At 46.2% G+C, this 121,896-nt stretch overlaps 2 protein-coding genes across 6 annotated transcripts; both read left to right on the top strand.

Annotated features, from left to right (window-relative positions):
* ALKBH3 (alkB homolog 3, alpha-ketoglutaratedependent dioxygenase) lies at positions 1,012-45,653 on the top strand. Of its 5 annotated transcripts, XM_018059220.1 has the most exons (11): positions 1,013-1,801; positions 2,910-3,037; positions 3,439-3,569; positions 3,671-3,774; positions 4,994-5,028; positions 7,380-7,427; positions 13,157-13,260; positions 14,819-14,907; positions 25,224-25,433; positions 43,408-43,506; positions 44,237-45,653. In XM_018059220.1, exons 3-11 carry the CDS (start codon positions 3,491-3,493, stop codon positions 44,327-44,329), a joined length of 861 nt encoding a protein of 286 aa, XP_017914709.1. In that variant the 5' UTR covers positions 1,013-1,801; positions 2,910-3,037; positions 3,439-3,490; the 3' UTR covers positions 44,330-45,653. The 5 variants fall into 5 exon arrangements, with proteins under 5 accessions (XP_017914712.1, XP_017914709.1, XP_005690189.1 ...); XM_005690132.3 differs by lacking the exon at positions 2,910-3,037; XM_018059221.1 differs by lacking the exons at positions 1,013-1,801; positions 2,910-3,037 and adding an exon at positions 1,819-1,997.
* On the top strand, positions 67,754-69,146 carry C15H11orf96 (chromosome 15 C11orf96 homolog). The gene has a single exon (XM_018059219.1). It carries the CDS (start codon positions 68,098-68,100, stop codon positions 68,467-68,469), a length of 372 nt encoding a protein of 123 aa, XP_017914708.1. The 5' UTR covers positions 67,754-68,097; the 3' UTR covers positions 68,470-69,146.

The following is a 121,896-nucleotide window of genomic DNA, read 5'->3' as shown; positions in this document are numbered from 1 at the left end:
TTCCTGAGCCAGAAAAAGACACTGACAAGTTGTTTGTTGACAGGGCTGCTACTGCTACTGCTAAGTCACTTCATTCGGGTCCAAATCTGTGCGACCCCATAGACGGCAGCCCACCAGGCTCCTCCATCCATGGGATTTTCCAGGCAAGAGTACTGGAGTGGGGTGCCATTGCCTTCTCTGGTTGACAGGGCTAAGTCACTTCAATTGCATCGGATTCTTTTTGACCCTATGGACTACAGACTGCCAGGCTCCTCTGTCCATGCAATTATCCAGGCAAGAATACTGGAGTGGTTTGCCATTTCCTTCTCCAGGGGCTCTTCCTGACCCAGGGATCAAACCCACGTCTCATGTCTCCTGCATTGGCAAGTGGGTTCTTTACCACTAAGAACCTTAATTTATGGATAAACTAAGCCTTAGTTTATGGGATGGGGGAAAGATAAAAATTATAGTCTGACCTTACCACTTTTCTCTCCTCTCAGTTCAAGGATAAATCCTTTCCCCTTCAATGTCACAAAGTATAATAAAGAGTAACGGATGCTGTGAAATTAGATTTGATAGTAGCAACAACGTAGGGTTGTTGATGGGGTATACTGAGCTTCCTGCAGGTTAAGCACTATATAACACAAAGTTTATTTTAAATACTTCCACAGTATAACTTGCACAAGGTGTAGTTAATTTAGCACTACTTCTGCTATTTTCACACTGTAAAGTGAAGTGAAGTGAAGTGACTCAGTCATGTCTGACTCTTTGCGACCCCATGGACTCTAGCCCACCAGGCTCCTTCGTCCATGGGATTTTCCAGGCAAGAGTACTGGAGTGGGTTGCCATTTCCTTCTCCAGGAGATCTTCCCAACCCAGGGATCGAACCCAGGCATCGCAGGCAGACGCTTTACCATCTGAGCCACCAGGGAAGCCTTCACACTGTAAGGTACGTGATTTAACACGGCTACTTAAAGATGTTTCTCCAGAACTCAGACAGATTGAAAACACTTAACATTTATTAAGTTTCTATTGTGTTCCAGGCATCGTGCTAAATTCTGTAAATACATTATCTCATTTAATCCTCCCTACAGAAAAGCTATGCCCATTTCATAAAAAAGCAGGGTACCCGACCTAGATTATACACCAAGTATAAGGGTGTATAGCCTGAAACTCAGATCTCTTCTCTCAAGCAAACTTTGTTTGCAAATAGGGCGCGGTCCTATTCTCAGTACTATGATAGAAGTCTGCACCGGCTGCAGGGAAAACAAACGAGGTGCATCTCAGACTCTCAGTGGAGTTCAGGATAAAAGTCAAACCCTGTTGCTCAGCGCATCATGACCAGGTCCCCCAACGCCTTCGCCCTTCCGCTGGGGCTCGGTCGCTCTTCCGGGACGGACCAAAGTAGCCGGCGCTTGGAAGTCTCTCGTCTTTTGTTAGGGGTGTGGGACTTCGGCAGAAGAAACGTCTTCATCCTCACCATCGCCACAGCCCACACTTAACGGGGCTCCACCGCACCCTTAATCTCTGGGTTCCCCTCGAACCCCAGCGCTGCCACCTTTACCTTCAGAGACACGGCCCTTTCGGCTCGAGGGACGCCGAGCCGCCCGGAGATCCGGGCTGTGGCGCCGGAAGAGGCGGCGGCGGCGCGTGACGTCAGAGGACGTGCTTGCCGCCGTGCTCCTGCGGCGGGGAAGTGCTGGAGTCGGGCCGGGGTCGTGAGATTCCCACAGACCGCTGGCGGCAGAGCAGGCCCGAGGCAGCGTGGGGTTCGCTTTAGCAAGAGCGGCTTTAAAACCTGCGCGCCCATCTCCTCTGGCAGGTGCGGCCTCCCGGCCTGTCGCTGCGACTTGTGGGGACCGTCCTGCGGTCCCTTCCTCAGGGGACTTCATTCAGGGCCTCCCGTTGGTGTGTGTGGGGTGAAACGGGTCTAAAATAAAGTTGCTTACGCCTTATTGAGAGGACCAGACTCTTTCACCTTCGAGCATCGGTTAATTCTCACTCGGACCGTGAGAGAGGTATTGGCTCCTCTGTTGACAGAGGAGGAAACTGACTCGGAAAGGGGAAGGCATTTACCTCAGGCCACGCCGCTGGGAAGGGTCAGATTCGGATTCAAAGCGAGTCCTTTGGCTGCCGCCGGAGCGCTCGCTCTTGGCCCTGGAAGCGGGGTTCTCGTGCTTAATTCGGGTAAAGAATCTCGGCGTGGAAGGTGGGGGTTAGTTAATAGTTTCCGAGACTTCGCAGATTCAGTCTGTCTGGGATGGGGTTCTGGAATCTGTATTTTCAGCAGCCGTGCGGCGCACGTAACAACACATCGCTCCCCTGTGAACACAGCAAGAATGATAGCTGGTTGTCGCGTTACGGTTTAAAAGGTTCCTCTACAAATCATGTGGGACTGGAGAGTAGGTATTTGGTTCTGCCCTTAACTCTGTGGGCAGATGGCAGCCTCCGTCCTCTGTCCACTTATTAAATAAGAAAACTTACATGCTTATCACTTGGGAGAATTTGTTAAACATACAGATTCCCAAGACCAGCTTAGTTCTACTGAGTCAGAAAGTCTGGGGGTGGGGCTGGGAATTTGTAGGCTAAACAAGCTATTAAAAAGAGCCTGTTAACCTTTGAGAACTTTGGAGTGAAGTTGTCTTGGACCTATGAAAAAATGGACTATAAGTCCGTACGTGCCTCCACCGTTCTCGTTGGATTTCGTTTGGTTTTGCCGATGTGTATGCTCTGTTTTTGATGTGGGCTAGACTTTTACTGGCAAAAATGTCAAATTAATATTACTGGTCATTATGGTGTGGATTTTTTACTTAAGGCTGGAACGTGATAAAATTTGATCGTTAATTACCTGTTGATTTCCTGAGTGACGCTGGGTGAACCACTTAACCTCGTGGCCCTTACACATCTGTTTATCATCGTTTTCTACAAAGCTTGTTTCAGTGACAGACAGCTGTATCCATCCAACATCAAATCTTCTGAGACAGGCCATAGGTGTTTTTGACAAGCTTCAAGGGAAGTTTGATGCAGCCTGTGATGATGGAGTATGGAAATGCCCTGGGTAACTGAGTTTTAGCCTATTTCTGAATCTTCATGTAGGTGGCATATCACAGTTCTGTTGTGTTGTTGTCTTGGGGGACTAATAATAATGTGGTTTATGGTAGATCCTGGTTATAGAATTTCTTAATATCTACTTTCTTGTGAATGAAGTGAAAGTACTTCAATAAGCTAAATCATTAAAAGATAAACATTGCAAAAGATAAACATTAAAAGCAGCATCCCCAAGTAACTTAGTAGGCTCCTGATTGAGATGTTGTGATCTCAGAGTTGATTTTATGTAGAAGCGCTGATTGCTATTAAGTCATCTCATCTACTTGAAAGGATTATAGTCAAAGCTTGGTAGTCAAAGCTTTCACAACCCCAACTTAAAGCGTGTTTGTTTGTTTGTTTTCCTTTAAACAGATACCACTGTGTAGTTTGAATCAGAAATGAAACAGTAGAAGTCTCGGTCAGCATGGAGGACAAAAGACGGCGAGCCCGAGTGCAGGGAGCCTGGGCTGGTCCTGCTAAGAGCCAGGCCACTGCTCAGCCAGGCAAGGAACTGTGGGGAATCTCCTGTTTTTGTGTGTGTGTGTGTGGACCAGTATCGTTCTCTTTTAATTAATGTTAAGGTTTGAATCTTCTCTCTTTTCAGCTCCCACTGCTGAGAACAATCTTCAACAGAGACCTGGTAAAACCTGGATGAACAAGGAGCAGCATCTGTCTGACAGACAGTTTGTGTTCAAAGAACCCCAGGAGGTAAATTCTTGTTTCTTCTTCAACAGTAACAAACATTTATTTATAAAAGCAACAGTCCCATAGTAGACACTCAAATAAATAGTGATTGAATAAGCTCACTAATAGAGAACTGAAAGGTCTGTAGTAATAATGAAACGTGGAGTATTAATTTCTTAGTATGTCTGAGAATTCTTAGTAGTCTTCCCCCAATTTATAGGCATATATACTTGCCTTTTTTTTTGCCAAGGGGATGTACTGTGACTAGAGGTTATACCATGACTACTGCTGCTACTTCTAAGTCGCTTCAATCGTGTCTGACTCTATGCGACCCCATGGACAGCAGCCCACCAGGCTCCCCCGTCCCTGGGATTCTCCAGGCAAGAACACTGGAGTGGGTTGCCATTTCCTTCTCCAGTGTATGAAAGTGAAAAGTGAAAGTGAAGTCGCTCAGTCGTGTCTGACTCTTAGCGACCCCATGGACTGGAGCCCACCAGGCTCCTCCATCTGTGGGATTTTCCAGGCAAGAGTCCTGGAGTGGGGTGCCAGTGCCTTCTCCGATACCATGACTAGAGTTTGCATTAGTTATCTAAGTTCTGCTGCTGCTGCTAAGTCGCTTCAGTTGTGTCCGACTCTGTACGACCCCATAGACTGCAGCCCACCAAGCTCCCTCATCCCTGGGATTTTCCAGGCAAGAGTACTGGAGTGGGGTGCCATTGCCTTCTCCATCTAAGTTCTAACAGTCCTAAAAATGCTAGTGTATCAAATATCTATGGAATTGGATTGAAATTTTAGCTACTGAATTGCTTAATCCCACTGGGAAAAATGTAAGAAACGGGGAAGAGTTGCTGTTTTTAATAACATGGGGAAAAGGAGCTAAAAATCAGGTATCTTGCTGTAGTAATGATTGCATAAATAATGATTAAAACCTCGTATTTCCTAGTATGTCTTCTGTTTTTAAAAATCCCTTGGAAAGAATGTTTTTCTTCAGAGTGCTTACTGCTAGGAAAACACATTAATTCCAATTTTGTCATCCTTTACTGCCTACTAGTCACTCTGGAGTAGTTCTAAGAAGAGTAGACCCAGAAGTTTCTGGTGGGATACGAAGAGCTTAGAATAAAACAGGGATAGTTTTAAACCTGCTTTATTTTAACTAGGAATGAAAGGATACCATAATTCTGCAAGGAAACCTCCCTGGGGATTAGGAATCATTCAGAAATAATATCTGACCGTTTCTCTGCAGGTGGTACGCAGAGCCCCAGAGCCACGAGTGATTGAGTAAGTACACTGCTGCCCTCCTGGAACTGTTGCCCACAGTGAAATGGAGAGCCCCAGATCTTTCCCTTGGCCTGGTTTTTCCATCTGGAAAAGATAATGGCCAATTAGTGTCTTAAATTTTAAGCTGGGATATCCCTGTCTCAGATATCTTTAAACCTGGTCTTTTGAGAAGCCTTTTTGAATTTGCTGATGGTGTGGAAAGTGCAACAAGATATCTGTTCCTTAAACTCAGACTGGTGTAGATTTCCTGACTCTGTTTGACTAACATATATACAGATAGGAGCTAAAATATCTCTTACGTAAAGACACAGAGGAATTTTTTTCCTCAGTCATTGAAACATGGTTCTTCAAAAAACCTTTTAGTATCAATTTATTAGCAGTGCTATGAAAACTGCTAGAAATCTAGAAGATTTTACAGTTCATTTATTAAAACCACAGAATTGTTCCAGAGCCATTAAATGATAATAAACATTTCTCTTATATTGATCTGTGTCTAAAAGTATTATTTTTTAAAATGATGAAAGATGCTTTGATTTCTCTTGTCTTGCTTCTCAATTTCCATCTAATGCAGATAAATTATCTGTAGAAAGCATGCTTTTATTTTAGCAAATTAACATTATATGTGTACTATTGCTCATGAGCAAGTATTAAGCTGTTTGGCTATTTGCAGGTCAACTTGTATATCTTAGAAAAGTTTGAAATTAACACAAGTATCATCATATTTTCAGAGAGGGTGTGTAGTTGTGGCCTGGCCACTAGTCAGCTATGTAACTAGTCCTTAGGTAAGTTATTACTGTCTCTCTGGACTTGTGTTTCCTTGCCTGTAATATTAAGAGGTTGGACTATATAGTCACTTGAGACCCAATCTGGTAGCTTTAACAGTCTTTGTTTTGCAAGTACAAATGTGATACTGCCTCCATTGATGGTAAGGAAAAGAAACAAAGCCAAGAAACCTGTTACAAGCTACAAATGGGACATTCAGGTTGAAAAAAAGGGACAATTGTGAATTTCCAAGACAGAGACAAAAAATGATGGTACTCATTCCTACTTGACCATAGGGTTTGTTAATTCTGTTTATCTAAAATTAGTTATGCTAGATTTTTTTAATAGCCAAAAACATCCCTGATATTTGGAGTGAACCATTTTCTAAATATGGCCCAAAATATAGCACTGAAATATGAGCACTCTAGGAAGTTTTATAGCCAACTAATATTTTGAAGCATGCTATATGTTTATGATAATAACTCTGCCTACATTTTGGCTCAGAGTGGCTTACACATCCACCTAAAGGGCCCAGCTCAGAGATTATGAACTGCTAAGTCACCTGGAAAAGGATGACGTAAATACTGTCCCTTTATATTATTCTCCATAACTTATCTCTGTGAGAAGCGTCTGACACAGCTATCTGGACAGAAACACCTATCCAATCTGGATCACATTTCTTACCATGACGTCCCCTTCTGTAACAGTTTTGTACTTTCATACATTTGATTAAGTTCAGTAAACTTTTTACTCTTCATCTGTTGTGTGCTAGGCACTAGGAGACAGAAAAGTCACCCATTCCAGCCCTGCAGCAGCTCATAGTCTAGTAAATGAAATAGACATGTAGTCTGACAAATCGTGATCGTGACTATCTTGGAACAGTATACTTCTAGGTGAGGTGTAGTGGTCACAGAGGATGAGCTATGTAACGTTATTTGACTGGATCACAGGTCAGGAAAGACTTAGACAAAGTGATACTGAGCTGAGATTCTGAAGGATGAATTAGAATTTTCCACTGGACCGAAGCTGGGGGCGAGTTGGATTGGGGGTGCTAGATAGTGGGGACACATGCCAGCATGTAGAAGAGCGTGGGATCAGACATGTGGTGGTATATTCAGGAGATTCCAAGCAGTAATTACCCTGAGGATGCTGAGTCTGTGGCAACTTTTATGAGGTGGAGCTCTATCATGGGGACCTTCTACTTTTGTTCCGTATATCTCTATTGCTCAATAGAGGGGATGCTCAATTTGGCGTCCCTTTTTATGATGATTCCTATGCCACATCAACCTGAATTATGGGTGAAATATGAATGTATAGAATAAGAATTTACTTTATCGTGGCCTTTGCCTTCACGGCCTGATTTTGTCAGGATTCTATACCCAGTGCCATTAATGGTTACCACCATCTTACCCCTTATCTCAGTGGTAGAAGAAGGTGGGGCTATATTTCCCTCATTGGGCACCCTTATCGGGAAGTGGTTTTGGTGAGCTGGGACTTTGTGCACTCCGAAGGACAACTCTTCCTTCTACTACGTGCAGTATGTTGTTTAACTTGGTACTAATAAATCTTTGTTTTCTTGGTTTCTTTAGTAAAGAGGGTGTGTATGAAATCAGCATGTCACCCACAGGCATATCTAGGTAAGTGAATTCTCACTAGAAAGGTACTATAGTTAATCACTTACTTCAAGTCTTTTGAAATATTTAGAATGTTTTCCTTGTAGAATGTTAACCTTGATTAAAGTATGTAACATCTGCCCCTTAAATTCCTGGAGAGCAAATATGTGGTAATATCTCCTTTTATACTAGCTTCAAAACATTTTCATCACCTCTCTGTCAGGTATAGTATAACTGTTACTTCTCCTGTTGTTCATGTGAGGAAATGAGGTCCAGGGAGAGTCAATACTTTGTCCTAGTGTTACATGGCAGTTTAATATTAAAGTTGAGTCTGGTCTCAACTTCTGTGCTGTGAGTGATATATTATTGTTGGGTTGTTGTAGTTGTTGTTCAGTCGCTAAGTCAGGTCCGACTCTTTGGACCCCGTGGACTGTAGCGTGCCGGGCTCCTTTGTCTTCCACTGTTTCCCGGAGTTTGCTCATACTCATGTCTGTTGAGCTGGTGATGCTGTCTAACCATCTCACCCCCTGCCATCTGCTTTTCCTTTTGCCTTCAGTCTTTCCCAGCATCAGGGTCTTTTCCAACAAGTCAGCTCTTCACGTCATATGGCCAAAGTATTGGAGCTTCAGCGTCAGTCCTCCCAATGAATATTCAGGAATGATTTCCTTTAGGATTGACTGGTTTGACCTCCTTTCAGTCCAGGGGACTCTCAAGAGTCTTCTCCAGCCTCACGATTTGAAAGGATCAGTTCTTTGGTGCTCAGCCTTTTTTGTGGTCCAGCTCTCACATCTGTAATGAGTACTGGAAAAACCGTAGCTTTGACTATACGGACCTTTGTCAGCAAGGTGATAGTCCTGCTTTCTAATACGCTATTTAGGTTTGTCATAGCTTTCCTTCCAAGGAGCCAGTGTCTTATAATTTCATGGCTATAGTCACCATCCCCAGTGATTTTTGGAGCCCAAGAAAAAAAATCTGTCACTGCTTCTGCTTTTTCCCCTTCTATTTGCCATGAAGTGATAAGACCAGATGCCATGATCTTAGTTTTTTGAATGTTGAGTTTCAAGCCAGCTTTTTCACTCTCCTCTTTCACCTTCATCAAGAGGCCCTTCATTTCCTCTTCACTTTCTGCCAGTAGAGTGGTATCATCTGCATATCTGAAGTTGTTGATATTTCTCGTGGCAATCTTGATTCCAGCTCAAGCTTCATCCAGCCCGACATTTCACCTGATGTACTCTGCATATAAGTTAAATAAGCAGGGGGACAATATACAGCCTTGATGTGCTCCTTTCCCAGTTTTGAAGCAGTCCCTTGTTCTATGTCTGGTTCTAACTGTTGCTTCTTGACCCACATTCTCAGGAGACAGGTAAGGTGGTCTGGTACTCCCATCTCTTGAAGAATTTTCCACAGTTCATTGTGATCCGCAGAGTCACAGGCTTTAGCATAGTCAATGAAGCAGAGGTAGATATTTTTCTGGAATTCCCTTGCTTTCTCCATGATCCAGCAAATGTTGGCAATTTGATCTCTGGTTCCTCTGCCTCTTCAAGACCCAGCTTGTACATCTGGACATTCTTAGTTAATGTACTGCTAAAGCCTACTTGGAAGATTTTGAGTATAATGTTGTTATCATATGAAATGAGTGCAATTGTATGATAGTTTGAACATTCTTTGACATTGCCCTTCTTTGGGATTGGAATGAAAACTGACCTTTTCCAGTCCTGTGGTCACTGCTGAGTTTCCCAAATTTGCTGACATACTGAGTGCAGCACTTTAACAGCATTATCTTTTAGGATTTTAAACAGCTCAGCTGGAATTCTCTCACCTGCACTAGCTTTGTTTGCAGTAATGCTTCCTAAGGCCCACTTGACTTCACACTCCAAGATGTCTGGCTCTAGGTGAATGACCACACCATCATGGTTATCCTGGTCATTACGACCTTTTTTGTATAGTTCTTCTGTGTACTCTTGTCACCTCTTCTTAATCTCTGCTGCTTCTGTTAGATCCTTAATGTTTCTGTCCTTCTTGAGCCCATCTTTGTATGAAATGTTCCCTTGGTATCTCAGTTTTCTTGAAGAGATCTCTAGTCTTTCCCCTTCTATTGTTTTCCTCTATTTCTTTGCATTGTTCACTGAAGAAGGCCTTCTTATCTCTCCTTGCTGTTCTCTGGAACTCTGCATTCAGTTAGGTGTGTCTTCCCCTTTCTCCATTGCCTTTTGCTTCTCTTCTTTCCTCAGCTCTTGGTAAAGCCTCCTCAGACAACAACTGCCTTCTTGCATTTCTTTTTCTTTGGGATTGTTTTGGTCACCACCTCCTATATAGAGTCCGTAGCTCTGCAGGCACTGTGTCTACCAGATCTAACACTTTGAATCTATTCGTCACTCCACTGTACAATCGTAAAGGGTTTGACTTAGGTCATACCTGAATGGTATAGTGGTTTTCACTACTATCTTCAATTTAAGCCTGAATTTTGCAATAAGGAGCTCATGATCTGAGCCACAGTCAGCTCCAGGTCTTGTTTTTGCTACCTGTATAGCGTTTCTCCATCTTGAGCTGTAAAGAACAGAATCTGATTTCAGTTTTGACCATCTGGTGAGGTCCATGCATAAAGTCATCTTTGGAGTTGTTAGAAAAGGGTGTTTGCTATGACCAGCATGTTCTCTTGACAAAACTAATAGCCTTTGCCCTGCATCGTTTTGTACTCTAAGGCCAAACTTACCTGTTATTTGGGGTATTTTTTGTGGACTTCCCTGGTAGCTCAGCTAGTAAAGCATCTGCCTGCAATGCAGGAGAACCCAGTTTGATTCCTGGGTTGGGAAGATACGCTGGAGAAGGGAAAGGCTACCCACTCCAGTATTCTTGGGCTTCCCTGGTGGCTCAGCTGATAAAGCATCTGCCTGCAATGTGGGAAACCTAGGTTTGATCCCTGGTTTGGGAAGATCCCCTGGAGAAGGGAAAGGCTACCCACTTCAGTATTCTGGCCTGGAGGATTCCATGGACTGTATAGTCCATAGGGTCACAAAAAGTCGGACACGACTGACTGACTTTCACTTTCACTTTTGGGTATTTCTTGACTTCCTACATTTGCATTTCAATCCCCTATGATGAAAAGAACATCTTTTTTGTGTGTTAGTTCTAGAAGGTGTTGTAGATCTTCATAGAACCAGTCAACTTCAGCTTCTTCGGCATCAGTTGTTGGGGCATAGACTTGGATGACTGTATTATTGAATGGTTTGCCTTGGAAATGAACTAAGATCATTCTGTCATTTTTGAGGTTGGACTCAAGTACTGCATTTGGGACTCTTCTGTTGACTGCGAGGGCTACTCCACTTCTTCTAAAGGATTCTTGTCCACAGTAGTAGATATCATGATCATCTGAACTAAATTCACCTGTTTGTGAATTTAATTCATTTTAGTTCACTGATCCATTTTGGTTCACTGATCCGTAACATGTCAATGTTCAGTCTTACTATCTCCAGCTTGACCATGTCCAGTTTACCTTGATTCATGGATCTAACATTCCAAGTTCCTATGAAATACCGTTCTTTACAGCATTGGACTTTACTTTCCCCACCAGACACATCCGCAGCTGAGCGACATTTCTGCTTTTACCCAACCACTTCATTCTCTCTGGAGCTTTTAGTAATTGCCCTCTGCTCTTCTCTAATAACATGTTGGGTACCTTCAGACCTGGGTAGGGGGGAGGGGGCTCGTCTTCTGGTGTCGTATCTTTTTGTCTTTTCACGCTGCTCACTGGGTTCTTGCAGCAAGAATCCTAGGGTGGGTGCCGCTTCCTCCTCCAGTGTGCCGGGTTCTGTCACAACTCTGCCCTGTGCGCCATCTGTCTTGGGTGGCCCTGCACAGCATGGCTTATAGCTTCATTGAGTTACACAGACCCCTTCACCATGACAAGACTGTGATCCACGAAGGGGATTGCTTATTATTGCATGGATTATTATGTTAATCATGCATTATTATATATAGTATATGTTAAGTTATATTGTATTGCTATATAAAGGTAGATTTCAATAATATTGAAGCATATGCAGTTTAGGGTATGTTAGGCTGTAGCCATTATTTCATTTTGAAAGCATCACCTTAGGGCATGTTACTGTAAATTAAGGAGATGTTTAAAGAAATCAGAATTCATGTATCTAAGTGAATTGCTTAGAAAGAGTAGCTTTTGCATTTGGAAGTCTCTGTAGTTAGTCCAGTGGCACTGCCATTGTTAAAACCCTTTTCGGAACTTCCGTTTTCAGAACTTCCCTTTTAGAGCAAGTTTAATAGTCACACAAGGAAACCAGTTGCATTCTTTTTGTTACATGTCATTGTTAACCTGGTATGGCTTCAGGTGAGCTCTTTAAAATATCAACTCACAATACGTGTAAGCCGAATTATTATGCTTTACACTGGAACCTTACACAGTGCTGTATGTCCATTATATCTCAGTAAGACTGGAAACAAAATAATAATTCAGATCAAACATTGTAAACTGTACAGCTGGTTAAAATAAAAAAATTCCTTGTTAAACTGTTAAAAAAAAAATCACACGTACCTTCAAAGAGTGAAAATTTATTACCAGCAAGGCTGTAGAAGAGCATGTTCCTGTCTTTCAGAACATTTCTTAAGAAAGTTATCCAGAAATTCAAATGCATTGTTAAAATGAAATCTTATATTAGGGACATTGAAATCAAAACCACAGTGATATACCACTTTATATTCACTAGAATTTCCACAGTCAAAAAGACAGCAATAAGTGTTATTATAAGAGAGAAAGTGGAAAAACTAGAGCCTTCCTCTATTCCTGGTGGAATGTAAAATAGTACAGTCCACTTAGAAAAAAGTTTGGTGGTTTCTTAAAAAGTTAAGCATACCTTTATCACATGACCCAGCAGTTTCACGCTTAGCTATCTGATTTCAAGAGAAATGAAAACATACATCCATACAAAGACTTGTGTGTGAAGGTTCATAGCAGCCTTCAAAATAGACAAAAGTAGAAACAACTCAAATCTCCATCAATTGGTGAATGGACAAACAAAAGGTGTTATATCTATATAATGGAATATTTTATTCCACCATAAAAAGAAATGTTGTTTTGATAATGTGCTACAACATGGATAAACCTTGAAGACATTACACTAAGTTGAATTTTACAGTATATTATACTATACCTCAGTAAAGGAGAGAAAAAAAGATATCCAAAACAATTCTGAGCTGACTTGGCATTGTTGAAATGAGTGTCTATTCAGTGAGATAAAAAATCCTCGTTTGGATATCTTTAGTTTGTTATAGTTATAAATGATTGCTTTCCCTACGATTGGCATAGTCTCGGAAGACTGTCAATTGTTAAAGTAACACAGGGCCAAGCATTTTATTATTCTGCTTTTCACAATGATGCTATCAGGTGGAGATCATCTTTGTGTGACAGATGAGAAAAGCCAAGGTTCCGAGAGGTTAAGTAACTCGTCCAAGGTTTCACAGCCCAGCAGTGCTGGGGTAGTATTTGAACCATGTCTGTGAAAGCTGTCGTGTACCTCCTTATCCTTCATTGCCTGTTTTATTGCCTGTCTTAACTTGGCAGAGATTGGTTTTTCATCTGGAGCATCATGATCTGGATGATACCACCCTCTGGGGGTGTGGCAAGATGATTTCATCTACCCACGAAAGGAAGCATCGTCCAGATTCGTTTACTCCGCTGATGGTTGGAGTCCACCCGTCTTCTGTGTTCTTTAGTTAGGAGCTGTTCTTTCTGCCTCCAGGGTGTGTTTGTGTCCTGGCTTCGTTGACTTGAAAGAGGCCAACTCAGTGTTTGAACAGCTTTGTCGGGATGTTCCCTGGAAGCAGAGGACCGGCATCAGAGACGGTAAGTGGATATCTTGGGATCACAGTTGTTGATGTTTGGCCCTCCTTTCCAGATTGTTTTCCAGTACGCTTGCGTCTTGGCATCACAGCCAGATTTGCACAGATGTTCAAAGCCTAACTGGAACCCTAAGCAGAGGCAGGAATTCGCCAAAGGGGACAGGGCAGAGTGTTCCTCGCAGAAGACACAGCGCATGGTCCTCAGTGTGTGGCAGAGGTGGGCTTTCAAGGAAAGGAAGGAAGTTTGGTTTGGCTGAGCTGTGGTTGACGTGCTTATCTCCCTTAGTGTTTGATCACTGTTCATTACTTCAGACAATGCCAGCTTCCCTCTTTCTTCATAGAAGCTTCTAGAACTTGTTTTTTTCTGATTCTGTTCGGCATCTGTTCTTTCCATCATCTTTTTGTTGTCACTCTAGTCTCACTAGAAGTCTCCTTTAGCTTCAGGATTTGCAGCATTCTCCTGAGCTTGTAAGATTGCCTGACTTGGAGTGGGTGCTACACAAGCAGCAGTACCTGCTGTACCAAAGGTGGTCACTGGGGGGCGTTGGTGCTCTAGCATAGAATCTTTCTTTTTTTCCTGGAACATTGAGTGATTTTAAATTTTCTGTGGAGAAAGAGGCAAAGTATACTGGCATCACTTTTGTAACAAGCATCAGAAGGAGAGTCGGCTCTTTCAGGGCAGCCTTCTAATTCCCAGCAGTTTCTACAGCAGGGCTTTTGGTGACAGACTTAGCTTCAATTGCTGGCTCTTTCAAAGTGATTGTTTATTTTAGACAAATGATATAGCTAAGTAATTTTCTGATTCTTAATTTTTCTGATCAAGAAAATAGAGCTAATAATAATACCTATCTTGCAAGGTTGTTGTGATAATTAAATGAGACAGTGCCTGATAACGTACTTAACAGAATACTTGGCACATAGTAAGCCTTCAGTGAATGTTAACTGCTTTTATTATTATTGTTGTTGTAGTGGTTGCAGTCAGTTGTAGGGAAAAATAGCAGATCTGTGGGTAGCTCCTTCTTTAATTATAAAGTGGACATCAAAAACTTCTGATTAAAATTAAATATGTGCTATGGTGGGTCAGAGCACCTTTTTCTTTATTTGGAATTAAAAGGGCTTAGATAGTGGTGGCACATGGGTGAACAGTTGGTTTTGTTTCCTGTATGGACGTTCATGCCACAATTTCCTACCTGCAAGGGTTCAAACTCCATGTCCTGCATCTTAGGCCCTCCCTAATGTGAATCCTCTGTCCTGCGGTGTGACTCCTTCACTCTGGTTTGTGTCACCACTGACACAAATGGGTCACACGCATTCTTACCCCAGAGCTTCACTCGTACTGGTTCTGCCAGTATACCCTTTCTTCCCATCCTTTTAGCTGTCGCCATGCCACTCCTGAGGTCCCGTGCCCTTTATGAAGGTGGAACTTGGGTCAGAGCCCATCCTGCCTCTTCCTTTGTATTTCTCATAGCTCCCTATACATTACTAGGCAGGGTGTTGGCACTCGGTAGGTACACGTAAAATAGCATCGAACCCTTTCAAAGGCCCTGTATTTTCTTTCTTAGATGTAACTTACCAGCAACCAAGACTTACAGCATGGTATGGAGAACTTCCTTACACTTATTCAAGAATCACTATGGAACCAAATCCTCACGTATGTTGGAATGTTGTTATTGATATAGTTTTATAGACGATATACTGTGCCTGTAGAGTACTGTGAAATAACAATAAATGACCTTGCGGAGCTGCGCGGTGGTTCCTAGTTCAAAAAGTCCTCTGAGTTCAAACACTGAGTCTTTGTGTTTATCACCATGGATGTGCTTTTGATCCACAGATGAAGTCAGAGGATGAGAAAAAAAAAAATGGAACTAGGGTAAACTAGAACCAGACGCAAGGATTTCAGAGAAATGAATCATTTATTTTCCTAATCTCCTCCTTCCCCAAGCTTTTCTGCCATAGCCCTTTGTGTATCTCCTGGTATATATTTGCTCTGGTTCCAAATCCTTACGACTGACCAGTGAGGGCAGAATGTTTCTTTCCATGTCTCAGGCTCTTTTCCCATTTGTGAGAAAAATCTGTTGCTTTTCTTGTTGACTTTGTATTCATTCTGTGGCTGCAGTTCTCATACTTATCATTGCTTTGGCTTGTCTCTACTGCTTCTTGTGTTTTTAAAAATGTCCATGAAAGACGAAGAGATTCTAATGTATAAATTAAGCTTATCCAGATGATGGAATTAAGATCCAAGAAATAGCTCTCTGTTTAGTCCTTGGAATCTTGCCTTTGGCAAATAATAATATGGTTTTTGTGGTTTTTTTTTTTGAAGGAGACTTTGAAGAAAATGGAGTTTTGCTTATGGCATTGGAATAAAGAGAAATGTGACCCATTTAGAACTCCTAGTAATTTCTTATCATAAACTAGCCTTTTACTAAAATGTTCAGGGATTAAGTATTGACTGAAGGGAACATGACTTTTTCACATGAAGGGATAGATGGGTGCTCTGGTTTCTAAGGCTACATTTAGAATGTAACCCAGGGAAGTACTGAGGAGACCCTTTATATCTGAAATTGACTTGGAAACATGAAGAGAATCGAACTAAGCCAGTCCAACATAAACTGCTGGATATGTTTCTGTCAGAATTAGTGTATCTTCTTATCGACAGTTATAACAGAGAAGTTGAGGATTAAGTAGCCTGTGGGAAAGAAGTTCTTTCATTCTAGCTGATCTTTCAGAACAGGATTTCTCAACCTTGGTATCGCTGACATTGCAAACACGACAACTCTTTGTTGTTCGGTTGCCCTGCGCATTGTAGGATGGTTAGCCGTATCTGTGACTTCTGCCCCCTAGATGCCAGAGGCACCCCTTACCCAGTCAAGGCAGCCAAAAATGACTCTGGACGTTGCTAAACATCTGTTGGGGTTCCAAATTGACCTTGCTTGAGAACCACTGCTTTAGATTAAACATAAGACATGTAAGGTCTGCTGAGGTAGAGTGACCACTTATGCTTGGGGACATTTTGACAGCTCTTCAAAAGAATTGTTTAAATGACAACCCTTTTCTCATATTGTAAGTAATATGTGTTGTATTACTGAAAATTTAGAAACTGCAGGTAAATATGAAGAATATTAAAATTTTGAATAGTGCTTCCATCTGATGATTTGGTTCCAGTCTTTTTTTCTTTTTAAGCAAATATATGTAGAGAATTTCTCTATAAAAATAAAATCAGTTATTCATATACTACATTTAATTTTGCTGTATTATTAACATATTGTAGTATCATAAGGTTGTCATATTAGAATTCTTTAATTTGAATTTGACTGGCTCATAACTTTGTACTTATTGCTAATAGATTTAGTTTTATACCATCTGGAACAAAATCAAAACAGACGTCCCTTTCTCAGATTTTTTAAGAGAAGATTCCCTAATGTGTATATATGTGTTGGGGATATTAGTTTAATATTAAAGTTGTTTTTACCTCAAGCTTAGTATTCCATAGCAAGGAGGAGGTTCAATCATAGGTACTTAAACGTCTTTTAGTCTGGTTTTGGCTGCACTGGGTTTTCATTGCAGCATGCAGGCTTTCGCTAGTTGCAGCACGTGGGGGCTTCTCTAGTTGCAACTTGCAGGCTTCCGTCATTGTGGAGCATGGGCAGGTGGCTTCTAGAGCGCATGGGATCAGTAGTTGCTGCTTGCGGGCTTGCTAGTTGCCCTGAGGCATGTGGGATCTTATTCCCTAACCAGGGATCAAACCCGTGTTCCGTACACTGGAAGGTGGATTCTTAACCAGTGGACCACCAGGGAAGTCCCTTTTAGTCTTTTTTCCAAACTAAATCCTATATGAATCCACTGTGTGGAAATAAAAGAGTACCCTCACTGACTGGTAGTCTCACCAGCTTGACCTCTCCTCCTTTCTCCTCCTGTGGTCCCAGAGGCATCTCTGTGGTACCTGGGTCTCTGCAAAACACTGTTTGAAGTCCATCAAATAGGTCCTTGTATTTTCTCATACTCTTTTCCTCAAATGTCTTTTAAGGATAGAATGTCTTCACTGAACAGTGAGATGACGCTGGATTTTAATTTAGACTTTCAGTTCTGCGGGATCTGTATTTAGAGTATTGGTTGGAGAGTCTAAATTAATCCCCTAGTTCATTATTCCTTGTTTTCTCCTTTTCTACTTACTTCACCACCAAAAATAACGAAGAAAAAAAAATATATTCACTTAGAAACATAATGCAGACTTGGTGTTAGCTCAGTCCCTGAGCAAGTCAAGGAAGTGCTAATTAGCTTCTCAGTTACATTGCCGAAAAGCTATCCTCCTCCTTTACGTTCTTGTGTTTCTTGTGAAGTGTGTGATTCTAGCATCTGATCTTTATCGCCACGAAGATAAGCTGCTTCTTGTTGTCATTCAGTCATGGCTGATTCTTTGCGATCACATGGACTGCAGCGTGCTAGGCCTCCCTGTCCCTCACCACCTCCCAGAGTTCACCCAAGTTCTTGTCGTTGAATCAGTGAGTCTTTCCAACCATCTCATCTGCTGCCGTCTTCTCCTCTTGCCTTCAGTCTTTCCCAGTATCGAGCTTCCCAGGTGGTCCTAGTGGTAAAGAATGGCCTGCCAATACAGGAGACTTAAGATACACAGGTTCAGTCCCTGGGTTGGGAAGATCCCCTAGAGAAGGAAATTGGAACCCACTGTAGTAGTCTTGCCTGGAGAATCCCATGGACAGAGGAGCTTGGTGGGCTACAGTTCATGGGGTCGCAAAAAGAGTCAGATATGACTTAGGGACTAAACAGTTATCTATAGCCCTTGAGAAAGAACTAAATATCCTTGACTATGCTTCAGTTCAGTTCAGTCGCTCAGTCATGTCCGACTCTGCGACCCCATGAATCGCAGCACGCCAGGCCTCCCTGTCCATCACCAACTCCGGGAGTTCACTCAAACTCCCGTCCGTCGAGTCAGTGATGCCATCCAGCCATCTCATCCTCTGTCGTCTCCTTCTCCTCCTGCCCCTAATCCCTCCCAGCATCAGTCTTTTCCAATGAGTCAACTCTTCGCATGAGGTGGACAAAGTACTGGAGTTTCAGCTTCAGCATCATTCCTTCCAAAGAAAGGCTGATCTCCTCTAGAATGGATTGGTTGGATCTCCTTGCAGTTCAAGGGACTCTCAAGAGTCTTCTCCAACACCACAGTTCAAAAGCATCAATTCTTTGGCACTTAGCTTTCTTCACAGTCCAACTCTCACATCCATACATGACTGCTGGAAAAACCTTGACTAGAAGGACCTTTGTTGCCAAAGTAACGTCTCTGCTTTTGAATATGCTATCTAGGTTGGTCATAACTTTTCTTCCAAGGAGTAAGCGTCTTTTAATTTCATGGCTGCAGTCACCATCTGCAGTGATTTTGGAGCCCAAAAAAATAAAGTCTGACACTGTTTCCACTGTTTCCCCATCTGTTTGCTGTGAAGTGATGGGACCAGATGCCATGATTTTAGTTTTCTGAATGTTGAGCTTTAAGCCAACTTTTTCACTCTCCTGTTTCACTTTCATCAAGAGGCTTTTTAGTTCCTCTTCCAACAACACAAGAGAAGACTCTACACATGGACATCACCAGATAAGCAACACCAAAATCAGACTGATTATATTTTTTATAGCCAAAGATGGAGAAGCTCTATACAGTCAGCAAAAACAAGACCGGGAGCTGACTGTGGCTCAGATCATGAACTCCTTATTACCAAATTCAGACTTAAAATTGAAGAAAATAGGGAAAACCACTAGACCATTCAGGTATGACCTAAATCAAATCCCTTATGATTATACACTGGAAGTGAGGAATAGATTTAAGGGACTAGATCTGATAGATAGAGTGCCTGATGAACTATGGACTGAGGTTCGTGACACTGTACAGGAGACAGGGATCAAGACCATCTCCATGGAAAAGAAATGCAAAAAAGCAAAATGGCTGTCTGGGGAGGCCTTACAAATAGCTGTGAAAAGAAGAGAGGCGAAAAGCAAAGAAGAAAAGGAAAGATACAAGCATCTGAATGCAGAGTTCCAAAGAATAGCAAGAAGAGATAAGAAAGCCTTCCTCAGCCATCAATGCAAAGAAATAGAGGAAAACAACAGAATGGGAAGACTAGAGATCTCTTCAAGAAAATTAGAGATACCAAGGGAACATTTCATGCAAAGATGGGCTCGATAAAGGACAGAAATGGTATGGACCTAACAGAAGCAGAAGATATTAAGAAGAACTGTACAAAAAAAGATCTTCACAACCAAGATAATCACGATGGTATCACTCACCTAGAGCCAGACATCCTGGAATGACTATGTTTAATGACTACTAATGACTTTCCCCACATCAGGGTCTTTTCCAGTGAGTCAGCTGTTCACATCAGGTGGCCAAAGTATTGTAGCTTCTGCTTCAGCATTTGTCCTTCCAGTGAGTATTCAGGTTTGATTTCCCTTAGGATTGACTGGTTTGATCTCCTTGCAGTCCAAGGGACTCTCAAGAGTCTTCTCCAGCACCACAGTTTGAAAGCATCAATCTGCTGCATTCAGCCTTCCTTATAGTCCGGCTTTCACATCCATATATGACTACTGGGGAAACCATAGCTTTAAATATACAGAGCTTTGTGAGCAAAGTTGATATGCTGTCTAGGTTTGTCATAGCCTTCCTTCCAAGAAGCAAGTGTCTTCTAATTTCAGGGCTGCAGTTATCATCTAGTGATTTTGGCGTCCAAGAAGAGAAAATCTGTCACTGCTTCCACTTTTTCTTCTTCTATTTGCCATGAAGTGATGGGACCAGCTGCCATGATCTTAGTTATCTGAATGTTGAGTTTCAAGCCAGCTTTTTCACTCTCCTCTTTCACTTTCAAAGAGGCTCTTTAGTTCCTCTTCATTTTCTGCCATTAGAAAGTTATCATCTACATATCTGGGGTTGTTGATATTTCTCCCAGCGATCTTGATTCCAGCTTGAGCTTCATCCAGCCTGGCATTTCACATAATGTACTCTGCATATAAGTTAAATAAACAGTGACAATATACAGCCTTGTCGTACTCCTTTCCCAATTTCAAACCAGTCAGTTGTTCCATGAAAGGTTCTAAGTGTTACTCCTTGACTCGCATACAGGATATATGTAAAGATATATAAAGATAAGCTTTAAAGCTATTAAAGATAGCTTAAAGCCATAAAATAAATAGGAAGTACAGCTTGATAACATTATTATGGAATTTCACTCTTGAACGTAGGTTAGTTTAATAACATTTATTTAATGATCTAAGTTTTGTTTGTTGTTATTGCAGTTCATTTGTTTAAATCCTCTGCCTTAGAGGAGCTGAATAGATATTTTTCCAAAGAAGACATACAAGTGGATAATGGTGGTGGTGTTGGTGGTTTAGTTGCTAAGTCGTGTCTGACTTTTGTGATCCCGTAGACTGTAGCCTGCCAGACTTCTCTGTCCATGGGATTCTCCAGGCAAGACTACTGGAGTGGGTTGCCATTTCCTTCTCCAGGACAAATGGACAACAGGCACATGATAAGATGCTCAGCATCACTAATTAGGGAAATGCAAATCAAAACCATAGTAAGATATCATCACCCCATACCTGCTAGAAAGGCTATTATCAAAAAGGCAAGAAATAACAAGTGCTGGTGAGGATATGGAAAAAAGAGAGCTCTCATACCCTGTTGATGGGAATTTAATTGGTACAGCCATTATGGAAATTTCTCAAAAAATTAAAAATAGAGATACCGTATGATCCAGCTATCCCACTTCTGGTTATTTATCCACAGAATATGCAGACACTAATTTGAAAATATATGTGTACCCCTGTGTTCATCACAGCATAATTTATAATAACTAAGATATGGAAACAACCTAAGCGCCCATCAACGGGTGAACGGATAAAGATGTCGGGGGAGTGTGTCTGTCTATATATATGTTGTTCAGTCGCTAAATCATGTCCAACTCTATGCAGTCCCATGGACTGCAGCACGCCAGGCTTCCCTATCCTCCACTGTCTCCCGGAGTTTGCTCAAGTTCATATCCATTGAGTTGGTGATGCTATCTAACCACCTCGTCCCCTACCATCCTCTTCTCCTTTTGCCTTCATTCTTTCCCAGCATCAGGGTCTTTTCCAGTGAGTTGGCTCTTCGAATCAGGTGGCCAAAATATTGGAGCTTCAGCTTTAGCATCAGTCCTTTCAATGAATATTCAGGGCTGATTTCCTTTAGGATGGACTGGTTTGATCTCCTTGCAGTCCAAGGGACTTTTCCAGAGTCTTCTCCAGCACCACAGTTCGAAAGCATCAATTCTTTGGTGCTCAACCTTCCTCATGGTCCAACTCTCTTATATTTATAAATGGACTACTACTCAGCCATTTCAAAAAAAGGTGAAATCTTACCTTTTGTGAGACCATGGACAGACCTTGAGGACATTATGTTAAATAAGTCAGGTGGAGAGGGACGGATTCTGTATGATTTTATTAATGTATGGAATATAAAAATAATATAAATGAACAAACCAAACATGTAGGTACAAGGAGCACAGTAGTGGTTCCCAAAGGGGAGGGGACAGAGTGGAGGGCACAACAGAGGAGGGAGGTCAACTGTGTGGTGACGGGTGGAAACTGAATGTTTGGTGAAGGTGAACGTGCTGTATGGCTGGAGAAGGACATGGCCACCCACTCCAGGGTTCTTGCCTAGAGAATCCCATGGACAGAGGGGCCTGGCGGGCTACAGTCCTTAGGGTCGCAGAGTCGGACACTGCTGAGCGACTGAGCACGCATGCATGTGCATGGCAGAAATATGATGTTACAAACCAGTGTTACTTCAGTGAAATAAATAAAGTCCTCTGCTGAGAGTGTAATGCCACTATCCGTAACACGGAATGCCAGCTTTTAGCATGACTTCCTTGAGACCGTGAAGCTGATTCCCACATATGCTCCCTGGAAGTTTTACCTGATAATAGTCATGGTATGTACCTAAGAATGATATTATGCTTTCCTTTGCTGAACATACATTTCTTCACATCCAAACAGAACATGAACTCTGAAAGGGCTCTCTGAAGTGGCAGTTATTTTGTTTTTTTTTTAATAATTTTAAATATTTATTTATTTTTGGTTGTGCTGGGCCTTTGTTGCTGCACAGGCTCTCCTCTAGTTACAGAGAGTGGGGGCCTCTCTCTGGTTGCGATGCACAGGCTTCTCACCGTGGCGGCGTCTCTTGTTGCGGAGCTCAGCTCTTGGGTGCATGGGCTGCAGTAGTTGGGGAGGTGGGCTCAGTAGTTGCGGCTCCTGGGCTTTAGAGCACAGGCTCAGTGGCTTGTGGCACATGGGCCTAGTTGTTCTGCAGCCTGTGGGATCATCCCGGACCAGGGGTTGAACCCACGTCCCCTACATTGGCAGGCAGATTCTTGACCACTGAGCCACCAGGGAAACCCTAGAGTGGCAGTCCTTAAAGCAGAATCTGTGGGTCCCTGGAGGGGGTCCACGAAATTCTTTTTGGGAATCCACAGGGTCAGAATTATTTTTATGAGATTACTAAGACTAGGTGACATTTTTCACTGTGTTGAGTTTGCACTATACAAAAACAATGGTGAGTAAAATTGCTGGCGCCTTAGTATGAATCAAGGCATTGCCACCGAACTGTACTAGTAATCATTGTTTTCTTTACCACGTACCCTTCCAGTTTAAAAAAAAAAAAGATGGTTTCATTCAAGGGTGTCCTTTGATGAAGTGATAAGCATTATTTTATTCAATCTTGATCTTTTAAAATTGTTTCATGAAATGGAAAGTATGCATAAGGCATTTCTGCTATAAATGATTTATGACGGTTGTGTGTGATTGCTTAAGGTAGAAGCTGAACTAGCTACTTTTATCCTGGACCATTTTACTTGGAAGAGCAACTGGCACACACGCTATTCAGACTTGAGTATTCAGCAGACATTTTCTCATAAGTGAATGAAGTGTCACTTCTAGGAAAACAATGGACAGGATTTAGTAAAAGTTTGATACTGATAAAAGTTGAGGTTTCAAGGAAATGTTAGGAATTCTGGAAAAACTCATATCCTTCACCTTGAACCTGACCTCTTCCCATTACTTAGCTTTTTCTGAAGAAATCAGTGGTAATCTTAATGGAGATGATTTTTTAATGGTGTATAATGAAACATGTCAGTAGTAAGAGGGTCTGCATAACTCAGTGAGCCAGTATTTTCCAAATGACCAGTGCTTGATGTTATAGAATCATGCAAGATTACAAGATCCATTCAAAGTGCAAGTTGGACCAATAGATTTAGATGTAATAATATAAAAAGTGCGTTGATATAGTTTCAGATTCCACATTGCCTCTAACCTTTAAGAAATCAGTACAGTTGAGCTTTGGTTTAATAGGAAAGAATATCTACGGTTATTTGAAAAGGTTTTTTCTTCCTTTTTCGAACTACATGTCTTTGTGAAGGCAGTTTTCTTTGTATGTGTCAACAAAAACATTTAAACAGATTGAATGCAGAAGCAGATATTAGACCCAACTCTCTTCTGTTAAATCAGACATTGAAGAGATTTGCAAAACAGTGCTACTCGTCTCACTAATTTTTTTGTATTGGAAAAAAGCTAATTTTCATAAAATACTACTTGGGTTAGCATGTAATGGGGTTGTTATTTTTTAAATGAATTAAGCAAAAGTTAAAATATTTTTAGTTTTAATTTTTAATATGGTAGCTATCATAGCTATAACTCAAACACATAGAAGTTCTTTGGGGTCCTCAGTAAGTTTTTTTGGCTGTGCTGTGTAGCTTGCAGCATCTTAGTTCCCCAACCAAGGGTTGAACCCAGGCCCGCAGTAGTGAATGTGCTGAGTCCTAACCTCTGGACTGCCAAGGAGTTCCCTCCTCAGTCATCTTTGGTAGTGGTGTGAGAAGCCCTGTCCTACAGGAAGCTTCTGTAAAGCACTTGAGGTTTCTTGGAAGGCAAGACGTACAGAATTCTAACCAGAACCATAAGAGCTACACTGATTGTAGCTCCCTAGTACAACCTAAGGTCAAGGGTCATAGTTTCCTAAAGCATGTATGGCGAGATGGTGAGTTCTGAATATAAACTACAGGTGTGAACTCGGTGCTCAGGAGGCAGGGCTGTGGACTGTTTAAATCTTTTGTAGTTCACAGCCATTTCATGACTCCATTCTGTAGCATGTTTTTCCCCTCTGGGTTCTGGTCTTAGGAAGTGTGCCACTCTAGAAATATTAAATATCCTTTTCAAAGAGCAATTTTGCCACTTGTGATAAAGTGGGAATGGAATCCTGGTGGCTCAGATGGTAAAGAAACTGCCTGCAATGCGGGAGACCTGGGTTTGATCCCTGGGTCAGGAAGATCCCCTGGAAGAGGGCATGGCAACCCACTCCAGTATTCTTGCCTGGAGAAATCCCCATGGACAGAGGAGCCTGGCAGGCTAAAGTCCATGGGGTCACAAAGAGTCAGACACAGCTGAGTGACTAAGCACAGCACAGGAGTGGAACAGAGGGCCACCCCGAAGGAGAGCTGTTTCACCCTCAGACTTCAGTCTTTATCTGCCTACTCCTGATGGCCCATCAGCTGTGGTGACAAAGCAGGCTTCCCGCTCCACATGCCACCTCCATGCCTTACTGATGCGACCTCCCAGAGTGTACCAACAGTTACTTCTCTGGAGGGTCATATATTTAACATGGAAAGGATGAGATGGGAGGATAGGCCTGGTCTTCATGACATTGCTACACCAAATTTAGCACCTTAATAAAATTGCAGAGGTCAGCTTGCTTCCGAATAGACATAACGGGAGAGAATGCGACTTCTCTTCTGGCCTGATGCTTATTATGTTTCAGATGGTTTGCTTACCCCAAGCCCCTGTTTATAGTGTGACTAATGCTGCGCTCCCTGTTTTTCCCTGTGACTGCCACTGTGTATCTCCTGTGAACTGTCTCTGCCCCTTCTCTTCACCTGTTGATTGCAGTGGCATCCTGTGCTGCTCACGCTGAAGAGCCACATTGAAGAGAACACTGGCCACACCTTCAACTCCTTGCTTTGCAATCTTTACCGAAATGAGAAGGACAGTGTGGACTGGCACAGCGATGACGAGCCTTCACTGGGCAGGTGCCCCATCATTGCTTCACTCAGCTTTGGTGCCACACGCATGTTTGAGATGAGAAAGAAGCCCCCGCCAGTGAGTAGTCCCTTTATTTATCTTATGTTCCTCCCGCTATCTAATAATCGGTGAAAAAAGAGCTGGGCTCCTAAAAGGCTCCTATTTTCAGATTTAGGGGATTGGAGTATGTGTCTGGTTGATGAAATGTTTTCAGCTGATGGCTTACATCCTGTGGATTACTTTTGACTTCCAAAGAGGCCGTTCATTCCTTTCTGCAACAGAAATTGCCTGCCATGTGCCAGGTGTCAGAGGCTTATTTCCATTGGTGGAAAGGACAGACACGGTCCCCATCCTCATGGAAATGGGGGTAGACAGACATTATTCATTACTCAAGTAACTGGATGGCAGAGCTCAAGTGAGTAGGGGCAAGAAGGGAAAGGAAGGAGGCTCAGGGAAGATGCCCTTCCTCAGGAGCTTTTATTTTAAGTAAGTGTTCTTCATGGCAGTGTTGCCTGTCCTCTTTGAAGAGAAGTACCGCAGTCCATCCTAAAGGAGATCAGTCCTGGGTGTTCATTGGAAGGACTGATGTTGAAGCTGAAACTCCAATACTTTGGCCATCTGATGCGAAGAGCTGACTCATTGGAAAAGACCCTGATGCTGGGAAAGATTGAGGGCAGGTGGAGAAGGAGACAGCAGAGGATGAGATGATTGGATGGCATCACCGACTCAATGGACATGGGTTTGGGAGGACTCTGGGAGTTGGTGATAGACAGGGAGGCCTGGCGTGCTGCGGTTCATGGGGTCGCAAAGAGTTGGACACGACTGAGCGACTGAACTGAACTGAACTGAACCACACGCATCCCCATTCCTTCTTAGCCAGTTCCTAAAATCCAGATGAACATTACCTCTTTCAGAGAGGAAGTTCCAGCCAGGTGACTAGACAAGCAGTGACTAAACTGTAGAATAACTTGAGCTGTCCAGCCCCGCTCTTGCCTATATTTTAATACATTGGAGGGGTATGAGGGCTCTTTGTGTTGTTGTTTTTTTAAAATCAAGAAGTGTAGAACTTTAGGACTGAAGCAGATAGAAAGATAGTAGGAACTCTAAGAAAAGAGCAAAGCTCTACCAAATTATCTTATTTCCAGGATTTGCATGTGGGTGTTGTTTTTAAACCAAGGCTCCCAATCATTTAGCTTATAACGTTAAACCAGACACAGTCAGTGTGGACGGCCTACAGGGCTGTGTTTTGAGTATGACCTAATCCAGACCACATAATTATCAGGCAGTCAGTGCTTGTGTCTGTTCTTCATCAGATATACTTCTTGGGCTGTTTTCCTGACATGTATTTGGGTTTCCAAACATGGTATTTTGAAGCATATTGTGTTGTTTTGCACTTACTCCATTAAGCACCTTTCCTTGGCATATCTTCCATCGACAGGGTTGTATTTGCTTCTGTTTACACAGAAGCTTTGGTCTGTGTTGGTGGGGATTGGGGGTAGTTGTCAGTTGCCAGTGACTTCCTGAGTAAACTTGCTCCCTGGGCACTCTGACTAGCCTCACTGTCCCAGTGTACCAGGGAAAACCGCCTAAGAAGCAAGCTCCCCAGCCTTTGCCATGTTCCTTTCAGGCATAGTTAGCTTTTATATGCAGGCTTCCACTTGGTTAAATCCTACGTTCACACGTGAGGAGTTCATCCTGCCCTTCGTAAGTCTTCTGTTGTGTGAATGGCAGAGAAACACCAGGTGTCTTATTTTAAAGTTCAGACCCCCAATCCAGACATACGGAACACCACCCTTTTGCCAGGCCTGGTCTTGGGAGCTGGGATTATAGCCATGAGTAAATGAGATGAAGTCATCCTTCCCCTCCTGGAGCTGATGATCTGGCCCCTGTTAGTGCTCTGTCTCCCTTCCAGGGTTATCCTTCCAGCTCTCTGAGTGGACAGCAAACTCTGGTGGATCCAGGATAATCTTTGGTGTAAGCCGAGTCTCTGCTTCTTTGCAGTGACTTTCTTTGTTGCCAAGCACTTAAGTATTCAGTTCCCGTTTTTCTCTACATGTACATTCACCACCACCACCATCACCCTTTTTCAAAAACATTTTTTGGGCTATTTCCAGATTTTAAGGTTAAGAATTCCCGAAGCATGCTTTGTAGGATAATTAGTTTTACTGTACAAGCAATTTCCAACTATTAAGCATTAGTCATTGGAAGGACTGATGTTGAAGCTGAAACTCCAATACTTTGGCCACCTGATTCGAAGAGCTGACTCATTTGAAAAGACCCTGATGCTGGGAAAGATTGAAGGCGGAGGAGAAGGGGACGACAGAGGATGAGATGGTTGGATGGCATCACTGACTCAATGGACATGAGTTTGAGCAACCTCTGGGAGTTGGTGATGGACAGGGAAGCCTGGCGTGCTGCAGTCCACGGGGTTGCAAAGAGTCAGACACGACTGAGCGACTAAACTGACCTGAAGCATTAACAGTGTTCTGGTGCCCAGAATACCTCTATTCCTTTTCCCCTCTAGACAGCTGAAGGTCATTTTCTTATATGAGAACATATTCATGGTGATAAAGAATTATTTCTTGGAAATATAGTTCAGTTATGTTATAGGTTAATGGGTGGATAGAAAATGTAACTGCCACATAGCATTGTGTCTGAGGGCAACCATTTGGAACAAAATCTCTAAGAGGGACACTGACCATACTTACTGAACCTTTGTCTTCTCAAGGCTTCTTAGAGTCTATTTTGATGAACAGGAGTGAAAGCACAGGCCGTGAAGCACTGAAAATGTGGTTAAGTCCCTGTGATTGTCTGCCGATAGCAGGGGAATTTGCACTATAACTGTAGTAGCTGATTTGATGAAAATACCTATCTGATAAGTAAGAAAATTTGTCTGAGATCTTGAAACAAAGTTGGCTGAGGAAACAGATATGGGAAGAAATACAAATGTGTCAGTATGTCAGGTGACTGATTAATAAGTTTTTGCTTCTGGGATAGTCTTAACTGTGATTGAATTTGATGCAGTTGTATATTCCTTCAATTCTGACTTTTGTTTAAGATGGGGAAATTGAAGGTTAATATACTTGAAATTATAATCATGCATTAGTAAATACAGTGTTAAAACTACTTCCCCTCCCCCCCCCCCACCGCCTCCCCAAGAACCTATAAACTCCATTCTTGGATAAACAAAACCCAGGTTTAAACTTTTGGAAAAATTTCTTCAAGTTTCTTTAACAGATTTAAAACATCTTGGGCTTCACAAATCTGGCTAAACTTGAGCTATAGAAGCCTTTCGCTGAGTTGACATCTTTGGGAATGTATCTTAGGGCACATCATCTTTATCTTAGAATAATGATTCCTTTTCTGAAGGATTGGAAGGAGAATGGTTATTGCAAATCTGTCTCCTTTTCTTCCTTAACTATGGTGATAGCTTTGAGAACATGACTCATGATTCATATAACTCAAGCTAAAAGCATAAAATAAAAAGTGTAATTCAAGTTAGTCTTCTGTGTGGAATTGTAGGAGTCTGACTTTCTGTAGCTCCTAGGAACCTGTCTCGCTATGCCACTAAAGACTGTAATTTTCATGTCTGTCAACAAGACATTTGGAGTGTGCTAGAGATCGTGGGAGGGCATCTTTTTCAAAATCCAGTTAGTTTTAACCTATCAGAGAAGAAGTTAATACCTGTTTGACTTGAATCAAAGTTTCTCATCTAAAGCTGACATAAAGGAATCATGAGATTTCCTGTATTTGATTCCAGTATGCAGATTTGAGACAGAAAAGCATCTGTTCGGGGCCACTTTCAAAGGGAATTAGCCTTTTTTTTTTTTAACATTCAACTCCCCCACCCCTGCAGCAGCTGTTTGTTTTGCAGTCTGGCACCTTAAGTAGTTCTCTGTAGCTGCTGATCTTCTGAAAGCTGCCCCAGTTCCACACATTGCATTCCTAACAATTTCTCGCTGTGCTGAGATGGTAAGGAGATCTTTGTTTCCCTAAGCATCAGTGTCCCTCTGATTCATGCAGTTGGCTCAGGCAGCTTTGCACATGCATCATCCTTAGGATTAAACATTCACTCCTCCAAGATGCCAATCCTTGATCCTCATCTCCCTGTCCAAGTCTGTCAACTTCTGCTCATTTGTTTTGATTTTATAGTCAATTTCCACTTCCTTTAATGATAATAAGCTACCTGGAGACATGGTAGCCTTTCCTTCATTCACCCATCCCTTCTTTTGTTAATTCAGTTAAACCTGAGTGAACAGTATTGTGTCTATCTTCCGGGGCCAACATCAGAATATACTATCTTAAGACAAAAGTAAAGCTTACCAACTATACCTCTGTAGACATTTTTTTTTTAAGAAACCAAGAAGCTCTTTTATTCTCCCAAGGTGGGCTCATTAAAGCTTTTCTATGTTTGTGTCCCAAACCCAGTTGTACTTTTCAGGCTATGTCATGTCCCTGTTATAAAGATTAGTCTGGTTCTTTTCCCAGTATAGCTTTAATTCTATACTGAAAAACAGGCTGGAAAAGGAACTACAAAAGCCATTTGGCAGGCTGCTATTTCTCTGTCTGTTACCATAGAAACAATGATGGCTGAGTTGGGGAGGGGGGTGAGTATTAGATAATAGGAAGTTTGTGATGCACTGGAGGTTTAGATGCCAAAAGCCTTGTTTTCTAGAAAATCACCCATGCATAAACACTATCCTTTATCAGCTGAATCCTAAAAATGTGAGGGGCTTCTATCTACCTCAAGATGATTGAGTTGAGGCAAGTTGGGAAATTTTCCAACCATTCCTTTCTCTAGCACCTTCTGAAGAATGAGAACTCTGTTCATAATACCAAAAGAGATGTTTGTACGACCACTTGTGATGGGAGAGGTTGAGAGTTACCAGTGCATTCTAGCTCCTAGTACCTCCCTGTTTACACACTACTGGGAAGAATGGGATATAAAAAGGTCATTTAAATCATAAATATCAATATTTTTTCCAGGGCTCTAGAAGAATTGAGGATATTAGAATCCAAAATAATATAAGCTGACTAGCCTAAATTTGAAAATCGGGTAAACTAGACTGTGTCGCCTTCCGGGGGTGGACCCGTGCTGCGGCCCCAGCCACCACGCCCATTGCTGCTCTTCCAGGCATCCATACTTCTTAGTCCATCTTCTGATTACTGCATCTGTTCTGAGAAATTACAAGAACTACTCGAAAGGAACTGTTGATAACCATCATCTTTTTAATACAGTCCCTAATGAAATTTAAAATATCAGGTTTCGTTTCCTGTTTCTGTTACTGATGCCTGTAAAAAGCACTTATCTGCCTCATTTATACTCATTCCATTTTTGTAAATGGGGACGATAATTGGTAGCAACTTTATGGGAGTAATAGGAAAGTTTTCCCATGAAAGGCACTACGAAAGTTGTTGCCGTGATCAGGGAATTTTTAAGCTGTTATAAGTGGTGGATGCTACAGGGACTTTTCAGATGTGGAAACTGAAAAAGAAAATGAATGGCAGTGAGGCTAACCTCCAGGGTTGCCTCACCCTGTGAATGGCATTCATTGAGGGGGTGTGGGGGAGACTTGGGAGGGTCAAGTGCCTGTGGATCAGGAATGGTGATTGAGTTTTTGAGCTCCTGTCTTTAGGGTCATGCAGTGTTTTGGAGAGTGTGAGTGAGTGAGTGGGGAGATAAACTGGTGCACGTGTAAATGGATAAAGATAAGTAGTCCTGGTAGGATCTCAGTTCTCTATAGACGAGCTCTTTGGGGAGTTGGGATCGTCATTTGCTTCTTTGGGGGCTGTCTCAGGCTAGAATCTGTGTCCTAACTGCCACTGGGAATAACTAGTTTTTGCAAAGAACCTCCTGGTTTTGTATTGCCACTGATAGCACTTTTAATCTTGGGAGAACAGCATTTTCCAAAGTGATTTGTGTCAGATTTGTGTGTGACCTGACTAGGTATGAGGTCTGCTTGGAAACTTTTTTTAAAACCTTGCCTTAATGGTAGTTTTTTCCCCCCTCCACTTTGCCATACTCTGAAAAACTATTCCTGAGCCTTCTGGTGATTTTCTTTCACAAGCCACATTTTCCTGGTGGATGACTGCTTAGCTGAGGCAGAAAAGAGCTTAGTGAGTTTGAGGAAGGAGAAGGAGGCCCAACAGAGGAGCAGAGTGAGCAAGTGCAGAGAGGAGCAGGTGATGAGATGGAAGGGGTGGGCGGGGCCAGATCCCACAAGGACAGGATCCTCAGGAAGGAGTGGGTTTTAAGTACATCAGGAAGCCACTGAAATGTGTTAGGCGGAAGAGAGACACGATTTGATTGAAATTTTACAAGGTCAGTTACTACTGCGTGGAGCTCAGACTAGACAAGAGCAAGAGTGGGAGCCAGGAGACCAATTAAGAGATTGTTATACCTCCTGGGACCAAGGCAGAGAAGGAGAGGTGGACAGCTTCAGTGACATGAGCTCAAAGGAGCAAGCATTTTTAAGACATGGCTGGGAATAGTGGTCTGAAAGTGTTAATGAGGAGTATCCCCTCACTCTAACAATGTGAAAGACATGATCATCTTCCACAGGAGAGAGAGTTTCTGAGAATTTGGAGTCTTCTGGAGAGACCTAGGTTTTGATTAGGACAAGGAGGTAGAGGGAACCTTCAGAGCACATGAGGTTGAGGATCTGGGGGCGTTTGCTCATCCTTACATGAGAATTCCAGCAGACACAGTGGCAGGGCCAGGGGTGGTTGTGGGGGATTGTGTTTAATCAGGTTACGTCTCGGGATGGTTTGGGAATAAGTGTTCTGATGTAATGGATGACTGGAGAACCCTGCACTTTTCCTGGTGACTGGGGTCAGCTGGATGTCAGTCAGGCTTCGTGGAATTTGTCCTGTACGCTCTTCGAGGAAGGAGAGCATTTATTTCTGGTGCTGCAGTCTTGAGTAAAAGCTCTTTCAAAATAGCAGTTCCTTTAAGTTGCATTTCTTGGAAATATTAAATCACCAAGAACAGCATCTTCATTACATTAAATCTTCTGGTTTTAAATGCACATTTAGTATAGCTAGAGTGGCTGTAACAGTAAAGGTAAAGCCAACCTTGTTTCTGCTTAATTCAGTAACTTTTCAGCCCTCCTACCCCCAACACTAGACCAGCAACAAACACTGGTGGCAGGTGTTGCCGTGTGAACTGCGTTTGCCTTCTAGGATCACTGGGTGTGCCTGGGCTGGGCTGGCTGGCTGCACGTGCCGGGCCCTCATGCGTAGTGTTCTCCCTCACCTCACTAGAACCTTCCCTGCCAAATCCACGTCAAAAATCAGGAAAAGAGTTTGATAAAAGCCCAAATATTTGTGTGTGGCAAGTGAGTTCAAAACTGTTTTGAACAGATAACCTCAAATCACTTTAAATCTATGCTTTCCCAAGGATTTCCCTGGTAGTCCAGTGGTTAAGACTCTTGTGTTCCCACTGCCGTGGGCACAGGTTCAATCCCTGGTCAGGGAACTAAGATCCTACATGCTGCATGGTGAGGCCTAAAAAAAGTCTATGCTATCCCATCTAGTTTCCTACTTTATCAGATCTTATTTCAAAACCAGCTGCTTCTTTTTTTAAAGTAATGTTTTTCAGATCATGTTGAAGATGCCGTCTCTGAAAGTGTTTGGTTTGAGTCAGCAGACTAACTGTGGAGATGACTTTGTGGGTTCCTAGCTTTATTTTTTTTCCATAATTTCCATAACTAATATGTTTTGTTTATGTCAAATTTAAAAAATATATTACCACTATGAACAACAGGTCCAGCTGTGTTCTTATATTGGCGCTGTAGAAACAACTTTATGGTCCAAATATAGCTGCAAACTTTGATGATCCATAAAGCTGTCTAGAAGCCAGCCAGGTTCTCAAGGGCAAGGCCACACCGTAGTTTGATTGGGAACACAAGCTGGAAAGAAATGACTGAAAGAGAGGAGAGGAGACATTTTGGCATAGTCCTAGCTCAGGAAGCAGGGCCAGCGAAGGGACACTTGGCTCCAGCAGTCTAAGCAGCTGTGGCACATGCTGGCATTTAGTTTTCAAATATCATTTTAATCTGCGGTAAAGCCTTAACTATACTTGTCAAGCAGCTCTACTATGGATTCTTGGACCAGAGAGCAAGGGAAATTCCTATTCTGTCTGTTACCATCTTGTGAAAACCCTTTGCTTGATTCTGCAGATGCTCCAACATCTTGGTTTTTGTCTTGATTTTTGAAGCGCAGATTCTGGGATCAGTTGTCTGCACCTGCAGGTTCCCTTTCCTACAGCTTAACTCACTTTTGGAACGGCTGCTCTCTAGCTCCATTTCACCATGCCGCTGGTGCAGTGATACCATTGTCCTGAAGAGCAAGTAGTCTGGCCTTTCCTTGGTCGTCATTGTCTTCTTCCTTGTAATGTTGGTCACCAGCATCCAGCATCTCTCTCCCTGAAACTCAGCCGTCTGTTAGCTGCCCTTTCTTGTTCCTACTGGCTTCTGAAATGCTGTATTATCTTAGCTATTCTCACACTTTTCTCACTGCTACGTTTCTGCCTCCTTTGATGTTTTTGTTTTTTTTTTTTCCCCTTTACATGCAACCCCTTTAAATATGGATATTCAGAATTGTCTTTGATTCTGTCATCTTTGTCTATATGGCTTTTAGGGAAATTATGAACCAGGAGCAGATTGGAAACGCCATGTGGGCAAGGTCCATTTCTGCCTCCTTTATCGTTACATCCCCAGCGTTTAGCTGTGTGTGTGTGTGTGTGTGTGTGTGTGTGTGTGTGTGTATTTTGATTGAATACATAAATGGATTTCATTTGTTGTTGTGGCTTCAACCATTTCTTCTTTGGTGGAGCAACTTGTGAATCTCAGTTCCAGCTTTGACTTTTATCTCAGTCTAGTCATCACTTTGTTCTTAGTCATCATCACTTTGTCATGAGACGTTTCTACTTACAATAGCACATGATTTCTGACCTGAAATTGTAGACTTACTGCTGTTCTCTCAGAAAACTCCACAATGCTACCTGCTCGTAAGTGCCATTATGTTCATGGTGTCACTACTCTGTTGGTCAGGTTTAATCGTAAACTATTCTCAGTTCTTCCCCATTCTCTCATTTCAGTTGTTTTAGTTCCATAGCTTCTTAATTCTGTCTTGAAAGGTCTGAAAAACTCATTCTTCTAATAGTGGCTTCATTTCAGGCTCTCTTTACCACATGCCTAAAATACTAAAATGCCTTTTTCCACTCTGATATCCGTAATTCTAATCTTTTCTCCCTCAGTTCTGTCTGATAACCAGACGCCAGATATTTTTAGGAATAGCTTATTTTCTCTATTTGTTCTTTCCTCTCTTTTCTCCTGCTCACAGATATTAATTGAGCACGCACTATGTGTCGGGCACGGTGCTCAACTCTGGGGAAATAGCCATAAACGTGGCAGACACGGGCCCTGCCCTCCTAGATGTCACGGGAGCTAGAGAACAGTCGATTCAATGGAGAAACATAATTACGGCTTGCAGTTAGGGCTCTGAATTTATATTTCACTCCAAGAGCAATGGGAACAAAGGAGGTTGTGACATGCTCTGGTTCATATTTTAAAAAGAGCACTATGGCTGCTGTGGAAGGATAATTCAGGGAGAGGCGAGAACAGGAGACTAGAAGGTTGTCCCAGTGTTTTCCTGGGAGGCTGCTGACTTGCACTCAGATGGTGCCAGTGAGCAGGAGCACAGTAGATGAGCTTGAGGCGTAGTTTTGAGGGTGGACCAGGTTTCTGGCTCAAGCAGTTGGTAGATGGAGGTGCTGTTTACTCAGGTGGAGGAGGAGCAGGGGGTTTGCATTTTATTTTGCTCTTGTTTAGGGAGGATTATGGAGGAATCAAGAGATCCTTCTTCTACATGCTAGGTTCAAGATGCTTGAGACTTCCAAATTGGCTGTGGCGTCAGGGCTTCAGATGATAGGCCTGTGCTAGAGGTGTCATCTGGGAACTGTCAGGATAACAACAGCAACGACCGTAGAGGGATAGTGATAAATAGCATAGGACGGGTGCATAGTACGGAGTCTGTGCCGGGCTCTGTTCTCAGTGCTTTCCATGCGGCCTCCAGGAATCATGAAGTCCATGCTGCTGGCATTTCCATCGCACAGGTGAGGTGGCTCAGGCCCTGTGTTAAGGCACTTGTTCCACATGGAATGGACAATCAGTTGTTGAACTGACTTGAAACTAATAATCTAGATAGTATGTAAAGCTATGGAACCACCCATTATCAATTCAGAGCAGAAGAATAGAGAAGAGGAGCAGAAAGCCAAGACTGAGCTCACTGCTTTCATCAGTTTGTTTTCCAACTTAGAAGTCTTTACTCGCTCCTGCTGGAACACACGGTATAAAATGTAAACTCTCCCAGCCAGATTGTCAAATCTTCACCAAATCTATGCCCAACCAACTTTGATGTCTTACTTCAATGTCCCTGTGTGATTGCACCATACTCTGACTTATCTGTTTGCTCCTTAGACATGCTCTCCACCTTCTCATTGGACTTGCTGGGTGGCGCTAGTGGTAAAGAACCCGCCTGCCAATGCAGGAGACGTAAGAGACACAAGTTCAACCCCTGGGTCAGGAAGATCCCCTGGAGGAGGGCCTAGCAACCCACCCCAGTATTCTTGCCTGGAGAATTCCATGGACAGAGGAACCTGGCAGGCCCCAGTCCATAGGGTTGCAAAGAGCTGGACATGACTGAGCCAACTTAGCACAAATGCACACCACCTTCTCATTAACTGAAGTCCTCTCTAGCCTTCAAGGGCTCCTGTAGCCTTGAAGCCTTTCAGTGAACAAAATAATAATAGTTACTGCATGTCAGGTGCTTCCTGAGCTTTGGAAATGAAAAACAGATAGCAGGCTTCTACTTTATTTTGATCTTTCTGCTCATTTGTTTTGTTATTATAAGCATCTTATTAATAAAAAGATGGAAGAATTTCTAGGTAAGTAGCTCATCCGGGAGATCAAAGATGACTTGGAAAACCAGATGTTTCACTGTTGACTAAGATCATTAATTTGGAAGCATATTTCGCATCCATGGCATTTTCTGATTGTTTTGGGATCACTGAGATTAAAGCATACGTGTACTGAGCTTTGTTTCAGGCACTATCACGTGGAATGGCAAAGGGTCATCAAAGAAGCTGGGCAGGTAACATCTGGGCTTGCTTGGGCGCTTACGTGGGACGACCAGATGTGAGCATGAGAGGAGTTGTGATGGGTCCACCAGCAGCTCATTTGGGCAGCTCTTAAGCAGGAACTGGTCCTCAGACTTGTGTATATACTTCCCAGTATTTTTAAGAAATTTTAAGAAATTTATAACTCAGAAGAGATCATGTAAAAATCCCATTTATCAGCTTCCCTAGAAAATCCGAAGATCAGGCAACACCCGGGGAATAACGAGGAAGCCGCAGAGGGTGCACAAGTCCCGGGCTGTCTGGTGTCCATGGTCCCCACTCCCCGCTCTGTTGCACCTGCCCCACGCCCCTTGTTTATGCCACCTGCTGGTAATGGTGACCCTTACAGAACAGACAGGGTGCCATGTCATTCAGGCAGGAAGTATTACAGGATTTCAGAAGAAAGAAAGCACTTTGGAGAGCACAGTAAGGTGGAAAAAAAATACAGACTTTAAAACAAGGCAGGTCTTAGTTCAAATACTTGCCTCCATGTCTCCTGCCAGCCTTTTGCCTTAGAAATGTACTTTCCCTCCAGCTTCCTTTGCTTATAATAACATGAAGAATATCACGTCCCTTACAGGGTTGTGGTGAGAATTAGCAGTACTGGGTACATACGGTCCCTAACATGCCTGGCATTTTAGCAGCTTACACCATGGTTGATGGTGTCCAGAAAGTCTAGCAGGATGACTTGGTTTAAGTACCTGGAAATTGTTAGGAAAAAACACTTGGACTCAGGGGAGTGGGCAGCCAACTCCAGGTGGATTAAAGAGTTAAATCTAAAAAATACAGAATTTTTTTAGCTGAAAGGAAATGCAGTTGTATATTTAGGTTTCCTGTGAATGAGAAAAAGGCTTTCTAAGCATAAAAACCATGAAGGGGAATCAAAGAAAGATCAGCAGAGTTGATTGTAAAAGTTTTTGAGCTATTCTGTGTTAAACATCATAAACACAGTTAAAAGTCAAATAGCAAGTAAGAAAAATATTTACAGAAAATATAACAAAGGGAAAATATCTTACTATATATGGTTGCAGATCAATAAAAGTGTTAACATCCCATAGAAAAATGGACAAAAGACATGAACAGAGTTTGCAATAGAAGAAATGCAAACAGCAGATAAGCATATGAGAAAATGGTGAACTTGGTTAGTAACTAAAGAACTTTATATTTGAAGAATGAGCTGCTGTTTCTCCCTAAACTTTTTTCATCATTGTCAATTGATAATGTTCCATATTGATGATGATGTGCTCAGAAGGTAGGTACTGTCGTATTTTCCAGATGGAATTATAAATTGCCACAATCTGCTTAAAGCAGTTTGACACTATAAATCAAAGTGCCTTTAAGTTCATGCCCTTAGATCCAGTTTTTCCATTTTAAAGGATTTATTCTAGGGACTTCAGTGGTTAAGACTCTGCGGTCCCAATGTAGGGAGCATGAGTTTGATCCCTGGTCTGGGAACTAAGAACCCACATGCCGCTCAGCATGGCCAAAAAGAAGAAAAGAATATAGCCTAGAAATACACTCAGAGATAGTTTGCCCAAAATCTACTTGCAGTAGCTTTTTCTTTCTTTTTCCTTTTTTTTTTTTAAGTATTAGTGGTATATTAAAATCTATTTCCAACTGTGCATACCTCACTGCTGTATCCTCAGCACAGTGCCTGACATATCCAGGTGGTCAAAAAATAGTTTATGAGTTTAAGGGAGGAAGGATATGTTCATGCAAAGGAATATTATATAGCCATTTTTAAGAAATACTGTACATCTAAGATGTAGGAAATGCTCACAGGACAGTGTTAAAAATGAGTGCACGGTTGTACGTATAGAATATTCCCTGTGTTTGTATTGTACGAATTCTGGATGATGGGATTAAAGGTGATTTTTATTTCTTCTTGGTGCTTTTCTTCAGTCATTCAGGACATATTTATTGATATATGTGATAGGCATTGAGCATATTTCAAAAGGGAAAGATAGCATCGTCTTCCCCTCATGGAGTTTATCAGAGATCAAAAAGGCGGACATTGAACATGTAATTACAAGCATATCATTTTCTCTAGTGAACTTATGTTACTTTTATAGTAGGGAAAAAAAACTATGCCAATGATGGTTTTTAAGCACTGATGTTTGTAATTTCTAAGATACCTTTTTAGGACAAGAAAGCGATAATTACATGAAAGATCTACACTGATCTCATACAGTGTGAAGATTTCCTTTCCAAGGGAATGAAGAACGTTTACATTTCTTATCTGTTGGCTGGTGTGTAATGATATGACAATAAATACATCCAGGCTTTTTTTTTTTTTCCCCCCTCTAAATAGCATTTTTCTAAAGGAAACTGAATAGACTCAGATCTTGATAAGAGTTGTGAAACTTTGGAAAATCCCAGCATTCATTGAAAAGTATAATTAAGCATTCAGATGAATTGGCTATGGTTGAGGAGGGAGTGAGAATGTTGGTTAACATTAATGTGAAAAAAAAATTATTTTTTCTTTTTCATTTTGTTTTTCTTTTTCCATCTACTTGAGAGTTTTCAGGTGTGTGGGAAACCAAGAATATCAGTGGCAAAACCCACCCTGTAGACTGACTCTGGCCCTGCAGTCTCTTTGAATGGGGATCAGGAATGGAAAATTTTACCCTAAGCCAGGGCTTTTTAGAGGATGTGTTTTGTTTTGTTTTTCACAAAGACCTGAGTAAATCAAAAGGGTTTCAGAGCCATGTTTGGGTAACAGCCATGCTTAATAGCCGTGAGTTTGCTCCTCCAAACAGTCAGACCCATGTTTCCACTGTTGCTTATCCATTTATCAACTGAGCTCTTATGCTCAGCCACGTGAGCTCCTCTGGCCCTCTATCTGATTCCTTGGTGGAAAAAGTCTCTGTGGATCTTGGTTGCATTGAAAGGTGGCTGTGTGGTCTGTTGCTGCCCCAGGCTCCGGAGAAGGAAGCATCTGTGAGTCCAGTGCTGCCTTGGTATAATCCCCTGTCCTCTTTCCCGTCTGTGTCCTCCTGCGAATTATGGGGGGCTTCCCTGGTGGCTTAGTCAGTAAAGAATCCTCCTGCAGTGCAGGAGACCTGGGTTCGATCCCTGGGTGGGGAAGTTCCCCTGAGAAGGAAATGAGGAATGCATTTGCTGAGCCAAGGGTGTTTGAAGGAGCGAATGGCGAGCAGCAGAGTGGTGACATCACCTCTCCCTGTGGGTGTGCTGGTATCACCATCCCTGCAGGAGACGGATCGAGGCAGCTCCCTGCCAAGAAAAGGCTCCCCCTCTTCTGCTGTTTGGTACAAGGAAGGGTTATACTGGATGTGATGTGTTTCAAACCACCCTGAGGCTTTCTCTCATTTGAAAAACTTAGATCTTAGAATTGGAGAGGGGGACGTGGCTCTGCTGAGCATCACATTCAGTCCATGCTGATATACCCCTCCTGGGTTTGGAATCCTCTCTCCCTGCTTCGTGTTTCCAGATAGGGTTACAGTGCTCACCTCTTCTGCTGGCCTTAGCACCTACTCCTCCCCCAATAATGACTTTTCCCCCCAACTTTTGGAAAAGAGTTAAGGAGTTCCATTTATTTGGAGCACAGGGTGCCCGTGAAAGGGATGTAGGAGACAAAGCTGAAGAGAAGGAAGCAGGCAGGTCATCAAGGGCCTTGGGTGCCAGGGTAATGGATTTGAACCCCATCCTGAAACCTTTGGGATGTCATTAATGTATTTTAAGCAAGAGAGGGAAATTCTGAGATCAGATTTGCATTTTATTACAGTGGCTCTGACAGAGCAACCCTGGATTAGAAAGTGCTGGCTCTTGACTCTCCTAACTTCTCCTCCAAATCACTCCTTAGACCTGCCCTCTGGTCTCACAGACTTGTGTATGCAGGATGGGCCTTGGCTTCCTGGCCTCTAGCTGTTGCATGTACAACTCCTTCTTCCAAGGACATGCTTTTCTTTCTTAGTGTTTTATTTTTTTAAATTAAAGTATAGTTGATATACAGTATTACTTCAATAATGCTTTAATGTTCTAGGAGATCATCATCTCAGGCTTGTCTTCCTGTGGTGGTAAGTATCTTCCCTGTCTCCTCACTCTCCTGTCCCAGTGCTTGATTTATAGATTAAAGTCCCGCTGTACTTTTGGGTTATGTGGAGGGCAGCAGCAGTTCTGTCTGTAGCTGTGTCGAACCTTGATCTGGTGACTGACTTTACAGCCTAAATCAAGGAGCCTTGGACCCTCTGATCTCATGAGCAGCGCACTGCCTTCTGATATCTTTTCTTCAGTAGGATGTACATCTCCTCTATCTGCTGTCCTTTTTTCAGAGAGCACCCTTTTGCTTTTCTGAGATGGAACTGGGCCACCTGCAGACAAGGTCACCTTCCCAGTCCTCTGTGGTTGGCTGAGGGGTCAGAGGTGAATGTTGTGGTGCTTGCTACTGGAAAGCAGAAGGTGGCAGACACAAAATCAGTCATGGAGACTGAATGTTATTTCAAACATTGCTTGTGTCTTCTGCTTAGGGAAGTTATGACAGTACTTGATAAAGTCACTGCCAAGGGTTGGGGCCTGGAATCTAGACTGTTTATAAAAGTTCATTATTGTTTTGGTTTTGATTTTCCTGGGGGAAACCATTGTAAACAGTTACATTCTCAGAAGCACCCCTGCAATAATAAACATAAACACAGCATTGCAGTGAAATCAGTCCTGCAGTAATTTAAATGTAAATCTCTTGCATTGGAAGTGAAGCAAATGGATGGATGGGTCTGCTTAGAATGGAGTGAAGAAGTCAGGACACTTGGGCCTATCCCAGTCTCAGCTCTGCACGTGCTCTCTCTCGCTGTGAGCAAGGAAGTTGTTGACTGTGCTCCTTTGTCAGCGGTGCAGGAGGAGTGACACCACCTGTGGGCCATGTCGCAGCCGTGCTGGGAAGCTTCACCATGATACTGTCCGTGGATTGACTTGAGCTCTGGAAGAAAGGGCAGTGTAAATATGGGCATCTGTATTCTAGGTGCTCACGAGTTGCCATCCGTTCTCAAAGGCTTACACAGCCAGGCTCAGTTTAGCAACACTGTTCTGGTCTCGACAGAGTCCCTTTCTTTGAGAAAATCTGGCTGTTGACTGTTCTGGAAAGAACCGAGAATGTATCTCCAAAATACCAAAGTAGCTATAGGAAGAGTTATGATCAGTTTTAACATAGATATTAATTAGTGAATTAGCATAAACTGTGAAAGGTGGTCAAAGCTCACCACACCACAGCTTGTTTGAAAGCCTGTTCTCTTAATACTGTCAGAACACAGGGCGCAGAATAAGGCAGATGTAAAGAATTATTGTATAAATGACTTTGAATTCCTTCATAGGCCAGAATGTACTTTTCTGCAATTTGGATGCTGATGATATGAACACTAATAGCTGTTCAGTTCAGTTCAGTCGCTCAGTCGTGTCCGACTCTTTGTGACCCCATGAATTGCAGCACGCCAGGCCTCCCTGTCCATCACCAACTCCGGGAGTTCACGCAAACTCAGGATCCATTGAGTCGGTGATGCCATCCGGCCATCTCATCCTCTGTCGTCCCCTTCTCCTCCTGCCCCCAGTCCCTCCCAGCATCAGAGTCTTTTCCAATGAGTCAGCTCTTCGCATGAGGTGGCCAAAGTACTGGAGTTTCAGCTTTGGCATCATTCCTTCCAAAGAACACCCAGGACTGATCTCCCTTAGGATGGACTGGTTGGATCTCCTTGCAGTTCAAGGGACTCTCGAGAGTCTTCTCCAACAACACAGTTCAAAAGCATCAATTCTTTGGTGCTCGGCTTTCTTCACAGTCCAACTCTCACATCCATATATGACTACTGGAAAAACCATAGTCTTGACTAGACGGACCTTTGTTGGCAAAATAATGTCTCTGCTTTTCAACATGCTATCTATGTTGGTCATAACTTTTCTTCCAAGGAGTAAGCGTCTTCTAATTTCATGGCTGCAGTCACCATCTGCAGTGATTTTGGAGCCCAAAAAATAAAGTCTGACACTGTTTCCACTGTTTGCCTGTCTATTTCCCATGAAGTGATGGGACCAGATGCCATGATCTTCGTTTTCTGAATGTTGAGCTTTAAGCCAACTTTGTCACTCTCCTGTTTCACTTTCATCAAGACGCTTTTTAGTTTCCCTTCACTTTCTGCCATAAGGGTGGTGTCATCTGCATATCTGAGGTTATTGATATTTCTCCCGCCAATCTTGATTCCAGCTTATGCTGCTTCCAACCCGGCGTTTCTCATGATGTACTCTGCATATACGTTAAATAAGCAGGGTGACAATATACAGCCTTGTTGTACTCCTTTTCCTATTTGTAACTAGTCTGTTGTTCCATGTCCAGTTCTAACTGTTGCTTCCTGACTTGCATACAGGTTTCTCAAGAGGCAGGTCAGGTGGTCTGGTATTCCCATCTCTTGAAGAATTTTTGACAGTTTATTGTGATCCCCAAAGTCAAAGGCTTTGGCATAGTCAATAAGGCAGAAATAGATGTTTTTCTGGTACTCTCTTGCTTTTTCAATGATCCAGCAGATGTTGGCAATTTGATCTCTGGTTCCTCTGCCTTTTCTAAAACCAGCTATTACACTGTACCTAATACCTGCTGGGCTCCAGGTAATTCACACATACATCAACTGAGGCTCACAGCAGCACTATGATCCAGGTAGTACCATCATCTTTGTTTTTACAGATGAGTAAATTCAGGCACAGAGAGGTGAAATAACCTGCCCACGGCCAGCCAGCTGCCAAGCGACAGAGCTGGTAAACGAAGCCCTGCCACCTGACTGAGTTGGAGTTGCCATTTCTCTAACCAGTGTCGCCTTCTGTTGCATCCTGATCACACAAGCAAAAAAGAAAAAATTCAGTGCCATAAATACTGTTTTCTAGGAAGACAATGGAGACTACACGTACGTGGATCGAGTGAAGATACCCTTGGATCACGGGACCCTGTTAATCATGGAAGGGGCCACGCAAGCGGACTGGCAGGTGAGGACGTGCGGGTAACACGGACTCGCTGTCGTGGGGAGGCAGTTTGCCGACAGGCTCATGATGATTAATTTCGGCATTAAACGTGGCGAAAAGCACGTTGCTTTTATAAGGAGCACGAGGCAATAAACTGACGTCATTTCCGAGAAGTTCTGATAGTGCTGACAGAATGGCGCTCTCCAGCAGTGGTGTCCGGTGGAACTTCCTGTGATGAAGGAAGTGTTCTGTGTCTGCAGCCCAGTGCGCTCGCCACCAGACACGTGACTCTTGATCCCTTGAGATGTGTCTGGAGTGCTGAAGAACTGCATTTTCAATTAAGCTAGAGCTTCAGGCAGCCAGTGGCTCTCATGGGGGGCTGCACAGCTCCGCAGCTTCAGCCAGGCCATTTGTAAGGTGGGCAGGTTAATGTAAGAACGCCCAGCCTGAGAGAGCACCCTGCGCCTCTCTGTGATCTCAGTCATCTGTGTGTGGGCTTATGAGCTTTGGGAAAAATGGCAGGAGGCCGCGAGGAAGAGCAGCACTTAGAAGAAAATGAAAAGACCTCCGTGAGGGTGGGGGTGGGGATTCGTTTCCGAGAAGACCTTTCTCCACAAGACCTTGAAGAGCTATTGCTGCTCATTGAAGGGAGATAAAGTTGAAATATGTTTGTGTCCTCATAAAGAAGTTTTAAATGGCTTTGTAGTAAAAGTGTAAGTGTGTTTATGTCAGAGTTTTTCCTATTTCCATTTAGCATCGAGTGCCCAAAGAGTACCACTCCAGAGGACCAAGAATAAACTTGACCTTTCGGACAGTTTATCCTGACCCTCGAGGGGTGCACTGGTGATGTGAGATCCTGGAGAGGGAAGCCACGCTGAGACTGAGCAAAGCTTCCTCCATGAAGACACTTCCGGAGGCTGGTCTAGCTACTCTCGTGGCTGTCTGGAGGATGAGGGTGGGATTTGCTTCTCAGCTCGGAGTTCTATTAAATGACAGCCTGCAGTTCGTGTTCAAAATACGTTTACTGTGGGAACAGTAATCCCTAATCACATTTTGAAATCACATATTTTCTTTAGGCAGATTAAAAACTGCTATGGCTGTGTTTACCGATGATTTTGCCCATAAGCCATTTCCCCACCACTGCCCTCTCCGGTTTCAGTTGAAGAAATTTGAATGGACTTTGCCTCCGGGGGAGGGTTAATCCACATCTTTGTTCCTTGTGCCTGTAGCAAAGTGGAGATAGTAACACACATCAGTGACTCGGGAGCCTTCCGCAGGCAGACAGCTGCTGCAACCCAAACAGAGTTTTGCTGAAGTCTGCCTCGAATCCTGAACATGTTGGCTTGTGTGCTGTGGTAATGGAAAGCTGCATACTCTGGGAGCACTTTATTTAACCGAGTCTCCTTGCCTGTCCATCGCCCTGGGAGACACGCAGACAGGTTTCAGGCCTCTGAGTGAAGAGCAGAGGTGGTCTTCTCCAGTGTATTTCCAAGCTGCCCCCTGGACTGCTCGTAATACAAGAGGAAACTGTCCCCTCAAGGGGAGGAGGAATTGAGTGATGTCATGAGAAATTTCAGCTGAAGAGCGGCAAATGCCCTGCTAGTGGCAGCTGTTCCACACAGATTTGTTTCCCCCGGAGAATTACTTGAGTCTCTTAAACCCAAGCCAGATAGGAGCGGGAGCCTTCCTGCAGGGAACAGACTCAGTTACCTTAATAGTGCTTTTCCCCGTAGAGTTCAGGAGCCCCATGACTAAGGCTTTCTTCTGACTCAAGTGTTGTCTTCTGTACACGCTCCCGAGATTCGAGGGTTAGTCTCTGATGTCACCAAGCTTCCCAAAACAGACAAAGCGGCTGCCCCTTGTTGCATCATAAAAGCACGTGTATTCCTGACCCCTAGACTTAGGAGCAGCATGCTGGATCAGTTCCAAACCAAGACAGAGAAAACCAGAGAGAAAGAGGATGATTTAAACGGCTGAAAGTAGGGCGAGGGAGTTAGAGTTTCCCTAGTGCCCCATGGGGAAAATTTACCCAGCCTTCTTGCTTTTTGGTCTTGTTTCCATTCCACGCTGTAAGATTGATGAGCCCCAAGATCATGATAAAAGGCCAGGGGCAGATGAGCGCCTTGCCTGGCCAGGCAGTGTTCTTCTGTTGAGCTCTCTGCTTTCTTGAACCAGAGTCTCTTCTTTTAAATGTTGTCTCATGTGTGTAGCTCCTTTGTCTAAGAAATACCAAATGCTTTATAAAATCTGAGCGTCACAGTAAGCCTTCCTGTGAGAGAGATACAAATTACCACAACAAAAAAACAAAACCTATTTAATTCGTAGCTTTCCCGCAGTTCAGACGCACACAGCCTGGCCAGGGAGGTGCCGCCAACTTTGGCTGTGAGTTGGATGCGTGACCCTGGGGAAATTCCTTTTCCATTCCCACAAGTGAAAGAGCCAGGAGATGACTCCAAGTCTTGTTACCAGATCCCTCCCAATTCAGGCCATGCATTGCGTCAGCTGCAGATTTGATCTCTTCCCTCATCACGGCCATGTCTGTCAGGGAAACAAATTCTTGACCTCCTGGCCCACCACCTGGGTTTCTTCATCTGAGAGCAGCAGTCTGAGGTTTTGTTTCTGGCTGCCCGATGGCAGAACAGCCACTCTTTACTACTAAGGTAATGTCCCTTCTGAAATGTCAAGGAGGTAGTTGCTGGACAGGGTTCAGAACTGGACAGGAATTCCAGGCCCTGGCAAAGACTGCCCATGCTCAGAGACTGCACCAACCTGTCGCTGTGTCTCGCTGATTGTAAATCTTAACTAAGAATTAAGGCCAAAGCTCTTTTTGCCAGCATTACTTATTAAAGTTGAGGGAGCAAATAAAGCAGCTGTAGCGTGAAGGAAAAAACAAGTCTGGTTTCTTAGCTGCTTTCTTAGCTGGTTTCTTTGAGCTTTAATAACCTGCCAGGACAATTTAGTAACCATGCTAGGAGCTTCCCTGCTGGCTCAGACAGTAAAGAATCTGCCTGCAATGCAGGAGACCCTGGTTCAATCCCTGGGTCAGGAAGATCCCTGAAGGAGGAAATGGCAACCCACTCCAGTCTTCTTGCCTGGGAAATCCCATGGACAGAGGAGCCTGGTGGGCTGCAGTCCATGGGGTCGCAAAGCATCACACACGACTGAGCGACTAACACGGGAGCTTCTTATACATAATCCCTAACCCTCCCTGAAGCCCTGCCAGAACCAGCTGCTGTTCCCATAGGAGAGATGAGGCAACCGAGTCTCCAAGAGGTGAAGTCATTTCACAGGACTTGTGAATGGCAGAACCAGAACATAAAGCACAGGCTAATCCCCTCACTGTGCTTCCTCTGCCATGCAGGATTTAGGCAGAATGGTCTAGTGGGCACCTCCGGGGCCCCAAGCCTCAGGGCTTGCCCCTGCAGGGCTGGCAGCCCAAGCTCCCCTCAGGGCCATGCTGGCTGGGCTGACTGCCATGCCACCCTGCTGGTCCCCTGGCTCTCCTGTGCACCAGGGCAGATGTCTGTACTTCCTTAATCAACACTGGCATCTCCTAGTCAGAAACTCTGCTGCCAACTGGGCGAGAATGGTCCAGTTTAACGGGGGGGAAGGGGGGGGGGCGGGGGGCTATTGTGGGGAGATACAATCCAATTTATGATGAATTAGACAAATTCTCCAGCCTTCCTGGCAAGTGACTGAGAACATGTTTCCTGACCATCCAAGCAACCTTTCTGTCATAGGCGGGTGGCCGCTGCTTCCCTTCATTCTTACCTGTGAGTCCATTTCGGGACCCTAATGCCTAGATTCAGCATCAGGCTTCCTCATGATGCTGGCCAGCATCACGGCTCCGATCAACCAGCAGACAGCCCAAGGAGCAGGACCACCAGCAGCTTGCCTCAAAGCAGGCCTCGGGGCAGTCTGACACTTGGTGTCGGTGTCCTTAGTATTGAAATCAGGTTCCAAGTAGTTGTCAGCTAAACCACTAACTCCTGTGGCATTGATGATTCCTATTAAGTTGGGGTCACGGCTCACTAATTAACCTGCTATTCTCTTGTGACACACTCCCTGCTGCCTCCATGGCTGGCATGAACTGCCCCCCGCGAGTGGCAGAGCTGTCTAGGCCTGGCCGGTAAGTGGCACCATCTCTTGGGCCATGTCATGGCAACCCCAGAAGAGTTAAGTGGGCCCTGCAGTGAGCAGAAGAGTAGTTGGAGGGCTTCGGAGAAAGCCTGGACACGTGACGGGTCCCTGCCCCACTGGGAATATTTCTTCCTTGAGTTCTGGCAGCTTTTACTTGGCTGCAGAATATCTGAGACCCATTTGCCTTTTCTGGTCATAAACACTTGGAGTGTTGAATCTGAAGTCTTGATTGCTTTATTTTCTTAACTATTTCTTTGAAAAAGCCGAATGTTTCCATAGTGATGCATTCTGTTGGTTGAAATCTTTACATATATGTGGTTCCACCCACATGCTCTCCTCAGAGGGACCTAGTCTACAACTGTCCCCTGACCCCACCCTCCCATTTTTTCTTTTTCAAGGAACCCCTGTATGAGAGCCCTGTTAGTTTTGTGCTGCTGGAATCCACTCTTAGATACAATGATTCCTGTGTCAGGGGGTCAGAAAGGAAATTATCTTGATGTTTATTCATGAGTGGAACACAGGCTAATGGTGCCTTTTCCAGCTGGCTTGGTGCTCCTGTGCCAAATTAGAAAAGCCTTTCTCAGCCTGTGGCCAGAGCCCTGTGTTGGGCTGGGCCTTCGGCATAACTTAGATAGTGTTGCTGTAGCCAGCATTACCCAAAAGAGTGTTTTCTCAGATGAGCCAGCTTGGAGCTGACCAAGGCCTGTGTGACAGTGTCATCATCGCAGTTATTTAGATAATACTCTAATAATCGCTCTCACTTCCCTCCCGTGTAATGGTGATATCACAGTCCCTGTTCTCATGTGGGCTCCACAAGTGTGGATGTGCTCAGGCAGGATCCTGGCCTCTGACCCCACTTGCTTTTAACTCTGGACACAAATGCCAGGTTTCTAAAAGGGAAGGAAAGGTGAAAGCCAGAAGGAAGCATTGAGTATTTACTGGACCTATTACACGCCTGCTCAGTCATGTCCAACTCTTTGCGACCCCATGGACTGTAGCCCAGCAGGCTCCTGTGTCCATGGGATTCTCCAGGCAAGAATGCTCGAGTGGGTTGCCGTTTTCTCCGCCAGGGGGTCTCCTGACCCAGGGATAGATCCTGCATCTGCATTGCAGGTGGATTTTTTTTTTTTACCGCTGAGTTACCACATAATTTGATTGCTTGCTGCTGCTGCTGTCAGTCGTGTCCGACTCTGTGCAGCCCCATCGACGGCAGCCCAACAGGCTCCTCCGTCCCTGGGATTCTCCAGGCAAGAATACTGGAGTGGGTTGCCATTTCCTTCTCCAGTGCGTGAAAGTGAAGTCGCTCAGTCGTGTCCCACTCTCAGCGACCCCGTGGACTATAGCCTACCAGGCTCCTCCATCCATGGGATTCTCCAGGCAAGAGTACTGGCGTGGGGTGCCATTGCCTTCTCCGAATTTGATTGCTTAGTTTTTTTTAAACAGATGAGGAAACTGAGGTACTAGAGGGTAGCTCAGATCGTGAGATTGGGTATCCCTGGTGTTTGGGGAGGTCTCTGCACCCCCACCGCCATGCTCCCCCACCGCCACGGCCCCCCCATCCCCGTGCCCCCTCTCCCGCGCTGGGCCAGGGCTGGAGGGACTGCGCATTCTCAGTCCCTTCACCAGCCGGCAAAACCTTGGGTCCATGCCTGGAGCCACAAAGCTTCTCCCCCTGGGGAGTGGGGTGGGCAGGAGGAAGTGGTGGGCCAGGCGCGGGGCTTTCAAGGGCCGCGTGATCGGGTTGCAATTAGCCACCCACTGCAGGAAGGGTGTGGGCGAGCGCTGTGACAAGCGCCTGCCGCCGCGCCTCTGATGCTCTAGGCGCCCCTGGGAAGGAAGGCGAGCGGCAGCCTGCAGGAGCAGCCTTTGCCGAGGAGACAGAAAGGCAGCCTTGCCTTTCTCAGAGGCTGTGGCAGAAAGGCCCTCCCCGGGAGGCTCTGCCCGCCAGGTCCCTCCCTGCTCCCCCTGCCCCCATCTGCACGTGGATGGGACCATCTGGGAAGGGAATCCACACCCTCCAAAAAGCCATTCTGGGTGGAGGGCTGTATCCTCTCTTCCTGGAGAACGTTTGTGGGGCGGGTGGGCAGATGAAGGATGCCCTAGGGGCCTCCCTAACTCTGGCCCGGACCATTCAGGCCAGCTAAGCATCCAGCCAGATCTCAGGAGAGTCCTGGAGAGGAGGAGGGCCCCATGGAAGGGTCCCCCCCAGGCCCTTGTTGCTTAGAGAACGCTTTGCTGGAATGTTTTATCTGAAAACGTATCAAGGGACTAGGCAATAATTTTTTCCCTGCACCCTCTCTCTCATGGTAGCTGTTAGCCCCTCTTCACCTGGTGTGAAGGTGGAAAGGAGGACAGTTAGCCTAGAGGCAAAAATTGGGCGTGGGGGCATGGGGGAGTAGATGAAGAGGAGTCTGGATGTGTGGCTTCCCTTGCGACCCTCCCAGGCCCCCAGTCTGCCTCCTGGAGGCCTCCTCTGCCTTCGGGAGAGGGGGCAGAGAGAAGGACTGGCTCACTCTTCCACACCTTGCCCCTTGTCTCCGGAAGTCCCGTGAGGGTGGTTATTGGACACACTATTGGACAGATGCTCCTCTGACGGCCACCCAGGGCCATGCTGGCAGAACCAGCGTGAACACCCACAAGTGCCTAGGCCAGTGTCCTTTGCATCTCTCTGGGGTTCTCTGACCTGAGATCCCCAGCTAAAAGCAGAACCAGATGACAAGAGGGAACCTGGGCACAGAGCCCCAGAAGGTCGCAGTGCCTGTGGGGCAGCCCTTGGAGGACTGGTATGGATGTTCTCCCATGTCGCACCAGCCAGGTGACTGGGTATGTGGAGAAGATCCCTGCTGCAGCTCCAGGCAGCATCCTGCTGCCGAAAACAGAGCACACCGAACTCTGCACCAGTGGCTCCAGGGAGTTGGCTGGACAACTTCAGGCAAGCCTGCCTCAGAGTCACCTTTGCAACAGGCCCATGCCCCCCTGAGTGTCACTGTGTTGCCTGGGAGGGTGGAGTTAGGAAAGAGCTTTGACATACCGGGGGCTTCCCTGGTAGCTCAGCTGGTAAAGAATCTGCCTGCAATGCAGGAGACCTGGGTTCAATCCCTGGGTTGGGAAGATCCCCTGGAGGAGGAAATGGCAACCCACTCCAGTGTTCTGGGCTGGAGAATTTCGTGGACTGTTTAGTCCACGGGGTGGCAAAGAGGACTGAGCTACTTTCACTTTCACTTTGACACACCCTCTGTGTCCCAGCCTCCACTTCTGCAGAGCCATTGCTGATCGAGCTTGAGCCAGGCTGATGTGGCCTTGATCCCATCTGTCCTTCCCAGTGAGCCACCTTGGGCCCCATCCATCAGCCCCCAAGCCTCAGTCTCCTCACTTGTGAAATGGACGTCGTAGCAGCCACCTCTCCAGGGTCTCGTGAGGGGCGAGATCCTGAGTGTGGCGTGCCCAATAGTCATGTGCCCAGCGGTGTAATTGCTTTACGCAGAACGTTCCACATGCCCCGCTAGCCCCGACCCTAACCCCTGTGCTGGGCGGGCAGTCCTGCTGTAACTGACAGATGGCCCTGCGACCCCGCCTTTCCCCTTGCCAGGCTCCCTGGGTACCTGCATCTCCGCTGCAGTCAGCAAGGGGAGGCCCAGTGGCTTTGGGGAGGAAGGGCAAAAGGGAAATTGTGCACGAGGCGGCTGATCTTGTTAGGGTCCAGCTGCACCTCCTAGTGTCTCCTGGGACGCTCTTTAACCCGAGCCAAAGAGTGCTCCCAGATGCTGAAGTGGCCTCGCAGGGAGGCTCTGGAGGCTCTCAGCAGCCTCACCACATGCTCCCCAGGTAATGGGTCTCCTGATGCCCCCGGGCTGGCCTGGTTCCCCCGCCTCCCCCTCCACCCCCGCCCCACCCCCGAGTCAGTTCCTGATGTTTCTCAGCCTGGAGAGCAGGTCACAGGTCAGTGTGACACACCCCCACCAGTCACACTGTTTGCTTATCCTTGCAGGCCATTTCTGGGTTCTGTACAGAACGCCTTGGCCTGGAAGCGTAAACAAGATTACCAGGCAATCTTGAATCAGGAATTCTGTTCAAGACAGGGCTTTTATGCCCAGAAATTGTGTGTTAGCTGCAGTGGGGAACATGTAAAAGGGAGACACGATCCTTCCTATTACAGACAGAAGTAAACCAGCGTGGCTTTTATTTTCTCCTTCAAAATTAGTTTTTATTCCTAACTACAAAAGGAGTATGTGTTCTTGGTAAGAAATGTCAAAGAAAGATACAAGGACAAAAAAGAAAATCATTTCTAACTTTACACTGGAGTTGACAACTCTTCACATTTTGCAGTGGATTTTTTTCTCTACATATTTGTATCCTTGGAAAAAGAGAAAAGCAACTTCATACTGACCCCATCAGTGTGTTTTTCTACTTATTTTGTAAATTGCTGCGTGACATTAACTTGTTCCCTAAGGAGTGACAGCGTAAAATTGTGGAGATAGATCATTATATAACAAGTCTGTTGTCTCAGATAATTCAGTCATTGTTGAGGTTGGAGTTGTTTTTGCTATTTGTAACCATTCTGTTGGTTTTGGAAGTCATGAGAGTGGATGGTGGGGTGGTGCTCTTCTAGCTAAGAGCCTAGAATTTGGCCTCAATCAAACCTCAATTCAAATAATAAAAGAAGGGGACTTCCTTGGTGGTTCAGTGGCTAAGACTCTGCACTCCCACTGGAGGGGCCTGGGTTTGATTCCTGGTCAGGGAACTAGATCGCCCATACTACAACTAAGAGTTTGTATGCTGCAACTAAGGCACAGGCAAGGGAAAAAAAAGGAAATGTTTATTCAAACAGGAAAAAAAAAAAGCTCCAAATAGTAAAAGAAGAGATAAGTAACATTTTTATATTGTGCCTGAATATTGTGCCAGGCGCTGTGTTAAGTGCTTTACATATATTAACACATGATTTGTAAATCCACAAAACAGGCCATAGACTAGGCATTATTTTTACCTCCATTTTACAATTGATGAAACTGAAGCATTAACCCTCCCCTTATGCAGCCATCCTGTGGTGAAACCTTTGTGCACATGTATACCTGTTTCTTAGAATACATTCCTGAAAGCGGGGTCCTGGCCCAGATTCAGAAGGCTATACATATTTTTAAGGCCTTCAATACATAATGTATTCCAAGTGGCTCACTGGTAAAGAATATACCTACCAGTGCAGGAGACACACAAGATTTGGGTTCGATCCCTGGGTCAGGAAGATCCCCTGGAGTAGGTGAATGGCAGCCCGCTCCAGTATTCTTGCCTGAAAAATTCCGTGGACAGAGGACCCCGTACAGCCAGGAGTTACAAAGAGCCGGACACGACTGAGCAACCGAGCACGCACACATAATGTAAATGGCTTTCCAGAAAGTTTGCCCTGACTTCTCCTACCAACAGTGTCTGTGTGCATTTGAGAAACTCAGGCCATGCTTTGAGCAGCAATCATGTGCCAGGCCAGTGTTCTAGCAAAGTTTCCGTCCGTGAAGGAGAGACTGTCCTGCGCCTGGTGGAGAGTAAGCAAGCACTCAGTACATTTTAGCCCTCGTTCGCATTGTTGTTCGGAGAAGGGGATGGCACCCCACTCCAGTACTCTTGCCTGGAAAATCCCATGGGCGGAGGAGCCTGGTGGGCTGCAGTCCATGGGGTCGCGAAGAGTTGGACACGACTGAGCAACTTCCCTTTCACTTTTCACTGTCATGCATTGGAGAAGGAAATGGCACCCACTCCAGTGTTCTTGCCTGGAGAATCCCAGGGACGGGAGAGCCTGGTGGGCTGCCGTCTATGGGGTCGCACAGAGTTGGACATGACTGAAGTGACTCAGCAGCAGCAGCAGCAGCATGTTGTCACGTGATGTGTCATTTGTTGAGTAAACAAGCCACATACTTGAAGAACCTCAATAACAAGGTGAATGTGGAATGAGGGGTCCTGACAGGGAGTGCTCCAGGTGTTGGAGGACTATGGGATGTAATTTGGGATAGCAGTCTTGGAAGGCTTCTCGGTAGAGGGGGCACCGGGAGGATGGGACCAGAGTCCCTGAAGTGACAACCTGAAGGCTCATGAACGGTGGAGCCCTAGGTGGCTTGTGTCCAGGGCTCAGGTAGGGAGTGTTGAGCTGGAGGAGAGACAGTGAGAGAGGAAGATGGACCCAGATCAGGTCTGGGAGCTGCCCAAGGCAGAAGGCTCTGGTGGTGCAGAGCCTCTGAGCACTGAGACTTTCAGGAAAATATGTTTATCAGGAGGGAGCAAGGGGATGGAGCTGGAGGTGGGGAGGCCTGCGGGAGACCAGGGCAGCGGCCCAGGCAGAGGGGCCTGGGTGTGCCGCCCGGTAGATACTCTCGGAGCAGTGAGGAGAAAATATGTCTGGTTTCCTGGTGCCTCGAGTGCTGCAGCATAAGAAAAACAGACGCAGGACTCAGCCACGAGGTCAGCGTGTCTGCCAGAGCTGGACGGGAGACCTTGGCTTCTATCCACGGCCACAGTCAGACTCCTGATGCCCCCTCACCAAGTCCGGGGCGCTCTGTTCAAGGAGACAGTACAGCAGGCTCCGACCCACCAGCTGCCCCGAGAGTCACCGCCAAGCCCACCGCGCTGGCGCAGGGGGAGCCGGGGAGGTGGGCCTCGGGCCAGATTCCAGCAGGGGGCGCTGGACCTTCCGGGCGTCCCTCCCTCCCAGGCAGGGACCCAGAAGTCGAGCGGCAACGCGCTTTTCTTTTCCATTGCCTCTGGTCTGTGACCCCCAAGCAGGGATCAGAGATCTGCAAGCGGGCAGGAAAGGGGCTCCCTGTCCCCACCATCAGCGACCTCTTCAGGAGGCGTGATAAGGGGGCCTTGGAGAACAGGTCCGATGTTTTTTCCTCCTGGGGTCGGAGCGCTCCTTTCCTCTCTGGCGATAAGGTAGGAGATGCTCTCCCCCACACCGTCATTCCGCCCCTTCCAGGATCCTGGGGGGAAAGGCTGCTAGGAATGGGCCAGGCAGGAGGGTGTCCAGGTGTCAGCTCCAGCACCATCTCGGGCTGGGTCTAGAACTAGCCCCTCAATTTCCTGCTGTGCGGCCTTTGGCAAACTTCCTGACCTGTCAACAGGGTTGTTAATGAATATCGATCGGGGTGTTATGAATATCGAGTGTTACAGTGTAACTGTCTCCGTCTGGGTGACTTGTCATCATCAAATAATGGAGACAGGAGGAAGGTCCTCCACCCTGTGGGCTGGGGCCGACCTCATTGTGATGAAGACAGAGGGACTTCTGTGTAGATGGGTCTAGGAGCAGGCCTTGGGGGAGAGAGGGCCCAGAGTGGCCAAGAGAGGCAGGGGAGAGTCTGTACAGAGGCCACTGTTGGGGCAGGTGGGAGGAAGCAAGGAAAGGGACCTGATTCTGGGGTGTGCCCAGGGCTTCCCTTGCGGCTTAGCTGGTAAAAGAATCTGCCCGCAATGCAGGAGACCTGGATTCGATTCCTGTGTTGGAAAGACCCGCAGGAGAAGGGAAAGGCTACCCACTCCAGTATTCTGGCCTGGAGAATTCCTTGGACTATACAGTCCATGGGATCGCAAAGAGTCAGACACAACTGAGAGACTTTCACTTCACTTCACTCCCACGGAGGAGGGCGGGGAGGGAAAGAGACCGAGAGGGAACAGTGAGAGGAAGGAGAATGTTCTGTTACAATCCCCCTCCCCATCACCTCACCCCCACCCCCCACCCCAGTGCCTCAGTACAAAGCACTGGATTCTTCCCACTCTAGCCTGGGAGCAACAGGGGGCAAGAGCTGGAAAGGCTGATTGTGTTTAAGGCTAAAGGGTGAGTAAGGAGTGATGCTCTGAAAGGTGGCCCCTGGGGGCTGGGGCGGTAGCATCGCAGCATCAGGACTTTCTGAGTCTTGTCTGTCTCTGGCCCCCAGGCCAAAGCCCTTTCCCACACTTAGCTCCAGTTTTTCCACCTGAAGAATACAGGGTTGAACAAATTCAATTTTTTGTAGCTGTTTTGACCACAATTTATGGTTAAAAAAAAGAAAAACAAAGGTTTCAGTTCAGTTCAGTTCAGTCGTGTCCGACTCTTTGCGACCCCATGAATCGCAGCATGCCAGGCCTCCCTGTCCATCACCAACTCCCGGAGTTCACTCAGACTCACGTTCATCGAGTCCCTGATGCCATCCAGCCATCTCATCCTCTGTCGTCCCCTTCTCCTCCTGCCCCCAGTCCCTCCCAGCATCAGAGTCTTTTCCCATGAGTCAACTCTTCGCATGAGGTGGCCAAAGTACTGGAGCTTCAGCTTTAGCATCATTCCTTCCAAAGAAATCCCAGGGCTGATCTCCTTCAGAATGGATTGGTTTACATACACATTTAACTAGAGCTCCAGGGAACAATCCTTTATTACACTTCTGTCCTCTGATGTTTTCTGTTGTGCATCATTAAAAAATGCTGGTCATGGCCCTCCTTGCTCTGAACTGACCCAGCTCATCTGGAAGGTTCCTTCCTGCTCTGGCAGCCAGCAGTTCTGTTCCATTTCCTCTGGCCTCATGACCCCCATCAGCCAAGCCTTTGTGGTTTCCTTCTTCATATCTTCAAAGAGTAACCTCAGACGCAGGAGGGAGCCCGTGGACGGACGGCGCTGATGTGAGTCCCCGCACCCCTTCTCCGTGGGAGGTCCTGGCGTGCCCACTGTCTGGCTGGGCGCTGCCTGCTCTGTGTCTGTGGGTGGGGAGGGTCCCTGGTGCCATCACCACGGGAAGAGGAGTGGGTGTGAATGGCATCCACGCTTCTCTCCCCACCCCACCCGACTGCTGCCCGGGGCCAGAGGACACCCGTCTTCTCTCTGGAAAAGTTGTTGGGAAGTGGAACTTGGCTCCTAGATGAAATTCCAGACTCTTCCCCAGGCCCGGCCTCTTCACCCTGAACCCACCTCACCCTGAACTGCTCTCTGAAGGTCCAGGAGTCCCCATCATGGGAGCTGCTGATGGAGGATGAGATGAAATTTGGACTGACAGACCTGGGTGCAAACTTTAGCTCCACCTCTGCCTGGCTGTGTGACCTTGGGAAAGTTCCCTAACATCCCTTAGCTTGTTTCCTCAGCTAACTCTTGGTGATGGCAACCCCCGTTTTGGAGGATAAGCTTAGGGTGAGGTAATAGGTAGAGTGCTTTGTGTTGGTGTCCGGCAGGAGGAAAACTCAGTCGTTTTAAATCCCATCCCCGTGGTGTCTCTGTGAGGGACTGGCTGGAGAAACGGCAGCTGTTGCTGCCCTGAGGAAAGAAAGGGGAGACGCCTTCCAGGGTCAGCTACAGGAGGGGCGACATCGGAGAGAGGCTGCCTTAAGGTGGCGGTCCTAGGAGTGACCCCCCCCCCAGCCCCCAGGTGTGCAGAGTCTAGGGTGCAGCAGGCGTCTCGTGTCCACTGGCTGCCTGAGACAGTGTCTGAGGAGGAACACAGACAGGGGCTGGGGAGAACGGGCTCTCTGGGCGCCCAGAGTGGGTCAGGAGCTTCTCACAAGGCTGACGTGTGTGTCAGCTCAAGGCCAGGCTCACCGCACGCCACACCATGGGACTTCGTTTCGATCCTTGTTCTTTGGAATCCACTTAAAAATTCACCCTCCTGCAGGGCGAGGAGGGATTCTCATAGTATGTTCTCTTGGAATAGTCTGCTTCGATCCCCATAACTGCCAGTTGTTCAGTCGTGTCCGACTCTTTGCGACCCCATGGACTGTAGCCCACCAGGCTTCTCCGTCAGTGGAATTCTCCAAACAAGAATACTGGAGTGGGTTACCATGCCCTTCTCCAGAGAATCTTCCCAACCCAGGGCTTGAACTCAGGTCTCTTGTATTGCAGGCGGATTCTTTACCATCTGAGCCACCAGGGAAGCTCAAGAATACTGGAGTCAGTAGCCTATCCCTTCTCCAGGGGATCTTCCCAACCCAGGAGTCTACTCAGGGTCTCCTGCATTGCAGGCAGATTCTTTACCAGCCCCCAGGTGTGCAGAGTCTCACACCAGAGACTCTCCTTCCAAGGCAGTGGCTGGCTCTTTAACCCTGGAACATAAATAAGTTGCTGGGGCTTGTTTTAGGGGGCACATGGGGCTGGCTCGTGGTTCAATAGAGGCTGTGAAATTTCTCAGGATCCGAGGCTGCCAGCACAGTTTTATGCTCACTAGCTGGAGGGATGTCTCGGGGCCTCAGTGTCCCTGCTTATATGTGAAGGGCAGTGCCCGCTGGACCCATTCTGGAGAACCTGTCCCCACAGAGGGCAGCGAGGCTGGGCTCAAGTTCAGGACTGGGTTCTATCCTTATGCTGCCACTGCCTTGCTGCTTGCTGTGTGACCTTGGTTTAATTTCCTCCCCTCTCTGAGCCTCTGTTCTCTTCTCAAAAGACGGCAAAATAGCAGTGCTTTGCTGAGGGCACAGAGGGGAGACTCCTTGGCCAAGCTCTGGGGCCCAGATTGTGCATTATTTCATCTTTAGCCACGGAGCGATTCCCAGCCCTGTGGGCCCAGGGGAGGCTACACTTAGGCCTGCAAGAAGGCATGTGGGCGGGGGGTACTGCTCTGGTGCCCCAGTGGCTAAGAATCCAAGCTCCCAGGCAGGGGCCTGAGTGTGATCCCTGGTCAGGGAACTAGATCCCCAATGCCGCAACTAAGCATTCACACACCACAACTCAAGATCCCGCCTGCTGCCACGGAGATCAAAGATTCTGTGTGCCAGAACCAAGACCCAGTGCAACCGAATAAACGTTAAAAAAGAAAAGAAAAGTGCGCGGGAAGGACAGAGCCACACAGCCTGGGCTGCTAAAGCTGTGTCAGGCAGCAAGCCCCCAGCAGGGAAATGCGTTCCCATTATGCACATCAGCGTGGCTGGGCCCCACAGCCTGGGCAAAATCCTTGGGAGGTTTCCCTGGGCTCCAGCTCTCTCTGTGTGCCCAAGACTCTCCCTGTCCCCAACTCCAGGCTGCTGTTCCCTGGGGCTCATCCTGGGAGTCGGCGTTGTCTGGGTGCCTCCCCTGGCTGGGCCAGTCCTGCTGTGCCAGCTCAGGCAGCCGGCCTGCCAACAGCTGGTATGCCATTGCCCTATGTACAGTGAGGCCCAGATTAGACAGTGAGCTCACTGCGACATGAATGGGACTGCTGGGGCGGAGGCACTGGCGGTTGAAGATCTGACTTGGGGATATCACTGGGGATCTCCCTGGACCCTCTACCTTCCTCTCTCTGTCTCTCAGACTCTCTCCCTCTGTCTCTCCCCATCTCCTATGCACACACCCAACATCCTCTCCCGTAGAGCTTGCTGGGGATTGTCATGGCAACCCTCCAGTGAAATTATCAAGACACGTTTATGCTCACAATCGTACCAGACCAAGTGCTAATTCTGAGTGAGGCAGAAGCAGCTGGTAGGATGCTGAAGCCACGGGCTTTGTGCAGAGGGCCCTCTGCGGGGTAAAAAGGGCCACAGCGGGAGTTGAGGGTAGGTCCAGGAGGCAGGACCACCTGGGGAAGGCCCTGTCACTAGCCTGCCACAGCTGACTCCTCCCCGCCCCAGTGCCACATTCATCCACCTCCATCACCCGTCTCCACCTGGATTCATGTACACACACACACACACACACACAAGTGAACAAGTATTAGTTGAGCCAAAATACACCCAGAGTACAGACTGACCCAAACAGCAACATCTGGAATAACCATGATCTCAGTCAGCACTCAGAGGCCTGAGACCCCCCTGGAGGGACTTCTGGCTGAGCCTGAGGGCACAGCCAGCTGACTCAGGCTTCTAGCTGGCGATGGGTCTCTGCCAGTGCTGCAGGAAGGGGCCAGGCCCTCTTGTCAGAAAGCAGAGAAGGGACCTGTGACCAGCACTGCCCTGACCTGGTCCTTCCCACCTTGCTGTGTGGCCCCCGTGGCTCCCTGCCTCTGTGCATCCCAGGACAGACACAGCATCCCTGGGCCCTTTGGATCTGGACCAGGTACCGCGGGCTCTGTTGGATACGAAGCCCTGCTAATAGCTGAAGAACTGGTGGTTGCTATTTTTAAACCCTGGCTCTGCCCAAAAGCCAGAGTGTGGGTGGGGATGGTGGAGGAGGTGATGGCACATGCCCCCCGCCCCCCCCCCCGCCCAGGCTGCTGCCATCTTCCTTCCCATCTGCTCCCCCAGCGGCTCCCTCCCTGGAGGGCAGCCCTCCCCCTGCAGCCTCAGCCCGGGCTGCTTGACACTCTCTGGCCCCAGAGCAAGCATCTCCTTCCTGCAACTGGGTCCCCTCATCAGCACTTCCTTCCGAGGATTCTAGACTATCAGAGCTGGAAGGGTCCCCAGCAAAGCAGAGTCTAGCCTGTTCACTTCAGATGGGGAAACGGAGGCTCAGAGATGGGAAGCAATGGTTTCCAGGCCACAGGATGGAGCTGAGGCTGCAACCTGGGCTTCTGACTTCTCGTCCAGTGCTGGTCCCATGGCATCAAAGGGATGGTATGTGGAATAGATAGCTAGTGGGGACCCACTGTATAGTGCAGGGAACCGGCTCAACATTCTGTAGCAACCTAATTGGGAAAAGAATTTGAAAAAGAATAGATACATGTATATGTAAACAAAGAAACACAATTTCAAATAGAAAAAAACTCCTAAAACTGAAAGAGTCGGGGGGGGTGCGGTGGCTGATGAGATGGGGTGTTGCAAACCATGAGCACTGATTTCTGAGTCTGGCAGACCTGGCTTGAGTGCCGGCTTCAACACTTTAATACCAAAGGAGACCCCAGTCAGCTGCCAAGTACCTTCAGCCCTCATCTGTGAGATGGAGTGAGAGCGGGGTCCCCCGCGAGGGGTGCAAGATGGAGTGAGTGCGGGGTCCCCCGCGAGGGGTGCAGTGAGTGAGGATGGCTTGATAAGGCACGCGCAGAACGCTGCTCACACGTCGTAGGTGTTGCCCAGAGGAGCCTCTCTCCCCCCATGCTGTCCTGGAGTGCAGGCCTGCTGAGGAGAGGGGCCACCCTGTGTTCCAGGGTGGCCGGGGAGTCAACCTAGCCTGTCCCTGGAAGGCAGGCTACACCAAGCGCAAATACATGAGAAGGCCTTGCAGAGTGGTACAGAGCGACTGACCAGGGTCCTTGAAGCGGGCGGGCAGGAAGGCTACTGTGAGGAAGCTGCCTTGGAGCTGAGACCTCCGCAGGGCAGGGACACAGACGGCGTGGCCCCGGCCTCTCAGTAAGTTCAGGTGGAGCCCGGCTAGGCCTCGTTTCTACTCCCATTCCAATCATCTCCTTCCTTCTAGAAGCATCCTTCTCCCGGATTCTGACCCATTCTCCTGGTGTCCACACTCTTACCCTGTTGGACATTGGTTCTCTGAATCCTTGACTGATTCACGCTCCTCTCCGTGTTGGCTTGTCCGAGCCCCTCTCTGTCTGGAAGGCGGGTTTCTACCCGTTTCCCTATCTAAACGGAAGTGACTCCTAAACTGCCCGCATCCACCCCCCACCCTCCTCTAAGTTCCAGAGTCCCACTTGACCTCTCTGCCCAATGTATAATGGCTCTCCTGGTTGGGATAATCCAAGTCAGTGTAAAAGAGACTCCAGCGTAGAGTAGTTTAAAAGTATCCAGTTGATGGCTCTCTCACAAAATAGCTCCACAGGAAGTGTTTCGGGTCAGTAGAGAGCTCTGATCCACAGGATCATTTGGGGACCCGGGCTGATGATGGCACTGTGGTCTTTAACATGAAACCTCTGGGGCTTACAGCCAGTATGAGGGGAGGAACATGGAAGCCCCGGGCGGATTTTCCTCTTAAGCAAGAGAGACTGGAGTCTGACTTCTGCTCTCATTCCCCAGATGAAAGCTCAGACCTATGACTCGGATGTGCAGCAAGGGGGGTTCCTGCCCTGGTGGTGGAGAAGGTGCTCTGAAGGGCAGCCCCCTCTGTGTCTCCCTGGCCCCTGGCTTTGCCCTTGGCAGTTCTCTGTGGCTCTCGATTGCCACCCCACAGGATGTTGAAAGTCTGTCCTCCTTGGGTGCTTTTTTTTTTTTTTAAGGCTGGGACCATCATGGGCTTTTCAAGTCCGGTCTTGCAATTTTGTTGATAATAACAGTCCCTTCAAAAATGTAGTAGGCTTCATTCAGGTCTTTCTGCTCAGTCAGTTCCATGTGCAGTAACCATACCCCAAGTTCTGTTCTTTTTTTTTAACTTTTTATTTTGTTTTGGGGTATAGCCAATTAACAATGTTGTGATAGCTTCAAGGGGACAGTGAAAGGATACAGCCAAACATATACATGTATCCCTTCTCCCAAGTTCTGTTCTTCATGGGGTTTTTGTCTGTGTTGCCCAACCTGTCTCTTTCTCTCCCATTTTAAATGAAAGTTACCCTAAGAACATCTGAAATAACAGATGGAGGGATGACAAGGCAACCGCCCCTAATAAAATACTTCGCCGGAAGTGTGATTCTGTTATTCGGCTTCCTGTTTGTTGTAATAGACAGGGTTTTGAGAAAGGCTCTGAGCCCTGAGGTCTAATCACCTGCCATTTGGACAAAACCCAGTTGGTTTTTCCAACCCTGAGGATAGGATGATTTTCTTCATTATCTGCTTTTCTGTCCATCTCTCATTGTAAATGAAACTAGCCACTCTCTTGTAATATCTTGCTAAAGGCAACATTGAGAAGCCAACACAGGCAAATGTTTTTGGCTCTTTCTAACCTTAGCTCAGTTGGTAAAGAGTCTGCCTGCGATGCAGGAGACCCCAGTTTGATTCCTGGGTTAGGAAGATCTGCTGGAGAAGGGGTAGGCCCCCCCACTCCGATATTCTTGGGCTTCTCTTGTGGCTCAGTTGGTGAAGAATCTGCCTACAATTCGGGTGACCTGGGTTCAATCCCTGGGTAGGGAAGATCCCCTGGAGAAAGGAAAGGCTACCCACTCCAGTATTCTGGCCTGGAGAATTTCATGGACTGTATAGTCCATGGGGTCGCAAAGAGCCAGACACAACTGAGTGATGTTCACTTCACTTCTAGAATTAGATGCTAGAATTTTTTTTAGAATTAGATGCTCAAGTGGGCATGTGGTCTGCCTTCCAAATTACCACAGGTAGTGTTTTTTATTAAATGTTTTGTCACAGCATAAGAAGGATCGGAGAAGGCAATGGCAACCCACTCCAGTATTCTTGCCTGGAAAATCCCATGGGAGGAGCCTGGTAGGCTGCAGCCCATGGGGTCACTAAGAGTTAGACACGATTGAATAGCTGGAGAATCCCAGAGACGGGGGAGTCTGGTGGGCTGCTGTCTATGGGGTCACACACAGTCGGACACGACTGAAGCGACTTAGCAGCAGCAGCAGCAGCAAGAAGGGTCACCGGTTTTCCATTCTCCAATATTTGTTTCCATGTTACTCACCACCTGTTGGCCACGCCAGTGCCACATGTTTTAAGATTTTTATACATGGCACCTTTCCATATCTGGTGCCAATTTCTATATCAGAGTATTGCCAAGCTGCTGTTAAAAGGACTCCAAAATACAGTGGCTTTAGGATTAGAGAAATGAATTTTTCTCTCACATAGTACAGTTCTTTAAAAAAAAATTTTTTTTTTTAATTTTTACTGGAGGAGGGCATGGCAACCCACTCCAGTATTCTTGCTGGGAGACTCCGCATGGGCAGAGGAACTTGGTGGGCTACAGTCCATGGGGTCGAAAAGAGTCGGACATGAGTGATCAAGCGCACAGCACATTAATTTTTAATTGAAGGATAATTGCTTTATAATATTGTCTTGGTTTCTGCCATACATGACATGAAGCAGCCACAGGTATACATTTGTCCCCTCTGTCTTGAAACTTCCTCCCACCCCCTACCCCGTCCCACCCCTCTGGGCTGTCACAGAGTGCCAGGTTGGGCTCCCTGAGTCACACAGCAAATTCTCCCTGGCTGTCTGTTTTCCGTATGGTAAGGTATGTGTTTCCACACTACGCTCTCCATTCGTCCCACCCCCTTCTTCCTGCTCCGTGTCCACAAGCCTGTTCTCTATGTCTGAGTCTCCACTGCTGCCCTGAAAATAGGTTCATCAGTACCATCTTTCTAGATTCCGTGCGTGCGTGCTCAGTAGCTTCAGTCCTGTCCGACTCTTTCAACCCTGTGGACTGTGGCCCAGCAGGCTCCTCTGTCCATACAAGAACACTGGAGTAGGTTGCCATGCCCTCCTCCCGGGGAATCTTCCCGACCCGGGGATGGAATTTGAGTCTGCCTGCGTCCGCTGCATTGCAGGTGGATTCGTTACCCATCGAGCCAGCTGGGAAGCCCTTCTGGAGTCCATATATATACGTTTATACACGATATTTGTTTTTCTCTGAATTATTTCACTTTGTATAACAATATTTGTTTCTCTCTTTCTGACTTACTTCACTTTCTATATCAGGCTCTAGGTTTGTCCACCTCATTAGAACCGACTCAAATGCATTCCTTTGAATAGGTGAGTAATAAACCACTGTGTATATGTACCACAACTTCTTTATCCATTCATCTGTCAACAGACATCTTCGTTGCTTCCATGTCCTAACTATTGTAAATAGTGCTGCAAGGAATCTCGGGGTGCACGTGTCTTTTTCAGTACAGTTTGTCAGGGTACAAGCCCAGTAGCGCGATTTCTGGGTCACATGGTGGTTTTATTCCTAGTTTTTAAAGGGATCTCCATACTGTTCTCCATAGTGGCTGTATCAGTTTACATTCCCTCCAGTGCTAGAGGGTTCCCTTTTCTCCACACCCTCTCCCAAATTCATTGTTTGTAGACTTTCTGACGATGGCCATTTGGACTGGTGTGAGGTGATGCCTCATCGTAGTTTTGATCACATTTCTCTAATAATGAGCGATGATGGACATCTTTTCGCGTGTTTACTGGCCACCTGTATGTCGTCTTCAGAGAAATGTCTAAGTCTTCTGCCCACTTTTTGATTGGGTTGTTTTTCTGGTGTGGAGTTTCATGAGTTGCTTGTATATTTTGGAGTTTGTCAGTTGTTTCATTTGCTATTATCTTCTCCCATTCTGAGGGTTGCCTTTTCACCTTGTTTATAGTTTCCTTTGCTGTGCAAAAGCTTTTAAGTTTAGTTAGGTCCCACGCGTTTATTTTTGTTTTCATTTCCATTACTCTGGGAGGTGGGTCACAGAGGATCTTGCTGTGATTTGTCATAGAGTGTCCTGCCTGTTTTCCTCAAAGAGGTTTATAGTTTCTGGTCTGACATTTAGGTCTTTAATCCATTTTGAGCTTATCTTTGTGCCATAATACAATTCTGATATGATCACTTCAGGCCTCACCCCAGTGGGTGATTCTGATGCATAACCTGCAGACCCCACAAGGGCCCTCCCCTCCCCAAGCTTCTCTTCCCCACAACCTGCTTTTGTCAGTCAGCGGCACCACCATCTAGCATTTGTTCAGGCCAAATACAAAGATGTCAATCTTGATTTCCAGCCCCCTTCCCCAACCCCTCCCTCTCCCTCCAATCCATCAGCAAGCCCTCTCAACTCTATCTTCAGACAGATCTCAGATCTAACCATTTCCCTCCATCTCCATTTTCCTCACTCTCACCCAAGTCTTCCCTGACTTACATTTGGGGGTCACATGATGATCTTCTATGTGGGATCCTCGCTTCTTCCCCCACACCCTCTCCAGTAACTCTCCACTCTGCAGTCAGAGTAAGCTTTTAAAAATACAGACTGGAGCATGTAGCTCCCCTGCTCAGAACTTTCCAGAGCCTCACCACTGCCCTTTGGAGAAAATGCAACCTCCTGACATACACACACTACTGTATATAGAATAGGCAAATAGCAGGGACCTACTGTACAGCCCAGAGAACTCTACTCTGCTCTGCGATGACCTATATGGGAACAGAGTCTAAGAAAGAGTGGATGTATGTGTAACTGGTCCACTTTGCCGTGCACCAGACACTGATACAAGCTTGTTCAATCAACTGTACTCCACGAAGACTACTTTTCTGAAGATTTAAGTCCTGCTTTTATTTTTTCCCCATCTTAAAATGTGTTTTTGATTGGAGGGTACTTGCTTTACAATAGTGTGTTGGTTTCTGCCATACATCAACATGAATCAGCCATAGGTATGCGGATGTCCCTTCCCTCTCAAACCTCCCTCCCACCTCCCACCTCATCCCTCTAGGTTGTTTTTATTAAAAAAAACAAAAAAACAAAAAAAAAACCAACAACAACACTGATAATCTCCACAGCGTGATCATCAAGGCCTTCTGTGACTGTCCGTCCTTCTCGCGCTTCCTGCCCGCTCTGCTTTAGCCACAAGAGTCTTCTTGCTCTTCCTGGAATATGCCGTGCTCTTTACCGCCTCAGTGCCTTGGCGCTGTTCTTCTGTGGGAAACATTTGCCTCCCGTTTGTCACACCCTGGTGTCTTCTGTGTCCTCCACGGGGGGCAAAGAGCCTCAGCGGAATGCATAAATGAGGGGTCTTGGGGGCTAAGTCTTCTGGGTTTGAATCTCAGCTCTGCTGCTTACTAGCTGTGTGACCCTGGGGAAAGGTGCTTAGCTCCTCTGTGCCTTGATTTTCCTATCTATAAATAGGGATAGTAAAAGTACTTATTATCCAAGGTTGCTGAGAGGATTGAATAAAAGTGATCACATTAAATGAGTTAATGCACAAAAAAAGAGTCAAGAGCTGTGGCATCTATAAAACACTTGACAGTGCTATTATTGAGGAGTTCATGGCAACCCACTCCAGTATTCTTGCCTGGAGAACCCCCATGGACAGAGGAGCCTGGCGGGTTATAGTCCATGGGGTTGTAGAGTCGGACATGACTGAGCGATTAAGCACAGCACAGCTTAGTGCTATTATTGTCCTTCAGGGAGCACCTTAAATACTCTGAGGAGCCTTTCCTGGCCACCCGCAGACCCTGCCCCCCCACACACACACCCGCCATCTCTCTGTCTGCATCTCTGTCATACACCCCCAGTACATTTCTTGTTTAGGTGTTTATCGTCCACTCTGCCCACTTCCCTAGACTGTAACTTTCTTGAGGGCAAGGACTTTCCTGAGCTGGTATTCTGCAGGTTCTCAATAAATCTTTGTTGAATGGCTATGGAAGGAATGGAGGCCAAAGTCCATTGATTCCCACCTTTCCCAGCAGCCCTGAGAGCTGGGTGCTGGCACCCCAGGGCTATGTGTCAAAAACGATGCTCAGGGTTTTTTCTTGGGAGCCTGGGAACCCCAGGCAGGGGGCCTACTTTAGAAGCCGTGGGGGCATTGGTGGGCACCAACTCTTAGCAGGCGGCAATCAGAGCCTGGAGTCTGGAGCGGAGACCGCTCGGTCCATCAGTCTCCAGTGGACTACTGATCCTCTCTGTGCCTCCACCTTCTCATATGTAAAACTGAGAGAATACCAGCTACCTCCCAGGGCTGTTAGGAAGATTAAGTGGGATAATATATGTAAAACACAGCTCCCTGCCTGGCTTGGAGTAAAGCTCTCCATATGGTTAGTTATCATTATTGTTGTTGTCAGTGCCATATCTAAGTGTCATTCTTCTGAGCGTGAATGGGGGTGCGCGAGGGACTTGGAGGGTGCAGGGAGTTGAAGACACAGACATAAAGACAATTAGGGGAGAGAAGCGGACTGGAGTCATCGGCTGTGTTTGTATTCATGAGTGCCTCTGTGCGTGCGTGCGTGTGTTTTTGTGCGCGCGTGGGGAGGAGAGGTGGCATGGATCCAAAGGAGAAATCCGGTTCTTCCTCGGAACTCGGTTTTGGGGAGCCCGAGGGATCTGGCTTTCCCTGCGGCAAGGAAAACTGGGAGCTGCCTCCGCCCCGCGCGCGCTCAGCCCAGAGCCCTAGGCCAAACAACCGAGCGTCTCGATTGTGTGTTTCTGGGATTAGGCGGCTGGATGGGGTAGGGGTCGGGGGGCTGACTTGCGCCCGCGCGGCCAGCACGGTTGGTCCAGACTTGGGGAATCCTAGGACGGGCGGGACCCACTCGCTACCCGACCGCCGCGCGCCCGGGCCCCGCCGCGCGCTCCGCAGCCTCGGATGCTCCCGGAACGCCCGCGGGCGGGGCCTGCCTTCCGGAGCCGGGTTGGCGGGCGGCGCGGGGGGTGGGGGGGAAGGGCCGCTACTTTCCCAGAGTGGCGGGGCGACGTCAGGCGGAAGGGCGCGGGGCGCGCACGCTTTAAATGGCATTCGCTGTCATCCGAGCTCGCAGCCGTGTGGGCAGGAGCCGGCTATATAAGCGGCGGGCCGGGCCGCCGCCGGGCAGACGGCGACAGCGGCGGCGGCGAGCGCCTCGGAGCAGCGCACCCCCCACCCCACCCAGCCCCGGAGCCCCGCGCCCCCCGACGGGCCCGCCCGCCCTCCAGAGGAGCGCCGACCCGGGCCCGTGAGGGCCGCCACCACCCCGCAGCAGATTTGGATCCCCCGCCCGGCGAGCCCCAGGCTGCTGCCTCCCGGGGGGCCCCGGCGCAGCGGCCGCCCCCGGAGAGCCCCGCCGCCCCGCCGGCCGGCCCCGAAGACACCGGCCGCACCATGGCGGCCGCCAAGCCCGGCGAGCTGATGGGCATCTGCTCCAGCTACCAGGCGGTGATGCCGCACTTCGTGTGCCTGGCCGACGAGTTCCCGCAGCCCATGCGGCCCGCCAAGCTGTCCAAGGGCAAGGGCCGGCTGCGGCGGCCGCGCCAGTCCCGTTTCAAGACGCAGCCGGTGACCTTCGACGAGATCCAGGAGGTGGAGGAGGAGGGGGCGTCCCCTATGGAGGAGGAGAAGGCCAAGAAGTCGTTCCTGCAGAGCCTGGAGTGCCTGCGCCGCAGCACGCAGAGCCTGTCGCTGCAGAGGGAGCCGCTCAGCGGCTGCAAACTGAGGAACAGCCTGGACTCCAGCGACTCCGACTCGGCCCTGTGACCGGCGCCGCCCGCAGCCGGGACTCGCGCGCCCAGGCGGCGCGTCGCGACTTACCAGCGTGCGAACCCCGAGGGGGCCCCGCGCCCTGCACCTCGGGGTCCCCCATCAGCCGAGCACCCTGGTTGGGGGACCGCCTGGACCCTCACCCGACTGCGAACTGGTCCGGGCGTCCCGAGCTGAGCTCGCCTCGGGCGAGAGCGCGCGCCGGGGAGCCGGGGCGCCCGGGGTAGGGGGTGCCGCCTTTCTTTGCCCTTGTAAATGTTTATTTTTTAACTCTTCCCAGTACGAACTCTGCTGTGAGTGTGTGCGGGGAGGCGCACCCACGCTGAGTCGCCGCGGGTCCCCGGGGCTTCGCGGAGAGTCGCTCCACGCCCTTGTCCGATGGTCTGAAACTCCGATTTTTGCACATCGCTCCACCGTACCCACCCCTCCCCGCCACCCCCCGCGCGCACACCCGTTCACACTCACGCCGACCCACTCTCGCTGAACACTTTTATAATTGTTAGGCGCGGCCGATGGGACTTGGGTCCCAGCGCAGCTGGCGCTGTGGCCGGAGGATTGATATTTATTTTTGCATTGCGATGGCTGATGGCGTTTATTTAACGATCTTTTTACCTAGATATGTCTGTGAGGCTCCCGAACGGAGACAAATAAAGTCAATATATTTGCACAGTGCATTTCTCAAGGCTCTTGACTTCTTGGACCCCTTTAGGGCCCAGGTTCCCAAAACTAGGGGACAAGTGGGGAGGATTAATTCGCTGGAATTGGGGAGGGGGTGGGCAGGAATCCCCGGCTGGAAGTAACTCCACCAGCTTCGGTCACCGGGACGAAGTCGCAGCCCCAGTGCGCGGGTCCATGACCCACCTCCCCAGGGGACCCGCCGGCCCCGAGCTCTCCTGCCTCCCAGGTCTGTTCTCCGTCACCAGTGTCCAGGACGGGGTGGAGCCGCTAGGGAGCTGAAGATTGGCGCTGTGAGGACGCAGAGCCCCTGCCTGGGGCGGACTGACCTCTCAGGGAGACCGGGGTCAGGGTCACTGCCCCGTACCCACCACGGAAGACCCCACTCAACCTTTCCAGGTAGCAAGTGGAGAGATGGCCCAGCCAGCAATGAGAGACCCAGGCGGGGATCTCTGGGTGGTAGGATCCGAGGGCCGGCTGGGAGCCGGCGAGAATGTGTGTGTGCGCGCGCGCTCCAAGTCGCCTACGTCCGAGGGCGCCGGGCGCCCCTGCGCTGGGGCAGCAAACAGCGGCTGCTTTTGGTTTGGTCCTTTTCTCCAGCTCTTCCCTTTGCCCTTTGTCAAGGTTCCGCAAGGAATCTGTCTTTTGTCAGAGCCTGAAGGGCGCTTGGGTACCACGGAGTCTCTCCCCGCACCCCCACCCGCCTTTGTTTACAGATGAGAAAACAAACCCGGCAGACAGGGAAAAGTCACATGAAGAGCAGGCGCTCCGCAGCCAGCTCTGACTCGGCGTCCAGTGCTCCTTCTGTCCCAAGTCTTTCCAGTGCTTTCCAGCAGCGGCCGGCGTCCCTGGCAGTAGGTGGTAATGGGGGTAATAAACAGCATTTGGTTGAGGAAAGCAGTTCTCCACACTTGGGACCCCCACCCAGCCCATCCCTCTGGGGTCACGCCAGCCTTGAGCCACCAGGGCCAGGCTTTCCTCTGAGTAGTTCAGAGGGACACGGAGAGGGTGGATGCCCTGACTACTCGGGTTTCTCCAGGTCGCGAGTGTCTGTGCTCGGGTGTCCCCTGGTGGTAGGGGCCGCTGGTGCCTGGCTCAGCCCAGCCCCGCAGGGCAATCTGCACTGCCTTTTACTCCTCACACCTCACCTCTCAGAAGGCAGAGCAAACAAAACAGAGAGACAAAAAGGGATCACACAGGGTCTGAAAGGGAAGCCTGGCGTGCTGCAGTCCATGGGGTGGCACAGTCTGGCATGACTGAGCATACAACAGGGGCTAAAAGAATGTCCTCCCCTCTGGCTCCCGGGGTGGGGCTGGGGGCAGCCAGACTCAGGGCCTTGGGTATAGGAGTCTTTGGTGCTATCCTTTCCCCTACCCCCGGAATTCACTGGCCTCTGTGGGCCCCATCAACAGCCAGTTCCACTGCTGGGATGCATGAACAAGGCACTTGGCGTGGTGAGGCAGCCATGGGTCCATGTTTTGATTCCAGTCTCTGCAGCCGCCCTGGCTAGGCTGGTTTGAGCTCCTTGGGTGGGAGGAGGGTGGCTGAAGCTTATACTTTTAGCAGTGGTTCCTGTTTCTGCTCTTCAAGAGCCAGGCGCCCCCAACCTCCCTATGCGTTCATCCTTAAGGCCCGAGATCCCGATTAGGTGTCTCCCTCAGGGCACCACGCTCCTGCCAGTACCCTTTTCCCTGCTGGAGAACCTCCTTCTCTACCAGCTTCAGCCCATACCTCAGCTGAAGGCCTACTTGTAGGGTCTCCTTGAGTCACCCTGGCCAGGACCTGAGAATGTTGGGGGACCCCATGTGATTATTCCAGTTCTTGCTCAGCCTCTGGCAGGACCCAACACCCAGTAGTCCCTTCTGAAAAGTTTGTTGGGTTAAAATGAGTAAGGGGACAAGGAGGAAGATTGATGTTCATCTTGCCTACTTCCTGGTTTGCTTTAAAATTATTCTAATGTTTCATTACCCAAGAACTATTTATTCCTTATAATACAAACAAGTAACTCATACTCCTACCACCCCGAGATAAATATGTCAACATTTTGGAGGTTATGCCTATATTATTGTGTGTATGTATATATATATGTATACATATATACATGTTTCACAAAATGGGCTTATGCTGTAAATACTTTTTTTTTTTTTTTAGTGTTTGTTTACTTTTTGGCTGTGTTGGGTCTTTGTTGCTGCCCGTGGTCTTTCTCTAGTTGTGGCAAGCAGAGGCGCCTCTGTAGTTTCGGTGCTCGGGCTTCTCACTGCCGCGGCTTCTCTTGTGGACCTCAGGCTCTAGGCGCGAGCTCTCGTAGTTGCAGCTCACGTGCTCGAGAGTGCAGGCTCATGAGTGCTGCATGGGCTCAGCTGCCCCGCTGCATGTGGGATCTTCCCAGACCAGGGATCGAACCAAGGTCCCTTGCACTGCAAGGCAGATTCTTAACCACTGGACTGCCAGGCAAGCACCCCAATACTATTTTTTTTTTAAAGATGCTTGTTTTCTTACTTGGATTTGTATTTAATATCAGTATTGATGTATATCATGATTTGTAATAAAATCCTATGGAATAGATGTGCTTCCCAGGTGGTGCTAGTGGTAAAGAACCTGCTGGCCAGTGCAGGAGACGTGCGAGATGAGCGCTTGATCCCTGGGTCGAGAAGTTTCCCCTGGAGGAGGGCATGACAACTCTCCATGCCTAGGCAGTATTCATGCCTCGAGAATCCTATGGACAGAGGAGCCTGGTGGGCTACAGTTCATGGGGTCACAGAGTCGGACATGACTGAAGCAACTTAGCACAGCACAGTACCTTGAATCGATGCCCCACATATAACTAAATGAATTTCCCACTCTTTGGTATAAAAGTGATGTCTTGTTTGTTCCAGTTTCTTAGTTTTGCCTGTAACTGACATTAGTTCTAAGGATTGAGTATGCGCGCATGTGTGCTAACTCGCTTCAGTTGTGTCCGACTCTTTGCGACCCCGTGGACTGAAGCCTGCCAGACTCCTCTGTCCATGGGAATTTTCCAGGCAAGAATACTGGAGTGGGTTGCCATGGCCTCCTCCAGGGGATCTTCCCAACCCAGGGATTGAAAGCACATCTCTTAGCTCTCCTGCTCTGACAGGCGGGTTCTTTACCACTAGCCTCACCTGGACTGAGTGTAGAAAGAAGTTGGAAGCAGTAGTGACAGGGAGAAGGGGAGGAGATGGGGATGCTGTTGTGTTGGAGGCAGCGGGCCGGGTCTGGGGTGCTGGGGGCCCGCACATTACACTGGGGATGCTCTCTGATTCTGAACATCTGTGCTCTGCTCAGGGGAAGAAGGAGGAGCGTCAGGAGGGGCTTCTCTGAGGTGCCTGTGCAACTCCTAGGGCTCAGTTCCCCTCTGTGTGCTCCAAAGCACCACACGGCTCCAAGGAGCTGGGCTGGGAAGCCAGAGAGTTGGAGAGGAGGGAAGAGAGGGAGGCATGGGCTGAGGGAGCAGGAAAGCATAAGAACCAGAAAGACGGGAAGGAACGGGGCCCTTGGGGAAACGCAGAGACAGAGGGAGATGGGGAAATACAGAGTCAGGAGCCAGAAAATGTCGCGAGACTGAGCAGAAGCAGGGCCGCCCTTGGAGAGAGCGAGAGAACGGGATCGTGGAGAGTAGAGGGGAGGAGAGGCGACATACAGAGTACTCTGGATACGGGTCTTGCAGGAGGGAGAAAACCAGGGTGAGAGTGCCTCTCTGGGAGCTGGGAGCCTGCACGCGCCAGGGCCGGGTGGAAGCCTGCCCAGCCGTCTGGCTTTACAGCCGTCTGGGTTTACAAGCTTGTCCAAGGAGACGCCTCCTTCCTTCCCTTCCCCACCTGGGCTTTAGCCTGCAGCCCTAGCCTGGGTGACGAGTTTTCAAACAAGCCGGAGTCCAGAGGAGGTAGCGCATTGCCATCCCAGCCCTGGCCGGCAGCCTCTTCTAAACATTTCTCTTGGCCCTGGGGGTGATATTTCTCAGGGTGTTTTTCTTGCACTTGTTTAAAAGCCAGATTGGCCTCTGTGGTCCGCCGTGTGCCACTTCGGGTCTGCTTGGTGGGTGGTAAGGGGGGGCAGTGTTGGTGAGAGGGAAAGGCTGTCTGATCCCAGGGAATCAAGGCCAGCTATGGGCTTGGGAGGCTTCCCAGATGGCTCAGTGGTGAAGAATCCGCCTGCCAATGCAGGAGACACAGGTTTGATCCCTGAGTTAGGAAGATCCCCTAGGGTAGGAAATGGCAACCCACTTCAGTGTTCTTGCCTGGGAAATCCCAGGAACAGAGGAACCTGGTGGGCTACAGTCCATGGGGTCACAGAGTTGGACCCGGCTAGTCTGGGAGTTGGTGATGGACAGGGAGGCCTGGCATGCTGCGATTCATGGGGTCGCAAAGAGTCAGACACGACTGAGCGACTGAACTGAACTGAACTGAGTGACTAGACAGCAGCGGCATGGACTTGGGAGTCCTCCCTTAGGGAGCACATTTGGAGTAGCCCCTAGGCCCACTACCTTCTTTAAGATGGTAGGGGAGAGGACAAAGACCACCATTTAGTGAGCACCTCCAGCACTCTAAATCCATCCTTTCCCAGGCATTTTACAGAGGAGAGAGCTGAGGATCAGAGGGGTTCAGTTTCCTGCTGAACGCCACACAGCTAGTCAGTAGCAAGCTGGATCATGACATGTCTTGCCTTTTCTATTCCGAAGCCTGTTCTCTTCCTAGGTCCCCAACTTCTTAGCGTGCTGTCCTGTGGCAGCCTCTGGTGACAGGGGGTACAAAACAGAGCAGCTCTGGCTTTGCAATCCGTCTCCTTCATTGGCTGAGGCCGGGCCCCTCCCCCTAGATGTGCTCCCCACCAACAATTTCACAGGTGGCTGAGGTTCTAAGAGAATTCTCCCAGTTCCTGGGAGACCTGAGATATTTTTGTAGGTGGACTTCAGTTGGTGGACTTTGCCAACAAAGGTCCGTCTAGTCAAAGCTATGGTTTTTCCAGCAGTTATGTATGGATGTGAGAGTTGGACTGAGCGCCAAAGAATTGATACTTTTGAATTGTGGTGTTGGAGAAGACTCTGGAGAGTCTCTTGGACTTCAAAGAGATCCAACCAGTCCATCCTAAAGGAGATCAGTCCTGAACATTCATTGGAAGGACTGATGTTGACGCTGAAACTCCAAGACTCTGGCCACCTGATGAGAAGAGCTGACTCATTGGAAAAGGCCCTGAGGTTGGGAAAGATTGAGGGCAGGAGGAGAAGGGGACAACAGAGAATGAGATGGTTGGATGGCATCACCGACTCAATGGACATGGGTTTGGGTAAACTCCAGGAGATAGTGATGGATAGGGTGGCCTGGCGTGCTGCGGTCCCTGGGGTTGCAAAGAGCTGGACACAACTGAGAGTGACTGAACTGAACTGGACTTCAGCCCAAGGATCTCCCAATGGCTCTGCTGAAGACTTCTCAGACTGCAGGGCTGTCCGCAGACACCCTGTCTCTCTGTCCTCCTCTCAGGTTCATTCTTGCCTCGCAGCCTGCCGGCTGGCGTACCACCCCCTCTCTGCCTCCCTCTGTGTTCCATGTCACACCAGCCCACCTCCTAATGGAAGCCTTGCACACTTATTCCAGCTTGGCGTCTGCTTCCCAGAGAAACCCGGGCAGGCACTCGCTTCCATCTCCCAGCAGGTTCGGGGCCTGCCCTGAGTCTCCCTTAGGCCCCTGATGACACAGGGGAGGGTGGCAGGCATCACTGGAGAGAGAACTCTAGGGGCGTGGCAAAGCTTATGGAGCAGAGGTGTGTGGGGAGGTCTGCTCGCCCTGTGGTTCTGGATGGAGAACAGTTGTGGCCTGTGTGTGTGTATGCGGTGAGGGGGCAAGGGGGGCCCACGAGAACAGTCCTCTCAGCCTAGTCTCAAGACCACGTGACTCACACAGCGGCCACCTATCCATTCAGCTCCCAGTCTCCGATTAGCAGTGGAGACTGCTAATTGTCCACCAGCATTGATTTTCCGCTTCCTCCAGGGTATGCAGACAGTCTCTGTGTCCCAGATGGTATTGTCCTTAGGTCTATCGATGAGGTAGGTTTTTGCCGATGGCATAGATTGGGAAGAGAAGTGTGTTCCTTCCCAGGCCTCAGCCTTAATATGTACCATCCTCTCATGGAAGTGCCTACAACCCCGTGATCAAGCCGACAAGGCCAGTGGCCTAGGGGATTGCAGAGAAACAAGAGGGAAGGACTCCAAACCCCTGTATAACCTCGTGGAACTCAAGAGTCTGCCCATCTGGAATGATCACCACGGATTATGACATAGGAGAGAAACACTCCCACACTCCCGTCTTCTTTGAGCCAGTAAATCATTATTGGGTCCCTTTATTATGGCAACCTTACCTTACCCTGAATAAACAAAAACTAGTGATGCCAGTGGGATGCTGTCCTAAAAAAAGCTCCCGCAGTGCAAGGCGTTGACTTAGCTGCCTGTGGGGAGGGTATAAATATTGCAGGCTGGAGAGTTAGAGTCCCTCATTATACTTTGGAAGAGCATTTGGAAAAATCACGTTTATGACATTTTGGAAGGCTGATCGTGTACTGACCGAGCACATAGCTCTAGGAGAAGCGGTTGGAAAGAGCCGGAATGTTAGCATGGGTCTGTTATCCTCTGTGGCTTTATGGCTTTTAGCAAATTATTACAAGAAAGACATGAGTGATGGGAAAGAATAGGGAGTATCTAGAAACATGGGACCTCACAGGGGCTAGAGCCACCCCATTTTGTAACCCACGCAGAAGATCAGCTGACGAGGCTCAGAGCCTTTCTCCTAAGGCCACCCAGGAAGCCTCGCCCTGGAGCAAGGTTAGACTAAGGATATTATCTGCCCACTCAAACTTATTGTGGGAGAATCCACATTCCCCTCCCCGCTCCTCCCCTCCGCCACACAGCCCAAATTAGAGTGTTACTGAGGAGGGTTCTTGGCCTCTGTGAATCAATAGAAATCAACCAGAGCCCAGACCAGAAATTCAGGCAAGGTTTTACTGGGGCTCCTGCTGCAGCAAGAAGCAGATTCTCTTCCTTCTCGTTCGCTGATGGGGGTGGGGTGAGCTGGTTCCTAATACAGGGTGAGGGTAGCGATGTGGCCAGAGGTTGGGATGGAGGGTGGCTTAGGTGTTTTGCCTGGCTTTTTGGTTATGTGAAGCGGGCATGCGCGGTAGTACCCTGCTTTTGCTTCTGGCTCCTCCGAAGCGGCAGTGTTGGGGTGCTTTTGGTCTTTTTGTATCTTGTTGTCCATACTTTGCCCCCACAGCACCTGCATGCAATTATTTTTAGTCCCTTACAGTTTCTTTGTATTTTGTTACTTGGGGAAACATTTGTCCAGGTGCAAGTACTGCCAGGTTCCAACCTGTTTCAAGAGGGCCAGGCCAGAGCAGGCCACAGTGAAATAAAACTGCTTTCAGAATCTTGTTGAGAAAATATCTTTGGGTATGATTCTTGGCCCCTGGGATCAGCTAGAAGCTTGTTGAGAGAATTGCCACAGTTGGCCAGTGATTACGATTGTTTGAGCCCCAAAGAAACCTTCAAGGAGGCCAAACTATTTAACACCTGCTTCAGTTGTAGCCACGGAAGATTGGGGGAAAGAGAATCTTCTAGAACCGGGCTGGCCAGATTAGCTTCCTCTGCCAGAGCAAGTTCTGCCGGTTCAGGCCAGTAGGATTTACCTACCTTGAAGGCAGTGGCACCCCACTCCAGTACTCTTGCCTGGAAAATCCCATGGATGGAGGAGCCTAGCAGGCTGTAGTCCATGGGGTCGCTAAGAGTCGGACATGACTGAGCGACTTCACTTTCACTTTTCCCTTTCATGCATTGGAGAAGGAAATAGCAACCCACTCCAGTGTTCTTGCCTGGAGAATCCCAGGAACGGGGGAGCCTGATGGACTGCCGACTGTGGGGTCGCACAAAGTCAGACACAACTGAAGCGACTTAGCACAAGCATGCACGCGCCAGCCACTTCTGAATGTTTCCCTTCTTCCCTTTTCCACATGGGAGTTTGTGTTGCGGTTTTCCTATTTCCTATTTCCCACTACTCTGTTTCAACTGGGGAGAGGGTGCGGCTGGGTGGTGGGAAAGGGGCAGACGAATTATCTCACAGTTTCTGTCGTGAGCCATGAGGAGCCATGTGGGGCTCTGGAGAGGATTTCCTTTTTCCCCAGGTCTCCCGCACTTTGATCTGAAAGTGTAACTAGGCGGGAGTTTGGGATCCATATCTTCAGAGAGGGCACGCCTGTGTTCTGTTGTGGAAAGGACGGGTACCTAGCAGCCAGGTGAGCAGTGGATACTGGCTGCCCGTAGACCAGTGAAATCTGTTTCTGCATCTTCCCAGGCAAAGGGCCAGGCTGCAGTCTCCCCTGTTTGCGGTGAGCAGGGCCCCAGTGCTCCACAAGGAGCAAGCCTGTGGCACGTGCCACGGGGGGCCTGGGCCTTAAGATGGGGGGCACGTGGCTCTTGTCCTTTCCCTGAAGACAAATGTGGGCATTCTTGTGGCTTGCCAGTGACCAAGCGTGAGGGCGGTGCTGGGCATCTCAGGACAGGACTGGGAGCTGCCTGAGGAGGTGGAATGTGGACTCAAGATGGGCTGTTCTCTGAGAGAGAAATGGACTCCAGTCTTCCGTAAACCACTGCCTTCCTCTTGAGTCTCTTTGGATTCACCTAACTAATACAGAGGCCTTTCCCTCAGTCCACAGCAGAGCCAGGGCGGGAGTGCGGGGTGCCCTCCACCAAACTGATCAAAGCAGGTGCTCCCACAGTAGGAAAATCCCCATCCTCCTACCCCCAATGTGGTCCAGCCGTGGGGTCAGGGAAGATGGAAGTGGCTCAGGAGTCGCCAGACACTCGCCCAGCTCTGCTCCTTGACCTGTGGCCTCAGGCAGATCACTTCCCCTATGTCCCTGGAGCCCTCCCAGCTCTGATTGCTGAAGTTTATCAAAGAACCTGATGGATCACCTTAGAGCACCTACAGCCTGAGAACCCTGGCCCTGGGGACATGTGGGCAGGCAGCAGGGACAGAGACCAGACCTGTAACCCTGTCCCGTAAAGACGCTTCCCTCCAACTCCTCTCTCCCAGCCTTGGGGAGAGTCCCAGAAACCCTGGGCTGGGCTATTTGGTGCAGAATAATTCATGCCAAACCCAAAATGAGAGCCTGAGAGCCAACCCGCTGTGGGCCGGGACCCCAGCCAATGTGCACTGCCCCATGGCCCTGCTCTGCCCCCACCAGGACTTGTTCTGGTCGAGTTGGTTGGCCCTTAGGAAACCTCTGACCTTCCCTCTGATCTCATGCAGAGGAGTCTGACAGAGCCACTCCTGTCCCTGTGGTCCTGAACCTGTGAGGTATTCCAGGAAAGGCCAGACCCCGTCAGCCTGTTACTCCCAGATCCTTGCCCCATAAAACCCATTTTATTGGCTGTTATATGTGTTCTGAGGTTTATTGGTTAGCTGTTCTCTGGTCTGTAATCCCACAGAAAGCTGCTGGCCATGCCCGATCTTCTTTGGACCATCAGTCAGTAGCCCATGTGTGGGACCAGGACTTGCAGAGCCCTCTGCAGGGCTTGGTCCCTGGCCCTAAAGAAGTCTGATACACACACACACACACACACACACACACACACACACCACACACGCAGATATTTATAAAACAGTTCAGGATGGGGAAGAAGCTCTCAACTTGAGTTGGGGTGGAAGTGGGGGTTTAAAGGGGCTTCTCTGGTGGCTCAGATGGTAAAGAATCTGCCTGCAATGCAGGAGACCCAGGTTCGATCCCTGGGTTGGGGCAAGCCCCTGGAGAAGGAAATGGCAACCCACTCCAGTATTCTTGTCTGGAGAATTCCATGGACAAAGGAGCCTGGCAGGCTATAGTCCATGGGGATTTAAATCCTGACTCTGAGTCCCCTAGGTTGTATTTGGCTTCAAAAAATGTAGCACAGAGTGGCGATGGCTCAAACTACAAAGACAACAGTTACTGTTTGTAGAAAAGACATCTGAAGGAGGGTTGAATGGCTCAGTGATGCCATCAAAGACCCAGATTCAAAGAGTATCTCAAGGATAGGAAATAAAACCAGGCACAGCTTAATGAAAGGCAAATCTGAGAATCAGAAAGCCACCTGGAGCTAAGTCACTTTCTCCATTTCCAGAGGGGGAAAAAGCCAGGTGTTAGGGAGTGGGTAGTAAAGATGAATAAGGCTTAGGGGGAAAATAAGAGACCCAGATTCTGACAATGTTCTTTGCCATCTTTGACAACGTCTTTTTCTTTCCCCCCCTCATGGTTACAAGATGGCTGCCACAGTACCAGCATCACATCAGTCTTCCAGCAGGGAGGATGGTGCTGGCAAACAAAGAACCTTCACCTGGAACTCTCTTTTATCCCATTGTAGCATCATCTCAAAGTTCAGGAATCTTTTCATCTAAATTATATCCAAGTTCAATGAGGCTTATTAGGTACAGTTCCTGAGGTACAGCTCCCCAACCTATAGTTCCTCTTGATCTGAAGACATGTTGACCATAGGGACAAATTCTCTGTCCATCACACATCCAACATACAATGGTAGAATAAGCATAGGATAATTGATATAGACCCTTTTGTTCAAATAGAAGGAAAATGGAAGGCACACCAAGGCATCAGTCCGTAGCTCTTCTGAAATATGGCTTCTCCTAACAGAGTCTTTAAGTTTTTACTAAGACTGTCCTTAAGATCCTTCCAACTTCTGTCTGCTACCTAGCCCTGAAACTACTCCAAAATATTTAGGTCTTTGTTATGGTAGTACCTGCTTCCAGTTCCAATCTTTATTACTGTTGCACTAACTATTCCCAAGGTTGGTGGTTGGTGTAAAACAAAGTAATTATTTAATATCTCTCATGAGGTCTCTGGTCAGTGTTCGCGAGCACCTTGGCTGGCAGTATTGACTTGGAGTCAATTATGAGGCTGAAGTCTGACGTTAGTTGGGGGCTGTAATCACATGAGGTCTTGACTAGGGCTGGAGGGTCCAAGATGGCACACTCACACAGCTGGTAAATTGGCACTGCCATTGGCTGGAAGCCTCGGCTCCTCTCCCTGTGGTCTCTTCTAGAGGACAGCTTGAGTGTCCTCATGACATGGTGGCTGGCTTTCCCGAGGGCAAGTCACCAGCCTGATTCAGTATGTGAGAAGATTACACAAGGCAGCAGAAAAGGATTATAAGGAGCCATCTTGGAGCCTGGCTACCGCATGATACCTGCTTTAAAAAAAAAAAAAAAATTCTTGCTGTATTTACAGAGTAATGCACCGAAGCATGTTTTGCCTCAATAAAGGACTGGGAACTGTTAGCAGTAGAGTTAAATAAATTGTGCATTCCTGAGAATGGAATAATACGCAGCAGCAAAAAAAAACAACAAACGGTTATGAACTGATATGGAAAAGTCCTTGAGATATATTTTTGTGTAAAAGAAGCAAGGTGAGGAACAGCACATCTGTTAGGGAATCCAGAAGCTTCTATATGCATGGAGTGCCTTTGGAATGCTATCCTATGAGGCTGCATAGTGCTGCTCAGTTAGCCCTCTTGCAAAGACAGGGAAGTGGAGGCACCAGTTGGTGAACTGGCTGTCTAAGCAAACAGTTGCGATTGTTGAAAACCAGCACAAACTTGGCTCAGTAGCCTGGAGAAAATGTTCCCACGTTCTTGGTGAAGCCAGAGGACAAAGGCTAAGTTGCAGGTACTATAGGGGAGCCCTGGTTTCTCTGGGTTGGCTCTGCCGTATGTTTCTCCCCAGTTGGGAAGAGAGAACAAGGGACTCGGACACAGGGGTGTGGGCTCTTTCTGTGTATTTCATATTATGCAGATGATATGCAAATTACACAGAGGGTGCTGCCCGCCCTCCTCTTTTCTTCGTAGCAGAACCCGAAGCTTTGCTGCTATCAGCCAGGATGGAGCAACAGGAAGTGGATTTAACTTCCTGCCTGAAACAGCCAAAAAAAGTCAGACAAAATATTTATGAAAAAGCAGTTTTCAAGTCACTAGATATCGGGCAATGAAGGACACTGATTCTTGACATAGGAAGTAAGTCATGTGAGCCTTGCATTGCTCTGGATCATTGTCTTGAAAGCGTTCCAAGACTGCGGGTCAGGAAGCGTCAGGAACTCAGATGGGTCCTGGCACACTCCCTGAACTGAAAAGCGGGAGCTGACAGCCTGGGCAGAGCAAGGCGTCTCGAGTTGGCAGCGCTGTGTGCGCGAGAGGAGAGAGCTACGAAGGGAATGGATTCCAGATGTCTGCAGAGGGTCTGGCTCCAGGATCCAACAGAGCCCTGATCAGTGAATGTATGTGAGGCTGGGGAGAGAAACACCCAGGAAGGATTAGCAGAAACCCTACCTGGTGCTCACACAGAGGTGAGAATAGCACCTCTTCCATCCGCCAGACTGGAAAACCCCCTAATTCTCAGGGCACTGGGAAGAGTACTCCAAGGGGCTTGTCTCAGTAGCGGGGACAATTCACCCGACACTAAACACGGGCTTCCCGGGTGGCCCGGGGTAAGGCACCCACCTGCCTGTGCGGGAGCCGTGGATTCAGTCCTGGGGTCGGGAAGATCCCCTGGAGAAGGAAATGGCAACCCACTCCAGGATTCTTGCCTGGGAAACCCCATGGACTGAGGAGCCTGGTGGGCCCCAGACCGTGGAGTAACCAAAGAGTCGGACTCGACTCAGCGACCAAACAACAACAAAAGCCGTGGCTCTGGGCTTGCGTAACCAATCCTAAAGCAAGACTCAAAAGGATCCTTTAGAGTAATATCAATAATCTCTATTTTATTCAATGCTTTTATAAATAATGGAGGTGAATGTTAAATGCCTTTTTGGCATCTATGGAGATGACCATGATTTTTTCCCTCTCCTAGATCAATTAATAAAATAAATTATATGAATAGATTTGCTTTAAGGCCACTCAACCATCCTTAAAGTCCAAGAGAATATTCTTGTGTCAACATGATGTATTGTTCTTTTAATGCAGCTGGATTCGGTTCGATATTTTCTTCAGGTATTTTATGTTGTTTTTTACAAATGACATCAGGCTGTGAATTTTCCTTGTTTGGTGCTACCTGAGTGTGGATCATAATAAACTGTGGAAAATTCAAGAGATGGGAATACCAGACCACCTGACCTGCCTCTTGAGAAACCTGTATGCAGGTCAGGAAGCAACAGTTAGAACTGGACATGGAACAACAGACTGGTTCCAAATAGGAAAAGGAGTACATCAAGGCTGTGTATTGTCACTCTGCTTATTTAACTTATATGCAGAGTACATCATGAGAAACGCTGGACTGGAAGAAACACAAGCTGGAAACAAGATTGGCAGGAGAAATATCAATAACCTCAGATATGTAGATGACACCATCCTTATGGCAGAAAGTGAAGAGGAACTCAAAAGCCTCTTGATGAAAGTGAAAGAGGAGAGTGAAAACGTTGGCTTAAAGCTCAATATTCAGAAAACAAAGATCATGGCATCCGGTCCCATCACTTCATGGGAAATAGATGGGGAAACAGTGGAAACAGTGTCAGACTTTATTTTTTGGGCGGCTCCAAAATCACTGCAGATGGTGATTGCAGCCATGAAATTAGAAGACGCTTACTCCTTGGAAGAAAAGTTATGACCAACTTAGATAGCATATTCAAAAGCAGAGACATTACTTTGCCAACAAAGGTCCATCTAGTCAAGGCTATGGTTTTTCCTGTGGTCATGTATGGATGTGAGAGTTGGACTGTGAAGAAGGCTGAGCGCCCAAGAATTGATGCTTTTGAACTGTGGTGTTGGAGAATACTCGACTCATTGGAAAAGACTGATGCCTGGAGGGATTGGGGGCAGGAGGAGAAGGGGACGACAGAGAATGAGATGGCTGGATGGCATCACTGACTCGATGGACGTGAATCTGAGTGAACTCCGGGAGTTGGTGATGGACAGGGAAGCCTGGAGTGTTGCGATTCATGGGGTCGCAAAGAGTCGGACACGACTGAGCGACTGAACTGAACTGAAATTGACAACCCTTGATGTAGCGCTCCATTTCCTTATTAGAAATGATCTGTTTAAACGTTTTTCTTTTGGACAGCTTTTACACGTTGTTTTTACTGAGGAAATGATCCATTTCATCTGTTATCAAGTCCATTCACATAAGGTAACCAAGTGAATCTCATGTGAGCCCCTTACTCTCTTCCATTTCTATGGGTCCCCCAGTCATTTCATATTGCGTGTATTTGCATTCATGTGCCTCTTGCTATTGAAATTTTTTTCAAAGAACTAGCTTTTGTGTTTATATGTTAGTTATGTAATGTTTTCTATTTTATAACTTTTATTAATGTCTCCTTTTATCTCTAATAATTCTTCCTTTCCTTGGTTCAATTTATTGTCTTTTTTTCAACTTATTGCCTAATTTTTTGAATTGGAAGCTAACTTTACTTCTCTTCTTCTCTCCACCATTAAAAAAAAATTGATGTAGATCTTTAAAGCCATGAATTTTCCTCCAAGTACTTCTGCAACGGTGTTTCATTTTGACTCTTTTATGGGAATACTGTAGTTTTCCTTTGTATTTCCTTTTTTGCTCTGAGTTGTTTAAATATCAGTTTAAAATTAGGCTTCCCTGTCTGGCTCAGATGGTAAAGAATTTACCTGCAATGCAGGAGATGGGGATTCAATCCCTGGGTTGGGAAGATCCCCTGGAGAAGGGAAAGGCTACCCACTCCAGTGTTCTTGCCTGGAGAATTCCATGGACAGAGGAGCCTGGAGGGCTACTGTTCATGAGGTTACAAAGAGTTGGACACGACCAAGTGACTAACACTTTAAAATTTTTCCATGCGGAAGAATATTTATTTTTTCAGATATAGTTATGAATTTCTTCTTCTTTAATTTCACTGTGGTCAGGCAATGCTTTCCGTAGTATTCCTCTTTCTGGAAAGTTTGAGATTATCTGTGAAAAAAGACCTTGTGAAAAGTCCCATGGTCACATGAAAATACAGCGTGTTTACGATTTTCATGTCAGATTTGCCCAATAAGTTATCATGTTAGTATGTTACTATGTGTCTGTGATACAGACAAATAGGGTATTCACTGTAATCTCTTCTCCTATTCTACCTGGGGACGGGATTAGACTACATTTACCAGGTCTTCTTATAGACAGGTGTGCCCATGAGGCTAAGTTCTGTCCAATACAATGTCGGTAGAAACTTTTGTGCCATTTCTACATCTAGGCCTAAAGACTGTATATATTAAAAGATGCTTGCTCTTGAAAGAAAAGCTATGACCAACCTAGACAGCATATTAAAAAGTAGAGACATTACTTTGCCGACAAAGGTCCGTCTAGTCAAAGCTATGGTATTTCCAGTGGTCATGTATGGATGTGAAAGTTGGACTGTGAAGAAAGCTGAGTGCCGAAGAATTGATGCTTTTAAACTGTGGCGTTGGAGAAGACTCTTGAGAGGCCCTTGGACTGAAAGGAGATCCAACCAGTCCATCCTAAAGGAGATCAGTCCTGGGTGTTCATTGGAAGGACTGATGCTGAAGCTGAAACTCCAATACTTTGTCCATCTGATGAGAAGAACTGACTCATTTGAAAAGACCCTGATGCTGGAAAAGATTGAAGGTGGGAGGAGAAGGGGACAACAGAGGATGAGATGGTTGGATGGCATCACCGACTCAATGGACGTGAGTTGGTGATGGGCAGAGAAGCCTGGCATGCTGCAGTCCATGGGGACGCAAAGAGTCGGACACATCTGAGCGACTGAACTGACTGACTGACTGGCTGACTGACGCCTCTCCCACATTTTCCGTTTTCTACTTGTCAGCTGGAATCTGTATATGGTGGTGGCTCAGCTTCCACCATGCTGATGAAGACACAGCTCCAGAGGTGGCGGACTAGACGTTTGGAAGGAACCTCAGCCTGGAATGCTTACCTTTTTCTACTACATGAGAAAGAAACTTGGTTCTTTAAGTCATCATTTCTTTTCTCTGTGTCTCTGTCTCTCTCCGTCTCTCTCACACACACGCACATACCCACAGAGTCAACAGTCCTTACCCTGTGCATGCCCGCATCCTAAGTCGCTTCAGTCGTGTCCGACTCTGTGCAGCTGCATGGACTGTAGCCCACCAGGCTCCTCTGTCCATGGGACTCTCCAGGCAAGAACACTGGAGTGGGTTGCCATGCCCTCCTCCAGGAGATCTTCTTGACCCAGGGATCGAACCATGTTCCTTCCATCTTCTGCACTGGTGGGCAGGTTCTTTACCACTGGCACCACCTGGGAAGCCCCTGTCCTTACCCTAACGAATAATCAAAATTGGTATCCAAGGCTAGGGCACTGCCATAACTGAAACCCAGTGGGCAGGCAGCGGGTGGCAGGAACACAGAGGTTGTGGGTTTTGTATGCTGGAAATCTGGGGGCTCTTGGCCAAATCATAGGTGAATTTGTTTCCTGCAGTAGTCTGAGAGGCAGATTCTGTGCCTGCTGAGGCTGTAACTTAAGGAGAAGTTGGAAAGAGCTAGACTGTTAGCGAATATTGGTTGTTCCCTGTTACTTTTAGCAAGATATGCAAAGAAAAGGGATGACATCCACACATATTGGGCAGATTTCAAGCAAAGATGAAAGGGAAAAACATCTAAAAATGTAGGGGCTTCACAGGGTTGAAAAAGCCATCTGTTTCTGTCACCCAAACAACAGGAGATCTGACAGTTATGGCTCAGAGCTTTTCTCAAAGACTGTCAAGTAAAACATTCATTCAAGGAGTCCAGCCCCAAGGCAGGGATCAGACCAAGGCTTCTCAGCAAACCTCTTACTTCGGTAGGACTCCAAATAGCTGCCTTTATGTGAGGAAAGAGGTGTGGCTAGAGCCCAGAAGCAAAAAGATGAAGTCGACTTGAGAATTCTGTGAGAAAATAGCTTCAAGTGTGGTTACTGGCTTAGAAGATGACTGGAAACAAACAGATTTTTTTTTAACCCTTGCCTGAGATCGACATGCACACACTGCTATATTTATTTACTTATTTTGTACTGTTTTGGGTCTCGGTTGCCGCGAGCAAGCTCTCCCTAGTTGCAGTGAGCAGGGGCTGCTCTGCATTGCGGTGCACAGGCTTCTCATTGCAGTGGCTTCTCGCTGCGGCGGCTTCTCGCTGCGGCGGCTTCTCGCTGCGGCGGCTTCTCGCTGCGGCGGCTTCTCGCTGCGGCGGCTTCTCACCACAGTGCACAGACTTCTCATCGCGGAGGCTTCTCACTGCGGTGCACAGGCTTCTCGTTGCAGCGGCTTCTCTTTGCGGCGGCTTCTCTTGCTGCAGGGCACGGGCCCTAGGCGCCTGGGCTTCAGCAGCTGCAGCGCAGGGACTCATTGGTTGCGGCTCACCGGCTCTAGATCGTAAGCCCAGTAGCTGTGGCCCACAGGCTTAGTTGTTCCGTGGCATGGGGCATCTTCCCGAACCAGAGATCGATCCCGTGAGCCCTGCACTGGCCAGTGGATTCTTACCCTCTGTGCCACCAGGGAAGTCCTGGAAACAGACTTTGATTTCTAACACATCTTCCAGGGAACTGGTTTTTTTTTTTTTTTTTTTTCTCCATAGTTGTTTAGGCCCTAAGCTAGCTCTCAAGGAAGACATGTTTTCTGACACCCACTTCCGATGGGGGCAGAAGAGAAGGAAGACTGTTCCAGAGCAGACAGAGCATCCTCTGCCGGGTCGGGGTCCTGACAGTTCCTGCGCTGGGACTCCTGTGTGTTGTCCACGCTCTGTCCTCTGGATGCAGGTCTTTACTGTGGTCTTCCTTTCTCTGTTTTATTCCTGCCTATTGATCAGGAGGGTGGGACAAGCCTTTGGACCACAAGGAACCATATCTGGGCCCGGTGGAGAGGTCTGTGTGTCACTGAGGGATCGCCATAGTTGTAACTGGACGGACTTCGGCATGTGGCCCATGGAGGAGGGTAGAGTGTGTCCTCCTCACGGGGGAGTGGGCACCCAGAGGGATGGGCTTTGGCACATTTTGCTAGTGATCCCCTGAGATCTGTCCACTCTCCTAGGCATGAAGCTGGGCCACTACCAGCTCACCCCACTCGCTTTAGGTTTATCCAGTGACAAGTTTCCTCCAATAAAATGTGAATGTAAGTAGTATTTCCCACTTACAGACCCAGGTCTGAGATTATGGGCATGTCAGCTCCACAATTTCTCCTTGCTCCCTCGAGAAGCAACCTAGATACGGTGGTAACTTGAGTTCTACGAAGCTGATGTTGCTGTGGTCTTAGGGAAAAGTGGAAGAAATGTGAGTCCATGAACTATTGAGTGAGTAGAGTTGTCTAGCATCCTGGACTGTTAACAGGCGAGAAAAATAAAATTGTTTCTTCTGTAGGTCTTTTGTGTTGAGCAGAGCTGCCTTACTTAATACATGATCTTTGCTTTTCTGCCCCTGAGACCACCACGAGAGATGAATTTCCATCTCCTACTTCTCACGTGCTCTGATTTTCCTTGTGTGGCTGTAACTAGTCCTGGTGAATGGAGCTGCTGGCTTATCTGCTGCACAGATATTTATAATAGTTATATCTGCATTTGAGTGGCACCCTGATACATAGCTTAACTCCTTTTCATTGGTTTTCATGCTTTGGCCTGAATTGCACTTTGTTTGATAATGAGATAATGACTTCTGTTAGCCATCATTATTATTACATATTTGACTAGAATGCCTTTGTTTGTCTTTTAGCTTCAACCTCTTTCTATCGGTATATTTCTTGCATCTGCTGAAGAAAGTGTTAGTCACTCAGTCTTACTAACAGTCAAAAGTCTGACTCAGACTCAGTCTGACTCTTCATGACCCCATGGACTGTAGCCCGCCAGACTCCTCTGTCTCTGGAATTCTCCAGGCAAGAGTACTGGGGTAGGTTGCCATTCCTTTCTCCAGGGGATCTTCCCGACCCAGGGATTGAACCTGGATCTCCTGCATTGCAAGCCGATTCTTTACCGTCTGAGCCACCAGGGAAGCCCCATACACACTTGCATACAGTGAAGGGTTGATTTTAATTTTACTTTGAGATTTAATCTAAATACATATATATTTTTAAATTAGTTTAAATACAGACGTATAACTAGAGATTGAATCAGTAATCAAAAATCTTCCAACAAAGAACATTTTTAGGCCAGATGGCTTCACGGTTGAATTCTTTCAAATATTTAAAGAGGAATAATACCAATACTTCTTCAAACCTTCAAAAATTAGAAGAGGAGGGAACACACTATCTAACTCATTCAATTAAGTCCAGTATTATCCTGATACTAAAGCCAGACAAAATACCACAAGTAAAGAAAACAACATACCAATATCTCTTAAGAATATCGATGCAAAAATTCTCAATGAAATGCTAGCAAACTGAATCCAACAGCCTATTAAAAGGGTTATACACCATGGTTGAAGGCAGGAGAAGAAGGGGACGACAGACGATGAGATGGTTGGATGGTATCACCGACTCAATGGACATGAGTTTGAACAAACTCTGGGAGATGCTGAAGGACAGGGAATCCTGGAGTGCTGCAGTCCATGGGGCTGCAAAGAGTAGGACATGACTGAGCGACTGAACAATAACAACACCGTGACCAAATGGGATTTATCCCAGGAATGCAAAGCTAGTTCCACAAATCCAATAGCTTTTTATAATAAAAACACTCAGTAACTAAGAATAAAAGGGAATTTCTTCAACATGGGAAAGGACATTTATGAAAAGCCCATGGCTCACATCATTCCCAACAGTGAAAGAGCAAAAGTTTCCCTAACTAGGTTCAGAAACAAGACAAGGATGCCCACTTTTGTCCTTGCTGATCAGTCCTGCGCTGGGAGTTCCCATCAGAGCAGTTAAAATTCTTATTTAGGAAGCCTTTTTTTTTTCTAGTGTTTACCTTCATAATTATAGTGTTATATATAGAACACTTAGTTCTATATAGACAGTATCTATCACTGTCCCAGAATCAACAACGAAAAATTGGTACATTGCCCACCTCCCCATTTTTCTCTCAACACAATGCAAAATGATCGCTATACATGTTTATATTTGTACTATTGAAGCTGAAGCTCCAATGCTTTGGCCACCTGATGTGAAGAACTGATTCACTGGAAAAGACCCTGATGCTGGCAAAGACCGAAGGCAGGGTAGGAGAAGGTGATGACAGAGGATGAGATGGTTGGATGCCATCACTGAGTTGATGGACATGAGTGTAAGCAAGCTCCGGGAGTTGGTGATGGACAGGGAAGCTTGACATGCTACAGTCCATGGGGTTACAAAGAGTTGGACACGACTGAGCGACTGAACTGAGTTTGTATTATTAAATGTTATAATAAATGTATTAAATATATTATTCGATTTCTCAGTGTGTGATGATCTCCCAACTCCCAGCTCCTACAGAGAGACAGGACCATCAGGGGACACAGTCTATTCTCATCTCTCTTCTCCGCCACCCCATTTTTTACTAGGTGCGTCATTTCTATGCTGTTATGGCATATATGACTTTACACCCAGAGGGCCGCATTTCTTGTTGCTGCTCTACATTTAAATATATTCAACACTTGCTTCTGGCCCTGTTGCTGTGGTTTCCCTAGTCACCACTTGGTGGTCTACAGCTAGTTCTCTGACGTTTTTCTCAAGAAGGGATCATGGGAACAGTACTCCCTGGGTTCCTGCATGTCTAAAAAATGTTTGGAGCTTTTATACTTGAGGAACAGCTTGACAGCATATAAAATCCTTGGCATACACGTTTTCCCTTAAATACCCCATGAGTATTGTGCCACTGTTTTGGCACTGAAAATTGCTGGGGCTAGCCTGATTTTATCCTTTAATGAGTGTTGTTCTGGGGGCCCTGTCTGCTCACGGGATATTTTCTTTATCTTTAAAGTCCAATAATCTTATTAAGGGAGTCTTGGAATTTTCAGTTCTAGAAACAGAACTTTCTCTGGCACACATAGTATCATTTACATAAATTTATATCTTTTATTTCAAGAAAGTTTCCTTTAGCTCTTTTTTTTGTATTTTATTGTTTCGTTTTTCTTGTCTAGAGACTCCAATTGTGTGTATGTTTGCTCTCTCATGTCTTTTTCCTATATTTATCATTTTCTCTCATTAAAAAAACCACTTTCTACATTTTGTCTCATTCTATTCACTTTCCCTGTTTATACCCTCTGTTTCTACTTTCTGTGTCTAGGTCCTCCTCCTGACTGCTTCCTCATCTCTGAAATTATTTTGTTTTTCCCTTATGCCTCTGCCCTCAGTTCCTCCAGCTCTTGTCTCGCCTCTTCCTGTTGTCTTGCCATCTCTTCACTGCCTGATTTGATGTCTGCTTTGTGCTCTTCCCTCACAGAGTCAATGGTTTTATTAAGATTTGTTAATTCATAAAACAGACGACTCCTCTGGGGTTGGCCTGCTCCCATGTCTTTGAAGTGTCTGTCTAATAAAAGATCTGTCTCCTTGGGCTGAACTGAGCTGTAACTGGTCTTTTGTTTTAAACCCTTTAGTCCGTCATTCTTAATTTTTGTTGCAACAAGACAAGAACAAAGGAAGAGAAATAAGCTGACCTGACACTTCAGTTAAAAATAAACTTAAAAAACTAACCTGGGGGAAAAAAAATTGAAAGAAATGAATGCCCCAATTCATAAACCCTTTGTCCAAAAGACAGCCTCCTGACCTTCATAGATGTTCTCAACGTACTCGAATTGCTAAGCGCACCTTCATTGCAGATGCAGAGCTCAAGCCTGCCTCTACAGCCACTGTTAGCCCTCAGAAAGCCCTTCACCTCCCTGCTCCCCCACCCACCAGCCCACGTGCATCTCCAGCTTTAGGTCTCTGCAGCTTCCCTCAGTGTAAAGGTTCCTTCTGCCCTGTGAGCAGGTAGGACCCATGCAGAGGGAGGGTCCCCAGGAAGAAACGGGGGCATCAGATGCTTCGTTCTGTAGGCTCAAGGGGGCCCTAGCTTAGAGAAACCGACTCGGTGGAGTGACAAGGCTGATTTGCATTTTAAAAAAATGGTTCTGGTTTCTGTGAGAATTGACTGGTTGGAATGGTTGTTGCTTAAGATCTGTTAATTCATAAAGCAATGTTTGGTCAAATTTTTCATCTGTTCTGTGAACGTTTTTTTCCTGGCCAATGTTCTTTTTTTTTTTTTTTTTAGAGTTAACACGGCTTTTAAAAGTTAATTAATTTTTGGTTGCTCTGGGTGTTTGCTGCTGTGCGTGGCTTTCTCTAGTTTCAGCAAGTAGGCGCTGCTCTCTACCTGTGGCACACAGGGCTAGTTGCTCCGCAGCTGTGGAATCTTCCCAGACCAGGGATCGAGCCCACGTCCCCTGCATTGGCAGGCAGACTCCTAACCACTGGACCACCAGGAAGTCCTGGCCAGTGTTCTTTACTGATAGGTTTAATGGCATTTCCCATCCTTTTGTGAAGGATCTTTGTTTTGTTCCTATGCTCACTCAGTTAAAAAAAAAGTCATCCCTTGGAATGAGTTGAATTCTCATGCCCCCAGCTACGTGTAGAAGGCTCTTTCCAGCAGTGTGATTTGGCTGGCGCTTGCTGAGAGCTGCTGTCACTGGGCTATTGTGCCATTTTCTCTGTGCGTTAGTTGCCTCCCTCCACCTCCCACCAGACCACAATGAGTCTTCGCCGTCTCTCCTCTGTGCTTCTCACATCTGTATGCAGCTTGTGTTGAATATAAGGGATCTAGGTTTATTATTTTAGGCCAGTGGTTCCAACCAGGGGGTGGTTTTCCCCCTCAGGGGATATTTCGCAATGTCTGGAAACATTTCGGGTTGCCGCAGTTCGGCGTGGGCCTTGATGCTTCTGTCATCTAGTGGGTAGAACCCAGGGATGCTGCTGAACATCTTATAACGCATCAGCCCGTACAACAAAGAACTGTGTACCCAAAATGTCAGTAGTGCTGAGGTTGAGAAACTCTTCTTTAAAATGAGCTCTCAACTAAAGGGAAAGTATTTTTGCTGGAGCTTGCGGAAATTGGCCACACCTGGGCTGGCTTGTTCTTCAGCTTTCTGCCAGCCTGCACCAAGCAATTTCTGCTGTACTTCGTCTTCACAACTTCTGCACATCTTTGTGTTTGCTAGCCTACGTTTTTGAGTGCTTGGTTAATATCCTAGAGTCCACATTATTTATTTATTTTTTTCTGTTTACCTTTTCACTTTTGAATATCCAGGAAAAGAAGAGAAAATTTGCTTCTTCCTGCTTCTCCATTCATTCCAAAATCTCTGGGTGGATACGTTAAAACTTCAGCTTGAAATATTTCAGTTTCACCAGGGAATGTGAATTCAAGCTTCAAAACCATCTACCGTCCATTTGGGCTTATGTTATCTGCTGGAAAATGCTTTTTCCCCTCCACTCAGCGCTTTCTTTCCAGGCGTTAGTGGGATGGTGAGTGGTGAATTCTGCCTTAGTGTCTCCCTAACCTGGTGGAGACACCACTGGAGCTCAAGCTCTGTGTGAGGCTGGGGTCTTCTAGGGGGCCCTGTCTTGAGTGGGCTCTGGGCGTTCAATCTGTTGTTTCTCATCTCTATCAGCCCATGAGAACCAAATCTAGGCTTCATATGACTTGACAAATGAATGCCCTCAAGGAGAAAGGCAGCCCTCTGCCCTGCCCACCACTCTGGATTCCTGATTTCACTTATTTTTTTTGGCTTCTGAGTGTCCTATACTTTCTTGTGAGATCACTGATTAATTTTTTTTAAATTATTATTTTGACCAGCTTTTAAAATTGCCTTGAGCATAAAAGTCAGTCGGCAGATATATTCCTCTAGACTGCCCCAAACAGAATCTCTCTCCTTACGCCTCTAAACCTCTATTTCCTCATCTCCATGGGATGAGGGATAATAGCAGAGGTTATCTCCATACCTTCCATGAGCATTAGCGAGGTACCCTAGGTAAAGCACCCAGAGCCATGCGTGGCAGAGGGGAGTGCCAGGCAAGTGTTAGTCCTCCCCCTTCCCTTCTCCCCAGCCCCTTCCAGCGCCCCCTTCCCCTCTCCCTGTGGTGGGGGAGAGCCTTAGGCAGTGACTCCCCCACGCCCTGCAAGCCCTGCTGGTCCACAGAGGCCGCCAGGACCCCACCTCCTGCCCACGCCTCATTTCCCGATCCCCGGCGCCAGTCCTCGGGGACGAGCTCCTCAGCCTCACAGAGCTTTCACTGTTTCCAGCCGCGCTGGGAAAGGGCCAGAAATAATGTTTCTCGCTGTCAGCACCCTTCCCTGCCAGCCGGAAACGACTCTGTCTGCATGGAGGCCCGGCCCCTGGGTTGGTGTGCCAATTCTAAGATTTGGCCTCAGATCTCTCTCCTTCCTCTCCCCTCTGAACGCCCTCTACCCCAAAACAGGCATGAGGGGAGCGTTGAAGTTTTTCTTGAGTTTTTTGGAAAGCTTTTAATTTTTAAATAATTTCGGATTTAGAGAAAAAAAGTTGCAAAAATAGTACAAAGAACTTCTGTACATCCTTAGCCCCGATTCCCCAAATGTTCACATTTTACATCATTTGCTTTATCATGTTATTCGTTGATTTATCTATCCATATATATATACACACATACATCAGTACGGTTATTATTTTCTGGACCCTCTGGTCATGGTGGCACCTATAGCAGCTCCGTGTCATATTCCTCATCAGTACTTCTCGACAGCTCCCTGCCCAAGGGTCCATGACTTTGACCATTGACTGTCTACTTGCTGACATTGATCATTGTTTATTTATTTGATTAGTTAGTTCACATCTGTCTACCCTGGTAGACTCTGAGACTCATGAAAACAGACATCATGTCTGGTTTTGTTACCGTGGTATCTCCTGGGCCACCTGGCACATGGTAGGCACTCAGTAAGTCCTTGGGGCATGTATGAATGGCTGCAGCCCTTTGCTTTCTTCTCCACGCTTTCATCGACGTTTCCCCAGAGTTTTGCAATAGAGCGTCCCCAGCTATGAAGAGTGAGGGTATGCTTGATTGTCCAGAGAAGAAACGGGCCTATTTCCAAAATCGCACAAGCTCGTTCTACCTTTGTGACTTGGGTCCCCCACCCCCCTTCACCTCAGTGTTCACATTCCCAGCCCCATGGAAATAGCTCTAGACTTCTAGAAACCCACGCAGAAGGCCTCTGGGTAGCAAGTAGTTCTCAGTAAAATGAAGTTATTTATATTCTTAATACTTGGTTTTGAAATTTATGTGGTTGGAGAAGGAAATGGCAACCCACTCCAGTATTCTTGCCTGGAGAATCCCATGGACAGAGGAGCCTGGCAGGCTACAGTCCATAGAGTCTCAGAGTCGGACATGACTGAAGTGACTTGGCCCTGGGTGTTTCTAGTGATTTATGCCGATACCAGGAGTGACCTTAGAACCCATCCCAAAATGATAGCTGTGCTTGGCTTTGCAGTTCTGCAGGTGACCAGAGAGACTTTCTGGGAAGACAATCTCACTCCTCCCAGGAGGTCTGGACTCTCCTGGTAATAGTAGGTGTTAGGGCTAAACTCAGCAGACTATGAGTATACCCCGGGATATAGGAGAGCTTCTGTCACTGACAGGTGCAAGTAAAGAGCTTCTGGATGAGGTTTACCAAAAAGGCCAAGTACAGACCAGATGTAAATGAAAAGGAAAAGGCCACATGTGACCAAGCAACGAGCCAGGACTGAGGAGAACGCCCAGGAGCAGGGCTTCTTTGCATCAGAATCGCTTTGAGAGCTGGTTAAACTCAGAACCTCAATTATGCTAAATCACAACCTGTAAGGAGAATCTGTATCTTTTAAAAGCACCCACCTAAACTGATCTAGATGACACTGGACTTTGAGACCCAACAGCTTAGAGAAAAGACTCTACAAGGTGACCTGGAACGAGATGCAACCAGTGCCAAATATATGGGCGTGGACACAGATTCTGCGAGATAATCCGAGACTATCTAAGTAAGCACTAAGTAATTGCGGTACATGTTCTATGCACAAAATGATTCTGAGTGGTAAGTTTAATGTGTGAGTGTTCCATTTATGGATTCCGTATGCATACATCATAGAGGTTTTTAAAAATAAATGTAGATGCCTTGTTCTTTGGTTGGTTTTGATATATATGCTGGAAAAGAAACCTTGGTATATGCAATAATAGTTTGCAAAGCAATAGTGCTTAATCCAATACCATCTCCATATTATTAATAGTCTAAAATATTACTTTGGTCTGCCTTCAGTCCCTGTAGTAGGTTGGAGTAGAGGTGTTTGATTGCAGTTGATATAAAAGGGAGCTCCCAGATCAGAGAAGAAATGAGACATCTAATAAAGGGGAAAAGGTGGAGGAGCTTAAAGTGGTTTCAGTGAGTGTTGAGGCAGCTGCCCTTAAACCCTCGCTTAAAGAATGAGGTCCTAAGGATAGTTCACTCCCCTTGTTTCCTTTGGAACTAGCTGTTACAGCATTCAGCATATCTTCATTTATTAAACTATCACCCCAGAACTCTCTTAGTTTTCCTCCAGGGAATGTCTAGGGGCATTATAACAGGGGGGATTTGAAGGAGCCAAAGGGCCAAGATACTGAACTGAAATTCACTAGAATGAAAGCTTCAGGAAGGCAGAGATTTTTGTCTTCATTATTCACTGTGGTGTGTCCCCGGCGCTGGGAACAGCACCGGGCAAATGGCAGGTGTTCATTATATATTTGTTCAATGGCCATCATGAGATTCCAAAAGGTAAAAAGAAGAGGAGGCATGACTCAAGATGCACACCTCTCAATCTAGAGCGGGGAGCACGCGGATGGACTGACTTTCTCGCGCAGCCAGTGGTAATGGAGTCCTCCAGCTCCTGGAGTTAATGTGTTGATGGGGTTGGTTCTTTCTGAAGGCTCTGAAGAAAGAGTCCATTCCATGCCTCTCTCCTAGTTTCTAGTGACTTTCAGAAATCCTTGGAGTTCCTTGGCTTGTAGACATCTATCTCTAAAATTTATGAGAGTACAGATAAACTCCCATTGTTGTTAATGGCAAGCTAAATAATTTGGATACACCCTCCTACTGGTGACAACTTAAAAAAAGCTGAGTGAAATTTAAATTCATTTTGTTAAAAGCATTAAAAAGTTGACAAGACAAGGATGAAATAGTGAGCCAAAATCTAGAAGGTGAAAACTCAGAGAAGTATTATCAACTCAGCACTCAAAATTATCTTCACAGTGAGGTCATTTGTTAATCTAGCAGAATCAGTTACTAAACTGGTAACTCTTTTCTTCCAAGCTAGAACCTCAAATATCTATAACTTCAGTGTATGGGTAAGCAAGAAGTAAACTAGTCCGAGCAGCCTTGCAACTCAGATTTGCTTTAGCAGGTAGCCCAGGGAAATCTCCACCCTTGAATTCAACTAGGGTAATCTCAGATTATCTGTGCCTCCAGGTGCTCTGTAGAAGTAAATAAAAATATTTTCTAGAAAAAAATCTCTTATGAAGAAGAGCACTGCCCTACTGGTCTCAAGTTACCTCTGTAACTAATTTTTCATATACACAAGATAACCTAATGCATAAGGAAATGTGAAAGGAGGGAGAGCCAATAGAAATAGATTTCCCAAAAACTTGAGATATTGATATCATGAGACCCAGAGAATAAAACACGGATGCTTGCTGTGCTTAAAGAAATGAAATGTGGGTATGAAAATATCTGTGAAAAAATAAAAACAACAAAACTATATATGTGTTCAGTCATGTTCAACTCTTTGTGACCCTGTGGACTGTAGCCCACCAGGCTCCTCTGTCCATGGAATTTTCCAGGCAAGAATACTGGAGTGTGTTGCCACTTCCTACTCCAGATAAAAACTCTAAAAGTATTATAGAATATTTGGAAAAGAACCAAGTAGGATTTTAGGGAGAAAAAAATACAGTAACTAAAATTGAATAGCTCAATGAGTTGTTTAATTGTAGATTAACCATATCACAACAGGGAATTTGTGAACTCAAAACAAGTCATAAAAAAATATGAAAACTTTAGCAAGGAAAAATGAAAACTCTAGAAGTAATGATAAGAAATATTAAAGGATGCAGCTGGAAGATTCAACGTGTATTTCATCAGAGATAAAATATAAGAAAAAGAGAGAGTAAGAGGCAATATTAGAAGAGATAATGATTAAAGGATTTTTCAGAATTGAAGGAAGATACCCATCTACAGATCTCAAAAGTCAAAATAATCTCAAGCAAGATAAATGTAAAGAAATCTCTACTTGAACATATTATAGTGAAGCTGCAGAAAGCCACCGAAAAAGAGAAAAGTTTATTAAAAGCAGCCAAGGGCAAAAAGGATTACCTTCAAAGAAGCCATGTAGACTGAGTGTTGGCTTGTTAGCAGTAATTGTACCAGAAGATATTTTAGTTACTTCTTCACTGTGATGAAGGAAATTAAATGTCAAGCTACAATTATACCCTCAGTGAAAACATCCCTCGAGAATATTGGAGAATATTCTTCAAGCAAAGTTAAAAATACAAAAAGACAAAAGCACTAGATTATTTATTGCAATACTATGTGTATTAGAAAAGACCAGAAATAACCCAAATTCATCCACTGGAGACTGGTTGCATAAATCATGACACATCCACAGATGAAGCCTGAGCAGCTGTAAGACGGGATGAAGAACATCTCTACATGCTACTCTGGAATGACCCCTAAGGTGTGTTAAGTACAACAAGTATGTATGGCACGCTACCTCTTATCTGAAATTGTGAGATACACACATATGCATGTATGTGTTTACATTACAAAAAAGGGAAGACCATGTATTTTTTTAAAAAGATTACACATGGGCAGGAGAAACAGGGATGTGGATGGAAGTTAGACATCTTTGAACAACTTTATCTTGTAAATATGACTTATCTTGTAAATCTCTTTTATAATTACAGAGAAGAATGAAATTTAAGAACTAATCCCTCCACTTACAAGTAAAATAAAACAGAGGAACCCAACTGTGTGTCAAAGTGGACCCATGGTATAGAAAAGAATAATTCTAAGCATTTTAAGCATAGTAATCTGCTACACATCCTGAATAGAATACAGACAAGGAATAAAGAACTGCCAGAACAACAACAGCACCTTAGACTGTTTCTACTAGTCATGTTGTTGGTGCTAATGCTGGTATTGTTACTCTGAGACTGTTGTGTGTTTAGAATGGAATCAGGGCCAGAACCATGGGTGAGGTTAGTGAGACCCTTAGGGCTCACAATAGAAGGATGTGCCCATCGCCTACACAACCCTGAGAGTGAGGCCGCCTTAAATTTTACACCATCTGTGTCTCACCTGCCTCACCCTTGTCCTGGCCATGTGTAGGATAAAGCAAGTGAATAAATATGCTGATGTCAGGGAGGACCATGATCTTTGATGTGAGAACGTGCTTGATGAGATTAAGTGAAAACCTGTACTCTCAAATTTGAATTGGAAATATGAGCATCAACTTATAATATTTTTCTTCTTGTGATATCTTTTATCTTAAAAATAAGAACAGATTTCCTAATTCTGTCCACAGAAAAGTTCAGAAACAATGACTAGGCCAATTGTAAGAAGCACCCCTGCTACCCAGATTGTGGTCTTTCAATACCACCAGCCACTGAAAGTTACCATGGAACTTTTGAGAAATGTACTGGGGGGTGGGGGTGGGGAGGCTGGAATATCTTTTCTCACCAGAAAGCAAAGAAGCTATTAAGGACTCCTAGGGTAACTCCCAGGTAGCTCAGATGGTAGAGAGTCTGCCTGCAATGCAGGAGACCTGGGTTTGATCTCTGGGTTGGGAAGATACCCTGGAGAAGGAAATGGCCACCCACTCCAGTATTCTTGTCTGGAAAATCCCATGGACAGAGGAGGAGCCTGGTAGGCTACAATACATGGGGTTGCAAAGAGTGGGATACGACTGAGGGAAGAAGGAGGAGATGGGAGATGGGAAGGGGGAAAGAGGGGCAGAAGGAGAAAAACAAGAACTCAAAAGGACCCAGATGCCCATTTATTTAAGCTCATACTGACCATAGATGGAACAATTGGTGCATCAGTATGTATTATCACTGCAGTGCTTTGAAGCACATCAAATGTGTTTAATTGCATAAATCTATGTGAGTGAGTGAAAGTCGCTCAGTCGTGTTCGACTCTTTGTAACCCCATGGACTCTGCGAACCCATGGACTATACATAAATCTGTAATGACAAAAAAATCTCATGAATCACCTTTGGCAGATAGCAAGGGACTAACTTATTTTGGAAATGTTAAATAAAAGGGGGGAATCAATTATTTTGCCTTCAGGATTACCAAATGATTGATGTGAAAGTGAAAGTTGCTCCATGGACTCTTTGCGACCCCATGGACTACACAGTCCATGGAAGTCTCCAGGCCAGAACACTAGAGTGGGTAGCCTTTCCCTTCTCCAAGGGGTCTTCCCAACCCAGGGATTGAACCCAGGTTTCCCTCATGGCAGGTGGATTCTTTACCAGCTGAGCCACCAGTGAAGCCCAAGAATACTGGAGTGGGTAGCCCACCCCTTCTCCAGGGGATCTTCCCAACCCAGGAATTGAACCGGGGTCTCCTGCATTGCAGATGTTTCTTTACCAACTGAGCTATCAGGGAAGCCCAGTGATTGATGAGGAAACGCTTTTCTTCACAAAAGTATTCCAGCTAATTAGTGAAGTGGGACTAGCATTAGAATGTCACCGTTCTTCAGCCTCTAAGGAATTCATGGATGTAGGCGGTGACCCTTGGTCCCTAGTTACGCGTCCAAGAGAAACCACGGACCTTACGTGCTTCCTGATGGAGGAGCACAAGCTCACCTGTGAAGCAGTCTTGCCAAATAATTGAACCCGAGTTTGATTAAGTCTCCAGATCCAGTGACAGGAAACACAGAGAACAGAGAAATGTGTTAAATGACAGAATAGGGGTGCAATTAGCAAAATCCAGACTGTGTCTTCAGTAACAACAGCCACAAAATGCAAGACAGAGAAAGACGGAGGATGAAATGTACAGAAGGCCCTGAAGTGACCAACTGGCCAGTAATAACACACAGAGCTCGTTTACTTGCCAGTCCAAACAGATAAACTGTGAAAGCAAAGTGAATAGGAGAACTGGGGACAGGTGCACACTGGCAAGGTATGTGATGACGTACGGCATTTTCACTGATATTTCCCCCGTTACCTTTTTCTGGTGCTGTTGAGATATAATTGACATGTAGCATTGTATTAGTTTAAGGTGTACAACACAGTGATTTGATATGTGTATATACAGCCAAATGACTACCACAGCTTTAGTCGATATCCATCAGTGATATTTTGGGAGTAGATAAGATGACTGTGTTTAGAAAGAGGGTCTTGAGGACTCTTCCCTGTTGGTTCAGTGATTAAGATTCCATCTGTGCTTCCAATGCAAGGGGTCTACGTTCTATCTCTGATCTGGGAACTCAGATCCCATGTGCTTCATGATGTGGCCAATAAATAAATAAATACTAATTTAAAAAATAGTGCATCAGGCACTCTATCTATCAGATCTAGCCCCTTAAATCTATTCTCACTTCCACTGTATAATCATAAGGGATTTGATTTAGGCAGGAGAAGGGGACGACAGAGGATGAGATGGCTGGATGGCATCACTGACTCAATGGACGTGAGTCTGAATGAACTCCGGGAGTTGGTGATGGACAGGGAGGCCTGGCGTGCTGCGAGTCATGGGGTCGCAAAGAGTCGGACAAGCCTGAGTGACTGAACTGAACTGAATTTTAAAAAATAGAAAGTCTCCTTCTGGTAAGATATACCTATAAAGCAGCTTCCCTCATGGTCCAGTGGCTAAGACTCTGGCACTCCCAATGCAGGGGGCCTGGGTTTGATCCCTGGTCAGGGAATTAGATCCCACATGCCACAGCTAAGACCAAGCACAGCCAGATAAATAAATAAGTATTTTAAAAGATACACATGTGAAATATTTACAGGTGAAATAATATGATGTCTGGTGTTTGCCTCTAAGTAATTTAGGAGGATGTGGCAGGGGGTGGAGATGAAGAAAATAGGATTGTTCTTGAGTTCGTAATTGATGAAACTTGTGATGGGTAGAGAGGTTCATAATACTAGTTTCTTTTCTATTGCTTATGCTGAAATTTTTCTTAATGTTCAAAAAGAATAAAGTCAGAATAAAGATCGTCCAGACAAAACCCTCTGCCATTAAGGAAATTCTAAAGGAATTTCAGACCAAAGAAAGATGATTATAACTAGAAGGTTAGAAATGCAAGAAGGAATGAAAAAGAAATTGGTAAAGAAGAGATAAATCAAAATGAACAGTGATTATGTGTAAAGAGAATATAACAATGTCTAATGAGTACACAGAAGAACTGTACAAAACAAATCTTCAAGACCCAGATAATCACGATGGTGTGATCACTCACCTAGAGCCAGACATCCTGGAATGTGAAGTCAAGTGGGCCTTAGAAAGCATCACTACAAACAAAGCTAGTGGAGGTGATGGAATTCCAGTGGAGCTATTTCAAATCCTGAAAGATGATGCTGTGAAAGTATTGCACTTAATATGCCAGCAAATTTGGAAAACTCAGCAGTGGCCACAGGACTGGGAAAGGTCAGTTTTCATTCCAATCCCAAAGAAAGGCAATGCCAAAGAATGCTCAAACTGCTGCACAATTGCACTCATCTCACATGCTAGCTCAAAATTCTCCAAGCCAGGCTTCAGCAATACATGAACCATCAACTTCCAGATGTTCAAGCTGGTTTTAGAAAAGGCAGAGGAACCAGACATCAAATTGCCAACATCCACTGGATCATCGAAAAAGCAAGAGAGTTCCAGAAAAACATCTATTTCTGCTTTATTGACTATGCCAAAGCCTTTGACTGTGTGGATCACAATAAACTGTGGAAAATTCTGAAAGAGATGGGAATACCAAACAACTTGACCTGCCTCTTGAGAAACCTGTATGCAAGTCAGGAAGCAACAGTTAGAACTGGGCATGGAACAACAGACTGGTTCCAAATAGGAAAAGGAGTACGTCAAGGCTGTATATTGTCACCCTGCTTATTTAACATATGCAGAATACATCATGAGAAATGCTGGGCTGGAAGAAACACAAGCTGGAATCAAGATTGCGGGGATAAATATCAATAACCTCAGATATGCAGATGACACCACCCTTATGGCAGAAAGTGAAGAGGAACTAAAAAACCTCTTGATGATAGTGAAAGAGGAGGGTGAAAAGTTGGCTTAAAGCTCAACATTCAGAAAACGAAGATCATGGTATCCAGTCCCATCACTTCATGGGAAATAGATGGGGAAACAATGTCAGACTTTAATTTTTTGGGCTCCAAAATCACTGCAGATGGTGATCGCAGCCATGAAATTAAGAGATGCTTACTCCTTGGAAGGAAAGTTATGAGCAACCTAGATAGCATATTCAAAAGCAGAGACATTACTTTGCAAACAAAGGTCCGTCTAGTCAAGGCTATGGTTTTTCCAGTAGTCATGTATGGATGTGAGAGTTGGACTGTGAAGAAAGATGAGTGCCAAAGAATTGATGCTTTTGAACTGTGGTGTTGGAGAAGACTCTTGAGAGTCCCTTGGACTGCAAGGAGATCCAACCAGTCCATTCTAAAGGAGATCAGTCCTGGGTGTTCATTGGAAGGACTGATGCTGAAGCTGAAACTCCAGTACTTTGGCCACCTTATGTGAAGAGTTGACTCATTGGAAAAGACTCTGATGCTGGGAGGGATTGGGGGCAGGAGGAGAAGGGGACGACAAGAGGATGAGATGGCCGGATGGCATCACCGACTCGATGGACGTGAGTCAGAGTGAACTCCCGGAGCTGGTGATGGACAGGGAGGCCTGGCGTGCTGCAGTTCATGGGGTCGCAAAGAGTCGGACACGACTGAGCAACTGAACTGAACTGAATGTACTCTTAAAATTACATTTTATTGTAATAAAATGAATAAAATAAAAAGAATAAAAATACACACCACAGAAATAGCATGTATTTGAAACATTGAATAAATTGAGTTAAAGAGGTCTAAGCTTCTTTCATGGTCTAGAAAGAGGATCTGATATGAAGTTACACTGGGTCCTGGCAAGTTTTGGATGCATGTAACAGTTTCTAGGATTAAAAACTCAGAGAGTCTGAGGAGTGTATGAGGAAGGCCTGATACTAATTGTGAAGAAGGGAAATGGAACCATAAAAGTGTTCAATCCATCCAAGGGGAAAAAAGAAGAAAAATAAAAAGAAACATAACAAGTAGGCTAAATAAAAAGAACCAAAAAAGGATGATAGACTTAAGCTCAACTATATTAGTAAATGCATTAAAATTAATAGGCCAATTACTTTAGGTAAAAAATAAAGATTTTAGATTGGATTTTTAAAATGAAGACATGGGCTGTTTCCAAGAGACGTCTAAAATGTAAAGTCATACTATAAAACAAGAATAAAAAACTTGTCCTATGTAAATATTAAATCCTCAAAGGTAATGAGTGGACAAGACTGTATTATAGATAAGGGACTAGTGAAGGTTGCTCAGTTGTGTCCGACTCTGTGTGACCCCATGTACCATTCAGTCCATGGAATTCTCAAGGCCAGAACACTGGTGTGGGTAGCTGTCAGGAGCTGCGTTAGGCATTACTGACAAGATGGAGGCACGGCCCCAACCCCCTCTCCTCATCTCGCAGGCACGGTCTGGGGATGAAGGAGTTAGGTTTCGTGATTCTGACTCGCTCTTTCCTTTCTTCAGTTGAGTTGGCTGGAAAGAATGTTAAGGCGCTTATTGTTCTTGAGAGAAGCATGAGAAAGCACAAAGCCTTCTGCCGTTGTGCCCAGAAAATAATCTATAAAGTAACCACTGACATTTGTTCCAGGACTTTTACAAAGAATGTCCCAGGATGAGCACATAGACCGCAGTTTAAGGCCATGGGAAGGATTGTTATCTGAGACCTGTTTGTGAGGGAAATGTTTATGGCAAAAGAAGTGTGCTGAGTTTAGGGTTTAGGAATAATTAAGAATAGTTAGAAGCCTTTTTAGGAGACAGTGAGTTTAGGATACTAGGGGCAAGCAGGACTTAGAAAGATAAGAAATAAACTGAGGAATGTGGTAGGCAGCCCAGATATAAGCATGAGTTACAATGTAATCACAAGTAAACACGATTCTGAGAGAATTGCTGAAGTAGGAACTCTGTTTGAAGGGCAACAATGAGACAGTAAATCTGGGTGAGGGGGAACTGAAAATGTCAAACCTCTGAGCTAATGCTTTTGTCAAAGTATAAAAGAAGACCTGATGTTTGAAATAAACAAGTAGTCCCGTACCTCGAGTCAGAGGCTACATCATTCTGCACCGACACCACTCATCCCTTCAGGGTGATTCCCTGGCTGCTGGAGCTGGACGCCGGCAGGTAGCCTTTCCCTTCTGCAGGGGATCTTCCCAACCCAGGAATCAAACCCAGGTCTCCCACATTGCAGGCAGATTCTTTACCAGCTGAGCCACAAGGGAAGCAAGAGACTAGATCTTAACTGTTCCAAACACAAAGAGAAATGATAATTATGTGTAATGACAGATGTATCAGCTTCCATGGCAATCATATTGCAGCATGCATGTATCAAAGCACTATGTGTTACACCTTAAACTTACACAACACGTCAAATATAATCTCAATAAAAACAGCAGTGGTGTGGTTGCACATATAGTAGACAAAGTAGGTTTTAATGCAAAAAACTAATAGGGATAAGAGGGTAATTAGAGTGACTGGCATTTTGGTTATACTGAGAGTCTTCATGGTGCTCCCCGGGTGGTGGTGAGGAGGGTGGTTAGGGCACAGGTGGGACTTTTCGTTGTTGACAATGGTCAGTTTCTTTGCTGGATGGTGATTATATGGGTGTTTGCTTTGTAATCGTTGTGCGCTCAGTTGCTCAATCGTGTCCAGCTCTTTGTAACCCCATGGACTGTAGCCCACCAGACTCCCCTGTCCATGGGATTCCCCAGGCAAGAATACAGGAGTGGGTTGCCATTTCCTTCTCCAGGGGATCTTTCTGACCCAGGGATCGAACCGTGTCTCTTGTGTCTCCTGCATTGGCAGGCAGATTCTTTACCACGACACCACCTGGGAAGCCCTTTATAATTCTTGGATAGACGATCTACTGTACCTTCTGTGACATATTTCACAGAAGAATTTGGCGGGTTTTTTGTTGTTGTTGTTGTTGTTGTTTTAATAAATAAATGATGAGGGCTGTTCTATTCCAAGCAGGCTGACATCAGAGCATAAGCCCTTAGTCACATTAATTCTGTGTTTACAAAGTACCTAATAGTAAGTAAAAAGTTCTTTGTACATGTTAACTAGTTTAACCCTTATGATGGCTCTGTGATGTGGATTCTATTTTTCATCTCCATTTTAAGATATGGAAACAGGGACATACACACGTTAAGTTCAAGGTCGGAGAACTAGAAAGGAACAAAGCCAGGAACTGAAATCTGCAACCTGGTTTCAAAGCCTCTGTGCCTGACAGCTGAGTTGCAAGACCTCTTTTCGACACTCTGGTACAAAAGAAAAGGGCTTTTTTTGGTATAGGCTGATAATATTTTTTCCTCTAGAAATAAATCTCTGCTGTCACATTGGGGAAACTTTTCGTACTGGAGAACGTTTAGCCTAGAAGGGCAAAGAGTTGGGGAAAAAAGTGGAGTGATTTCTATTTACTAAATCAGTAGTAGTTAAGCAGTGTGTTTTGGAGGGGCAGAGGCAGACAGACCAGTAGGATTGAGAACCTAGGAATAGACCTAAGTAAGCATGGAAATAAAGAAAAACAGAGAAGCCCTACAAATCAGTGATGAAAAGATGGACAATTTAACATATTGTGTAGGGGAAGATGGCTATCTGTATGGAAAAATGTGAAAGTTGCTGCCTCACACTACATATAGTTATAAATTCCAGACAGATTCAAGGCTCTTTTAAAAGAAGATAACATAGGAGAAATGCCTTCACATCTGTATGACTACACTGAAATTATATTTATATGAAAAACCCAACCCTTTATGTGACCAGAGACATAATACAGCCAGTAAAAGATGTGCCACAGATGGGGACAAAATGTTTAGAACTCATAAAACTGACCTCTTGGGCCCAGAATATATGAACTCCATCCCCCAGTGAATTTTCTAAAAAGTCAACAGAAAAATAAGCAAAGTATTTGAGTTGGCAGCTCACAGAATTTAACAGATGAAAATGCAAGAGATGAAAATGCAAGGCATATAAAACACAAGTTTTTAGTATCAGTATGTCCTGTGTTTCCTATACTTCCTGTATATCCACGTCCTGAGCTTCCTATGGTTTATTTGGCAACTTTACAGAAAAAAATGCCCAACCTTACTAGAAATGAAAGCATGCAAATTACAACAACAATAAAAGCTCACATCCATCAATTTAGCAAAAATGATGCTAAAAAAATTTAGCAACAATGTTAATAATATTTTCTAGTGGGTATGTAAGAAGGGTACAGTCTCCTTAGAGAAGATTTTGCAATACCTACTAAAGTAAACAGATGTTCATTAAAATGTGACCTACCAATTCTACTTCGAGGTGTCCATCAAGACACTTTCTCATCAGTGCATAAAGAAACTTGTACAAGGATATCGTTTGCTTACTATGGAAGCAACAAAACAAACAAGACAAGATGAAGACAATCCTATTGTTCCTCAAGGGATCACACGTTTGTTTGATTATATAGTATAATTGTCTCATAATCGTTTAACAAAAGCCAAGTTCCCTGCACTATATAGTAGACCCTGGTTGTTTACTCCCTACAAAGCAGTTCGTATCTGAAACCCCAGACTCCTTGTTTGTCCCCCACCCACTTTCCCCTTTGGCAACCTTAAGTTTGTCTTCTATGTCTATAAGTCTATTTCTGTTTTGTCAACAAGTTCATTTGTATAAATATCGTATTCTAGATTCCACATATAAACGGTACTCATGTGATATTTGTCTTTCTATCGGACTTACTTAGTATGATAATCTCTGGGTCCATCCATGTTACTGCAAATGGCATCATTTCATCCTTTTTCCCTGCTTATTTAACTTATATGCAGACTACATCATGAGAAATGCTGGACTGGAAGAAATACAAGCTGGAATCAAGATTGCCAGGAGCAACATCAATAACCTCAGATATGCAGATGACACCACCCTTATGGCAGAAAGTGAAGAGGAGCTAAAAAGCCTCTTGATGAAAGTGAAAGAGGAGAGTGAAAAAGTTGGCTTAAAGCTCAACATTCAGAAAATGAAGATCATGGCATCCAGTCCCATCACTTCATGGGAAATAGATGGGGAAACAGTGGAAACAGTGTCAGACTTTATTTTTTTGGGCTCCAGAGTCACTGCGGATGGTGACTGCAGCCATGAAATTAAGAGATGCTTACTCCTTGGAAGAAAAGTTATGACCAACCTAGATAGCATATTCAAAAGCAGAGACATTACTTTGCGGACTAAGGTCCGTTTAGTCAAGGCTATGGTTTTTCCAGTAGTCATGTATGGATGAGAGAATTGGACTGTGAAGAAGGCTGAGTGCCGAAGAATTGATGCTTTTGAACTGTGGTGTTGGAGAAGACTCTTGAGAGTCCCTTGGACTGCAAGGAGATCCAACCAGTCCATTCTGAAGGAGATCAACCTTGGGATTTCTTTGGAAGGAATGATGCTAAAGCTGAGACTCCAGTACTTTGGCCACCTCATGCGAAGAGTTGACTCATTGGAAAAGACTTTGATGCTGGGAGGGATTGAGGGCAGGAGGAGAAGGGGACAACTGAGGATGAGATGGCTGGATGGCATCACCAACTTGATGGACACAAGTGTGGGTGAACTCCGGGAGTTGGTGATGGTCAGGGAGGCCTGGCGTGCTGCGGTTCGTGGGGTCTCAAAGAGTTAGACATGACTGAGCGACTGAACTGAACTGAACTGATGCATAGCCTAAAAATGGCCATTTTAACCTTCTAAGTGTACTGTTCAGTGGCGTTAGTACATTCACAGTGTGCATCCGTCACTATCAACTATCTCCAGAATTTTTTCATTTCCCCAAACTGAAACCATACCTATTAAACACTAACTTCCCATCCTCCCTTCACCCCCAGGTCCACTGGCAACCACTATTCCATGTTGTGTATCTATAAATTTGACTACCCTGGGAACCTATATCAGGGGAATTACATAGTATTTATCCTTTTGTGAAGGACCTATTTTGCTCAGCATAATATCTTCAAGGTTTTACCATGTTGTATGAGGTGTCAAAATTCCCTCCTTTTTTTTTTTAAGGCTGAATGATGTCCCTTTCTATGTATACACCACACTTTCTTTCTTTCTTTATCTTTCAGTGGACACTTGGGTTCCTTCTATTGGTCTTTGGTGTCTGGAGGACCAGGGTTGGGTCTCCTGGCAGAGCCTGGCACACAGAAGGTAATATTCAACTTTCAGAGCTCTTGCGTTATTTTCCTGGAACTTGAGCACAGAAAGTGAGAGAGGCCACCACCACCCTGAGGAGGAAGCCAGGGGAATTCAAGGCAAAAAGTGCATGAGAGCAGCTTCCCAATGGTCCCACGGCCTCTCCTCTTCGCCCTCCAGTCTCTCCTTCCCATGGCAGCCAATCCAAAGACCATTTCAATCCATTTTCAGACCTTTGGTGTCTCGCTGATATCCTCAGGATGCAGGTCAAGATTTTGATGATGGTCCACAAATCCCTTCATGCCAGTCCCATCCTGTCTCCGTTCTTGTCTCTTAGCACTCCTCACACCGACTGGATTCAGCTTCTTCTCAGTCATAAAGCGTATCATCTGTAGGTACGTTCAGCTCTGTCTGCCTGGAACACTCCTGTTGGGGCTAACTCCTATTTATCCCCAGAGTCTGTGTCTGTCATATGAACCGTTGCCTCACTGGTTGAGGGTTCAATGATAAGAAGCACGTTTTCAGCTGCAGGTAACGGGAGGCTTGGTATATGGTGGTTAATCAGGAAGGACTGTTCCTGTTGCCATCACAATAAACAGAAAAAGTCTAATATGGGTTAATCCAGTGGCTCAGAAAGAACATCTAGGGTCCAGAGAGCCCCCAGCTCTCCAGCCTCCGGTGGTCAACTCATCCTCTGGGCCTTGCTGTCCTCCTGGTGCCAAGATGCTGGCAGCAGCTCCTGACCGCAAGGGTCCAGACTCGTGTCCCTCTTTAGACACAAAGAAAACTTTCTCCGAAGCCCCCTGTCAGGCATCCTTGACAATCTCATTGGCCAGAATGATGTCACATGCCCTTATTCCAGCTAGTCACGTGGCCCAGGGAATGAGGTCAGGTTGAATATTCAGGCAGTCAAGGACCTGCGTCCTGCGTAGCATGGGGAAGGATCCATCACTGTGCTGTCTGAAGCTTGAACAAAACCACTGTCTTTTAGCAAGGATGGAGTGCAGCAGTGGCCCTATCTCAGTCCCTCTCTCCTCTGTATCCCCAGTACCTAACCAGTGCTTGGTACACAGTAGGCATTTAATAATTATTTGTTAAAAGAAGTCACAAGCCCACAGGGAGGATGTGGCCATCCTTCACCCCGCTCCAGGCAGCATGAACATGTAGCCACCAGGCGTGGGCTCCGTGGTGGGTCAGACACAGTCTTTTGAGTGTTTTTGTCACATGGACGTCCCTCGGGATCACCCGTTCCCTTAACAGTTGTTCTACGCTCACCAAAATACTTCATCATGAAAGCAGAAATACAAACCACCATATACCTCACTAATACTCACGAGGGGCATCAAGGCATGCCAAAAGAAACAGGCTACCATTTCTTACCTAACATGTTGGCAGAAATGAAACACCTGGACGGCACCTAGTACTGGCGAGGGTTTGGGGAGACAGGCGCTTGCATTCACTATTCATTAGAGTTGACACTGGTACAGACTTAGGGGAAAGCGGTTTGATGCTAGTCCTTCAAAATGTGCGTATGAGCAGGGCTTTGGCCCCAGCAGTTTCTCCAGGTAGGAACACAGCCTTTAGAAATCTACACGAGGCTGTGCAAAGATAGATTTTCAGGAACATCTGTGGCAAGTGTCATTCATAATATCAAAAAGCTAGAATCATTTGAAATACCTAGGGCTTCCCTGATGGTTCAAATGGTAAAGAATCTGCCCGCAGTGCAGGACATCTGGGTTCGATCCCTGGGTTGGGAAGATCCCCTGGAATAGGAAAGGCAACCCACTCCAGTATTCTTGCCTGGGAAATCCCATGGACAATTACACTGTGCATATAATGAGGCTCAAGATCCAATATCTACGTGGGTACTGGCTAGGTAAATACAGGACAACTTTACCGCAAGAAATTCAATGCCATTAAAAAGACTAAGTAGATACTACACTTAGTCTTAAGCCCAAAGTCTGAGAAACAATAGTGTATGTAGTTAACAATATGGTGTTGTGGACTTCAAAATGTTTTAAGAAAGTAGCTCTCATGTCAATTATCCACTCACACACACACACACACACACACACACACATACACACACAGGAAACTCCGTGAAGTGTTGGATATGTCCTTTTAAAAAAACAGTCTAGAAAAAATATTTATTTGGGGACTTCCTTGGTAGTCCAGTGATTAAGAATCTGCCTGACGACGTAGGAGACATGGGTTCCATTCCTGGTCCAGGAAGATTTCATAAGCTTCAGGACAACTACACTCATGAGCCCTGGAACCCATGCTCAGCAATAAGAGAAGTCGCCACCACGAGAAGCCTGTACCCCAAAACTAGAGAGTAGCCCCCACTTGCCGCAGCTAGAGAAAGCCCGAGCACGCAGTGCAGACTCAGTGCAGCCGAAAAAAAATTAAAAACCACGTCTATTTGTATTTACTTATTTATTAACCCCGGTCTTAGCTGCTGCACGGGTGGGCTCTTTAGTCGTGGCATATGAACACTTAGTTTCAGATCGTGGGATCTAGTTCCTTGACCTGGGGTCCAACACAGGCCCCTTTCCTTGAATGTGCAGAGCCTTAACCACTGAACTACCAAGGTAGTCCCTGGATATGTTTATTATCTTGAGAGTTTGCATATGTCCAAACTCATCAAATTGTACATGTTAAATATGTGCATTTATTTGCAAATCAATTTTACCTCAATAAAGAATTTTTTTTTTTGAAGAAAAACCAGCTAAGTAGATCTACGTGTACCGAAAGATGCCTTTGGCTGACTGCTAAGTGAGAAAAACAAGTTGCAAAAACAGCATTTGTATCAAGATACAATTTCTATATTTGTCTTATAAGTATATGCTTTATATTTACTTGGTAGAAATAATTCTGAAAAATTTAACGAAACTGAAGTGTCTCAGTATTTGTTAAGGTGATGATAGCTGATGTAACTGAGTGCCAAAGCTGCCTGGCACACACAGTAGAACTTTATTTCTAGCTCATCACGTCAAACACAAGTCCCAACCCAGGCACCTCTCTTCCAAGCAGCGATCCATTTGCATCCTGAGCCTGCCCTTTTCCGTACTTGGTGTTCCAGGAGGATGGCAAAGGAGGATTCCTGGGGCCAGGCTTGGAGGTGGTGCACTTCCCTTCTGCTCATTCCCATTGGCCAGAACCTGTCACGTGGCAACACCGGGCTGCAGGGGAGGCTGGGGAAAGAAGGCCACCTGTGTACCCAGCGAGAGCTGGAGACAGGTTCTGATGAACACATTATGGGGACCCGCAGTTACGCACTTCTCTGACATTTGGATATTTTCTGTGAGCAGGTATTCCTTTGATAACAGTAAATGTAAGAATGGGCCAATAGTCTCAGCTGGGTCTTTCTAACCCCACCAGGACCAGGACAGGGGCCCTTCCCACTGTGATAAATCACTGATGCTCCTAGCCGAGGAGTCAGTTTCCTGGCTGTTTTGGTCGGAGTGAATCAGTTTTTTCAAACTCCATGCGAAAGTGAGAATGAAACTCTGGGTTTGGTGACTCCAAGCGCTCACAATGCCTCTGAGGGTGGTGGCAGAAGAGTGTCCTCCCCACCCCACCAGCACACACACCCAGGGTGTCCACATGCTAATCTCCAGAACCTGCGAATAATGTGTTACGTTACATAGCAACAGGGAACTCAGGTTGCAGATGGAACGAAGGTTGCTACTCAGCAGACTTTAAGGAGATTACTCTAGATTACATAGGCATGCCCTGGGTATTCACCAGGGTCCTGACATCAGAGGAGGGAGGAAGAAGAGTGAGAAACAAAGAGATGGCATTGTGAGAAAGACTGGTCACTGCTGGCTTCGAAGGTGGTGGAAGGGGCCAGGAGCCAAGGAGCGTGAGCCCCTCTAGAAGCTGCAGGGACAAAGAAATGGATTCTCCCTGGAATCTCCAGAAGAAAATGCAGTTCTGACAACACCTGGACTGTGGCTGAGTGGGATCTCGTTCAGACTTCTGAACTCTAATATATTTCTGTGTTAAGCCACTGAATTTGTGGTGACTTGTTATAGCAGGAAATGAATATACTGAGCATCCTGCCTAAAGAACCCACCAGGATTGTTTGGTGATGTCTCTCCTTGAATGCAACCATCATCTCTGGTGGTGAAGTCAGAATGACCTGGACTGGAGTCTAGGCCTCACTCATTTCTCTGGGCCTCATTGCCCTCATCTGTAAGGTGGGGATGATAATGCTTGTAGGGCTGAGGTGGGTAACTAAGGACATCATTTTGAGTAGCATGTAGAATATGCTCCATAAATAATGAGCAGTAGCAATGGACACAGATTTCCCTGGTGGCTCAGTGGTAGAGAATTCGCCTGTCAATGCAAGAGAAGAAGGTTCAATCCCTGGGTCAGAAAGATCCTCTGGAGAAGGAAACGGCAGCCCACTTCTCTTGGCTGGGAAATCCCATGGACAGTGGAGCCTGGTGGGCTACAGTCCACAGGATGATCTACATATTGACATAAAGTGATCATTTCTCAAGATGTTCTCACTTACCCCCTAATGTTAGTTGAGATTACTCCAACTTGATGGCATCTCTTTTCAAATCCATATGCTTTGGGAGGCACCGAATCTCCCATCACCCCATCTTTCTGAAGTGGAGAGACTTGTTTATCTCTTCCTGCTTGAGACAATGGTCCTCAGGGTGGCCAAAACACCTCATCTACTTAATGCCTGAATAACCCACATGAAACAGATGAAACTTCCTGGTGAAGATGGGGTCTTAGGCATCAAAGGGGGCTGCCCTTCTCCAGGCTCGGGGCCCCTCCCGTTCTTCAGTACTGGCTGGTTCGGTAAGGAGTGTAAATTCCTTTTATTTCCAGGCAGAACTCAGCCCTGAGTGGGACAGGCTGGGATTTGGGGTTTCATTGGGAAAGCCTTTCGGTACTAACGTTGTTGTTATTGATCATTTCTGGGTAAGGAATGTCCATGATTGTTGTCCCTTAAATCTGGGAAAAGGGCCGGGGGTAGCCCTCAGGAGTGGATTCCAGGCGGTTTACATCTGGCTGGAGTAAAGCCACTCACCCTTTCTATTTTACTGAAACCTAATCCAGACTGAAGTTTGATGAGACACAGACCTTTTCATTAGGGCCGGAGGATGAGGTCTTGTTGTTTACGGCCGTTTTGTCCTTTTTATTACTAGGAAAAAAGCTGCAGGCACTCAGCGAGGCTTTACATCCACCTAACACTTACTCCTTGGAAGGAAAGTTATGACCAACCTAGATAGCATATTCAAAAGCAGAGATATTACCTTGACAACAAAGGTCCGTCTAGTCAAGGCTATGGTTTTTTCAGTGAGAGGCGGACTGTGAAGAAAGCTGAGTGCCAAAGAATTGATGCTTTTGAACTGTGGTGTTGGAGAAGACTCTTGAGAGTCCCTTGGACTGCAAGGAGATCCAACCAGTCCACCCTAAAGGCGATCAGACCTGGGTGTTCTTTGGAAGGAATGATGCTAAAGCTGAAACTCCAATACTTTGGCCACCTCACATGAAGAGTTGACTCATTGGAAAAGACTCTGATGCTGGGAAGGATTGGGGGCAGGAGGAGAAGGGGATGACAGAGGATGAGATGGCTGGATGGCATCACCGACTCGATGGACATGAGTTTGAGTGAACTCCCGGAGTTGGTGATGGACAGGGAGGCCTGGCGTGCTGTGATTCATGGGGTCTCAAAGAGTCGGACACGACTGAGCGACTGAACTGAACGTGCCCTCTGTTTGATCTACATATTGACATAAAGTGATCATTTTTTTAGAATGTCCTCACTTACCTCCTAATGTTAGTTGAGATTACTCTAACTTGATGGCATCTCTTTTCAAATCCATATGCTTTGTTTCTAGTTCATAGGGTCTCAGAAAGTCGGACACAACTGAGCGACTGAACTGGGCTGATCTTTTCATTGTAGGAAATATGACAAATATAAAAATACAAAACAAGTAGAAAGAAAAACAAAAATCATCAGTGTGCCACTTCTGTTAATATTTTGCTCTTTTCTTCTTCCAGTGTTTTTCTTGATATTAATAGTAGCCTTGTTCATTATTATTAATTAATGAGTAAGGTTAATTAACTAATCATATATAAAAATATAAATTAATACTAATTTTATGGTGCGTGTACTATTTTCTGAGCTTTCTTCACTTGAAATGACCTGTTGGAAGGTGCCTCCTTGGTGTTCAGAATTACCTGTGGTCTTGGGAGGGGGGTGGCGATGCTTGCATGGTGTCCTGCTAGCTCAAGAGAAGAGAGAGAACAATTGGCCTGGATTTTTCTGATCATGTGCTTGTTTCAAAAATTTGAACATTATAGAGATGTGCGTGCACGTGTGCTAGGTTACTTCAGTCACGTCCAACTCCTTGGGACCCGATGGACTATTGCAGCCCGCCAGGCTCCTCTGCCCATGGGGATTCTCCAGGCAAGAATACTGGAGTGGGTTACCATTTCCTCCTCCAGGGGATCTTCCTGACCCAGGGATCAAACCCAGTCTCTTACGTCTCCTGCATTGGCAGGAGGGTTCTTTGCCACTAGTGCCACCTGGGAAGCCCCTTATAGAAATGTATATCTTGGATATACAAAATCCTTGTAATCCTGAACCTCAGAAATAATCGCCACTGCTTGGTATATGTTATTTTCAGATTTATCTATCCAATAACAAAAATTTACAAGGATGTATTAAAGTATTACTTAATGAAAAGTATGGTCTTGCTGTCTATAGGGTTGTGTGACTTCTACCTCATAATAAATGTCATCTCGACAACACATGTAAATCTCTCTCCTTTTTTTTTTTCTTTGTTGTTGTTGTTTTAATAGCTCAGTCGTGTCTTGACTCTTTTGAGATCCCATGGACTGTAGCCTACCAGGCTCCTCTGTCCATGGGATTTTCCAGGCAAGAATACCAGAGTGGGTTGCCATTTCCTTCTCCATCCTTTTTTTTTTAAAAAAAAAAAAAAAAACAACAATTTATTTATATGGCTGCACCAGGCCTTGGTTGGAGCATGTAGGATTTTTTTTTTTTTCAGTTGTAGCTTGCAGCATCTTCCCTCATGGCTCAGATGGTAAAGAGTCTGCCTGAAAAGCAGCAGACCTGGGTTTGATCGCTGGGTTGGAAAGATCCCCTAGTGAAGGAAATGGCAACCCACTCCAGTATTCTCGACCGTAGAATTGCATGAACAGAGGAGCCTGGTGGGCTACAAACCGTGGGGGGCAAAGAGTCGGGCATGACTGAGAGAGTAACATTTTCACTTTCATGCAGCAGCTTTAGTTGGTGCATTCCAGCTCTCAGTTCCTGCATGTGGGATCTAGTTCCTTGACCAGGGATCAACTTTGGGCCCTCTGAACTGGGAGCAGGGAGTCTTAGCCATTGGACCACCAGGGAAGTCCCCTTTCTTTCTTTTCCATGGCTTCCTAGAATTTGGTTGTTTGGGTATGATGTAATGCAGTCATTTAACCCCCTATCAACCACGTTTGGGTTTTAGAACTGTTTTCTGTGCATAATGTTGAGCAAAATTCTTTCACCAGAGCCTTTTTTGCACAAGTGTGGAATCTCTGAGGAAGTCCCACAAATGGTTTGTGAATTTGAGATTTGAACTATCCCCACGGAGAGATTGGAGCAATTTGTATTTTCATCAGCTGTCTGTTTTAGCCCCACCCTTATCATCATAGGATATTATAATCCTTAAGAAATGTTGCCAATTGGATAATTTTTGTGTCCTTGAATTACTATGGTTTTCTTAGCATTTCTTGTCTAATTAGTGAAGTTAGGTTGAATGTCTTTTAATGCAGACATTGGGTACTTTCATTTACTCTTCTGTGATCATGTATTCACGTCCTTTGAATAAGAACTTTGAGTCCTTGTTTATTAGGAATAATAATCCTTTGCTTGTCACCTGGAGCAGCGGCTGCGCTTTGCTGGAGCAGCCGTGAAGAGATACCCCACGCCCAAGGTAAGAGAAACCCAAGTAAGATGGTAGGTGTTACAAGAGGGCATCAGAGGGCAGACACACTGAAACCATACTCACAGAAAACTAGTCAATCCAATCACACTAGGACCACAGCCTTGTCTAACTCAGTGAATCTAAGCCATGCCTGTGGGGCAACCCAGGTGGAGAGGTCTGACAGAATGTGGTCCACTGGAGAAGGGAATGGCAAACCACTTCAGTATTCTTGCCTTGAGAACCCCATGAACAGTATGAAAAGGCAGAATGATAGGATACTGAAAGAGGAACTCCCCAGGTCAGTAGGTACCCAATATGCTACTGGAGATCAGTGGAGAAATAACTTCAGAAAGAATGAAGGGATGGAGCCAAAGCAAAAACAATACCCAGTTGTGGATGTGACTGGTGATAGAAGCAAGGTCCGATGCTGTAAAGAGCAATATTGCATAGGAACCTGGAATGTCAGGTCCATGAATCAAGGCAAATTTGAAGTGGTCAAACAAGACATGGAAAGAGTGAATGTCGACATTCTAGGAATCAGCGAACTAAAATGGACTGGAATGGGTGAATTTAACTCAGATGACCATTATATCCACTACTGTGGGCAGGAATCCCTCAGAAGAAATGGAGTAGCCATTATGGTCAACAAAAGAGTCCGAAATGCAGTACTTGGATGCAGTCTCAAAAACGACAGAATGATCTCTGTTTGTCTCCAAGGCAAACCATTCAATATCACAGTTATCCAAGTCTATGCCCCAGCCAGTAATGCTGAAGAAGCTGAAGTTGAACGGTGTCCTTTTCATTCTAGGGGACTGGAATGCAAAAGTAGGAAGTCAAGAAACACCCGGAGTAACAGACAAATTTGGCCTTGGAATGCGGAATGAAGCAGGGCAAAGGATAATAGAGTTTTGCCAAGAAAATGCACTGGTCATAGCAAACACCGTCTTCCAACAACATAAGAGAAGACTCTACACATGGACATCACCAGATGGTCAACACCTAAATCAAATTGATTACATTCTTTGCAGCCAAAGACGGACAAGCTCTATACAGTCAACAAAAACAAGACTGGGAGCTGACTATGGCTCAGATCATGAACTCCTTATTACCAAATTCGGACTTAAATTGAAGAAAGTAGGGAAAACCACTGGACCATTCAGGTATGACCTAAATCAAATCCCTTATGATTTTACAGTGGAAGTGAGAAATAGATTTAAGGGCCTAGATCTGATAGAGTGCCTGATGAACTATGGACTGAGGTTTGTGACATTGCACAGGAGACAGGGATCAAGACCATCCCCAAGGAAAAGAAATGCAAAAAAAGCAAAATGGCTGTCTGGGGAGGCCTTACAAATAGCTGAGAAAAGAAGAGAAGTGAAAAGCAAAGGAGGAAAGGAAAGATATAAGCATGTGAATGCAGAGTCCCAAAGAATAGCAAGAAGAGATAAGAAAGCCTTCTTCAGCGATCAATGCAAAGAAATAGAGGAAAACAACAGAATGGGAAAGACTAGAGATCTCTTCAAGAAAATTAGAGATACCAAGGGAACATTTCATGCAAAGATGGGCTCGATAAAGGACAGATAAAGCACAGGTATGGACCTAACAGAAGCAGAAGATATTAAGAAGAGGTGGCAAGAATACACAGAAGGATTGTACAAAAAAGATCTTCACAACCTGGATAATCACGATGGTGTGATCACTCACCTAGAGCCAGACATCCTGGAATATGAAGTCAAGTGGGCCTTAGAAAGCATCACTACAAACAAAGCTAGTGGAGGTGATGGAATTCCAGTGGAGCTATTTCAAATCCTGAAAGATGATGCTGTGAAAGTGCTGCACTCAATATGCCAGCAAATTTGGAAAACTCAGCAGTGGCCACAGGACTGGAAAAGGTCAGTTTTCATTCCAATCCCAAAGAAAGGCAATGCCAAAGAATGCTCAAACTACCTCACAACTGCACTCATCTCACATGCTAGTAAAGTAATGCTCAAAATTCTCCAAGCCAGGCTTCAGCAATACATGAACCGTGAACTCCCTGATGTTCAAGCTGGTTTTAGAAAAGGTAGAGGAACCAGAGATCAAATTGCCAACATCCACTGGATCATGGAAAAAGCAAGAGAATTCCAGAAAAACATCTATTTCTGTTTTATTGACTATGCCAAAGCCTTTGACTGTGGGGATCACAATAAACTGTGGAAAATTCTAAAAGAGATGGGAATACCAGACCACCTGACCTGCCTCTTGAGAAATCTGTATGCAGGCCAGGAAGCAGCAGTTAGAACTGGACATGGAACAACAGACTGGTTCCAAATAGGAAAAGGAGTACGTCAAGGCTGTATATTACCACCCTGCTTATTTAACTTATATGCAGAGTACATCATGAGAAACGCTGGACTGGAAGAAACATAAGCTGGAATCAAGATTGCCAGGAGAAATATCAATAACCTCAGATATGCAGATGACACCACCCTTATGGCAGAAAGTGAAGAAGAACTCAAAAGCCTCTTAATGAAAGTGAAAGAGGAGAGTGAAAAAGCTGGCTTACAGCTCAACATTCAGAAAATGAAGACCATGGCATCTGGTCCCATCACTTCATGGGAAATAGATGGGGAAACAGTGGAAACAGTGTCAGACTTTATTTTTTTGGGCTCCAAAATCACTGCAGATGGTGATTGCAGCCATGAAATTAAAAGACGCTTACTCCTTGGAAGAAAAGTTATGACCAACCTAGATAGCATATTCAAAAGCAGAGATATTACTTTGCCGACTAAGGTCCGTTTAGTCAAGGCTATGGTTTTTCCAGTGGTCATGTATGGATGTGAGAGTTGGACTGTGAAGAAAGCTGAATGCTGAAGAATTGATTCTTTTGAACTGTGGTGTTGGAGAAGACTCTTGAGAGTCCTTTGGACCGCAAGGAGATCCAACCAGTCCATTCTGAAGATCAGCCCTGGGATTTCTTTGGAAGGAATGATGCTAAAGCTGAAACTCCAGTACTCTGACCACCTCATGCGAAGAGTTGACTCACTGGAAAAGACTCTGATGCTGGGAGGGATTGGGGGCAGGAGAAGAAGGGGACGACCAAGGATGAGATGGCTGGATGGCATCACTGACTTGATGGACACGAGTCTGAGTGAACTCCGGGAGTTGGTGATGGACAGGGAGGCCTGGTGTGCTGCGATTCATGGGGTCGCAAAGAGTCGGACATGACTGAGCGACTGAACTGATCATGTATTCACGTCCTTTGAATAAGAACTTTGAGTCCCTGTTCATTAGGCATAGTAACCCTTTGCTTGTCACCTGTTGTAAATGTTGTTGTCTGTTACTTGGCTGTTTTATGACCATCTGTTAATTACAGCTGGTAGTTTTTGAGTGTTTACAAGTATTATTTACTAAGAAAACTGCTTTACATGAATTATCTCATTCAGTTCTTTCAACAAATTGTTGATCTTGGTACTGTTATTATCACTCCCACTGAATAGGTGAGGAAATCGAGGCTTGGAAGTTTTCACCTGGAGAGAAGTAGATGAAGCCAGGGTTTGAACCCAGACCCCGCTACATGGCCTCCTTTCCAGAACATCATCCATGTGGTTATTTTAGCTTCCTCCAGGGGTGAACCCTGAGAGGAGATTTGAGTGCAATTTATTTGGGATGTGATCCCAGGAAAGGGCAAGGGGGCGGGGAGACAGGATAAGGTCAGAAGGACATTGACACAGATTCCATTACCGAGCAGGTGGCTGCTGTGCACAGCTGGGCTCCATCGAGTGGGAAACTCCCAGGGGAGTGGGTAATACACGACACAGACCCATGAGAGGGGCCGCAAACTGGGTATTTATCCATCAGTTCACTGTAGCACTGACTGAAGTCAGCCCCCTGAGGACATTAACTCGCTGCCACTTCAGACCTCCCCCAAGCACTGTTTTCCATGCAAATGGTGGGAAGCCCCAGGCAGAGCAGCACAGAGGCTCACTGTACAAAGCTGCAAGTCAGGGTGTATGGGGTGCAAGCAGGAGAAGAATGATCTGGCACAGTAGGCAAGCTTATCTTTTTTTTTTAAATAGGGTCACTTTTGATGAATGCTTATACAGTAAAGGCCAGTTCTTTTCTTCCCATGCAACGTTGTATATGTCCTCCCAGTTTTAGCCAACCCCTCTATCATATCACCCCTCGTCCACCGTGTCGCATGGGAAGGAATTCCATCTTTCTTACTCTGGGAACTTCGCCTTCCGAGGTCCAGGAGGCCAGCCCAGCAGCTAAGCCCTGGGGACCCTTTGCTCACGAGCCTGACGTCTTGGCTGAATGCCCGGGTGGGGGACGGTGCAGCTTTGGTGCCTATGGATCAAAATGTTGAGGGAGGGAGGCTGACTTTCCTCGGCCACAGCCCCTCTCCCTGCGGGGACACCCTCACCATCTCCTTTTCTCTCTTCATGTCCAGTCAACGTATTCTCCTTGCCGGGATGCTGAAAGAAGAGGGCTGGTCGCTGGGTCTTGGTCTGTTTGTGGCTTTGAAGGTGTGGAGTAGCCACAGTGCATTTGTTGGGAAAGCTTTGGTTAACGCTGGTGATGTAGACAGCTCACGGGAGCAGAAATGGGGATGGTAGGTGGGCCTGGGGGGCTCCAACAACGCCCCTTCCCGATTCACAGGTGACAGAGCCTGAGTGACGGTGCCCAGGGAGCTGTGGGTGGCGGATGGTGCCCTCAGCTGCCCTACCTTTCCCCTTCATCTCCCTCAGAGAAGCCTTCCCAGGACCACTCATCTCACCGGCCTCTCCCATCCCAAGACCCTCTCAACCACTTCCTAAACATTTTGTTTCAAACAGCTTATCACCACTGTAAACTATCGGCTTCTTTACCCTTGTTGCTCTTGTGTGTGTGTGTGTATGTGGGTGCACATGTGTGCACGCAGCTCTGGCACGGGGGAGGGAGTAAAGATGCCCCTTCCAAGAACATCTGTCCCCAGGGCTCCGGCCTGGACCAGGTGCACAGTAGCCTGAACTCTGTTCTAGGGGTCTGGGAGCCAGGGGTCTGGGTCTCTGGTCTGGACTTGGCCTTGGGGTTACTGGCGGGCCTGTAAGTCCTGCCTGGCATGGTCAGGGACCCCCAGAGCCAGCTCTGAGAAGGAGATGTGTGTGCAGGGCACAGTCAGGCAGTGATTCGGGATCTGGGCTGTGGGATGGGAGGGAGAAAGCAGGGGTGGGATGCAGAACAGTGGGTACCGCCCCCCAGGTCACCCTGAAGGTGGGCAGCCTTCCCCACGATATCAAGAGGGGGACTGAGGAGCAGAATTTCATTGCTTTCACTTAATTCACTCATCTAGAAATATCTGTCACGCACTTTCTATGTGCCTGGAACAGGGGATGTGGTCCTTGCCTACGTGAGTGTCCATCTTAGTGGGGGAGACGGACGACCGCCAAG

Source organism: Capra hircus, chromosome 15, assembly GCF_001704415.2.
Source record: "Capra hircus breed San Clemente chromosome 15, ASM170441v1, whole genome shotgun sequence".
Lineage (NCBI taxonomy): Eukaryota > Metazoa > Chordata > Mammalia > Artiodactyla > Bovidae > Capra > Capra hircus.
The sequence above is the reverse complement of the archived record's forward strand: the minus strand, read 5'-3'. Positions and strand labels throughout refer to the sequence as shown.

Coding starts and splice junctions, on each gene's coding strand:
- ALKBH3 (XM_005690132.3), top strand. CDS start 3,491: ATGGAGGACAAAAGACGGCGAGCCCGAGTGCAGGGAGCCTGGGCTGGT. Junction 5,029..7,379: donor CCAGAGCCACGAGTGATTGA/GTAAGTACACTG, acceptor TGGTTTCTTTAG/TAAAGAGGGTGTGTATGAAA. Junction 25,434..43,407: donor TGAGAAAGAAGCCCCCGCCA/GTGAGTAGTCCC, acceptor ACTGTTTTCTAG/GAAGACAATGGAGACTACAC.
- C15H11orf96 (XM_018059219.1), top strand. CDS start 68,098: ATGGCGGCCGCCAAGCCCGGCGAGCTGATGGGCATCTGCTCCAGCTAC.